Consider the following 144,179-nt stretch of genomic DNA (forward strand, 5'->3'; position numbering starts at 1 on the left):
ATTCTTGAAGGGGAGTGAGTCTACAGGGGATATTCTTGAATGGGAGTGAGTCTACAGGGGATATTCTTAAAGGGGAGTGAGTCTACAGGGGATATTCTTGAAGGGGAATGAGTCTACAGGGGATATTCTTAAAGGGGAGTGAGTCTACAGGGGATATTCTTGAAGGGGAGTGAGTCTACAGGGGATATTCTTGAAGGGGAGTGAGTCTACAGGGGATATTCTTGAAGGGGAGTGAGTCTACAGGGGATATTCTTAAAGGGGAGTGAGTCTACAGGGGATATTCTTAAAGGGGAGTGAGTCTACAGGGGATATTCTTAAAGGGGAGTGAGTCTACAGGGGATATTCTTGAAGGGGAGTGAGTCTACAGGGGATATTCTTAAAGGGGAGTGAGTCTACAGGGGATATTCTTAAAGGGGAGTGAGTCTACAGGGGATATTCTTAAAGGGGAGTGAGTCTACAGGGGATATTCTTAAAGGGGAGTGAGTCTACAGGGGATATTCTTAAAGGGGAGTGAGTCTACCCTCAGTGGTCCACAACTGTCAAGGAAACCTTGAATATAATATAGACTCCAAACAAAAGACATGAATGGACAGTCTTTGAATGCCATCAGTGTCATTGTCTCATGGGGCATACATGTTTTGCATTGCAATTCTGACCCTAAATGCTTTCCCACAACACTACGCTACCTGATATAGTGTTGTCTTTGTCATTGCTGCAATAGCTGGAATAGCCTACTCTCTACTTGCATCTGTTACTGGTTTGCAGGTCCACTATCGTGTCAGTGTTTTGATGACGAGTGTACAAAGATGGCTTTATCATTGACGTGTGTGCATGCCATGACAAATGTGTGTGTGTCGTGTGTCTACATTCTGTCAGTGGGATCCGAGTCCCTGTGACCCCTCCATCCCCCTGGCTGTCAGATTAGGCAAATCCATCAGTTTATCCCAACCCTGCAGACCCAACGAACCACAACCTCTGCGCGCACACACACACACACACACACACACCTGGGCCCGAATAACACTTTGCAATACAATTGCAACATGCCCTTGGGAAATAAACATTGAGTACATGACTCTTATCATTTATGTACTTTGAATCACCACTGCAGATGCTTGCTTTCGGCATTATCCCTAATATGTTTAGAGACTCACACAGCAGTCATGCCAGATCGCACCCTCTTATTCAAATGTAAACACTGGCATATGAAACAAAACCGGTAGCTGCAGTTAGGAAGTATTCTCTCTGTGAGATCAAATGGCCTAATTTATAGCAAAAAAATACATACAGACAGAATTCTGGGTCGTTCCACAAATGGAATGCCCTTTTATATTTGAAGTAAAAATTGTCCACCAATATTTAATTTTTAAATCCTGTTATATTAAATTAAGTGCCCTATAGACCACATGTGGAATTCAATCAATCTGATTTTTAATATGAATAAAGACTTGCTATAGTGCCAAAATTCAGCATTTTGGCCTGTCCGTCTGTGACTTCTAGGAAGATTTTAACCCACTTTCTCAAAGTCATTTCTGAAGATGACTTGCCCTCAGAACAGCCTCAATTCGTCGCATGGACTCGACAAGGTGTCGAAAGCATTCCACAGGGATGCTCGCCCATGTTGACGCCAATGATTCCCACAGTTGTGTCAAGTTGGCTGGATGTCCTTTGGGTGGCGGACCATTCTTGATACACACGGGAAACTGTTGAGTGTAAAAAACCAAGCAGCGTTGCAGCTCTTGACACAAACCTGTGCACATTGCACTTACTACCATACCCCATTCAAAGGCACTTACATATTTTGATTTGCCCATTCACCCCTCAGAGTTGCACACATACCCGATCCAAGGCTTAAAAATCTCCTACCCTTCATCCACACTGATTGAAGTGGATTTAACAAGCGATATCAATAAGGGATCATAGATTTCACCTGGTAAGTCTATGTCATGGAAAGAGCAGGTGTTCTTAATCTTTTGTACACTCCGTGTACATCTGTTGGCCTTAAAATGAGGGACACTTATGTGAACTGAACTCTTTTAATATGTTGAAACTATTCCATTTTAAATATTTATTTCAAAAGAAACATTGGACATCTAATAGTCAATACAGTGTAAAAGCAGGTGAGCTGGTTCTACTCTTTTTGGTCATTTTCTGGTGTTTTGTGGTGGGAAAACGTTTGCACTTTGGCACAAGCTTCCATTCCTCATGTCACTAGGTTATTTATGGCTGATGTAACTCCCTAGAGTCTATTGATGCATCGGTGCGTCAATCTAATTCATGTAAAAAAGCCCCATCAAAATGGTTCAGTTTAAGCTAGAGATATCTGCATGGGCTGCAACTCAATCCATCGCATCCGCTTATGGCGGCCTTCCACATCTGTGGTGGGAGGTGGCCGAGCTACAGTTGTTTGTCAGACCATGAGACATCCCAAAAATTGGTATTCTCACAAAAAACGGGACTCATCTGAAGTTGTTAACGTCAATATGCCAACTTCTGTTTGTAGCATCCAAACCCTCATCAAACTACACACAATACCCCATAATAACAAATCAAAAACAGTTTCATTTTTCATTGCTTATTTATACAAAATAAACTGAAATAACACATTTACATAAGTATTCAGACCATTTACTCAGCACTTTCTTGAAGCACCTTTGGCAGTGATTACAGCCTCGAGTCTTCTTGGGTATGACGTCACATTGTTCGTAACTTGTTTTGTACATAATGTTGCTGCTACCGTCTCTTATGACCGAAAAGAGCTTCTAGACATCAGAACTGCGATTATTCACCTCAGATTATACAAAGAGTTTTTCTTCAATGAGCCGGAGGGAGACACTACAGACAACCGACCAGGCCCAGATCCCCCGTCATTCGCTGGAAAAGGAAATTTTGCTTAATAAGATCAGGGTGCCTTGTAAGGATCAGGTGACGAATAGCTAATCTGGCTTTGCCTTTCATCCTGCTAGCTAATGTTCAATCGCTGGAAAATAAAAATAAATGGGACGAACTGAAAGCACGTATATCCTATGAACGGGACATTAAAAACTGTAATATCTTATGTTCCCCCGAGTCGTGGCTGAACAACAACATTAAGAAAATACAGCTGGCGGGTTATACACTCTACCGACAGGATAGAACAGCAGCCTCTGGTAAGAAACGGTACGGGGGCCTTTGCATATATGTAAACAACAGCCGGTGCACGATATCTAAGGAAGTCTCAAGGTTTTGCTCGCCTGAGGTAGACCACATTTTCTACCTAGAGAGTTTTCATCTGTATTTTTCATAGCTGTCTATATACCACCACAGACCAATGCTGGCACTAAAACCACACTCAATGTGCTGTATACCACCATAAGCAAACAGAAAAACGCTCATCCAGAGACGGCGCTCCTAGTGGCCGGGGACTTTAATGCAGGGAAACAAATCTGTTTTACGTAATTTCTATCAGCATGTTAAATGTGCAAGAGACCACCTTTACGCCACACACAGAGACGTGTACAAAGCCCTCCCTCGCCATCCATTTGGCAAATCTGACCATAATTCTATCCTCCTGATTCCTGCTTACAAGCAAAAATTAAAGCAGGACGCACCAGTGACTCAATCTATAAAAAAGTGATCAGATGAAGGAGATGCTAAATCCTGGTATGCCCTCCGACGAACCATCAAACAGGCAAAGCGTCAATACAGGACTAAGATCGAATCGTACTCTACCGGCTCCGACGCTCATCGAATGTGGGAGGGCTTGCAAACTATTACAGACTACAAAGGGAAGCACAGCTGAGAGCTGCCCAGTGACACGAGCCTACCAGACGAGCTAAACAACTTCTATGCTCGCTTCGAGGCAAGTAACACTAAAACATGCTTGAGAGAATCAGCTGTTCCGGACGACTGTGTGATCACGCTCTCCGCAGCCGATGTGAGTAAGACCTTTTAAACAGGTCAACATTCACAAGACCGCAAGGCCAGACGGATTACCAGGACGCACACTCCGAGCATGCGCAGACCAACTGGCAAGTGTCTTCACTGACATTTTCAACCTCTCCTTGTCTGAGTCGGTAATAACAGCATGTTTCAAGCAGACCACCATAGTCCCTGTGCCGAAGAACCCTAAGGTAACCTGGCTAAATGATTACCGCCCCATGGCACTCACATCGGTAGCCATGAAGTGCTTTGAAAGGCTGGTCGTGGCTCACATCAACAGCATCCTCCCGGACACCCTAGACCCACTCCAATTCGCATACCGCCCCAAAAGATCCACAGATGACGTAATCTCAATCACAGTCCACACCGCCCTTTCTCACCTGGACAAAAGGAACACCTATGTGAGAATGCTGTTCATCGACTGCAGCTCAGCGTTCAACACCACAGTGCCCACGAAGCTCATCACTAAGCTAAGGACTCTGGGACTAAACACCTCCCTCTGCAACTGAATCCTGGACTTCCTGATGGACCACCGCAGGTGGTAAGAGTAGGCAACATTACATCTGCCACGCTGATCCTTAACACTGGGGCCCCTCAGGGGTGTGTACTTAGTCCCCTTCTGTAGTCCCTGTTCACCCACGACTGTGTGGCCAAACACGACTCCAACACCACCATTAAGTTTGCTGATGAGACAACAGTGGTAGGCCTGACCATCGACAACGATAAGACGGCCTATAGGGAGGAGGTCAAAGAACTGGCAGTGTGGTGCCAGGACAACAACCTCTCCCTCAATGTGAGCAAGACAAAGGAGCTGATCGTGGACTATAGAAAAAGGTGGGCCGAACAGGCCCCCAATAACATCGACAGGGCTGTAGTGGAGCGGGTCGAAAGTTTCAAGTTCCTTGGTGTCCACATCACCAACAAACTATCATGGTCCAAACATACAAAGACAGTCTTGAAGAGGGCACAACAAAATATTTTCCCCCTCAGGAGACTGAAAAGATTTGGCATGGGCCCCCAGTTCCTCAAAAGGTTCTACAGCTACACCATCGAGATCATCCTGACCGGTTGCATCACCACCTGGTATGGCAACTGCTCGGTATCTGACCATAAGGCGTTAAAGAGGGTAGTGCGAACGGCCCAGGGCCAAGCTTCCTGCCATTCAGGACCTATGTAATAGGCGGTGTCAGAGGAAAGCCCATAAAATTGTCAGAGACTCCAGTCACCCAAGATATAGACTGTTTTCTCTGCTACTGCATGGCAAGCGGTACCGGAGCGCCAAGTCTAGGACAAAAAAGCTCCTCAACAATTTCTACCCCCAAGCCATTAGACTGGAGAACAATTCACGAAAATTGCCATCGGACAATTTACATTGACGCCCCCCCCCTGTACACTGCTGCTACTTGCTGTTTGTTTGTTATCTATGCATAGTCACTTCACCCCCACCTACAAGTACAGATTACCTCAACTAGTCTGTACCCCTGCACACTGACGTGGTACTGGTGCCCCCTGTATATAGCCTCGTTATTCTTATTGTGTTACTTTTTATTTTTAGCCTACTTGGTAAATATATTTTCTTCTTCCTGAACTGCACTGTTGGTTGAGGGCTTGTAAGTAAGCATTTCGGTCTACACTTGTTGTATTCGGCGCATGTGGCAAATAAAATTAGATTTGATTTGAGTGTCATAGCAAAGGGTGTGAATACTTATGTAAATAAGGTATTTCTGTTTTTTTTTGTGTTTTTTTTAATACATTTGCTAAAATGTCTAAAAACCTGTTTTCACTTTGTCATTATGGGGTATTGTGTGTAGATTGATGAGGATTGTTATTTATATAATCCATTTTAGGGGTCTGAATACTTTCCGAATGCACTGTATGTATAAAAAAAAAACTATATTTCCTGTGTTTTCTTTTATGTCCTAGATATAGTACAGACACTTCAAAACCTTATTCCTTATCATTTATTAAGCTGAAATTGGCAACTCTGTTACTGTCAACCGTGTTACTTAGACACTTACTATAGTCATTTTTTTATTTCACCTCTTGAGATGGGAAAACGGGTTTTTATGTAGTTGAACATGTTCATTATGACAGAATGTTAAAATTACGTTAAAAAAAAAGTGAAATACAAATGTTGCCGAATTGGTAGAAGGACCCTTCTGTCTCATAGTTATTACGTATCGTAGAATATAAATGATGTGTTAAGCGAGACAGAGGACGTGACTGACAATCCCATCCCTACACTGAGAAAAAATGTAGGTAAGGTAGGGGCCGTGCTGTGAATGAGTGGTCTTGTTGACAGATGGAGCTGATAGTCTGCATTAGGAGGAGGGTCTCTTGGGACCAGAGGGACGAGGTAGTGCACATCAGACAGGATCAGTTGTTTTTCAGGAAGAAAAAAATATGAACAGAATGGTTACTGGCCAGTAACATACAGTTGGTCTTGGTACAGCTACTTCATGAGCACCTGGCAAATCAAAGCACCTGGGATAGGAATGTTTTAGTAGCCTTTTGAGTGAGAGCCTAAGCATGGAGATACTACAGACATTGTAGATCAATACTGCAGCATTCAAAGGAAATTGCTCTCAAAGTGGTACTGCTTTTCAAAAATGGCATTTGTCCCAACAGGGAATGAACTGCAGACTGCAAAGTGAATGCATGTGAATCACACATTTCATTTACAAATCTCATAGATTTACACCTTGACAGGAGTGAGTTGTTTTCAGTTTCTCTCTTTCAGTACAACAAATATTCCCATTTCGAGGTTCACTGACTTGCTGAACTGGAGCAGGAGAAAGGAAGACTGGACGATACAAACGTTGGCCGAGACAGAGGTGATACCTCTACCTGTCATTTGCTGCTGAGTCACTCCCGGTCGTCTCCTGTCTCAATGGGCCTTTTGTTGCTGCCTGCTGTTGGAGCTGCTGGAAATGGCTGGCCTGAGCTCGCTGGTGAGGTGTCGGTAGGGTGTGTGTAGCACAGGCGGTTGGTGGCACCTTCATTGGGGAGGACGGGCTGGTGGTAATGGCTGGAGCGGAGGTAGTGGAATGGTATCAAATACAGTACATCAAACACATTGTTTCCGTGTGTTTGATGCCATTTCATTTACTCCGTTCCAGCCATTATTATGAGCCGTCCTCCACTCAGCAGCCTCCACTGGTATAGTTGGGGTGTGGGATGTGTGTATGTCTCACACGCAAATTATAAAAGGTGTTTTTGATAGAGGAGGTGTAGGCTGGAACTATGTGGGAGTGCTGAATGTACATGTCTGTACATGTGGGTGACACTGTGTTCTGGATGTCAAGGTGACTTTGGTTGAAGTCTGGTGATTATGTCTGGGAGCATATGAGCTGAGAGTTACCTGCTATAAAACAGAGAGAGGATTCAAATACATGCCATAAGCAAACAATGCGATGTCTATGAAGAGACAGTTGTGAGTGAAAGAGTGAATGGTATGAAATAAATAAATAAGGACAATCATTTTTTCATATGAAGGAAGATCTCAGGACAGACAGCCTGTCTAGCTGCTGATGGTGATTGGTAAGTGTAGAAGTAGAGATGAGGTTATCCCATTGTTTACTTGGCCTGGCATCTCTCAAAGCCAAGTGGAGATGTTGCACATTACTAAGAATATTCTGCCCTCTAGTGGTTAAAATGGGACTTTAACATTTGTATTACATCATGGTAAACAAGGCATCTACAGTGTAAATATGTTTATTTTTTATTTTTTCAACAGTATTTTATTTTCTGTTCAGATAATAACCATGATTACTCCTTGTTGGTGCATTTGTGGTTCCATATGTAAAGCCTCAGTGACATGATTAAATTTGATTAGGAATAACTTGACCATCAAGACATGCCCTTGCCCAAGTTACAATCTGCTGCAATCTTATAATAGCATATAGTTCAAGATATCAATATCTCATAAATCTTCGAGGCCTAGGCTACCCCATCAACATTAAAAGTGGCTAAACAACTAGTTTAGAATGTGTTAGCTTCATGAATACTTAAAAAATGTCAAAGTGATTGGAAATGCAAATTAAAAATGTGTTGAATGTTTACTATATGGGATAAGATAGCTATTGAGCTATGCATTCTGCAGTCCCGACAGCTCTGGGTGCGTGTGTTTTACCCTCTAAATGGAGTGGTCGGTAACCTGGATCAGGGCCAAGGCCAGATCCAGCAGGTCGAGTCATCGCGCGAGAAGAAGACAGCGCTGCACCATCAATAATCCTCTCTCATATGCTGAATCATCCCCCAAAAGTGCTTTGTGATTCTGGAAAATGTCTGCAGGACTGACCCATTTCACAGGCTTGTGTTTTCAATATAGTTTAGGCTAAACTTGATAATAGGTGTTAGGCTATTAAGTGACTTGCGTTTATTTAATATGATGTGTGGGCATTGGGGAGTCATGCAAACAGGCCTTTGTGTCTGTGTCTCTTCCTGTATTCTGACACTGCGGTGGTCGGGCACGAAAGGTGCATGGCTGCAGACTGCAAAACAGCAGTACGGTTTATACATACTCAGTCCTGGCACACAGTTAACATGCATCGATCCCATGCCTGGACTGCTGGGACAGCACGGCAAAACTGTAATGACAGTGTTTACAAGATCGGATAACCTGCATGGGAAGTTTCACAATACTTCATCGGGAACAGTCTAGGCAATGTCAATTTGGCCTATTATGTCCTACGTTGGCCTCAGTATCAACATTTAATAGTAAAGTCATTTTTAGCTTTAATTAGTACAATCATTATCATCAGGATATTAGTAGGCCTGGCATTTTGGTCTTATTAAAAATAACTATTTACATGTCCCCTACAAGTTATCATTTGATGCTCTCGCATTGACCAAAGGTCTATCTTGGCTTGTCTGTGCAGCATGGATTAGCCTGAAATACTTACAAGTTGAATTCGTGTTCCCCTGAGAATAGCTCTTTTTGCAGGAGCTTGCAGGTTTCCCTTACCCTGCTCCTGCCCCTGCGTCAAATGATGCTCGAGTTTCATCATTATAAAAGCACCTGTCTTTGCCAGGCATCACTCGTATCTCACTTCCTCTCTCTTTCTCTCTCCCACACACTCTCACACGGGGCAGTGAGAAGGGACTCCGCAAGCAGCAAAGGTCAGACTAGCATTCCACTTCTCCACCTGGAAACATGAGTTACTCCGGCGACGTCTACTCCAGCAGTTCCTATCGGAAGATCTTCGGGGATGCGCCCCGGAGCTCCGGCCGCATGTCGGTGGGCAGCAGCCCCTCTCGCCTGTCCGGCGGATACCGCTCCAGCGGCTCACACCGCAACTATGGCTCCCCATCCATGGTCACATCCTCCGGCTACCGCAAGGCGGGTGCCGGGCGCAACTTCCACTCCTCCATGCCCGACTCCATGGACTTGACCCAGTCCACGGCCGTCACCAACGAGATGAAAATCATCCGCACCAACGAGAAGGAGCAGCTCCAGGGCTTGAACGACCGCTTCGTCTCCTTCATTGAGAAGGTCCACAACCTGGAGCAACAGAACAAGGTTCTGGAAGCCGAGGTGACTCTACTGCGCCAGCGCCACACAGAGCCCTCCCGTCTGCACGACTTGTACGAGCAGGAGATCCGGGAGTTGAGGGCGCGGGTCGAGGAGCTGACGCACGAAAAGAGCCAGATGCACCTAGACTGCGTGCAGATGAACGAGATGCTGGACCGCGTGAAAGAGAAGCTGGACGAGGAGACGAGGCTTCGCGAGGAGGCGGAGGGCACCTTGAAGAGCTACCGTAAGGACGTGGATGACGCCACGATGTCCCGACTCGAGCTGGAGAAGAAAGTCGAGTCACTGCTGGATGAGATCGCCTTCCTCAGGAAAGTGCACGAAGAGGAGCAGCAAGAGCTGCAGGCTTCCCTGCAAGCCACACAGGTGCCAACATCACATCACCCTTCATGACCCCCATCAGTTGTCAGTTGTCACCCTCATCTCCCCATCTCGCTGCCACCAAATAGCCTACCAAATATACACCAAGGGAAAAGTTAGGCAATGTATGTTTTGATGATAACTTTTATCATTTATGGTGATAACCAGTGCCAAATAACTAACACTGTTCATAGCTTGTTATCATATGGCTGGCTATCTTATCATTCACATTCACTGTGGATCCACATTCACTGAGTCAAAGTTAATTCACAGCACGTGCGCTGTCCTTGGTGCTGAAGCCAGTGAACACTGCGCACTGCGATAAGTGGCAGTAAATTTTACAGCACTGCGGTTCTGCGTAAAACAGCACCATGCAGTACTCCCTCTCTTCTGTCAATTCAAACCTAGCATTGACATAGGACACTAACTATATATAAACTATGAGGGAAGTTGTATAACTATAAAATATAATTGAAATGGTGTAATGGTTACTGAAAATCGATTTTGTGCATAGTCTGAAAGTGTTATACAGTCTAAAGCAAGAGCCAGTGTGCTAAAAAGAGGGAATGGGAGGGAGATCGAGAGGGAGGAGAGAGAGGGGGAGCATATGGGTTGATAGGGATGCTAGTGCTCCCACTGATGATGCAGAGAAATAGTAGCGCATTATCTAGGTGTGGTCGACCTAGCATGTAGGAGGGGGGGTAGGGTAGGATAGGATAGGGTCAACTCAGAACGTATACGAAAATAAAGATTAATCATGGCCCTTGTTGAATTTTACGTAGTCAGTCTCACGATGATCAACTATCACGATCACACTTTGTAAACGCATTTTACAGGACGATTTCGATAGGTTAATTACTGCTGGCACATAGCCTAGCTGTTGTTATTTACAAGATCAACATGGTACTGATTCATGTTGTCACACAAGGTTAATTGCAATATAATCATTAATCAAGGTAACAATTAAACAACACTATTGTAGCTTACAGTGTTTTAGAAGGCAGTGGCATTTTGGATAGATCATTGGATAAGGTGATAGTACTCTAAATGCTTTTCTTTAAATAAAAAAATAAGTCTTATCTACAATTTAATATCAATTGATGCAACAGAGAATCTTCATTATTGGAAAGATAATTAAGTGTTTGTTTTCTCCAGGGGTTTTCTATTGCCCTGCTCGAGATATAATTGCCATGGAAGCGATTGAAAGCAACACCTACGGTGGTGCACAGAGCCCTGACTCAGGGCTCAATACATCAGCCCTCAGTATTTTACCTCACTGGATAGATCACATTAGCCCAGGGCTCATAGCTCCCATGTGTCTACTGTAAGCCCATGATGGTCTGTGTGGTTTGACATAGATTTCAATAGTGATTATCAAACCTTTTACTATATTTAGTAAAAAAAAACAACAACAAAAAATGGATGTTGCAACAATTTTGGTTTGGATTTATTATAATAGCCGACTTCACATTTACAGTAAATTAGCATTAATACGAACATAAAAATAATAATATAATAACGAATACTAAAGCGAAATATTATCATATTTGAATCTCCGCTACACTACAAATATGTATATATGTAGCCATTGAAGCATTCCCTTCACACCTGGTAACCATACCCAACCCTAACTCCCCTCTGTCCCTACCTGGTCCCAGGTTTCAGTGGAGATGGACATGAGGGATGATAAACCCGACCTGGCCGTGGCCCTGAAGGACATCCGTGCCCAGTACGAGGTCCTGTCAGCCAAGAATCAGAACCAGGCCGAGGAGTGGTACCGCTCTAAGTTTGCCAGTGTGAACGAGGCGGCCTCCCGCAACCAGGACCAGGCGAAGCATAGCAGGGAGGAGCTAAATGAGTATCGCAGGCAGGTGCAGGCCCGCAGCCTGGAGATCGAGGCTCTCAGGGGCCACAACGAGGCCCTGGAGAGGCAGATGGCTGAGCTGGAGGACCGCCATAGCAACGAGATGGGAGAGATGCAGGTACATGAAGTAGGACAGGCTGGCTATTACTGTATACCACACTAATTGCTACAGTACAGGCTTTACCCTATGGATTCTATAGAATTATCCCCTCCTAAGTAACAGGTGTATATCACAGATGGTATGTGTGATGTCATTTCAATTGCACTGTAGCACAACAGATGTAAAAAGGTATTAGGAAATGTACGTTGTGAGGTATTAGGAAATGAACATAGTGAGGTATTTATCATTAGTAACACATCCTGATGTTAATCTGCCTGCAGGAGACCATCCAGGAGCTTGAGTCTGCCCTCCGCAGCACCAAGGGGGAGATGTCCCGTCACTTGCGTGAGTACCAGGACCTGTTGAATGTCAAGATGGCCCTGGACATTGAGATCGCTGCTTACAGGTTAGTCATCACTTAGTCTGAGTCTATATGTCTGATAAAGTTAAGTCCGCATTCAGCATATCGTTGATCCAAACCACAGTGCCTTTCCTGTACTCTAAACACCTTTTCAATATTTGAATTCCAAGTCAGCAGAGTGCTTTGAAAAGTATGAAAGGTTGGAATTTGTTACATTTGTAAACTGACTCTCTTCCACTGATTTAGTCAGTATTTCAGTCAGCTCAGCAATCAGGCCACTGTTGATGCACCACAGTGTCTCTTTAAAAGATTTATGAGCACCCCCCCTATTCTAAACATTTGAACACCTCGTCAGCACAGCAATATAATTTAATAAATGTTTGTAAACTGACTTTCTCTTTATCTACATCTCTCCATCTTCATCCCCTTCTTCAGGAAGCTGCTGGAAGGTGAAGAGTGCCGTCTGAGTACAGTTGGCGGAAATATCTTGCAGTCAGGTTACTCTGGCTTCTCCTATTCGTCCAGCCGCTCCTACGTCCTGGGTTCCTCCGCCCCTTACAGGATGAGGGGAGCCAGGCCTGAGGAACCAGAGAAGGAGGAGGATGAGGAAGAGAAGGAGGAAGAGGAGAACGAGGAGGAAGGAGAGGAGGGAGGGGATGGAGAAGAGAATGGAGATGAGAATGCAGTGGAGAATGGAGATGGGGATGAGGAGGAAGATGAGGAAGAGGAGGATGACGTTCAGAAGAAGAAGGAAGAGAAGGGGGGTGCTCCCAGCAAGAGCACCAAGAGCTAAACTGCTTGTGTCATTGATCATCAATGCCTTTCGCCCTACTACAGTCCACTCATTCACTCATATGGATCCCTTCCCTGTCACCTCATTTCTGATTCACAAGGACACACACTTACCGTACTCACGCCAGATGCCTCACACACACGTACCTTCTCCTCTCGCTCTCTGGGTATCAATAATCAGCTGTGTGGTGGAAAACAGAAAGACAGACAACGCAGAGAGGTGCATTACCCTGCCAGAAGATAAACCTGCAGCTACATTTTCTCAGTATTCTATGTCACGGTTTTACTCCATAGATGATGGTTACCACAGGGAGCAGAGGAAAGGTGGTCAACGTTACACTATTAAGCCAGTCAGTCAGCAAAAGAGAATGCCTTAAAGCAAGTATGATGTCAGATTAAGAAGTCAGGGATGATATCGCCCAGTAAGGTCCCGTCTTTATGTGCCATTAAGGATATGCGATGTGGTTATTAGGAGCAATTCAATTGTAATCTTGAAGGTAATAGTAGGATACTGGTAGTAGCACACAGACTATGCCGACTATATGCACAGAGGTCTAGAGCATAGAGATTTACCAACTTCTACCAGTCCAACATTTAAGGTGCTTTTTGAAGAAATAAGTAAAGATCATGCCCATGGGTGCCATGCCATATTCTTGGCTGAAGATACCAACTGGCACACTGAATGCTCCTCCCTCCTCTCTTTTTCATTCACAGGAGAAAGATATGGAATGCTCTGTCCATTGAGCCACTTTCTTTTCCATCACTTTTCATCACCAGAAAAGTCAATATTTCCCCACTCACCTTCCCCCCCTCTCACTGTCACTGCGAATGTCATAGCACGGCAAAATGACAACATGGATTCTAGAAAAAAAGTACATGAAACCATAGCGTTTATTTGGGAGGGTTCTAATTTCAAAGGTAGGAGATAAGTGCATTGTGCAACACCTCTTCTGTGTTCAGAAGGACAACATTCAGGACTGAGAAATGTAGAGTTTTAAAATGCTGCTATTTATCACACTATACCCTTATATTTGATGTTGAAATACCCTCTCTTGATTGATTCATTTGTCACTGAATGGATATACCCTCAAAGTAAGATAACTCTCTCTAAACCTGAGGTAAATGTCTCTCCTAGTCCCTTCCTTACCCCAGAGCAGCCTAGGTCTTGTTTGTTTACTATCTGCGGTCGTTTACTGCTCTGTACCCTACGACCTTCTGGCTGGTGGTTTGAGTGGTAGAGTGTGTGTTGTTAAGTCCCAAATGGTACCCTATTCCGTATTTTCTGCACTACTTTTGATCAGAGCCCATCGGGATGCAGCCTGTGTTTGCTTTTAGCAGTGTGCTCTGCTCCAGACAGTTAACAGGCCTGTGGCTGCTGTGAAGGACAGCTGGAGGTGACAATGAGTGAGAGACAGCCCTCCACTCTGACTGCATCACAGGTGGCCGGCCGGTGGCACCTTAATTGGGGAGTACGGTCTCATAGTAATGGCTGGAATGGAATGGTATCAAACACACCAAACACATGGTTTCCATGTGGTTGATAACATTCCATTCACTCAATTCCAGTCATTATGAGCCATCCTCCCCTAAGCAGCCTCATGTGGACAGCAGGACCAAGTGGCAGACGGTGCAGACGCCACTGGGGTCATGGGTGGTCACATGGTGCTGCGCCACAGATAAGGGCTATTATCACCATACCCCCCCCCCCCCCCCCCCCCCCCACTACCACAGTCTGAGATGGACAGCAACAGTATGTACACAGGACACCCTAGGCAGACATATCGTAGCTGCACGAGAGGGACCATAATAGCATACTGTAAGTTATATGGCCGGCTAGCTTCCATCAAGGTGCTAAGCTATCGATATCAGGACTATCTGTGGGTCAGGATACAGTGAGTGACTGCAGAGATATGTAAGGTTATAAAGAATGAGTGAAAATGTTAAAGAAGGAGACATTTATGATTTCTAGTGATAAAAGGAAAAGTGTTGCAGGAAGTTTGTTTAGGGAAAGAAAAATACATGGAAAACCCCAAATGGAATGTACTCTAGAATCCTATACTGTAGTAAAATGGAATGTACTCTAGAATCCTATACTGTAGTAAAATGGAATGTACTCTAGAATCCTATACTGTAGTAAAATGGAATGTACTCTAGAATCCTATACTGTAGTAAAATGGAATGTACTCTAGAATCCTATACTGTAGTAAAATGGAATGTACTCTAGAATCCTATACTGTAGTAAAATGGAATGTACTCTAGAATCCTGTACTCTAGAATCCTATAAAATGACCTGTCCTCCAAAATGTTTGTAAACTTACCGTGGGCAAATGTATAGCTTCACAGAATGTTAAATGTTCTGTTTCTGAGACTGGCACACACTGTGGAAGGCCTTATCTTTAACCGTTGTAGATATCACTCCTTCTTCCTTTCCTTGAGAAATGAATCAATTGACAAGCATTGACTGCATGGCCTGATTCTTGGGAGCTTGAAAACTGGGGATGGGATAGAAAAAAGATAATTGCCTTAACCATGTTCAAAACAATAAAACAACCTTTTCACTTGCATTTCCCATGTTTCCCGAGGTGGTTCAGGAGTGTTGACACAGACCATTCATTCTGCTATACTACTGTGACTGTACGTGCTGCTGTCTCATGCTGTGATATTCCTCCCAAAGCCAAATAAAGCGATTTATTAACCAAACACTCACAACCATCGTCAGTGTCTTCCATTATTATGGTAACATCAAAACCATACTACATGTGTTACAGTATCTCTGTACATTGTACATGTGGTACTGGTACTGACCCTGTAAATAGTATTCTTACTTACTTCATTGTGTTCTTCTTATTTCTAGATCTTGTGTGTTTTTGTTCTACCTTGTTATTTTTTGTATTACATTGCTATTGATTACTGCATTGCTGGGGCTAAAGCTTGCAAGAAAGACATTTCACTGTACTTGTGTAGACTCCAAGAAAAAAAGGGTTCCAAAAGGGTTCTTTGGCTGTCCCCATTGGAGAACACTTTTTTGTTCTAGGTAGAACCCTCTGTAGAAAGGTTTCTACATGGATCCAAACGGGTTCTACCTGCAACCAAAAAGGGTTCTTCAAAGGGTTCTCCTATGGGGACAGCCGAAGAACCCTTTAAGGTTAAGGATAGCAACTTTTTTTCTAAGAGTATATGTGACATTAACACTTGAAACATTTTCTGACTGGACACAGCCAGGTTAGAACAAGAAGGGCAAATCAAAAAAGCAATGCTGTAATATTTGTAGCATTTTGCATTGAAAATGCATGCAGTAGACATGACAAATGTTCAAGCTAAAATCCTTTGTTGAAACAATAAAGCAGTAATCCCACCTCAGTTTGGTAAAACGCTGAGGTATGGACCTGGAGCAAACCTGTCTCAAATTCATAGACAGAGCTATGGATGCAAGGACTGACCATCTATTATATAGGAATTATAGTTTTAACCAATAATAAGAAGAGACTTGCTTGGGCCAAGAAACACAATTAATGGACATTAGACCAGTCCAACCGCAGTGTCTCTGTGAGACGCGGAGTAGGTGAATGGATGATCTCCGCATGTGTGGCTCCCACTGTGAAGCATGGAGTAGGAGGTGTGATGGTGTGGGGGTGCTTTGCTGGTGACACTGTCAGTGATTAATTTAGAATTCAAGGCACACTTAAACAACATGGCTACCACAGCGATACGCCATCCCATCTGGTTTGCGCTTAGTGGGACAATCATTTGTTTCAACAGAACATGACACAACACACCTCCAGGCTGCGTGAGGGAAATTTGATCAAGAATGAGAGTGATGTTGCATCAGATGACCTGGCCTCCACAATCATCCGACCTCAACCCAATTGAGATGGTTTGGGATGAGTGAATAAAAATCAGCCAACAATTGCTCAGCATATGTGGGAACTCCTTTAAGACGGTTGGAAAAGCATTCCAGGTGAAACTGGTTGAGAGAATGCCAAGAGTGTGTAAAGCTGTCATCATGACAATGGGTGGCTACTTTGAAGAATCTCAAATATAAAATATATTTTGATTTGTTTAGCACTTTTTTGGTTACTACATGATCCCATATGTGTTATTTCATAGTTTTGATGTCTTCACTATTATTCTAAAATTGTACAAATAAAGAAAAAACCCTTGAATGAGTAGGTTCTCAACTCATGAGGCATTTCTAAGTTATAGTCTTCAAGAATAGATGGGTATGTACTATATTATTAATTTAAAAGTTGAAAAACGGATGTAGCAACTCAGGATTCTAGCTGTAAAGTGAAACATCCTGTGATATCAACTCATTACTTCACTAATGGACATGGCAAAAGAGATCAATAATAGTCCACAAAAAGAACAAATCAATACATGGACTTTACTTAAACTGCCTCCCCAGCCTGCTTTGCTGAACCATTAGCATGACATAGCATATATTATTGGCAGTCATGCTGCTGACAACTAATTTCACCAACTCACTGACCTGAGAGCAATAGGCAAACCTAGAATAAACAGTAAACTATAATAGCTGATATGATATAGCAATTTGGGTTGTCCAACCAGTAATGACTATACCATACAATAACACATCACAGTTACATTATATCAGACAGGTTGTTATGATAATGTGAAGTAGAAATGATGTATTACTGTAGTGTAGTTAGTTGGGGGAAAGTTCAACAAACTGCCCCACCAGACCTAAAGTGATGTATTGTATGAAGTCAGTTGGGTCTCTAGATGAGTTGGATGTCTTTGTCACAAATGTCACCCTATTCCCTATTTAGTGCACTACTTTTGACCAGGGACTATTGGGAATAGGGTGTCATTTGGGACGCAAACGATATCTCCCCATCTCAGCACTCTCTTTCTCTGCAGCCTGTCTGACTCAAAGGTATAGGATGGGAGGAGAATGCAAGATGGATGACAGCAGCAGAGTGTCCACCAGCGCTGCTGTCAGAAGCAAATACTTTATCTCAGAACGGAAATCTTTACTCTTTGCAAAGCCACTCAGTAATACTGTGTGGGCAAATAGGCATCAGCGCATTGACCAAAGGCCATCAGCAAAAAGGCCAGATCAATTAAACAGAAAACTTTTTCTTTTCTAGCATCAGACCTTCTTTTCTCTCACTTCTAATTGGCTATATTACACATTCTGTTAACATTAGGACCCCAAAGTGAACTGTTCTTGCAATTGGTCATCTATGACATTTCCGATTTACAAATGATAAATATTTACAAAGTAGTTTGGATGTAATTAACTACTTTTTAAAAGTAACTTTAGTAAAGTGCGGCAGTGTAGCCTAGTGGTTAAGAGCGGTGGAGTTCAAGTTCAAACCCCTGAGCTGACAAGGTACAAATCTGTCGTTCTGCCCCTTGAACAGGCAGTTAACCCACTGTTCCTAGGCTGTCATTGAAAATAAGAATTTGTTCTTAACTGACTTGCCTAGTAAAAATAAAAAGTATACTATAGTTTTCTTAAGGGTAGCTTTAGTGTAGTTTAACTTCTTCCAGTGTGAAGTAATTGGTAGCTTGGTAAACTAGATTTGCAGAGTAGCTTCCTCATGTGTGTGTATACAGTGCATGTGTGGCCATGCAAACGTCAACCTTCGCATCTGTATGTAAGCCAAGGCACAGAATGACTGATTCCCTGTTGTCCGTGTGCCATGGAGAGAGTTATGGGTTGGCAGGGCCGGTGGGGTGAATGAGGAGAGTCCAGCGACACATCGCTCTGCAGTGGGATTGAAATAGAAGACACACACACACACAGGGGCGGATTAGCCACCTGGCAATTCTGGCAAATGCCCGATGGGCCGGACCATCTTTCAGTTGGTCCGGCAAAAACAGGTGACATTTCCTATGGCCCAAGGGCCTGTTAAGATTTTTTAAATGATTTTTGCTGTTGTCATAATAATCTATAATGAGCATTTGGCTGATCAGTGTGCAACGACTGGTCCCCGGTTTTCTGATTGACTGAACTGAGGTTGCAGAAATTCACATTCAGTCAAACAGTTCATCAGAAAAGAGACCCACTCTGACTCTGTCATCAGTTAGTCAGCCAAGATCATGGATTGTAAAAGGTGCTGTCGAAAAAAGTTAGAGACCAAAAAATATCTATTGAAGCCAACGCTGCTGAGTGTGTAAAATTAAACAACTTATTTTCTAAAAGTTCTGGTTATTCTGCTGGTCTGAGTGCTGTGAATGTGAGAAATGATGCCAGGCTATCACACAGACAGATCATCAGCTGCTGAGGCAGCAGAGGACAGTGCAGTCACTATAGGAAGAAAACAGAGGGAGGCACACTGTCACACAAACTGACACAGATGTAACCTACTGCTGCCAGTTCATATTTTGGCTGTATATGGTATGAAATTGCCACGTTGGTCAAATGTAGGAGACCAAGGCACAGCGTAATTTGAATACATGTTATATTTTAATGAAGATGGACACTAAACAAACTACCCCCCCAAAAAATGTGCCGCTATACTACAACTGTGCCGACACAGGCAACTAGACATAGACAATAACCCACAAAATACCCAAAGAAGATGGCTGCCTAAATATGGTTCCCAATCAGAGACAACAATAAACACCTGCCTCTAATTGAGAACCAATCTAGGCAACTATAGACATACATAAACACCTAGATGGTAAACAACCCCATAAACCTATAAAACCCCTAGACAGTAGAAAAACACATACATCGCCCATGTCATACCCTGACCGAACCAAAACAATAAAGAAAACAAAGAATACTAAGGTCAGGGCGAGACAGAAATAGGAGGCTAAATAACACTTAATAAAGGAAGGGGGGATTCAGAGGAACACATATGACAGGCACTAACATCAATATAGCCTAAAAAGTAGTTTTATAACACAGAAGCCAATAAACATCTACTAGACATTAATACAGTGCTTTTATTAAACACAAGTCATCATGTATTACAATAAAACATACAGTATATATGTGTTTATTCATTCACAACGAGGATGTGGCTAGGCTCGGCACAGACAGACGAGTGAAAGCAGAGGAGAGCAAGAAGCGCAAACACACTGAGTGACAGACAGACAGAAGAGGAGAACAAGGAGAAGCACAGATAAACCGAGTGACAATAGAGGAGAACAAGGAGAAGCACAGGCAAACCGAGTGACAACAGAGGAGAACAAGGAGAAGCACAGGCAAACCGAGTGACAACAGAGGAGAACAAGGAGAAGCACAGACAAACCGAGTGACAGAAAATAACAAGAAGAAGCAGAGACAGAGAGATCACTTATTTAAGATAGTATGTGCCTTATTTGATACTTTTGAATGATTTCCTATGGTTTGCTGTGAATAATTTGAGATAAAGAACACATTTAAACCGTTATAGCCTCGTATTTATGGTGGTCTGGGATATGAGAACCTGTTTTTGACACACACACACACACACACACACACACACACACACACACACACACACACACACACACACACACACACACACACACACACACACACTTAACCTAACCCTAAACCTAGATATTACCCTAGCCATGAACTTAACCATAACCATCCCTAACCCCAACCCCTTCTGGCCCCAAAAATTAATCCATGCTTTTGTCACTTCTAGGTTAGACTACTGCAATGCTCTACTTTCCGGCTACCCGGATAAAGCACTAAATAAACTAGTAAATTAAAACTAAATAAATTAGTGCTAAATACGGCTGCTAGAATCCTGACTAGAACCCAAAAAATGTATCATATTACTCCAGTGCTAGCCTCCCTACACTGGCTTCCTGTCAAGGCAAGGGCTGATTTCAAGGTTTCACTGCTAATCTACAAAGCATTCATTGGCTTGCTCCTACCTATCTCTCTGATTTGGTCCTGCCGTACATACCTACACGTACGCTACGGTCACAAGACGCAGGCCTCCTAATTGTCCCTAGAACGGCAAGGCTCTGGAGCAACGAACCGCCCTTGCTGTCTCTGCCTGGCCGGTTCCCCTCTTTCCACTGGGATTCTCTGCCTCTAACCCTATTACAGGGGCTGAGTCACTGGCTTACTGGGGCTCTTTCATACCGTCCCTGGGGGGGGGGGGGGGGGGGGGGGGGTGCGTCACTTGAGTGGGGTGAGTCACTGATGTGATCTTCCTGTCTGGGTTGGCGCCCCCCCCTTGGGTTGTGCCGTGGCGGAGATCTTTGTGGGCTATACTCAGCCTTGTCTCAGGATAGTAAGTTGGTGGTTGAAGATATCCCTCTAGTGGTGTGGGGGCTGTGCTTTGGCAAAGTGGGTGGGGTTATATCCTTCCTGTTTGGCCCGGGGGTGTTTGGCCCGGGGGTGTCCTCGGATGGCGCCACAGTGTCTCCTGACCCCTCCTGTCTCAGCCTCTAGTATTTATGCTGCAGTAGTTTATGTGTCGGGGGGCTAGGGTCAGTTTGTTATATCTGGAGTACTTTTCCTGTCCTATTCGGTGTCCTGTGTGAATTTAAGTGTGCTCTCTCTAATTCTCTCTTTCTCTCTTTCTTTCTCTCTCTCGGAGGACCTGAGCCCTAGGTCCATGCCTCAGGACTACCTGACATGATGACTCCTTGCTGTCCCCAGTCCACCTGGCCATGCTGCTGCTCCAGTTTCAACTGTTCTGCCTTATTATTATTGGGCCATGCTGGTCATTTATGAACATTTGAACATCTTGGCCATGTTCTGTTATAATCTCCATCCGGCACAGCCAGAAGAGGACTGGCCACCCCACATAGCCTGGTTCCTCTCTAGGTTTCTTCCTAGGTTTTTGGCTTTTCTAGGGAGTTTTTCCTAGCCACCGTGCTTCTACACCTGCATTGCTTGCTGTTTGGGGTTTTAGGCTGGGTTTCTGTATAGCACTTTGAGATATCAGCTGATGTACGAAGGGCTATATAAATACATTTGATTTGATTTGGTCCCCACAAGGATAGTAAAAAAAATATGAAAAAAAGACATGCACACAGCATAACAGAGCACACTATTCGGACAGATTGATAAAATAATTTTGCAATGTGATCAATCCCTTTCTGTGGTCTGTGTTTGGGCCGTGGTGGAGCTGTCGTTGATTTGTCTGGCGGCCATGCAGCTTGGCACGGTGTGGGTAGATATGCTGTCAGCAAATTTGCTGTTCTTGAGATGAATACATAATTTAATTGCATCTTCTTCTTACTGCACTCCCGAGACCTGTTGCGATAAGGTCGTAAATCTTGGCTTCAGTAATCGCTAACCATGTTGACGGCCCAATAATTACATTTCCACTAGAAACTAAATTAAATATGGTTACTGGCAGGGAGACAGTTCTCTGACCTTGCCACTGCTTATCCCTTTATCACCAGCACGGTTCACTGAGACATTGGGAAATGGTCAGTAGCCTAATTATATGAAATGCTATTACTATTAAACAGTGCCTTTGGAAAGTATTCAGACCCCTGGACATTTTCCACATTTTGCTAAGTTACAGCCTTATTCTAAAATGGATTAAATTGTTGTTTTTTCTCATCAATCTACACACAATACCCCATACTGACAAAGCAAAAACAGGTTTTTAGAAATGTTTGCTAAAGTATCTGAAATATCACATTTACATACAGTAGGTATTCAAACCATTCACTCAGTACTTTGTTGAAGCACCTTTGGCAGCAATTAGAGCATTGAGTATTCTTGGGTATGACGCGACAAGCTCGGCACACCTGTATTTGGGGAGTTTCTCCCATTCTTCTCTGCAGATCCTCTCAAGCTCTATCAGGTTGGATGGGGAGCGTTGCTGCACAGCAATTTTCAGGTCGGGTTCAAGTCCGGGCTCTGGCTGGGCCACTCAAGGACATTCAGAGACTTGCTCCGAAGTCAGAGAATCTTGTTTATCATGGTCTGAGAGTCTTTAGGTGCCTTTTGGCAAACTCCAAGCGGGCTGTCATGTGCTTTTTACTGAAGAGTGGCTTCTGTCTGGCCACTCTACCATGAAGGCCTGATTGGTGGAGTGCTGCAGAGATGGTTGCCCTTCTATAAGGTTCTCCCATCTCCACAGAGGTGACCAAGAAGCATTACGTTCTTGGTCACCTCCCTGACCAAGGCCCTTCTCCCTCAATTGCTCAGTTTGGCCGGGCGGCCAGCACTAGGAAGAGTCTTGTTGGTTCCAAACTTATTCCATTTAAGAATGATGGAGGCCACTGTGTTCTTGGGGGATCTTCAATGCTGCAGAAATGTTTTGGTACCTTTCCTCAGATCTGTGCCTCGACACAATCTTCTCTCTGAGCTCTACGGACAATTCCTTCGATCTCATGTTTTTTTTTTTTTTTTTGCTCTGACATTGCTTAACTCTGGGATCTTATATAGACAGATCTGTGCCTTTCCAAATCATGTCTAATCAATTGAATTTACCACAGGTGTACTCCAATCAAGTTGTTGAAGCATCTCAAGGATGATCAATGGAAACAGGATGCACCTGAGCTCAATTTCGTGTCTCAGAGCAAAGGGGCTGAATACTTATGTAAATAAGGTATCTGTATTTTATTTTTAATAAATGTACATTTGTAATTTATTTTTAATAAATGAATATTTTTAATAAAAAAATTCTAAAAACTTGTTTTCACTTTGTCATCATGCGGTGTAGATTTCACTTTGTCATTATGGGGTGTAGATTTCACTGTGTCATTGTGGGGTGTAGATTTAACTTTGTCATTATGGGGTGTAGATTGCTGAGAAAAAAAGATTGAATACATTTTAGAATAAGACTGTAACGTAACAAAATGTGGAAAAAGTGAAGGGGTCTGGATACTTTCCGAAGGCACTACATTACAATAAGGTAATGAACTTACCAAGACATCCTGCTAATCAGAGAAAAGACTCCTCTGTATCTAGGAAAAGTGTTACATCATGGGTGTCACATTCTGACCTTAGTTCCTTTGTTTTGTCTTTGTTTTAGTATGGTCAGGGCGGGAGTTGGAGTGGGCAGTCTATGTTATTTTTTCTATAATTTGGGATTTCTGTGTTTGGCCTGGTATGGTTCTCAATCAGAGGCAGCTGTCAATCGTTGTCCCTGATTGAGAACCATACTTAGGTAGCCTGGTTTCACCTTTGAGTTGTGGGTGATTATTTTCTGTTCTGTGTTTTGCGTCACTGGTCAGGACTGTTCGTTTTATTGTTTTTGTTCAAGTGGTCAGTATTCGTATTAGATACAATATGGACACCTACCACGCTACGCATTGGTCTGACATTTCTTACTCCTCGTCTGAGGAGGACGAAGACAAGCGTTACAAAAGTAAAAAAGACTGTAAAACCACCAGGAATTCAGCTAAAAGAATTACTTACATTTAGGAAATCTGTTACCAAGTAGTCTCACAAATAAAATAAAAAATAGACATAAGTGATCATGTCTCAATGTAATCAAGGTATTCAATTATTGTTATTTTCAAATACAATCTCTTATTGGGCTTAGTTGTGGTTTTTGCATACTCCTGTACTACAGAATTCATTAGCACATGTGGCAGGTGAAGCTGATTATATCTAAGCGAAGTTACCAACTTAACAGTCTTTCAGTCTGCCCCTTAGGGCAGTTTTATCCACTGATGTGTCCTGCTTTTTGGCTTCTCAAATCGTCCAAGGGCTTTCTTAACTTTTCTTTAGCAACATATTGATGACGGAGGAGAAAACAGCAGGTCAAAAACGAAAATGGGCAAATTGAGGGTAAAATTACAGCAAAAACGTGTTCCTCCAAGTGTTTCTTTTTTTTTCTGCACAATAATAGTTTTCATGTATCCACAATTCAGCGGCTCCTCTTTCACACCCTCTCAGCCTCCCTCCCCCTCTCCCTCTCCCTCTCTCTTTCTTTCTCTCTCTCTCTCTCTCTCTCTCTCTCTCTCTCACCCCCTCTCTTTCAGTTTCTCTGGCACCCTTTCTCCACCGCTATTTATATAGACTTCTGCATTGCAGATGTCCCAGAGCCCTGCAGTCGCGTTGGAGCTCCTGAGGAATCCCAGCCAAATTCTGCCACTGACAGACAGTACAGCAAGACATCACACCACCGTGCACCCAACACGTAATATAGCATGACTGGGCAAAGTCGGGTGCCACATATTGCAGGAGAAGCAACGCCACATACCACAGATCACATACACAACACTGCAGTCATAATCCAAAAATGAAATGTAACATGCTGCACACCTGTATCGCTATAGATTGGTTGATCTCTTTCAGCACTACAGGGGTATTTGATGAGTCGTACATCTCAGTGCTGTGCTCCAGCATGGGCTACAGTGGTGAGAGGGGTCTCAATGGACTTACGCAAGAATCAAATGAAGTAACAAACAAAAAACATTACTTCACAGTAGACCTACTTCACATGAGCACTGATGTTTTTGTAGAAATTGTAGTTAATTATTAGCCTACTTTTCAGACTTTGAAGCTCTGTGGATGACACATAGATGACACATTGACTATTAAGAGGAGGAAAGAGGGGAAACGCCCTGAGAAGCTTAAAAACGTAGCATTTGTGTTTTGTCTGCAGTGCTGCTCTCCCTTCACTCTGACTCTGCAGGAAGCCATTAAGTATTTATACAGCTCTGTGCCCCTATCACGCCACAGGGCTGAACACATCCCTGTGCTCCTGGGGAGGGAGAGGCACACATGCACGCATAAGCAAGCATGCAGGCACACACACACTCACACAAGCAAGCACACACACACACACACACATGCACGCTCACACAGTACTCATTCAATACATTTGTGGGCCTTTGCTGCCACATAGCGTGAAAAATTCCAATTGCAAAACAAAAATATATCATTTTCAAAATGCCTCCAAGGTCAGCCGGGATAGATTCGATATACATGAATTGTAACCCACTACCAGCAGAGTGATATATACAATAATGCATATGAAATACGCAACCCAAAAACCACAACCAGCAGACCAACTCTGGAATTCATTCAAGTCTAGATTAGAACAGACAAGAGAAAGTGGATTTTAAAGAGTGTTTCGCACCAAATGCAAAGCAACGTTACAAAACGTCGCGATACAGAATGCAACTCAGACCATTTAGCAACTTCGGGAAACGACTTTGTGGGAGGGGCAACGCAGTGAAAGGAACGTGCATCATCTGGGGCAAAGAATAATTTCTGTCGAACCAAACGGGCGTATTTGTTATTTAGCAAGCTAGCAAAGGTTATAAAATAGCTAGCAAGCCGTAACATACACTCCTCTGTAGTAGCCTGGACAAGAGTTGCACAAATGACAGAGCTACGGCACCGCGGAACGACGGAAAACGACCTACAACATCAACAATCCGAAGACAAGGTACGGAGTGTTTATGGATTGCCGTTTGGACAGACCGCTAGCTAGCTAGCCAAGGGAAGAGAAACATCCGCTACATGCACATGATGCAGCGAGACCCTTCCACACATTATGATATAGTAATTATAGCACATGTTTTAGCTAGTAAACTATATCTAGTGTAAAATGCAAGTTAGCTAGTTGACCAGCCACGTCTGCAATTAATACATTTGCGCTAGCTTGCTATCAAAACATAGATAAAATGTTAACAACATGATATGGATGCTGATTTGCTGCTAACATTAGTTCTAACATGAAAGGCACTCGTTTACTTCAGTGGTTAGCTGTTTATCTATCTTATCTAACGTTAACGTTTGCCTGTGTTGCCAGGTCAAAGAGGGCAGCTAAAGTTAGGTATTCAATTGATTAAATCGAAGATCGTTCCATGTCATTTCAGCAGGCCATAACACCCACCATCTCAGATGGTTCTGAAATCGTTTCTGTAGTTAGAAACAGGTACGATTAGTATTCACGCAATATTATTTTGTTTAAATATAATTTGATCTCTGAGAAATCAATGCACTTGATCAAATTATTTCAACAAAAATAATGTTGCTGGAATGATAATCTTATCTGTTTACTTTCTATCAACAGAAACGATTTCAGAACAATCTGATGGTGGGTGTCAATCCTCTTGTTCTTTTTGAGGTGGAACGACCTTCAATTTGGTCATAAACTCTGCCTAGTTTTTCCAATGTATGGGTTGGATTTCAACTCAAACGATAGCTAGGCTGAAATGAAAAGGCCAATCAACTCTGCAGGAAGGACAACCCACATACACATTTGTAGCCACATACAAATAGACTTCCATGACTGCCTCAACTTAGCTAGTGTGCACCAACAAACGAACATGGTTCAAGCACACCAAGACAGTCGTGAAGAGGGCACAACAAAACCTATTTGCCCCCAGGAGACTGAAAAGATTTGCCGTGGGTCCTCAGATCCTCAAAAGGTTCTACAGCTGCACCATCGAGAGCATTCTGACTGGTTGCATCACTACCTGGTATGGAAACTGCTTGGCCTCCGACCGCAAGGCACTACAGAGGGTAGTGCATACGGCCCAGTACATTTCTGGGGCCAAGCTACCTGCCATCCAGGAACTCTATACCTGGCGGTGTCAGAGGAAGGCCCTAAAAATGGTCAGACTCCAGCCATCCTAGTCATAAACTGTTCTCTCTGCTACTGTATGGCAAGCGGTACCGGAGCGCCAAGTCTAGGTCCAAGAGGCTTCTAAACAGCTTCTACCCCAAAGCCATAAGACTGCTGAACATCTAATCAAATGGCTACCCAGACTATTTGCATTGCTCCCCATACCCCCCCTTTTACGCTGCTGCTACTCTCTGTTATTATCTATGCATAAGTCTATACATAAGTCACATTAATAACTCAACTAACCGGTACCCCCGCACATTGACTCTGTACCGACCGGTACCCCCTCTATATAGCCTCTTCATTGTTATTTTACTGCTGCTCTTTAATTATTTGTTTCATTTTTTCATATATTTTTTCTTAACTGCATTGTTGGTTAAGGGCTTGTAAGTAAGCATTTCACTGTAAGGTCTACTTGTATTCGGCGCATGTGCCAAATAAAATGTGATTTGATGCCCGTTGTGGGCTCTTTTGAAGAAAGAAACATTAGTTATATGTTAAAGTCAAGGGTGTTCATAAGTTCTAATAAAGATAGATAGTGTCCAGCAGCTTTGGTGTGTATTGCCTGTTCTCTAAGTCGACACAGTTCCACTGTGGGGCTTTATTAGATTTTCAGTGTCCCTACACATCACCTTGCATTCCTGCTTCAGTAGAATGTAGTCCTGGGTGGCTTGGCATAGGGCCTTGCATTGTGGTTTTTGATCAGTAATTGACATTACTTCCAATCTGGGTTTGACTGGTGAAGAGAAGGATAGTGTTAACAACTGTCAGGCAGGCCTGTGTTGTGCTAGTGGTATAGAGCTGTGGTGCTGTGCTGTCTATGGTTCGGTTTAGTCATATGTCACTGTAGGAGTTCCCTGACTGCAGATGCAACTTTCCATGGAAAACAAGTTGTCTGTCATCTGCACCCTCAATGTTTTGTTGTTGTTGAAACCATATGAGCCAAATTTAGAAGAGTAGGCCTAAGCTTGCATGATTGACAGGAGTCAAAAGACAAGGTAGAAATAGCATAGGCCTACATTACTTACTTAACATGGTTGAATAAATCTTTTGCTTCTGATGTGAAACGGGAAAGAGTGTAGTGGTACTCTTTCCTACACAGGAAACATGAAAATTGTCTCTTCAGTAGCAGGAGTGTTGTTTGTGTGAAAGGAGGGGCTATTTTTAACCAAGGCACCCTGACTGACGTGATATGGTCTCCATGGAAACCAGCGAGCCTGGAGGATCCATCAGCTTGATGGCTACTGCTGTGTGTGTGTGTGTGTGTGTGTGTGTGTTTGCAACCAAGATAGAAATCGTGTAGGCTAACAGCTATCTGTTGTGTTATTAGGAGGTTAGACAAAAGTGTTACTTTGGTAGCGCCCGGGGGGGGAGCGACAACGAGGACTTTACAGCAGTCTGCTGTCTCCTGATAACACATTTTGGTGACTGTTACCACGGAAAAGTAGAGGGTCATCCAGATTAATGCAGTTTCACAACAAAAGCTCTCAGAGCATCAAGGGGCAGACAGACACTGAAATATATTGATTTCTCTGTCGCTATCAGACCTACATTTATCATGCAGAATATCCTAACACCAAATCAGGAAAGCTCTACAAGATTCCTTGCAATGTTTTTATTCACTGACAAAAAAAAATTGAGCTAGAAAGGAAGTGTGAGAGCATTCCTCATAGGTAGCTAGCTGTGTTTATTTACATTGTCTGACTCACTCTCTCCCCGTCTCTGTCTCTCTTTAGGGATCTGAGAATGAGGGGAAAGCAGAGAAGGATGGGGCATCTGACAGTGAGAGCAAGCCTGATACAGGACCCCCGGGAGTGCCAGTCCCTGCTGATGACACCCCCGAAGTCCTCAACAAAGCCCTTTCTGGACTGTCCTCACGGTAAACACTACCAAAGTAACAGATTTCTATTTACTACCTTCTCATGGTAATCCCAACATCCAGTTTGGGAATTGTTTAGAGCAAGGGAAAGATCATAGTTTCACAACACACGGTGCCTGAGTCCCACAGGGTTCGGGTTAAAAGTAGTGCCACTTTATAGGGAATAGGGTGCCATTTGGGACACACAAAGCCTAAATCATTTTTTTTGTACTGTTTTCTGTTGCTCCTCCTTCCTAACAACATCCTGCTGTTCAGTCATGGATAATTGAATGCTTATGAAACCGCACCTGATATACTCAATATAATTCCTATTGATCTGTGTCGGCCTATATTGACATTCTTTAGGAATGTGTTGGTCAACAAATATCTTGGATGCTTATTGTTCCCCTCTTCATTTCACTGTGTTCATTTCACAATCTATTAAACACCGCATACGGGTATTAACTGTGTGTGTTCTCAGATGGAAGAACTGGTGGGTGCGAGGGATCCTGACTCTGGCCATGATCTCCTTCTTCTTCTTCATCATCTACCTGGGCCCCATGGTGCTCATGCTGATTGTGAGTGCTCTTCCTCCCTCCCTAAGCCTCCTGTCAGTCCAGTTTGTTAGCCGATCACAAATCGCTCCCTACCCCGCTCCCTTGGCCCCTCGCCGTTTCCAGATCAGTAGGTTCAGGATAGGTAAAAGCAGTGCATCGGTGGCACTTCTACCATGTTGCTAACACACCTTACAGATCTGCAGAAACAAAGCGCTAGGAGAGGGTGAGGGATTTAATTGGGTCTGTCCTTTAATAGTTTCAGGTTCAGAGTGTAGGTCAGTGGAAATAACATGCTTTTCTTTGCTCTGCTTTAATGGTCTGTTGGACTTGCTGGGAGGGAGAAAGCATGCTGCCACATCGACACTGCAGGAACTAAATCGAGAACACAAACTCTAAATGGTCATAGCACAAGACATGTCCAAATGTGTATGATTAAATTAGATGGTTTTGAGCAATGAGGAATCATACACAGACCAGATGCTGTTGTCAGAGCGATATCAAATGTATGGTAGGGGAATTCCATGTAGATGATACCAACACTCAGACAGTCATCGGCAAACCTCAGTAATTTATTACAGACCCGTTGTATATTTGCAGTAATATTGGATTATCTGTCTCTGCCCAGGTGCTGTGTGTGCAGATCAAATGCTTCCAAGAAATCATCCACATTGGTTACAGTGTGTACCACTCCTACCACCTGCCCTGGTTCAGAACGTTGAGCTGGTGAGACACACACACACACACACACACACACACACACATACACAGTTCTATGACTGTGTTTAAGGTTAAACTGCAACTAACCATTTGGCCACCCAAAATAATGAATTGCATGTTTTATTTCATTGCAGACTTCCTGAGATTTGTTGGTCTTGGTAATGTTTACCCACTTTAGTGTTTATCTAGCTTATTAAACCAATCAGCAGATAGACTATATCATGTTTGTTAGCTGATCAAATTGAGTATATAGAAGTGTAGTTTTTTAACCAACGTAGTGGGGATGGTATTTGTAGTATGATCGTGGTCTCCTGCCATTCACATTGCACTATGTTGGAAAAACCTGGTGAAAAGCTCTTAACATTATTGATGTAAATATTGAACCCATAATGTCCCTTAATGGCTTCAGATGCATGCAAACTCCAAAGTTCACCTTTACACCAGACTTTTCTAGACTGGAGTGCATAGTGCAGTTGATCTGTGTTCTGTGTTGCAACAGTTCTGACCTCCCCTTCCTCCTTCCCCTCCTCATCCTCCCCCTCAGGTACTTCCTACTGTGTGTGAACTATTTCTTCTACGGCGAGACGGTGACGGACTACTTCTCTAATCTGGTGCAGAGGGAGGAGCCGTTGCGCATCCTCAGCAAATACCACCGCCTCATCTCCTTTGCCATGTACCTCACTGGTGAGGCTGTGGCTCAAGTTCTAACTAGCTTCCTTGTGTTTTCCTTCCTGATCACTGATCTGGCCAGGCAGGATATATGGATATATGCTTTCAGGGAGTATTGAGTGAGACGGGAGGGAGAAGGGCAGTCCTCTTTTCCACTTTTAGTGTTGCTTTAGTCACTATTGGAGCTTCTGCAATTTCTATCAGTTTTTACCTGACTACGGGTTTGGTACAAGTCTCAAACGGAAGATCCACTGTGCTTCACTTGCTCCTCCCGCTTTCAGTCAGTTGGTGCAGCAGTATGGCAGTTAATGGCAGCAGGATGTGGTAAAGGCAGGCAGCACTTGACTCGCTAACGGCTGTTTTAGACTGCATGATCACACCTCGACTCCGTGCCTCAAGGTGAAAGGAGAGGAAAGGAAATACCCCACCCCTCCTTCATTCACTCCTCCCTTTGGGTACATATAAAAACCTGGCCAGGTCGTTTACTGTGGAAATGCTGACAATGCTGACAGGAAAAGGCTTTTAAGGTAATCGGGCCATATCCCCACTGCCAGATAATATAGAATGAGCTCACAGGGTCAGCTAGTTCTATAAAGATAAACTAGCAGAACACTGTGTGCTTTGTTCTAGCCTGGTCCCAGATCTGTTTGTGACGTGGCCGCCACAATGACCATAAAGTTGGCAAGACGGCACACACGGATCTGGGACCAGGCTAGCTTTGTTCTTCTCTGATGAAGCCCATCTAACCAAATCATGTGAATTGGATGGATGTCTTGCCATCCAATATTCAGATGTCCAAGTTGTCCTAACTGGATTATAGTCACATTGGCTTGATCTAATTTGTTTGATTCAGTAAAAGCCTCTTACTCAGAAGGCTGTCTTCTTACTCTGCTTTGGGGAAGAATAGAATTCTTGGAACTGTAAGAAATAAAGAGTTCGATGCTGCACATTCACATGATTGTCTTTTTATCTGTTACTGACTTTGGCAGGCTTTTAACCTCTGAACACAGAACCAAATTGGCATTAATGCGTCACTGAATATTGAGTTTTCAGGATGATATACAAGGATGCAGTTACCGGTCCTCAGTTTGAAAGCAAACAATGACAATAACTACTAAAAACAGGCTAACCCCAAAATGCTTTGTTGACTTGTTTCCCCTCTTCTTTGTGTTTTTTGCAGGTTTCTGCATGTTTGTGCTGAGCCTGGTGAAGAAACACTATCGCCTGCAGTTCTACATGGTGAGTGTTTGTGTGCATGTGTAGTGTACTGGGCATAGTGTTTGTGTGTTCTGTATTATATGAGCCTTCTTCCTCTTGGCTACTATTATGTTATTGATGTGGCCCGGCCTAAAAACGTGTAAGCCCTCCAACAGTGTTCTGGGTCCGTTCCAGGACATAAGACCAGGGCCTCATCCACAGTAGGGGTTCTTCTCTCCACCACATTGCTACTTTCAACTTGCTGTTGAAAGTTGTAATAGCAGATTGCACAAGGTTCCCCAATGCTGTAATGGGGGCCTGAGGGAAAAAGTTTGGGAACCCCAGATCTACAGTAACTTCAGAAAGTATTCATACCCCTTGACTTTCTCCACATTTTGTTGTTACAACCTGAATTTAAAATGGATTCAATTTATTTATTTGGCTTACACACATTACCCCATAATGTCAAAGTGGAATTGTTTTTAGAAAATTGTACTAATTAAAAGCTGAAATGTCTTGAGTTAATAAGTGTTCAAACCCTTTGTTATGTCAGGCCTAAATAAGTTCAGGACAAAACATTTGCGTAACAATTTATTTTAGGATAAGGCCTGTTTTTTCCTTTGGAAGCCAGGAGGCGGCTAGTATCAGCTACATTTATCCCTATACTAGACTATGGTGATATTTTATATATAATTGCTTCTGCTCAGTGTTTGAGATCAATTGACACCTTTACCACGGAGCAGTGAGATTTATTTTAAACTGTAAAACCATTACGCACCACTGCACTTTATATACCAGGCTTGGCTGGTCTTCTCTAGTCAATGGTATACTTTTATTTACAAAGACTATTAAAAACAAACAAAAAAATGTGTTTAAAAAAATTATATATATTTGTACTATTAGCCCTTTTTTCGCCCCAATTTCGTGATATCCAATTGGTAGTTAGTCTTGTCCCTTTGCTGCAACTCCGCTACGTACTTGGTAGAAAGCCATGCGTCCTCCGAAACACGACCCTGCCAAGCCGCACTGCTTCTTGACACACTGCTCGCTTAACCCAGAAGCCAGCCACACCAATGTGTCAGAGGAAACACCATCCAGCTTGGCGACCAAAGTCGGCTTGCAGGCGCCTGGCCCGCGACGAGTTGCTAGAGCGCGATGGGACAAGGAAATCCTGGCCGGCCAAACCCTCCCGTAACCCAGACGTCGCTGGGCCAATTGTGCACCGCCTCATGGGTCTCCCGGTCACGGCCGGCTCTGTCACCGCCTGGGATTGAACCCGGGTGCCTTAGACTGTTGCCCACTCGGGAGGCGACCAATGGGGACTCTAAAACAGTTAGTTAAATGACCACAATACTAACCTAATTGACAGAGTGAAAAGGAAACGTACGGAATAAAAATATTTAAAAACATGCTTCCTGTTTACAACAAGGCACTAAAGTAATACTGCAAAAAATGTGGCAAAGCATTTCACATTTTGTCCTGAATACAAAGTGTTATGTTTGGTGCAAATCCAATACAACACATTACTGAGTACCACTCTTCATATTTTCAAGCATAGTCGTGGCTGCATCATGTTAAGGGTATGCTTGTAATCATTAAGGACTGGAAATGGGAAACTGAATGATGCTAATCACAGACCAAGTTAGTTTTGACTTAACTCTGCTTGAAAATGTATGGAAAGACCTAAAAAAAATGGTTGTCTAGCAATGATCGTCGGCAACCAATTTGACAGAGCTTGAAGAATTTTGATCGGCAAATGTTTCACAATCCAGGTGTGGAGATCTCTTCGAGACTTACCCAGAAAGACTCACAGCTGTAACTGCTGCCAAAGGTGATTCTAATATGTATTGACTCAGGGGGTTGAATAGTTATCTAGTAAAGATATATTAGTGTTGTATTTTTCTTCCACTTAGAGGTTTGTTTTTTGTGTAGATCGTTGACAAAGAATGACAAATCAATTTGAATCCCACTTCGTAACACAACAAAATGAGGAAAAAAGGTGTGTGAATACTTTCTGAAGGCACTTTATCTGCTGCCTTTGTCTCTCTCTCTCTCTCTCTCTCTCTCTCTCTCTCTCTCTCTCTCACACTCACACACAGCTCGAGGCTTTGTGTTCTGAGCTCTGGCTTGACCATGTAAGGCAGTGAAAGAGCTGAGTGCTGCAAGGAAACACAGTGCATTCGGAATTTTGTTACGTTACAGCCTTATTCTAAATGGATTAAAACGTCAATCTACCCACAATACCCTATAATGACAAAGCAAAACCAGTTATTTTTAGAAATGTTTGCAAATATATATTAAAAAATAACTATCACATTTACACAAGTATTCAGACCCTTTACTCAGTACTTTGTTGAAGCACCTTTGGCAGCGATTACAGCCTCAAGTCTTCTTGGGTATGACGCTACAAGCTTTTAACAGCTAGGACCGCTATGTCTTGTCCCGGAATTCTGCTTAACAAAGGTTGAGGCCTGCTTGATAGAGATGCTAATCTGCTAGCCATCAAGCTAACGAAGTTGGTACTAAATTAGTTTTGCAATGGAGCCCTTTTTGTCTGGAGAAATAAATGAATGGTTTCAGCGCTATAGGAGCTGTATCTACTACGCTTTGTTTCGGGACAATCCGGATCACTGATAGTTCCAATGCAGCAATTGCTTCCTTGATCACACAGGTCGCCAGCCTTCGTAAGAAACTGGAAAAAACGCAGAGTGGAATGTGTACATTTTCTAAGCCGGTGGCTGGATGGCGTTCACGCTTGTTGGATTCCTTGTTTGTCGTTATCCAACTTGCCGGTGTTGCCCGGAGCTCCCCATTCAGTTGAAGGAGCACAGCAAGAGGAGCAAGGCAATCAACGATGGTCACATGTCACAAGCCGTGGAAGTCGAAGACAGCGACCTCCCGCAAAGCAGTTTAAACTCCCAACGAGAGGCCCAGAGTGGAATCAAACAAGGAATAGTTTCGCTCTCCTGGAGCCTGAGCTTCCTGCACGTTCATCGCTTCGGGTGCCTGTGCCTGCGGCCGCAGTGCCTACTACTACGATGTCGACGTCGGCAACCTTCAGCCCTGCTCTGGATCGAACGGGGCTTCTCCATCTGTCAGACGCCTGCAACGGGCTCAAGTTATCATGCCTCTCGCCCGTCCATAAAAGGTTCTCCGACTCCTGTGAACCGTGGGAGTGGGCAGATTTCCTGGTCCTTCTTGCCAGCTGTGATTTTTGGCAGCTCCATGGTAAGAAATGTGACCGCTCCTGGTGCAAAAACAATGTCCTATCCCGGAGCTCAAGTAAATTTACATTACTAAGCTGCTCCCGAATGTACTACGTCACGACATGGAAATCGACTCTATCGTAGTCCATGTGGGTTTTTAATGACATTATGAACGGCAGTTCTGAACAGTTGAAACTGGATTTTAAAAGAGCTGATTGACTCTGCTAGACACTAACAAAAGACCCATATCTGGACCTGTGCCCTCTCAATCGTGGCATTGAATGCTTTAGCAGGATTCTTTCTCCTCACAACTGGCGATGTGATTATTGCAGCTCAGTGAGTGTAACTTCTGACAATTTCGATACCTTTTGGAAACAAAACACATTTTATAAGGAGGATGGGATCCACCCAAATCATTTGGGTTCCTTTATCCTTTCACAGCGTTATAAGGCTGTGTTGAGACAATGACTTATCAATGACCCAAGCCCAGCTCAGCTAATCCCTACCATTTGTGATGCAGAATTGCCATAATTCTTCAGCAAATGTACATTACACCAGGGGCGTTGGTAGATACAATGTAACTAACCTAATTTATGTCCCTCTAACTGCCCTGAATGTCTCTGCTGATCCTACAGATATTGTATACTGTCATCATGTGCCTATGAACCAGAAATGTGCTTGAAAGCAGTATCCAGATCCACTGCCTGTAGTGATCATAATATAGTAGCCATATCTAGGAAAACCAAAGTTTATAATGCTGGGCCTAATATAGTGTATAAGATGTCATACAATACGTTTTGTAGTGATTCCTATGTTGATGTAAATATTTGTTGGTCCGTGGTGTGTAATGAGGAGCAAACAGACGCTGCACTTGACACATTTATGAAATTGTTTATTTCAGTAACTACTAAGCATGCACCCATTAAGAACATGTCAGTGAAAACAACTGTTAAATCTTGGATTGGATCTTGGATTGATGAAGTATTGAACATTTGTATGGTTGAGGGAAGAGGCAAAAGGAATGGCAAATAAGTCTGGCTGTTCAAACAAAATGGCAAGCAAATTTCAAAAGCATGTGACTAAACTGAATAAAAAGAAAACTACACTGAAACAAAGATAAATAACAAAGAATGATAGTAAAAAGCTTTGGAGCACCTTAAATTACATTTCGGAGAAAAAAGGCAAACTCAGCTCTATCATTCATTGACTCAGATGGCTCATTCATCACAAAACCAACTGATATTGCCAACTACTTCAATGATTTTTTTCATAGGCAAGATTAGCAAACTTAGGGATGACATGCCAGCAACAAACACGGACACTACACATCCAAGTATATCTGAACAAATTATGAAAGACAAGCATTGTAATTTTGAATTCTGTAAAGTCCTTGTCTATCAACAATGACAAGCCACTGGGGTCTGACAACTTTGATGGAAAATGACTTGAGGATAATAGCGGACGATATTGCCACTCCTATTTGCCATATGTTCAATTTAAGCCTACTTACTATAAAGTGTGTGCCCCCAGTCTTAGAGGGAAGTTAAAGTAATTTAATTTATTTCTAAAACTAAAAGCATTGTAAGTAGTAAATACAATTTGGAACAAATCATTCACTAAACCCTAATCCTCAACTAAATCTTGTAATAAAACATGTGGGAATTAAGCAGGTTGAGGACTGTCATGGTCAAAACATATTGATACAACAGTACCTAAAAGATGGGGAGAAGTCTGTCTGAAATAAAGCGCTGCCCTACCTTCTTAACAGCACTATCAACAATGCAGGTCCTACAGGCCTAGTTTTGTCACACCTGATCAGAACAAGGCAGCACGGCTGGTCCTTGGACATAGCCCGAGATCTAATAATATGCATGTCAATCTCTCCTGGCTCAAAGTGGAGAGATAGACTTCATCACTACTTGTATTTATGAGTGGTATTGACATGTTGAGTACACCGAGCTGTCTGAACTACTGGCGCTCATCTCGGCTACCCATACATACCCCACAAGACATGCCACGAGGTCTCTTCAAGTAACTGATGATGCCAGCAGTAAAATGTAGATTTAAATAAATAAGATAAAAATACACCTTATGGAACCTCGGGGACTGTGATTCCACACCAACATAGGAACAGACACATGCATACACTCACACGATAACACACACGCTATACACACACGTACACATGGATTTTGTACTTTAGATTAGCGGTGGGGTAGGTGCCTGAGGGGACATGGTGTGTTGGGAAATCTGTGAATGTATTTTAATGCTTTTAAAATGGTATAAACTGCCTAAATTTTGCTGGACTACAGGAAGAGTAATGGGGATCCATTAATAAATGCAAATGTTGAATGGGGAGCGTCGCTGCATAGCTATTTTCAGGTAATTTGGAGACTTGTCCCGAAGCCACTAATGTGTTGCCTTGGCTGTGTGCTTAGTGTCGTTGTCTTGTTTCGAAGGTACACCTTTGCCCAAATCTGAGCTCCTGAGTGCTCTGGTGCAGGTTTTCATCAAGGATCTCTCTCTACTTTGCTCCGTTCATCTTTCCCTTGATTCTGACTATTTTCCTAGGCACTGCCACTGAAAACCATCCATACAGCATGATGCTGCCACCACTTTGCTTCACCGTAGGGATGGTGCCAGTTTTCCTCCAGGTGTGACCTTTGGCATTCAGGACAAAGCATTCAATCTTGGGTTCATCAGACCAGAGAATCTTGTTTCTCATGGTCAGTGTCCTTTAGGTGCCTTTTTGGAGTGGCTTCCGTCTGGCCACTTTACCATAAAGGCCTGAATTGTTGGAGTGCTGCAGCGATGGTTGTCCTTCTGGAAGGTTTTCCCCTTCTCCACAGAGCAACTGGAGCTCTATCAGTGACCATCGGGATCTTGGTCACCTCCCTGACCAAGGCCCTTCTCCCTCGATTGCTCAGTTTGTCCGGGCGGCCAGCTCTAGATAGTGTCTTGGTGGTTCCAAACTTCTTCCATTTTAAGAATGATGGAGAACACTGTGTTCTTGGGGACCTTAAAAACTGCAGATGTGTTTTGCTACCCTTCCCCAAATCTGTGCTCTGACACAATCCTGTCTCTGAGCTCTACGGACAATTCCTTTGACCTGATGGCTTGGTTTTTGGTCTGACGTGCACTGTCAACTTTGGGACCTTCTATAGACCGGTGTATGTGCCTTCCCAATTCATATCCAATCAATTGAATTTACCACAGGTGGACTCCAAGTTGTAGAGCTCAAATATGAATTTCATAGCAAAGGGTCTGAGTACTTATGTAAATAAGGTCTTTTTTTATTTGCAAACATTTCTAAACCTGTTTTCGCTCTGTCCTTGTGTAGCTTGATGAAAGCAATGTATTTAATCAATTTTATAATAAGGCTGTAACATAACAAAATGTGGAAAAAGTTAAGGGGTCTGAATACTTTCCGAATGCACCGTACACTGCAGTAACACATCAATCGGTGAGAGGGAGTGAGCTCTGAACACCTGCATTAAAGCTAAACTGCCACACACTGACTGGCCTGAGGACTTCGTCTACAGCGGTATTTAAATTTTACCCAATCACATTTATTTATAAAGCCCTTTTTACATCAGCCAATGTCACAAAGTGCTGTACAGAAACCCAGCCTAAAACCTCAAACGGCAAGCAATGCAGACGTAGAAGCACGGTGGCTAGGAAAAACTCCCTAGAAAGGACAAAACCTAGAGGGGAACCAGGCTATGAGGGGTGGCCAGTCCTCTTCTGGCTGTGCGGGGTTGAGATTATAACAGAACATGGGCAAGATGTTCAAACATTCATAGATGACCCTTAGGGTCAGATGAGGTCCAGAGTACTGCTGGTTTTCTATTCTACCTGATAATTAATTGCACCCACCTGGTGTCCCAGGTCTAAATCAGACCCTCATTAGTGGACAAGAATGGGAGGGGGAGGTTTAAGCAGTGAAACTGGCTTCCAGGTCCAGATTTGAACGTGAGTGGTTCTAGGATCTGTTTGTGTTGTTGCAAAGACCACAGAGCAATGATGACACGCCTATAAGTAAGGATTGCTCTGCCAAATGCCATTCACGTCATTAACACTTAGAAATAAGCAGAGATGTGTAAATACCACAGTAATTGAATCATTTTCTTCCAACTTTTGGGTTCCTCAATATCACTTTTCTATAGAGATCCTATACTACACGATCTTAAGACAATATATATATGTATGTAATTCTGTTTTTCCTCCCTGACAGTTTGGCTGGACTCACGTAACTCTGCTGATCGTTGTGACCCAGTCCCACCTCATCATCCACAACCTGTTTGAGGGAATGATCTGGTAAGGAATGTCCCTGCCTCTCCCTCTCTCACATGCACACACACAGCCCACAACATATAGCACACAGAGAACATAACTATTGTAAACAGCAATGCTAATCAGATCTCTGACCACTAGTTGGTTTCCACTGTATGGGAGGGCAAATTCAGTGGTTGTGTCTAAAATGGGCTATATAGGGACTAGGGTGTCATTTGGGACATACCCAGAGGTTAATACATGGAGTGTTTTCACTCAGCCCACTCTTTCTGTTCTGTACAGTGGGAGGTAGAGGTCTTCACGGGCCTGTTCCCGAACAGACCTGGTCGGATCCAGACCCGGTCCAATCGGATCTGAGTGATGGAACAGCAGAAAATAAATGTTTTAAGCTATTTTATAGGGATAGCCCCCTTTTTTTTTCTTTTTTTTTTTAAATAAAGTTTTCGCCCAAATCTAACTGCCTGCTCAGGCCCTGAAGCAAGGATATGCATATTCTTGGTACCATTTGAAAGGAAACACATTGAAGTTTGTGGAAATGTGAATTGAATGTAGGAGAATATAACACAATAGATCTGGTAGAAGAAAATACAAAGGGGGAAAAACATTTTTTTTCCTACCACCATCTTTGAAATGCAACAGAAAGGTCCCAAATCTAGCCATCACAATTCCGATGGTGTCCACAAGAGGGCAGCAGTGTATGTGCCAAGTTTCAGACTGATAACTTGAAGTATGAGTAAGCTACATGACATTTAGTGTGATGTCACCCAGGCACATTTTGGCAAATCGTGAAGGACACATTTATATTACATGGTGAATTTATCAAACTTATCACGTGAAAAGTGTTTTGTTGTTAGGAGCGCTCAAACAATAGCATGGCATTTTTTTTCGCAGTAATAGCTACTGTAAATTAGACAGTGCAGTTATATTAACAAGAATTTAAGCTTTCAGCCGATATAAGACATTTATATGTACCGACATTTGTTGTTTCTCTAAAATGTGAGATCATGACAGACGGCGCTACATGATTTACAACTGTCCTGTTGACTGAACGCCTATCCATAAAGAAGTTCCGGAGCTAATAAAGTCAGTGAGGAGGGAGCGACGAGAGAGGTGCCGCTCTAGCATGCTGGGGAGGGGCTGTACTGTGAGCGAGTGTTCCTGGGGAGCAGGCATGGAGAGAGGAGACTGCAACAAGCCGACTCGCACTATAGTAGCGTCAAACCGGGAGAAGTTAGTTAAGCTAGCTAACGTTAGGCTAATTGAGGTTGCAGTTCATGCACCATCTCATCCTACCGTTACAAATAACTTAATTCAGAATGTAAAGTAGCAGCCTACCTGTTGGCTATTGGTCGTTGTAGCCTATCCTCCTCCTTTAACTTTTAATTCCGTCTTCCATTGATTAGATATCTCCTAACTTTCGCCACGCACGGTGGATCTATGACTGTAGCCTATTGACCGCTTTGTGATTGGACGGCAACACGCGCCACCCTCCACTCTCGTGAAACGCAATAGCAGCAGCATACATTATAACATTTCTCTACTGCAGCAGTCGCGTTCAGATCTGTACGGTCAGTCCAATTTACACACACCAGTGACAATCATATCAGATCGGATCCAGATCCATGACATGTATTTAGAATTCTGGATCCGGACCCGCTCTGGTCCCAGGTCAGTTCTCGGTTATTCGGGTACGGTGGATCCGTGAAGACCTCTAGTGGGAAAGCCGACTGCAGAGTGAAAAATACTATTAGCTGATGTAATTGCACCATGGCAGGGGCTTGTTTACAGAACATTCAGGGAAATGAACGGTGTAGAAGAGACACGCTCTGTCTCTTGTAGAGTAAATAGTTGTCTGCGCTATGCACAACGTACGACACTCCATTGAATATGCCCCAGTTGTTGATACCAGTTCCTCTCTCCTTCTCTGTCTAGGTTCATCGTGCCCATCTCCTGTGTGATCTGCAATGACATCATGGCCTACATGTTTGGCTTCTTCTTTGGACGTACTCCACTCATTAAGGTTAGCAAGACTGGCACTGTCAGTCACACAGCTATGGTCAACAGGCAACGTAGCGATCCTATGAATATGTCATGGGTACGTTGCATCTTCCAAGGTTTGAACACTCTTTAATGTGTTAACGTGGCTGTGTTCCGTGCAGCTGTCTCCTAAGAAAACCTGGGAGGGCTTCATTGGCGGATTCTTTTCAACTGTTGTGTTTGGGATCCTGGTAAGAAATTGCCATAACTAAGTGCAAAAGTTTTGTATTTAAATGTGTCTATTAGTCTTATCTTACTCCCTTTCTCCTGCTCTATCCAGTTGTCCTATGTGATGGCGGGCTACAGCTTCTTTGTGTGTCCGGTGGAGTTTAACAGCGACCGTAACAGTTTTGAGGTGGACTGTGAACCCTCTGACCTGTTCCAGCTGCAGGACTATGCCCTGCCTGCCGCCCTCGAGTCCCTCACTGGATGGGTGAGTCTGATCTGTTCTCTCTCCGTCTGGTTGGCTGGTCTCTGCTTATGATCTCTGTCTGGTCTAAGGTGCACCAGAGAGAACATTTAAAAAAACAAAACATTTTTAGAGTTAATTTTGTGCAAGTCTACACATTTTTGCCATGGGTTGGAGAGAGAATGTTGCTGTTTTAAAGCTAGTTTGCTCCAATTATACACATTTTGCTATTGGGCAGAGAGAAGATTTGCAGTTTTTAATATGATATCTGAGTGAGACTGACTAACGAAATCAATGGTGGCCCCACGGGCTTTAATTTGACCTTGATTACTACGAGTTTAGATAGCTGGCCGCTAGACTAAATTACCAATCTGAAAAAATGTTAGCCGACATGGGCTGAGTGACTATCAGTGACCGACATAACAAGAGAGAAACTGTTGATACACAACCACATTTTGAAATGGCACCTTACGCATTCTACTATTCCACTATTCTAACTCCAACGTTAAGTTGAGACCCAGAGTTCCAAAAAAATAAAATACATTGATCTGAGGGCCTTCAAAACAGTTTCCCTTCCCTGTCCTAAATGTCTCCTTATTTGTCCTATTTTTGTCGAAACGGTTTGACCATATGTGAGACCAGTTTAACGTCTCTCTTCTCTCTCTGTCTCCAGCCCACACTGCGCCTCTACCCATTCCAGATTCACAGCATCTCCCTGTCTGCCTTTGCCTCCCTCATGGGACCTTTCGGAGGCTTCTTTGCCAGCGGCTTTAAGAGGGCCTTCAAGATCAAGGTGACTGTCAGAACCCCTCACCACTGTTATCACTGGGCCCGGTGGACTCACTAGAATTGAGTAGCCTTAGTTGGCCGTGCTCATGATCTATGCTTCCGGAACCACTTGGTTGTTTCACCGTAGTTTGTGATCCACTGTAGTTTCACGCCGTCTCTGCATTGCCTTACTTTTGACTTTGCTTGAGCAAAGGGTCTCCGAAGTGCACCAGCTGTGTGTTATGTTGTCCTCTGCTCTGATGCCCTATTGCCCTGATGTCACCATGTCCGTCTGGCCTGTTATTCCAGGACTTTGCCAACACAATTCCCGGTCACGGTGGCATCATGGACCGCTTCGACTGCCAGTACCTCATGGCTACGTTCGTCAACGTCTACATCGCCAGCTTCATCAGGTAACTAGCTAGAACACCACAGGCTTATTAATTGCTTTGGCTGACAATGCTGATGTGTTAACAGGTGAAAACATATATAATTATATTTAAGTAATACGGCGCGGGGGGGTGTGGTATATGCTCCCCAAGAACACAGTGGCCTCCATCATTCTTAAATGGAAGCGGTTTGGAACCACCAAGACTCTTCTTAGTACTGGTCGCCTGGCCAAACTGAGCAATCGAATGAGAAGGGCTTTCAGAACCAGATGTCCACTCTGAGGAACTCTGGAGCTCAATCAGGCCTTTATGGTAGTGGCAAGATGGAAGCCAAGCGGGCACATGGCACATGACAGCCCGCTTGGAGTTTGTCAAAAGGCATGAGAAGCAAGATTCTCTGGTCTGTTGAAACCAAGATTGAACTCTTTGACCTGAATGCCAAGTGTCACGTCTGGAGAAAACCTGACACCATCCCTACGATGAAGCGTGGTGGTGGCAGCATTATGCTGTGGGAATGTTTTTCAGCAGCAGGGATTGGGAAACTAGTCAGGATTGAGAGAAAGATGAACAGAGCAAAGTACAGAGATCCTTAATGAAAACCTGCTCAGGACCCAAGACTGGAAGGTTCACCTTCTAACAGGACAATGACTCTAAGCACACAGCCAAGACAATGCAGGTGTGGCTTTGGGACAAGTCTCTGAATGTCCTTGAGGGGCCCAGTCAGAGCCCGGAATTGAACCCGATCAAACATCTCTGGAGAGACCTGAAAAGCTGTGCAGCAACACTCCCCATCCAACCTGACAGAGAGGATCTGCAGAGAAGAATGGGAGAAACTCTCCAAATCCAGGTCTGCCAAGCTTGAAGCATCATACTTAAGATGACTCGAGGCTGTAATCGCTGCCAAAGGTGCTTCAACAAAGTACTGAGTAAAGGGTCTGAATACTTATGTAAATGTGATATTTCAGTTTTTTATGTTTAATACATTTGCAAAAATGTATAACCTGTTTTTGCTTTGTCATTATGGGGGTAGAATTGTTTTAGTTTTTGAATATGGCGTTAATGTAACAAAATGTGGAAAAAGTCATTCATACTTTCTGAATGCCATATCAAACTCCCCCGAGGTGCCTTATTGCTATTATAAACTGGTCACCATCGTTGAACTACTGGCGCACAGCTCGGACACCCATGCATACCCCACAAGACATGCCACGAGGTCTCTTCACAGTCCCCAAGTCCAGAACAGACTATGGAAGGCGCACAGTACTAAATAGAGCCATGGCTACATGGAACTCTATTCCACATCAAGTAACTCATGCAAGCAGTAAAATTATATTTTTTAAATATTTTTTTTAACAGATAAAAAAAACAGAGGGGACTGTGAAGCAACACAAACATAGACACGTACACATGGATGTTGTATTGTATATATGTGGTAGGGGCCTGATGGCACAGTCTGTGAATGTATTGTAATGTTTTTAAAATGTTATGAACTTCCTTAATTTAGCTGGACCCCAGAAAGAGTAGGTGCTGCCTTAATAAATACAAATACAACAGTAAAAATAAAGGTTTTCATACCTGTGCTGTATCGTCTGATATACCACGGCTGTCAACCAATCAGCATTCAGGGCTCCAGCCACCCAGTTTATAATTTGTGATTCTCTCCCAGTGGATCTGCTGTTGTATAGAGACATGAGCTGCAGCCTCAACCAGTTTGACTAACCAGGCCTTTCTTGGAGACCTCTTTGTGCTGTCAAAATATCGCCCTGTATGTGATCCGTTGTGTAATCTTCTGTCTCCAGGGGCCCTAACCCTGCCAAGGTGGTCCAGCAACTCCTAGCCCTGCGCCTGGACCAGCAGCTCCACATCTTCAACTCCCTTAAGACCCACCTGACAGAGAGGGGTCTGCTGGAGGAGGAAGCCTAGGACCCCCACGGTCAGGGCCGGGGTCACCCTACTGGGGCTGGGAGGGCAGCCCCCTGGCACCAGAAAGCCCTGGAGGTGTGGGAAGTAGTGTAGCGCTTGTGTGAGAAAATAACTCCAGCCTTTGGGTCATTCCATTTTGTGTGTGTGTGTGACAGAGAATGTGTACATTATGACAGTGTGTCCTAAACTGTTTTCCTTCAGTGTTTCAGGTTGTCTGAGTTACTGTACCTGTTTATTTAGTCATGTCAGCCATATTATCTACAACAGTCATGCCACTTTGTGTACCACAATGAGGTCAGATGTACATTTCCACATGTATACAGGATATTCTATACCTTTAGTGTGTGTGAGAATATTTCATGATACATATATGTTTTAATGCACTGCTCAACATACTCACACTGTATTGTCCTCATCCTGTCACCCTGCCTGTTTTATTCACTTCATTCGTTGTAATAATTGTTTGTATTTATAATATTGGTGGTTAAGTTTTTACATTGGTATCTTCCATTAAATCTGTGTTTTGTCTATGTGCATTTTACCCCACAGAGATTCACTCTGCTAATGGCATATGTCATGCTGCATATGTGTGTGTCTCTCTGGTTCCCAAATGGCACTCTATTTCCTATACACTACACTACTTTTGATCTGAGCCCTATTGGCTCCCTGGTCAAAAGTAGTGCACTATAAAGGGTGTCATTGTAGCCACTCATGCTTCACCTGCAGCTTCGTTCACATCCAGCCAAATGGTGTGTGTGTGTGTGTGATGTCATGTGGGGGTAGAACCATTAGAGGAAGTGGACTGTCTAAATTAGGAACAAAACACCACTAGGGATTTGACCGGATTATTGAGTATGTCATTAGTGTTACGGAATGGAGGTCAAGGGTCAAACTGTTTCCTGCACTGGATGGCGTACACAGTTGTAGAATGACAAATGAATAGTATAGGAAGACTAGTTGGTATTTCACAAAATATTTCATTGCCATTTCTGATAGTTTACTACACAGTTGTCTGCCTTAATGTAAGAGGTTTTATGTAAAAGATTCTTATTTGTGTGGGACTGATATGTTAGGGTTTTAGCGATGGTTATTTATTTGCCAATCAAGTTCCGTTATCAAAGATCAGTTCATGGTGGATGACAGCCAGAGCTGTTTTGAACAAAAATATAAAGTTAACACTTTCAAAGATTTTACTGAGTTATACTTCATAGAAGGAAATCAGTAAATTTATAAAAATTCATTAGGCCATAGTCTATGGATTTCGCATGACTGGGCAGGGGTGCAGCCATGGGAGGGCATACTGTAGGACCCACCCACTGGGGAGCCAGGTCCAGCCAATCAGAATGTGTTTTTCCACACAGACGCTCCCACAGGTGGAGGTCCTGGGCTGGCGTGGTCTGCGGTTGTGAGGCCGGTTGGATGTACTGCCAAATGATATAAAACGATGTTGGAGGTGGCTTATGGTATAGAAATGAACCTTCAATTATCTGCCAGCTGCTCTGTTGGACATTCCTGCAGTCAGCATGCCAATTGCACACTCCTTCAAAACTGTGGGTCTGGAATTGTGTTGTTTGACAAAACGGCACTTTTTATTGTCCCCTGTACAAGGTGCACCTGTGTAATGATCATGCTGTTTAATCAGCTTCTTGATATGCCACACCTGCCAGGTGGATAAATGATCACTAACAGTGTAAACACATTAGTGCACAAAGTTTGAGAGAAATAAGCTTTTTGTGCATATGGAACATTTATGGGATCATTTATTTCAGCTCATGAAAAATGTGACCAACACTTTACATGTTGCGTTTATGTTTTTGTTCAGTGTATAAATACTGTATCTCTTTCTCTCTATATGCGCCATGTATTTCTGGTTCCGATGGCCACTGTTGAGGTTCTAATAGGAATGAGTGAGATGGGACACCGTCCATGTTTACATCAGCGTTTGTAATTGAAGAATAGTTACAAATGACCACCATACTTTAAAAAATATATGTTTTAATCTTCTAAGAGGCAGACACACACTTGTTTTCAGCTGTTATAGAGTGTTATATAGGAAGTGCCAGGCTGGTGGAGTGAATGCTGTGTACAGTTTCCAAAGCTATGGGACAGTAATGGAGTCACATAATCACTTTGCTAGCATTTCATGCTAACGATTTTTGCACTGCCAAGTCTGCTCCCTCTCAGACCACACTACCACAGCCTGATAGTACAAACTCTGGCAGTGTGTCCCAAATGGCAGCCTATTCCCTATATACTGTACTGCTTTTGACCAGAGCACTGTGGGCCCTGGTCGAAAGTAGTGGACTATAAAGGGAATAGCGTGCCATTTGGGATGCAACCCCAGGCTCACAGATAATGCTCATGGTTACACACCCCTCCAGTGGGTCGAGAACAGTAGTAACACCTATTTCATAATCAATCTCACCAGGTGAACTAAGAATATATTTTGTAAAGCTACATAAAAGCTACAGATGCTGTTGATGTATTTCCTCCTGGTTGCCATTGTGAGATCACCACCAAGGGGCTTTTGTGGTCACATGAACATAAATGGTTAAACTCTTCTCCTTGGTTGTACCCGGTGTCAAGTGTTCATTTACAAGGACCAGTCTATAGACCAATCTGAGTGTGATATGACATTAATGGTGTTAGTGGGGAAACCAGGGCCTGTATTCTTTAAAGCTACAATATGTAACTTTTTGGGCGACCCAACCATATTCACATCGAAATGTGAGTTATAGGTCTGTAATTCTCATTGAAAGTACGTCTAAAAAGCGGTAGATATGTTCTATCTATTTCTATTCTTCGCATTCTTAAGTTTTGTTTTTGGGTCTTTTACTTTAAGTTTTGTAAACCAGCTTCAAACAACTGAAAATACAATATTTTTGTTTATGGAAAATATATTTCACAGCGGTTTAGATGGTACAATGATTCTTTACTACACTATACTTGCTTGTTTTGCAACATAAACTGAAATTAGGCGAACTATTAGCATTTTAGCAACCAGGAAATGATGAAGCAATTTCTGCATCTTTATGTGTCTCAGAGTAGTAGTGCTGTCTGATCTAGGATCAGATAAGCCTTTAAGATCATAGTGGATAAAATTATATGAACAGCGAGGACAAAATCCTAGATCAGCACTCCGACTCTGAGATGCTTTACGAATACGGCCCGAGGCTCATCTATCTATGAATATTAGGATTTTATGTGTTTAATTGAATAGATGGGTGTGTTGCAGGCTGACTGACCCACATACAGATTATCTTTCACTCTGACTGATCACATAGGGCCCGATGCTGATTTACTGTATAACCAGTCGATCATCAATTGATGCCATATGTGTACAGTAACTCGGGATTGGGCCCATGTTGTAGACTGATACATTATATTTGGAGTAGCCTAGGTCTAATTATATCAAGCCAAGCCTCATGCATCTTGAACTTGAACAATCACTAGCTACAAAGATATTGAAAAGGTACCTCCGTTTCTGTCAGTAAAATGTTTTATGTAGGATTGAGTATCATAAGTATCACATTTTATTCTGTGAATGTAACAGGAAAAGAAACAAAGCAATATCAAGTATAAATGTAGGCTGTGAAAAGTCCATGTAGGATCCTATACTTACAGGAAGGGGGGATAATGGGGAATCCGGTGACTAAAAAGACAATGAGGTATGTTTCGTATTGGGCAAGCGTCTGCATTACTCTACACCTCCACTGCCATTATGTCTCTGTGCTTCACATCCTCACCTTCCATCCCATCTGTCTCCATTGATATGGAAAGCCCCTCGACAGAGGGAGACCTCTACACACTCCAAAAACCATGCAGCTCTACTCCTTGAAATGCCTACTTTAAACACACAGTACCCACATGTTACATGATTTTTACCCCCTATACATTTTTGTGATAATTATTTGATGTTATGTCAGTCTTCTCTACCTTGCCTGTTATTGTTATTCTGTGAATTGTATACTCTAGTGTACTGGTATTAAACTTACCTTTGTTTTTCTATATTATTATTATTATTATATCATCCAAATCCAGCAGTTTAGAAATTATATTCTCTATATTCTTCTGTTTTGTACATTTACATAACTCACACATTTAGCTAATGTTCAGAGAAATATTCAGGTAATATAGGACTAGAGGAGAGACTTTGTTCAAATACGCGTGTCGCTATTTTCTCTCTTATTGCTGTGGTATCTGGTGCATTAGCTAGTCTTGTATTTCCTGATATTGGCTGGTGTTGTCTGTCTATAGAAGCTCTTACTGAGTATGTGCTATCTGTGTGATGCGCTCAAGAAAGGGAACCTATTGCGATGTCTCATGATGTGTAGTTAAGGGAGGTATTAATAGAAGTAAAGTCGGAACCCAACCAGTGAGAAGGGGGTACATTTCCCTTGGACTTCATTGGTGGTACTAACAGTACTGTGCCAATACCATGTCTGTATTACAGATAGCTGCCACTAGAGTGCGCTAAAGGCTAAAATAGCTTTTTCATAATTGAGAGTCCTCTTTGGCCTATTTTTTGAGCCTCTGCCGGTATTGCACTTAAAAGCAGCAAGGTTATTATTCCATCTGCAACACTGCAGTTCGATGCATTCCATCTCCTGAAGGTTGAAAGGAAACCACTTATAGGGGGAAATGAGCATCATTATTCCTCCTTAGCGACTTGCTCTTACATAAATGAGAATTTCCCTCAGCAATAGGTTAATCATAATATTGAGCATACCTATTTTATGCAGCTCATGAAATAGGCTATCATTGTGCAATTTCCTATCACACAGTTCTATTTTAGTAGTATATGAATCTTACCAAGCTAGCCAGGACATTATGGAACGTATGCATACTGTTGAAGTCGGAAGTTTACATACACCTGAGCCACATACATTTAAACTCAGTTTTTCACAATTCCTGACATTTAATCCCAGTAAAAATTCCTTGTTTTAGGTCAGTTAGGCTCACCACTTTATTTTAAGAATGTGAAATGTCAGAATAATAGTAGAGAGAATGATTTATTTTAGCTTTTATTTATTTCATCACATTCCCAGTGGGTCAGAAGTTTACATACACTCAATTAGTATTTAGTAGCATTGCCTTTAAATGGTTTAATTTGGGTCAAACGGTTCAGGTAGCCTTCCACAAGCTTCCCACAATAAGTTGGGTGAATTTTGGCCCATTCCTCCTGACAGAGCTGGTGCAACTGAGTCAGGTTTGTAGGCCTCCTTGCTTGCACACACTTTTTCAGTTCTGCCCACAAATTTTCTATGGGATTGAAGTCAGGGCTTTGTAATGGCCACTCCAATACCTGGGCTTTGTTGTCCATAAGCCATTTTGCCACAACTTTGGAAGTATGCTTGGCATCATTGTCCATTTGGAAGACCCATTTGCGACCAAGCTTTAACTTCCTGACTGATATCTTGAGATGCTGCTTCAATATATCCACATAATTTTTTTTTCTCATGATGCCATCTATTTTGTGAAGTGCACCAGTCCCTCCTGCAGCAAAGCACCCCCACAACATGATGCTGCCACCCCCGTGCTTCACGTTTGGGATGGTGTTCTTCGGCTTGCAAACATAACGATGGTCATTATGACCAAACAGTTCTATTTTGGTTTCATCAGACCAGAGGACATTTCTCCAAAAAGTATGATCTTTGTCCCCATGTGCAGTTGCAAACCGTAGTCTGGCTTTTGTATGGCGGTTTTGGAGCAGGGGCTTCTTCCTTGCTGAGCGGCCTTTCAGGACTTGTTTTACTGTGGATATAGATACTTTTGTACCTGTTTCCTCCAGCATCTTCACAAGGTCCTTTGCTGTTGTTCTGGGATTGATTTTCACTTTTTTCATCTCTAGGAGATAGAACGCGTCTCCTTCCTGAGTGGTATGACGGCTGCATGGTCTTGTGGTGTTTATACTTGCGTACTATTGTTTGTACAGATGAACGTGGTACCTTCAGGCATTTGGAACCAGACTTGTGGAGGTCTACAATGTTTGTTTTATTAGGTCTTGGCTGATTTATGTTGATTTTCCCATGATGTCAAGCAAAGAGGCACTGAGTTTGAAGGTAGGCTTTGAAATACATCCACAGGTACACCTCCAATTGACTCAAATTATGTCAATTAGCCTATCAGAAGCTTCTAAAGCCATGACATCATTTTCTGGAATTTTACAAGCTATTTAAAGGCACAGTCAACTTAGTTACCTACACTTCTGACCCATTGGAATTGTGATACAGTGAATTATAAGTGAAATAATCTGTCTGTAAACAATTGTTGGAAAAATGACTTGTGTCATGCACAAAGTAGATGTCCTAACCGACTTGCCAAAACTATAGTTTGTTAACAAGAAATTTGTGGAGTGGTTGAAAAACGAGTTTTAATGACTCCAACCTAAGTGTATGTAAACTTCCTACTTCAACTGTACCTGCTATGTTTTGCTGTTCACACGTCGCATATACCCTCCTGTGGGTCTTGTTTCACTTTTGCTGTGATAGATATTGATATTTGATGATTTCTATGTTTTGTTATCATTATCATTGTATATTGTGTAATGATTTGTGTTCAATTGTATTTGATTTAGGAAACCGTTTGAAGTTGTACATTCTTGATAATGCCAGAAAATGTGCTTTGCCTTTCAGTAAATACCCTGTTCATGTTAGATGGCATGATCTGTGTGTTCTTCCCTGTATCTCTGAACTTCCCCGTTTTCTTATCTGCTAACAGCTCCAGTTATCATTAGCCCTCTAGAGTCGATTGACGCATTGGTGCATCAATCTAAGAAACATAATAAAATAATCTCCCCTTTGTCGTCGGAGGCGTCTCAATCCACTGCATCCACCGATGTCGCATTTACGCATCTGCGATGAAAGGAGGCAGAGCTAGAGCCGTGTTTCTCAGACCATGAGACATCCCGAAAAAATATATTATTATCTACTACTATTATGACCACTCTATGGAAAGGGGAAACTCTCACGAACACGATGACAGGGGTCACGGGACTCTTCTGAAGGAAACCGGTATCAGTTAAAAACATGATGGAAGTATGAAGGTAGTTTTGTGCCTACCCAAAAAAAGGGTTTAAAAAATTATATATATACAGTATCAGTAACATGTTTGGACCAACCAACTCATTCAAGGGTTTTCCTTAATTTTTTTTTCTACATTGTAGAATATTAGTGAAGACATCAAAACTATGAAATAAAACACATTGGATCATGTAGTAACCAAACAAGTGTTAAACAAATCAAAATATATTTTATATTTGAGATTCTTCAAAGTAGTCACCCTTTGCCTTGATGACAGCTTTGCACACTATTGACATTTTCTCAACCAGCTTCATGAGGTAGTGACCTGGAATGCATTTCAATGAACAGGTGTGCCTTGTTAAAATCTAATTTCTGGAATTTCTTTCCTTCTTATTGCATTTGAGCCAATCATTTGTGATGTGACTAGGTAGGGGTGGTATACAGAAGATAGCCCTCTTTGGTACAAGACCAAGTCTATGTTATGGCAAGAACAGCTCAAATAAGCAAAGAGAAACGATAGGCCAACATTACTTTAAGACATGAAGATCAGTCAATGCGGAAAATGTTCTTCAAGTGCAGTCTCAAAAAAACATCAAGCGTTATGAAACTGGCTCTCATGAGGACCACCACAAGAAACAAAGACCCAGAGTTACCTCTGCTGCACAGGATAAGTTCATTAGAGTTACCAGGCTTAAAAATTGCAGCCCGAATAAATGCTTCACAGAGTTCAAGTAACAGACACATCTCAACATCAACTGTTCAGAGGAGACTGCGTGAATCAGGCTTTCATGGTCGAATTGTTGCAAAGAAACCACTACTAAAGGACACCAATAATAAGAAGAGACTTGCTTGGGCCAAGAAACACGAGCAATGGACATTAGACTAGTGGAAATCTGTCCATTGGTCTGATGAGTCCAAATTGGAGATTGTTGGTTCCAACCGCCCTGTCTTTGTGAGACTCAGAGTATGTGGACGGAGGATCTCCGCATGTGTGGTTCCCACCGTGAAGCATGGAGGAGGAGGTGTGATAGTGTGGGAGTGCTCTGCTGTTGAGATTGTCTGTGATTTATTTAGAATTCAAGGCACACTTGACCAGCATGTCTATCACAGCATTCTGCAGCAATATGCCATCCCATCTGGGTTGCGCTTAGTGGGACTATCATTTGTTTTTCAACAGGACAATGACCCTGCACAACTCCAGGCTGTGTAAAGGCTATTTGACCAAGAAGGAGAGGGATGGAGTGCTGATCAGATGACCTGGCCTCCACAATCACCCAACCTCGACCCAATTGAGATGGTTTGGGATGAGTTGGACCGCAGAGGGATGTAAGAGCAGCCAACAAATTAAATCAAATCAAACCTGATTTGCCACATGCGCCGAATACAAGTGAAGACTTTACAGTGAAGAGTGCAGTTCAAGAAGAAGAAAATATTTACCAAGTAGGCTAAAATAAAAAGTAATAATAAAAATTAACACAATAACAATAACGAGGCTATATACAGGGGGCACCGGTACCGAGTCAGCGTGCAGGGGTACAGGCTAGTTGAGGTGATCTGTACATGTAGGTGGGGGCGAAGTGACTATGCATAGGTAACAAACAAACAGCGGGTAGCAGCAGTGTATGGGGGGGTCAATGTAAATTGTCCGATGGCGGTTTTTATGAGTTGTTCAGCAGTCTAATTGCTTGGGAGTAGAAGCTGTTGAGGAGCCTTTTGGTCCTAGACTTGGAGCTCCAGTACCGCTTGCCGTGCAGTAGCAGAGAAAACAGTCTATAACTTGGGTGACTGGAGTCTCTGACAATTTTATGGGCTTTCTTCTGACACTGCCTATTATATAGGTCCTGGATGGCAGGAAGCTTGGCCCCAAACTTAATGATGGTGTTGGAGTTGTGTTTGACCACGCAGTTGTGGGTGAACAGGGAATACAGGAGGGGACTAAGTACACACCCCTGAGGGGCCCCAGTGTTAAGGATCAGCGTGGCAGACTTATTGTTGCCTACTCTTACCACCTGGGGGTCGGCCCGTCAGGAAGTCCAGGATCCAGTTGTAGAGGGAGATGTTTAGTCCCAGAGTCCTTAGCTTAGTGATGAGCTTCGTGGGCGCTATGGTGTTGAACGCAGAGCTGTAGTCGATGAACAGCATTCTCACATAGGTGTTCCTTTTGTCCAGGTGAGAAAGGACGGTGTGGAGTGCGATTGAGATTACATCATCTGTGTATCTGTTGGGGTGGTATGCGAACAAGTGCTTAGCATATGTGGGAACTCCTTCAAGACTGTTGGAATAGCATTCCAGGTGAAGCTGGTTAAGAGAATGCCAAGAGTGTGCAAAGCTGTCATCAAGGCAAAGGTTGGCTACATTGAAGAATCTAAAATCTAAAATATATTTTGATTTGCTTAACACTTCTTTGATTACTACATGATTTAATATGTGTTATTTCATAGTTTTGATGTCTTCACTATTATTCTACAATGTAGAAAATAGTAAAAATAAAGATTGGATCTTCGGATCTTTTTTATATCTCCTAGATATAGGACAACACTTCAAAACCGAGTTTCTTATTGTGTATTTTTTGACTGTCTTTTGACCTTTAATGAATATGTTATTCAATGAGTTTCTCTGGCCTACAGTAGTAAAGGCCAAATTCAATATTTTATCAAATCCTAAAATGTCAAATCAAATAGCTAAATGATTTATAGTATGACCATCTTAAAACAATTCTATATGTCAGCTTGGAACCCCCCCCCCCCCCCCCCCCCCGCAATAGCTTAGACTTTTAAGAATGAATGCTGTATCTTTGAATGAGGCAGGAACACTACAGTCTACTTTCACCCCTGACTATAGTTTTCCTCAGAGTGTGTTCTCATTAGGGCAGTTTTGTAGTATATTAATCAGTGCACAACTTCTAAAATAAATCACCAATGCTGTAACAGCAAGCCACAATGTTACAATTTTAGATGTACAAAAATCTAGTTGAAATGTATGGCTGTGAACACATACCCTAGGCTGCATGTTGCCTTTAAGCGACATTGCCACCGCTTGAAGAGACTGCAACCCAGAAACAAAACCCACTTCCTCCTGAGAGAGAATAAAGGGAGACCAGTGGTTAAGTGACACTGGTGAATGGTTCGTCATTTGAAACCTGCTATCGTAGAGCACTTGCTATGATATACCTACCTGGAGAGGGGGTATTTACAGTGTGGCGAAGTATTAGATTAGCAGAACATGTATCTAGAGGGAAGTAGAGGGAACATGAAAGAACGTGTTTTGACATGTTGAAAAAAAATGAAAAGATAGATTAGCAGCTATACAGGAAGTAGGAAGTCAGATACAGAGAGGTTTTAATGTGACAGACAGACTGGAGATCTACAGCAAAACCCCTCATACATGTGTGTGTGCTGTGTGTATATATGTGAGTGTGTGTGTGTGTGTGTGTGCGTGTGTTGTGAAGTGAGATACTGATCTTTTCTATGAAGGAGCAATAATGTCTCTCAAGCTACCTCGGAACTGGGACTTCAGTACCCTCAAAGCTGAAACATCTAGAATAGGTAAGTTACTGGATGTTATCCTAAACATTTAGCATTCTTGGGAGTCATTGCATTTGCGTAAATAGGAAAATGTGTTGTTGTATCATCAGTTGCATTGTACACTAGTGCATGTGTGTTACACGCGTCTATGAAGAGGTATAGAGACTGGACCTGTGGGTTTAATGGCCCAGTGCAGTCAAAAATAGGATTTTCTAAAGTTATATTTCCACATTTTGTGGTTGGAATAATAACAATTGCTGTGAAATTGTGAGAATGTAGAAAAAAACGCTTAGAATTTCAGCCTGTTTTGGTGGAATGGAGTTTTGGCTTGCCTGGTGATATCACCAGGGAGTACATTAGCTACTAGACCAATAAGAGAGTTCTAAACCTCTCTGCCAATAACAGCAAATGTTCAGTTTTCCCCTCCCCACTCTGACCATTCCCAGAGTCCGTGCAAAATTCTTGCTTGAGAAATGGCTCTTTCCTAAGAAGCTACTTTTGTTTCTTTTTGACCAGTTTAATTTAAAACAATCACATTAAGTTACTTAATTGTTACGCAGAAATGATTTGATATTGAGATAAAAACAGCTGCATTGGACCTTTAACTTTGATCCATCTGAGTGGGTATGACCACAAGTCAGAGACTACTATGATGACACACCGAATGCATTTGATGGATCCCTTCTGTCTTCTTCTAATGCTTTTTAAAAGGAATTAGGAATCAGATTACGTTACTGAGTTTGGGTAATCCAAAAGTTACGTCAGTGATTACAATTTTGGACAGCTAACTAACTAGTAACTATAATGGATTACATTTACAATGTAACCCAGCCATCCCTAGACATGAGGTTGACTGTGGCACTGTGTGTGCCAGCGGCATACTGAGAGTGTTTTATTTAGACTGTTGTTCTTATACTTGGTTATATTTCTGTGTTAAGCTGTGTTTGTGGTCCAGGGCCCTGGCTTACAGAAGGATCATGCACCTGATTACAGCAGGTGTGGTGCACCTATAACTTAACAAGACAGTGCATGAGTGCATGTGAATACATATATAGCCGCTACAGCCTTATATGGCAATGTCATGACTTCATACTGAAACTATTAGTGGAATGGTGCAGTTGTCCTCAACCTGTCAGTGAAAACAGTGTGGATACTTCTATTTATGATGAACAGGTTTATGTAGTTTAGTGGATACACATCAGCATTGCTGGGAGACAAGTGACTTGTTATTTCTATGAAAAGAAGTGACTTCTTATGCTACGAGGGCCACCCCTCATAGCCTGGTTCCTCTCTAGGTTTCTTCCTATGTTACCGGCCTTTCTAGGGAGTTTTTCCTAGCCACCGTGCTTCTACACCTGCATTGCTTGCTGTTTGGGGTTTTAGGCCGGGTTTCTGTACAGCACTTTGTGACATCAGCTGATGTAAGAAGGGCTTTATAAATACATTGATTGATTGATTGACTTCTAGGATTGCTTAATTTATCACACGGTATACTTTACCAGTCAGTTACTCACAACCCTGAGAACTTAACCCCAGTCCTCATCTCAAGAAAATGTAGTGCTATAGTTCAGGCAGCAAGGCGTTTCTCATTTTCTCTGTGCCCTTTGGGTACTTTCAGCAGGAAGTTGATGAAATGTCAGAACAGTAGCTGTGACTCTGCAGACTCGTGTGTGTGTGTGTGTGTGTGTGTGTGTGTATGTGTGTGTGTGTGTGTGTGTGTTTGTGTATGAGAGCGACTGTGTGAGAAGGCCTGATGACTTCTATAATTTCTCTCACACCTGTACACTGTACACACATTTTATCTACTGCATGGCTACCCTTGATTGTTCATCAGAGGATCAAAAGCCATACATGTCAATGGCATTATGTAGGGAGGGATAAGAAATATGTACACAGAATGAATATGTATAGTCATGCAACTGAATGGGGCCAGTGTGTTCTGTCATTTCAACTGCTGAAGTTAGAACGCTATTCCCTATTTAGTACCCTACTTTTGACCAGGGCCCATAAAGCTCTGGTCAAAAGTAGTGCACTGCATAGGGAATAGTGTGCCATTTAGGACTGGTCTCTAGGGGTTAAATATTCATGTAACTGAGACCCTTATTTGGAACTACATCTATTTCTGCTGACTCTTTGTACACTCAATAGGATTGTGCCACGGCCACGCACGTTCAACCCCTCACTATTCCCACTGACGTGAAAGAGCTGGCATTCTTGCAACAAGCTCTGTTTGATTGAGAAGTTGAACATCTTATTCATGCCTCCATTGGGACTCCTGGGTCTAGGAGGTCCCGGGTCCAGTTGAAAAGTTCCTCAAGGGTCTGTGTCCGTCTTTCCTTTTTTCGTGGCGTCTCATCCTTCACTGTGTGTGGGCCAGAGGTTTGTCCAGAGTCCTTTGACATGGCCCTCTTCAAGGGATGACGCTGTTAAAACAGACCAAAGGGTCTGCGTTTTAGGTGGGGGCCTTCAAAGTCTTTCCCCCATCGATGCAGTCACGTCCTGTTTATATAGCCAGGCTCGTCTTCTTCTCTTCTTTCATCTGGCCTGGGAGATCACGGTGAATTACACGACAAGTGAGCGAACACTCTCAATCACAATCACACCATCTGTCCAGCGAGCTACAGTACCACCCTGCGTGCCAATCAATGCGTGATTTTCTCTCTCCATATTGTGTCACGTAGCCTACAACTCTACCCCCATCTCCAGCCGTTCTTCATACTCTTCCGTTTATCTCTCTCATGCTCTCTTCTGAGATCATCCACAGACAACTTAGACAGTAAGTCATCATGTTGTTGAGCAATGACTGGCCTGTTAGTAAAGGACAAATGACTCAACCGTGTCTACATTTAGGCCTAGTTGAGACCATGTACTGTGTTATTGTTCTTGTGTTGCCCTTCCCTGTAGTCTATTGTACATGATTGTTGAAGGCACAGTGTCTTTGTAGGTCACTATTTTCCTACCATTGAACAATCACGACTAGAATCTAGAAGCATGCACCTTAAACAGGAAGCTTGGCAGGTCAGACAGGGGCGGCCTGTTTCCTGCCAGGCCACCACTTCTATCTGCCGCAAGTCAGATTGATGCGTGTTCAAATTAATAAAAGAGGAAGACCTGACTTGACGGATGTTGAGAGCCTTGTTGACATCCTGGCTGTGTTTAGTGAAGTGTCTCTTAATAAGGCTCTCGTTAACAGTACGGCTGTTCTGTTTGTTTCTGCTCTGCTGCAGCGCGGTCTAGGAGTGTGATGCCTGGAGAGGGCAGCCCAGGGTTAGGCTCGCCCGGCTCCACCAGGAGGTCCATGGAGAGGCCTCTGAAGGCTGGCTGGCTGAAGAAGCAGAGGTCCATCGTAAAGAACTGGCAGCTGCGCTACTTTGTGCTGAGAGGAAGCACACTGACCTACCATAAAGACGAAAAGGAGGGGACTGTCCAGGTGAGAGATGGGGTAGAGAAGAAGGCAGATCGGTCTAGGCTCTAGTTATAGCCTTTAACTTTGGCTTTTCCTGATCTGGTCATGTGGTTAGGAAAACCTTCAAGCATCCAAACAACACTACTGCTGTCAATATTCAGTTAGCATGTTTCCATCTTTATTGAAGTCCTTCCCTGTGTTTCCTGTAGCCTAGACATGTATGCGTTGTTTACTAAGATGTCAGTGACAGTCTGTCTCTCTGTCCCCAGGGTGTAATCCAGCTGAGGTTCAGTAAAGTCAACAAACTCCCACAGAATCAAGATGATCCAGGGAAATTCCTCTTTGAGATTATACCACGTAAGCAGAAGACGGTCTCAGTCTGTCTCTGTCTCGGACTCTGACTCTGACTCTGTCTCTGTCTCTGTCTCATTCTCTCTCTCTCTCTGTCTCATTCTCTCTCTCTCTCTCTCTCTCTCTCTCTCTCTCTCTCTCTGTGTGTTCTCTCTCTCTCTCTCTCTCTCTCTCTCTCTCTCTCTGTGTTCTCTCTCTCTCTCTCTTGGCCTCATCTCACCATGTCTCTCTCTCTTTCCCTCCATCTCACCATGTCTCTCTCTTGGCCTCATCTCACCATGTCTCTCTCTTGCCCTCCAACTCACCATGTCTCTCTCTTGGCCTCATCTCACCATGTCTCTCTCTTGTCCTCCATCTCACCATGTCTCTCTCTTGTCCTCCATCTCACCATGTCTCTCTCTTGCCCTCCATCTCACCATGTCTCTTTCTTGTCCTCCATCTCACCATGTCTCTCTCTTGGCCTCATCTCACAATTGTCTCTCTCTTGTCCTCCATCTGACCATGTCTCTCTCTTGTCCTCCATCTCACCATGTCTCTCTCTTGCCCTCCATCTCACCATGTCTCTTTCTTGTCCTCCATCTCACCATGTCTCTCTCTCAGCCTCCATCTCACCATGTCTCTCTCTCGTCTTCCATCTCGCCATGTCTCTCTCTCAGCCTCCATCTCACCATGTCTCTCTCTCGTCCTCCATCTCACCATGTCTCTCTCTCAGCCTCCACCTCACCATTTCTCTCTCTCAGCCTCCACCTCACCATGTCTCTCTGTTGAGAGAGTAATGAAAGATATACCTTTCAATCTATGTATGATGTATCCCAGTATGTTGGATAGTCATACCCTCTCTGTATTCCAGGCAGCAGTGGTGATCGGGAGCGGCACCCGTACGTCCTCATGGCCAACTCCCACAGTGAGATGGAGGAGTGGGTCCGCACGCTGCGCAGGGTGGTTGGATCACCCTCTAGTGGAGGTACAGATAGTCTGCTGACATTAAAGGACAAGAGTTTTCCCTGACCAAGGGACCTGACCAGGAACAAAACATATAACTAGGACCCAGAATAGGTTTTTCCTGGTCAGGTCACATGGTCAGGAAAAAGCGGGTCTCTAGTCATCTGAACTTATTTTCTTGACTTTTGGTTCAAGGACTCTTTTTCGAATTGTCCTCGGGCCCATGACATAAAGCCGCAACCCATGAGGAACTAGCCACAAACTTGAAAAACCCTGTCTCTGATTCTCCAGTTTGGTCTGTGACTTACTCTAACCGCTCTCCTTCCCTCTCAGCAATATTTGGCAAGGGCCTGGGTGATACGGTAACCTACGAGCAGCGATTCGGCCCCCACATGGTGCCCATCCTGGTGCAAAAGTGTGCAGAGTTCATCAGAGAACACGGACTAAGCGAGGAAGGCATCTTCAGACTGCCGGGACAAGACAACACAGTCAAACAGTTTAGGGACGCGTTCAACGCCGGAGAGAGACCTTCCTTCCCAATGTGAGATGTCTCAGCGCTAAACTAAGCTAAGCTAACTTACATAAGAGCGTTTGAAGGAACGTTCAAGGGCGCCAATGTACAAACAGACAATTATTACGCCCTTTTTATACAAACTGAAATCCCGTTGGCTTCTTTTCTAAAGGTTGCATAGTAAGATGAGAGAGATGCAGTGAGGATGATAGTACAGAGATGCCTGATACACTTTTCTGCTGTTAGTGCTCTGTGGCTTACACCACATCCTGTCCTAGTAGACAGAGAAAGACAGTTTTATAAGAACCTTCTCCCCACGCGGAGCTCTCTATTGTGACACATTTGTTGAAAAGGGGGACAAACTGATTTGTAGCTGGATTCAACACAAAATAGAAATGCACTCAGCACAACTGTATGTTTTTGTTTGTGTGTGTGTGCATGTGCATGTGTATGCATGTGTGCCTGCATGTGTGTGCACGTGTGACTGTGTGTGGGTGTGCTCGTGCACCGCTTCTGACTGTTTTGTGCCCTGCAGTGACACAGATGTCCACACAGTGGCGTCGCTCCTCAAGCTGTACCTGCGGGAGCTGCCTGAGCCGGTGGTGCCTTGGACACAGTACCAAGACTTCCTGGACTGCAGCCCCATGCTGGACCCCAACAGTACTGCAGTAGGAACTAATATTTACTTCAATAAAGAAGTTAGCCAAATATTCTTATAAATAAACATGTCCTCTAGGCTACAATTTGTGATTTAGCTCTATATCTGTCCACGGTGCCAAAATGAGTATGTACTGAATCAAAGTGTGGTGACTTCCTTTAATGATGACCGTAGCCAAATGTTCATGGGCATTTTTGTTTTCTCACAATCATTTGTAATTTAGCTTTATTTCTATCAACTGTGCCAAAATGACTACATGCAGGCCTGCTGAGTAAGAGTGCGTTAGTTGAACTTTGTATATTCCAACTCACTTTCCACCCAGGGTCGTGAGAGACTGGAGAAGCAGATCAGCCTCCTTCCTAGAGCCAACTACAACCTCCTCAGCTACATATGCAGGTGAGCTTATACTTACACAATCACACACCAGGGTAGTGAATATTCAATTGAATGACATATCATAGAACCGATTGACGAACGAGCTTCCATTGAAACATTTGAAAAGCAATTTGATTACTACCCTGTAATGATTAGTCTACAGCTTTTGCTCATGCAGCATTTTGTGTTTGACCCCAAAAAATAAAAGCATCTGCATGGTGAGTGATTCTAAGTCCTAACTAGGGCACGTTATAAGGTATAATTTGGTACTCGCCCTGTGTGACTTTGCTGTCTAAACTGTGAACTGTGTCTGTGAAGGTTCTTATTTGAAGTGCAGCAGAACTCCAAGGTGAACAAGATGAGTGTTGAAAACCTGGCCACGGTCATTGGGATCAACCTGCTCAAGCCCCAGATTGAGGACCCCATCACCATGATGAAGGGTGAGACCAGACCACTTGGGCTAAGAAATTGCACTGTGAAACCCGGGTTGACGTTAATTCCATTTTAATTCCAGTCAATTCAGAAAGTAAACCAAATTCTAATTACAGCATTTCCTCATTGAAAAACAGTGGAAATAATTTGAATTTCATTGTACTTCCTGAATTGACTGGAATTGAAATGGTTTTGACCCCAACCCTGGTGTGAAAAGGCCTTTAGTGCATGCTGCAACGGGGTGTAATTGTCATTATCAGCAGCAGTAGGCCTATGCCTTTATTTTGAAAGTCATACCTTTATTTTGACATACTTCTGCTTGACGCAATGACAAACCGACCTTACTGTACAGTTTGATTATTTATGAAATGCAGATGCATAGATACGGTATCATTTATGTCAACAAATGGTTTCTGTATCCTCGTTCCCATTCAGAACTGTCTTTTGCATGAACCGACTGTGCGCTTGGCTGTCTCTCCTCACAGGTACTCCTCAGATCCAGAAGCTGATGACAGTGATGATCAGGCAGCACGAGGCTCTGTTCCCTCCGTCTAAAGACGTGGCTCCTTCACCCCCCATCGAGAAGAGTGACAAGAAGAAGAACAGCGCTCCACGCAGCTTTGTGGGCTGGGAGTCTGCTGAGGTAACAACATCACACAATCATTTTCAACGCAGCCCATAGGGCTCTGGTCAAAAGCGGTGCACTATAAAGGGAATAGGGTACTATTTGGGTCGCAACCTTAAAGAGGTTCTTCTCTTATTTCATACCGGGAACGTGGTACAACACATGCACAACTAAAGGAGTAATACATTGAGTACACCAAACATTAGGAACACCTTCTTGATACACACGGGACAATTTGAGAGTGAAAAACCCAACAGCATTGCAGTTCTTGACACAAACTGGTGCATCTGACACCTACTACTATGCCCAGCTCAAAGGCACTTAGATCTTGTGTCTTGACCATTCACCCTCTCAATGTATACTCAGTGTATATTATGATACATTATTATATCAGTAAGCATTGCATAGCTACACTTCTGTAAATGTTAATGTGTGTTGCAGTGTGTAAGAACACTTTAAATAAAGCTTGATTCAATTTCAGAATGTTTTGGAGAAGAAATTGATATCTCTCTCTCATTTTAGTTCTGTGGTCTAAATCCATTCTGTCTGTCCCTGCAGTGTGAGGGGTCTCTGTCCGAGTCTCCAGAGGAGGAAGAGGACACAGACACACTGGGGCCAGATCCAGTGACCATCTCCATCCCCCAGGCAGGGCCCCAGCAGCCCCACGCCCCCTCTTCATCCTCAGCCATGGACCTCTGGTCCGGGAGTCCCCGCAAACGCACCCAGACCCTGCCCACCCTGAACTGCCCAGTCCCCGGGATGGCCGGCAAGCTGGAGGCCATAAAGTGCTGGAGCCACATCAATGAGTGCAGCGAGGAGAAAGGTGAGAAGGGGGAGAAGACTCTCTCAGAGGACATCTTTAAGATCCTGGACCTACAGAGGACCTCTCTGTTCGGAGAGGTCCAGAAGAAGGACGGGGAGGACAGAGGGACGGCCAGGAGAGGAAGTGACATCACAGTCACCTATGATGACATCACAGTCCCCTATTCCAAACCCAGCAGGGACCCCCAGCGGAAGTCTCAGCCAGCGACCCCTGAGAAGAAGACAGAGGCCAGAAGAGCTGGGGTTTCATCTTCAGCCCAGCAACCAGACAGTAAGGTTGAACAGCAGGAGGACAGACGGGGAGACACAGAGCACCTCGTTACCAGGTCTGTATTATGGAATACTGTCTCTTTCCCAAATGACAATCTACTCCCTATATAGTGCACTACTTTGACTAAGGCTATAGGGAATAGGGTGTCATTTAGGATGCGGAATACTATTTTATTGGAAAGGACACGATGTCAACACAAGTGTACTGTACTCTGCATTCATAAATGCAATCTCTCTCCCTCTCCTCTCCCCTCCCATGCAGCCTGCAGCAGAGGAACAGAGAGCTGAGTGCCACAGTAGCGGAGCTGCAGTCAGCCCTGGATACAGAGAAGCGCTGTGTGTCGGCTCTGGAGATCCGGCTGAGGAACGCAGAACGCAGCCGAGACGAGGCCCAGAGACGCAACCAGGAATTGGACCAGGAGATACAGCAGTTCCTCTCCAGAGAACCAGGAAGACCAACTTAGAACCACAAAGGGGCCAACCTAGATCCAGTAGTTCCCCACCAGAGAACCACGAGGGCCAACCTAGAACCTAGAACTGCCTTTACCCTTAAGTTATCAAAGAGATCCCTCAATACAGTATATGGATATTTAACATAGAGATCTATTAACAAGGGAGAGAGAGGTAGAGAGTCAGTGTCTTGGCCAGAGATGTAACCCTGGCTGGGACCTGAAAAATGTTGCTAGCTTGTCAAGTTTGTTTGGTGGGAAAAACCATGTATAAACTCTTTATCTAAAGCAGATGTTGACTACACTTCACATTCATAGACATACAATGAGGAATGCTGCAAATGTATGTAAATGGCCTTTGCTTGGTGTAGCTGATTATGGACGTGATGTGTGTATTATCCTATAAGATGCTGATGGTTGCTGACCATGCAGGGGCTGTTACATTTCTATTGTGGATAACATACAGCATGTAAATGCAATAGCTATTGGTGCATAGTGTCCAGGTTAAGATCATGTCCAGGACACTTGGACTATAATGGACTGTATTAGTATGGCTGCGATTCAATTCATAGCGCTGCGCGCTGGACAGCCAACAATGCGGCTTTTAAAGGCATTTTGCCAACGTTCGCGGAGATCGCATTCATGGTAAAACGCTGCGCATGTCGGCTCAATTGTTAAGGTCCGAATCATGTTTAAATTTCTTTGATCAGCAAATGAATAAAGAAGAACAGATTAAGTTGACTGACCAACAATCTGCACAGTTTGTCATTATTATGGTTGAACTACAACCTTTTAAGAGGGATTGCATGTGATATGTGTAATATGCACGTGAGATAGAGTGAGAGAGACAGAAAGAATGAATGAGATCAGGGCCAAAGAGAATGTCGTCACACACTGAAGGGGTCAGAGGAAAGATAGTGTAAGGCCAGTGGGAAAATGGCTGGAATGTGTGCGTATGTGTGTGCGCGTGTGTGCAAGTCTGTTTGTGCATTCTGTGTGTGTGTGTGTGTGTGGGAGCACGTTTGTTCGGGCATGTCTGTGCTTGTGAGAAAAACCGGGAGCTAGTGAAAGTGGGACACTGGTGTTATCAAGCATTCTTCAGCATTGCAGGAAGATTGAAGAGAGATGGGGACTGGCGGTGTACAAAGGAGGCATTGCGGAAAAGGGACCGCAGGGGAGATAACAGCACGTCTGTCAACTGTCACCCTGGAGGATGGGTAACGGGGGAAGGAAGATCCTGTTCCCTCCCATGTCATCTCCTCCTCACTATCAAGAATGTATCTTTGCAGGTCACTGTCAGAGACTCAGGAATGAGGACCCCTGAATTCATGTGGAAACAAACAGTAGCAGCCATACAGATTCTGAAAGTGCAGTTAAATTATACGTCCGAATTGAGAATCTGGAACTGGCGGTAACATTAATTAATCTAGCGGAGTCCATCTTTAAAGGCAAATCTGAGATGACGAGGTGTTATGATGAGGTATTGAGGGGATTCTCAGGTTTTGGAATCACTCATTAAAATACCGTTCGTGCGTTCATCTTAAAAAGAGAGGGAAAGAAAAGAGAGAGTGGGCACGTGACTTTAAAGGGGAGGTTAGTGTAGATTACTCCTCTGGTCATTGGTCAGTGGAGATGTGTTCTAGCTTGAGCCATCCAGGTTCTAGTTCCATTGTCACCTTTGACTCCATGCTGTCTCCCTAATCACAGTGGAATGCAAGGAGACTAGTCTGCCCTTACAAAGCATGGAGTCTGCTCTTGAAAAGCCCTCTCCCTCCTGCAATCCATTCTGGGCTGTGGAATCTGGACTAAAGCTGACCTCAGAACCACTGTACTGATGTCTGACAGACATGTGAGGGTATAGCGCAGAGCACACTGGAAACTGTACGTCTTGGCTCCTGTGCATTCAATAGGCAGTTGGGCCTCTTGGTCAGACATTCAGACAGAGATAATCCATTTCCAACACTCCAGTGACATCTGCAACGTGTTCGCCAACTAAAAGAGGAAGTGCACTTAAGTGCTGCAAACTTTGAAACACAAGTGGGTACTGAGTAGATTATGGAAAAGTTGTGTTGTGTGGTCGACTTTGTTTCCACAACAGACGAAGACACAATTTAAATTCTTGCTCTCATAATACAACTTTTTTTCTCCAACTGAAATATATGCTTTTCAAGTTTTTATTTTTAACTATTACAACTTATGTCATAAAATACTAATGAAATGCACGGTCATCTGTGCAGTGCTGTTCTCATCAGCTGATCTCAATTGGTTTGTTATGTGTTCTTCAGACTTGCAGAAGTCCATAATTTCTCATCACTGCCCATTACATCTCACACCTCATTACATTTCAATTTAATTTGGGAAGGCACTGTCCAACAGACATATCATGTAGCATCCAACATCAATAGATCCTTTATGGATTTGTCAAAAACAAATGGTCAATGGAGCAAATTCCTGTTTCTGCAGTTCCCCCATTTACCAAACAAATAAACACATGAACAATCTCATCTTTGCCTGGTGCTCCGACACAAAACAAAATATCCCTTTTACAAGGAACAGGCTACAGGACATTGTTTACAAAGTCCTCATTAAGGAAGTGGTGAGATAAGACACACACACACACACACACACACACTCACACGCACACAGGGACACACAAACACAGGGACACAAACACTGAGAAATGCAGAGCTTACCATATCATAGATAACAGACAGAAAGAAAGAGAGCTAGAGAGAGAGAGAGAGAGAGAGAGAAGAGAGAGAACAGAGGGAGAAACTGAGAGAAAAAACACAAGGGATGCCTCCTTTGGACACAGCAAAGCCACCCTCTAGCTGGGACTCCAACTCTTTAGAAAACAACATCAAAAGGTGTGAATTAGGATAAATGGCATGAGATCTGGCATGAGAGTCATTTATCAGGGTTCCACACACAGCAAGAGGAACACACGGGGAGAGCTACAGAACACAGACCTCCTCACTGGTCAACTCCAAGGGTCAACCGAACCTTTTGAGTCACCAGAGAACCGACAACCACCCGGATCAGCAAGAGAAAAACACGGTTGTTGTTTCTCACCCTTCATCAAGCTGAATCCAACCTCCAGTGGACCATTGGATTAACACATTTGTTAGATATAATTCTGTTTAATCTCAACATTGGATAGTCCCTGTGGATATACCATACAACACAAGAACAGTAGCACTCCTCTCCATGGCGGACAATGGGCTCTCCAGGCTAGAGGCCACCTCTATCACCAGGACCCCCTTCCCCCTGCTCCCCTTGCTGCTCCTGATGTGGCCCCTGTCTGGGCAGGGCAGCCCCATCTCCCTGGCCCCAGAGAGACATCGCCCTGCTCCAGGTCTGGGAGATGGCCACGGGGGCGTCATAGACCCATCTCTGTTGGAGCAGGACAGGGACGTGGACATGCAGAGCCTGCTGGAGAGCCTCCGGACCTTCAATTTGTCTGGCCTGGGCCCTCCCGCCCAGGCACCTGGCAGTGTCCGTGTGGAGCCGCCCGAGTACATGATGGAGCTGTACAACCGCTTCGCCAACGACCACACCGCCATGCCCACCGCCAACATCATCCGCAGCTTCAAGAACGAAGGTAGAGAGCCACTATACTGTACTCTGTGTCCTTATGCCGTACTAGCTTCACATTATGCTGTGGTGTTCTTTGCTTTGGAATTTTTTTAATTAAAGTACTGTAAGCCCTTTATCCCTGTGTAATGAGAGTATTAATATCAGAACTGTTCATCAGAAATGTATTACGTATCAAAATGTACCTGTAGAAGGTCAACATGCATAGTGTAAAAACAATTAAGTATAATTTATGCATTTTCATTTACGTTTGTTTTTCATCTTACAAATAGTGTAGCACCTTACATTTTTGAGATTCTGCACTGTGCAAATAAAAAAAAACGTTTTTATTTATTTGGACAAGAATATGAAACTGTGAATATCTCATTATTCATTTAGATTTTTTTACAATAATATATTCATTCAACTTGATCTAGTTTAATGTTAATTGGAATGCTACAATTGCCTCGGAAGTGTTTTGAACAAAATCTTGGCTTTTGCTGTACTATCAATTCTGCAGTGTATTCAAAGCATCAACATGGAGAACTACTGATTCATTAACAGCCTTTATCTCTGTGTATTCCTCTCCCCCAGACTCGTCTCCCTGCAGTTTGGGTAGTAGAGGGGTGAGACAACACCCTCTGCTCTTCAACGTATCCATACCCCACAATGAGCGTATCACCGCCGCAGAGCTGCGTCTCTATACTTTGGTCCAGACCGATCGCAACCTCTACGCTGGGGTCGACCGCAAGGTGACCATCTACGAGCTGGAGCAGCAGGACGGAACAGGAGAGGACAACAGAACAGCGAAGGACACCGAGAGAGGAGGAGCAGGAGGAAGAGGTGGAGGACGGGAGGAGTTAGTAGAGCTGGCATCACGGCAGGTCTATGGTACTGATAACGGCTGGGAGGCCTTTGACCTAACTGCTGCCGTCCAACACTGGCGCAAGTCAGAGTACAGCACCACCCACAGGCTGGAGGTCCACATAGCAAGCCTGACTTCCGAGGGGGAAAGAGGGCCGACACTAGCAGACGGTGAGGGAGAAGGAGAGGGGAGGAGGATATTCAGGGGAGACATGGAGATAGACACCAGCCCAGATGACAAACACAAACCCCTGATGATTATCTTCTCCGACGACCAGAGCGGTGATCACCGCGATGACAAGCGGGAGCTGAACGAGATGATTGGACACGAGACCTCGGAAGCGGTGCTTCAGGGTGACCTGGAGCTGAATAGGCTGTGGGGGGAGCTGGGCCGGGCGGGGGGCGAGGAAGAGGAGGAAGAGGAGGAGGAGCAGGACGAAGAGGCCCTGCTCCAGATGCGCTCCAATCTGATCTATGACACGGCCTCCAGAATCCGCCGCAACGCCAAGGTCAACCAGTGTAAGAAGCAGTCGCTGTACGTGGAGTTTAAAGACATCGGCTGGGACAGCTGGATCCTAGCGCCTGCCGGGTACGAGGCCTTTGAGTGCAGTGGCATCTGTACATACCCGCTGACCAAACACGTGACGCCCACCAAGCACGCCATCGTCCAGACACTGGTGAGCATGAAGAGCCCACAGAAGGTGACGCGGGCCTGCTGCGTGCCCACCAAGCTGGATCCCATCTCCCTGCTTTACATGGATGACACCGGAGTAGTCACGTACAAGTATAAGTTTGAGGGCATGGTGGTGGCAGAGTGTGGCTGCAGATAGCTAGTCCACCCTGCTGTTCATATGGACACGGAGAGAGACATTCGTGAAAAGAAATGACAGGGTGAGGATGGAACAAAGCAAAGACTTCATTTTTTAAAGCAGGATTGGTATTAGAATAGATGGACTCTGAAATGAATCTAGAATCACCGTTGAGAACAGTTGACAGAAAAACAGCTATGACATGTATGTGTATATAAGATGGATCTAAACTAAACAGTTTGTACATTGTGTATGTATATTTTGTATTTCAGGAAAATGTATATTTTGTTTTGTACAGTAAAATATCTATGATACCAATTCATAATTCTGTAATAGAATCAGTTGGATGCCATTTGAAGCTAAATAACACATTTGGAATTTGCTAAAGAATTTGAGGAAAAAAGTTTGGACCTTAAAAAATAAACTATCCTTAGGTCTCTCAAAGGGTTCCGGCAATACAGCAACCAGCCATACAGTGATGTCCAATAGGCCTAGCTGGTGGGACCACATAGGGTTCTCCACAGTTAGCTCTCCACTGACATCGATCTCCTGTCTTCCTCTCCACTTATCTTTGTTTTCCCCCTCCCTAGACGCTAACACTAATCCACACCTCATTTAGCATGTCTCCCTAACAGCAACAGGCCTCCCAAGGGAAATACAAACCTGACTGGACTGGACTTCTGGTAGGGGCCTGCCCTCATCCTCATCCCCACCACCTCCCCCTGGCATTTAGGACAGTGGGCTGAGGTCAGGGCAGCAGTTAGGGTGGGCTGGGTTATCTCCCTCGAGCCCTCACCCACCTTCCCACATCGGCCTCAGAGTCAGTCACATGCCGTGCGAGCCACTTTCTCCCACTCCTCCGCACCGTGCCGATAAGGAGGTGTTGGCGGTGAGAAACATGTGCTCCACCACTCAGGACTGGAGGTGCTGGAGGAGCGGCGGGGGGAGGAGAGGGGGGGATGGCCTGTCAAGATTCCATGGGTACTAATAGAAACAGATTCTACAGGCTCAACTCACTGACCTACCCCCATCATGTGCCCCCTCCAACCTCCTCTCCCTCCCTTTGTGTCTTTACCTTCCATACATCCCTCTCCCCCTGGCCCTGAAATCCTTCACGTTTAAGGAAAAGATTTCCATATATTTGGCCTGTTATCATGGACAGGCTGAGAAGATGAGTGGAGAGTATGGCACTTCATGTCTCTCCTCCCCTCCCCTGAGAGTCCTGTGTGGAGTCCTCTCTTGTTGTTCTGTGTTCTTGTAATACAAATGTAACACAGTTCTCTGCTGCTTGGGTAACGTGAAAGCCTATTTATTGATTAATTTATTGATTTTACTATGACAAGTAGGTGATTATGTAAAATTGTACAACATGGATATGCATACAGAGGGTGAACATACAGTACATACCCTGACCATATTGTAGAATGTCTTTAATTTATAAATATTTTATGAATATTATATTTTGTTACCTGTTGTTGTGGTTCCTTTGTGAATCCTTTTGTAAAATACTGAAGAGGCGAAACTTAAACTTAGTGTGCATAAAAGGCTTCACAAATCATTATATTTTCATACAATGAATACTTTAAAAAAGGACTATTGTACATATATTATCATAATAATATCTGTATCGGAAACCATAATTCATTTCTCTCCTGGCCCGGCAACTATAAACAGGTTGCAAAACTGAACCTCCCTACTAGGCCTAATTATCTTTAGAAAAGAGCTCAGTTAGCACATTTGGTTCCTTGTAAGTTGCGGGAATGTATGTTTTTGGTTTCCTGACCAGTAAAACTGAAAGATTTTTAAACGTTCTGAGAACAGAAGTGAAAATGTTGCCTGTTCTGGCAACTTTTATTTTTATGTTGCAGGGAGGTTCTGATAATATTTTACTCTGGTTATTTGAAAGTTTTCCTGGGAAAGGTTTTATTAGCGTTCTGAGAACGGAAATTATAGGTTATTCGGAGGCTTTTGAATAATTTCCTTAACTTTTCCTTAACTTTTCTATTTTGGGTTAACTTTTTAGAACTCCAAGCACAGATAGGACACATGGAAATGAATTTCCTGAGGTATTAATCATGCAAAAACATGTATTTTTTATTGTGACACGTCATCAGTGCGATTCAAACCTATAATCTTCTGATCTCTATCCATGGAATTATGAAGTCTGCTGCGGCACCAGGCTGGAGCTAGCATGCCATGTTTGAACTACTAGGAAACGTTCTATTGAAATACCAAGAAAAAGAAAAACGCTTTTTATGTTAAGTTCCTTATATGTGCTGAGAATGTGCTAAAGCCAAGGAATTATCCTGCACCATTCTCAGAAAGTTGTGGGAAGGTTGTATGCTAAATAACCATAGGACAACCATGCTCTCACCAGGCTTTAAGAAACATATGGTTCTCAGAACATTATGTGCTAGCTGGGGGGGCTTTCTGGGCTGGGGGTATGACTAGGATGCATAACTCTGAGGTTGGGACTGTTGTGTACCATAGTATCAGCTCACAGGCCATAGTTTACACACGTCACACAAACACAGTGGGAAACTGACTGGAAGCCCAGCTAATGAACACAATGGATGGTCTTCCTGATGATCTGCCTGCTGCTCGCTATAACAAACTGCAGATGCAGGCAGCTGCTTTGGATGGAAAACCTGTTCTTTACCTTTTTTTGAGCGCTTAAAAAAATGGAGAAAAATGAACTATAAACATGTTTCCTTCACTTCCAATGCTCTTCCAAAAACATGCCTGATAGACTTATATCAACAACAGCAGCAGCAGTGCCAAGGAATGTTGACACTACACATAGTGAATGTAAATAAAAAGCATGTGCCCCAAAACACTGTGTAAAGATGCATGACTTTTACTTGGTAGACTGTAGTAGTAGGCTGTAGTAGTAGCAGGATGTAGTAGGATGTAGCAGTGGGATACAGTAGTGGGAAGTAGTAGTACGATGTAGTAGTAGGCTGTAGTAGTAGAACATAGTAGTAGGATGTAGTAGTAGGATGTAGTATTAGGCTGTACTATTAGGCTGTAGTAGTAGGATGTAGTAGTAGAATGCAGTAGTAGGATGTAGTAGTAGAATGCAGTAGTAGGATGTAGTAGTAGAATGCAGTAGTAGGATGTAGTAGTAGGGCGTGGTAGTAGGCTGTAGTAGTAGAATGTAGCAGTAGGATATAGCAGTATGATGTAGTAGTAGGATGTAGTATTAGGCTGTAGTAGTAGGAAGTAGTAGGACGTGGTAGTAGCCTGTAGTAGTAGGATGTAGCAGTGGGATATAGTAGTGGGATGTAGTTGTATGATGTTGTAGTAGGATGTAGTAGTAGGCTGTAGTAGTATGATGTAGTAGTAGGCTGTAGTAGTAGGATGATGTAGTAGGATGTAGTAGTAGGATGTAGTAGTAGGCTGTAGTAGTAGGATGTAGCAGTGGGATATAGTAGTGGGATGTAGTTGTATGATGTTGTAGTAGGATGATGTAGTAGGATGTAGTAGTAGGATGTAGTAGTAGGCTGTAGTAGTAGGATGATGTAGTAGGATGTAGTAGTAGGATGTAGCAGTGGGATATAGTAGTGGGATGTAGTTGTATGATGTTGTAGTAGGATGTAGTAGTAGGCTGTAGTAGTAGGATGATGTAGTAGGATGTAGTAGTAGGATGTAGTAGTAGGCTGCAGTAGTAGGATGTAGTAGTAGAATGCAGTAGTAGGATGTAGTAGTAGAATGCAGTAGTAGAATGCAGTAGTAGGATGTAGTAGTATAATGCAGTAGTAGGATGTAGTAGTAGGGCTGTAGTAGTAGGAAGTAGTAGGACGTGGTAGTAGCCTGTAGTAGTAGGATGTAGCAGTGGGATATAGTAGTGGGATGTAGTTGTATGATGTTGTAGTAGGATGATGTAGTAGGATGTAGTAGTAGGCTGTAGTAGTAGGATGATGTAGTAGGATGTAGTAGTAGGATGTAGCAGTGGGATGTAGTTGTATGATGTTGTAGTAGGATGTAGTAGTAGGCTGTAGTAGTAGGATGATGTAGTAGTAGGATGTAGTAGTAGGCTGTAGTAGTAGGATGTAGCAGTGGGATATAGTAGTGGGATGTAGTTGTATGATGTTGTAGTATGATGTAGTAGTAGGCTGTAGTAGTAGGATGTAGCAGTGGGATATAGTAGTGGGATGTAGTTGTATGATGCTGTAGTATGATGTAGTAGTAGGCTGTAGTAGTAGGATGATGTAGTAGGATGTAGTAGTAGGATGTAGTAGTAGGCTGTAGTAGTAGGATGTAGCAGTGGGATATAGTAGTGGGATGTAGTTGTATGATGTTGTAGTAGGATGTAGTAGTAGGCTGTAGTAGTAGGCTGTAGTAGTAGGCTGTAGTAGTAGGGTGATGTAGTAATAGGATGTAGTAGTAGGATGTAGCAGCAGGACGCAGCAGTAGGCTGTAGTAGTATGATGTAGTAGTAGGATGTAGTAGTAGGCTGTAGTAGTAGGCTGTAGTAGTATGCTGTAGTAGTCAATCAAATTAAATCAAATGTTATTTGTCATATGCGCTGAATAGAACAGGTGTAGGTAGACCTTACTGTGAAACAGGGCCGTAATTATAATATATATTACTACAGCCCAATATTAAAATATGCTATAAATGTCCCCCACAATATATTGATATAAAAAAATAGAAATCTATATATTTTTTTGCTATGCTACGACAGGCAACCACGCACCGCCGTCTGAAATAACCATTAGCAAATGTTCATAATCATAACTAAACTTAACAAATTGCTATTATTATTACTACCGGTTCCAGTATGACGGTGTACTGCAGTTCTGCGTGTGGTTTGTCCAAGTGAAGTTGCCATACCCCAGCAGAAGCCGTTGCTCGACTGCTGTGGCTAGGTACAATCAGTGTCAAACACTGTACTGTCTCTCTATTTCATTACTTTCATGAGTGTTACGTAGGCTATATCACTGTCGATTGTGATAGTTTTAACGTCAACACGTAATTTTGCGCCAGGACTGTAATATTGGAAATAAATCATATTTAGTTAAAAAGTTTCAGTAAATGTATGTGGTGGAAACAAACGTTTTTGGTGAAAACGGGCCGATTTGCGAGTGCTAATCAATCAACCATCACTAACGTTAGCTATCATAGCTAACTTACCTGGAAAGTTAATTAGCCTCACATTCATCCAGCGACCACCAATGGTGCTCACAGGCGTATTCAACTAACGTTAATGTCTGTATTACGTTATATTTGTCAGAAAGCCCAGGTGTCTTGAGTAAAGTGTCAATTTATGTGTAATTTATGTAGACAGTAGTAGCTTTCATTTATTGCATATTCGTATAGTATACTGTATAGCTGTACTTGATTATGATTAATAACATTATTAGTGGTTGTTTGATTAGTGCAAGCAGTTTTATTACAGTCAGCTTTTATTCACAGTGAGTGTCATCATGAGCAAGAGGAAGGGTGGCAGTGACATTCGTCAGTTTTTTGGGCAGCCTCAGAAAAGAAGAAAAGTAAGTTGAGAGCAGTGAGAAAATGAGTACCAGTCAGATGTTAGAGGTATACAGTAGTAGAAGAGATGAGTCAATGTTTCTTGATATAATAATCATTGCCATTCAGATCAGAAATGGTTAGTAATCCATTCCTGAACATCATGGCAATAGACTGAATAAAGACATCACAGCAGTCTAGTCCTAATGTTCATTTAAGCTGAGATATTCCTCTTAAGTATGCCTTCTCATGTGTATTTCAGATAATACAATCAAGCAGGGAGAGTGAGTTTGAGACAATGACAGACAGAAAGAGAGAGCAGACAGGCAGGCGGAGATGAAGGTGCAGGAGAGGGTGGTGAGGAGCTTGGACCTCGCCCAAATCATCCAAATGTGAATGTCATACTTAGTCAAACCCTATCAAATTCCACAAGCTGTAGCAGCTTGAACATGTGCTGCTACGCGGAGACCTGGACAAGGTGGTAGATGTGTATCCTGAATTGAATTCAAGACTACTGCAGGTGCAGCTGGCCATGTTTGGGGCTAATTACACATATCAAACAAGCTCGGATGTTGCTAGCATTATTTGGGAAATGGTGCCAGAGGTGAGAGGTGTCTACAGTCAGGTGGAAGCTTTAGTAAGGCTTGTGCTGGTTTTCCCTGACCCAGCAGACTTGGACTAGCTCTGCAACGCCATCTCCCAAGGAGCCAACATTGGTAGGCACGAGGAGTTGATTTGTGGGCTGATGGCAGGGTTCCAGGTCATGACCGCATGGCACGACCTAGCATTGGACACATTGCGGGAGCAATTCCATGGGTTGTCTACTAGGCAGCATACCACGACGGTAACCTCCCAGCCCTTCAGTAGCAGTGCCGTCACCCCGGTTTCCTGGGAATCCCGCACCTGTCGGGCTTTCTTGCTCAGTGTTCCCTCGTCATGGAGCTGCAGCCTTCCTCCTTCCTATCAGACCGCTCTAAGACAGTGTACCTCATCACACTGATGTCCGCCAGGGCCCTCGCCTGGGCTACGGCCGTTTGGGAACAACATGCTTCAGTCTGGAGGGATTGGTGGGGGAAGTGAAAAAAGTTTGAGGCACCGGTGTCCGGGAGAGAGGCTGCCGGAAGCCACTCCAGCTTCGGCAGGACTCCCTCAGTGCGGTGGATTTCCGCACGCTAGCAGCGGAGGGTGCATGGAACCTGGAAGCACTGTTCGACACGTTCCTGCGAGGATTATCTGAGGAAGTAAAGGACGAGCTTGCTCATCGCCTTAACCATTCGGATCAATGGACGGCTACGGGAACGTAAGAGGGAGAAGAGTTCTGATTATGGTCCCAATCACTCACTCAAGGATCCCACCTTGGATCTGATGAACTCCGGAAGTCCCCGGCGTCTACGTCCCTGAGAGGATCCAAGCTTACCCGAGTTCCTCCAAGAGCCTCCGAAGACTGACGATTTACCTCTTCCCGAGCGTACGCAGACTTAACACCCAGAGTTGTCTGTATTGCGGTACTGCCGGTCATTATGTGTCTACATGTCCCTTCAAGAGACCTAGCTCATTTGTGGGAATGAGTACTCTGGTGGGTCTTAAGGATAATTTTGCTTCTCCCCCTACTCGCCCCCCTCTCCATGCCACTGTGGTGGGGGGACCAGTCCAAGTCTCTCCAGATGCTCATTGACTCGGGGACCGATATGATTCTTATGGACATTACCCTGGCGTCTGAGCTGGGCATCCCCACTCAACCCCGCTTCATTCCCATGGGTGTTAGAGCGCTGGACGGGTGCTCTATAGGCCGGGTAACCAACCGTGCCACCCCCATCCACCTACGAGTGTCGGGAACCACAGCAAGATGATCCAATTGAGTCTCTGCAGGTTCCCGTGGTATTGGGATTCTCTTGGCTCCAGCGACACAATCCCTTTATTGACTGGTGGTGCCATTGTGGGCTGGAGCCCGTTCTGCCACACTCATTGCCTGAAGTTAGCTCTGCCTGCCTCGGGACGTCTTCCTGGGGGATTGGAAATTGCCCCGGACCTCTCCGCCATTCCCGCGAAGTACCAGGACCTCCGGGAGGGGTTCAGTAAGGCCCAGGCCACTTCGTTTCTGCAACGACCGGTACCCAAGAATGTCAAGCCTGAATGGCACGCCGCTATAGCCCCGCGGCTACACCTCCAGAAGCCAAGACCATTCTCCCCTGCTCCAAGATCATTAGCACCTCTGCTCTTTGTCCTCGGTTGCCCCGTACCCTCCGTATACTTCCTATTTTACATGTGTCTAGATGTAAACCCATTTCTCACAGCCCTTTGTTTTCTGTTTCCACCCCCCTCCAGGTGTCGCCCATCTTCCCCATTATCCCCTGTGTATTTATACCTGTGCTGTCTGTGTACAGTTCATTTTGTTTAGTCAAGCCTACCAGCGTTTTCCCCTCTGTTCCTGTCTCTTGATTGTTCCTGTTTCTCCCGGTTTTTACCTTTTCTGCCCGCCCTGACCCTGAGCCTGCCGGCCGTCCTGTACCTTTGCCTGACCTGACCCTGAGCCTGCCGGCCGTCCTGTACCTTTGCCTGACCTGACCCTGAGCCTGCCTGCCGTCCTGTACCTGTAAATGATGTATTCGACATAGACAAGAAAAATACAATAATTTGTGTATTAGTTTAAGCACAACGTGTTTAGCTATGACTGTGACTTAAGCGAAGATAACATTTTATGACACATTTATTCATAAATCCAGGTAATTCCAAAGGGTTCACATACTTCTTCTTGCCGGTACCGAGTCAATGTGCGGGGGTACAGGTTCGTTAAGGTAATTTGTAAAGTGACTATGCATAGATAATAAACAGTGAGTAGCAACAGTGTAAAAACAAAAGGGGAGGGGGCTTTTGATCCTAGACTTGGTGCTCCGGTACCGCTTGCTGTGCGGTAGCAGAGAGAACAGTCAATGACTTGGGTGACTGGAGTCTTTGACAATTTCTTGGGCCTTCCTCTTACACCGCCATGTATAGAGGTCCTGGATGTCAGGAAGCTTGGCCCCATTGATGTGCTGTAGCGCCTTACAGCACATCAATGTCGCCTGATGCTGAGCAGTTGCCATACCAAGCGGTGATGCAACCATGCTCTCAATGGTGCAGCTGTAGACATTTTTGAGGATCCAGTAGCTATGTACTGTAGTAGGCTGTAGTAGTAGGCCTACCGTACTAGAGGTCGACCGATTAATCGGAATGGCCGCTTAATTAGGGCCGATTTCAAGTTTTCATAACAATCGGAAATTGGTATTTTTGGGCGCCGATTTTGCCGATGAATTTTTTTTAAAAAATGTGTATTTATTTTTATACTTATTTAACTAGGCAATTCAGTTTATAAAACATTCTTATTTTCAATGACGGCCTAGGAACGGTGGGTTAACTGCCTTGTTCAGGGGCAGAACGACAGATTTTCACCTTGTCAGCTCGGGGTATCCAATCTTGCAACCTTACAGTTAACTAGTCCAACACTCTAACCACCTGCCTCTCATTGCACTCCACCAGTCAGTCGCCTGTTACGCGAATGCAGTAGAAGCCAAAGTAAGTTGCTAGCTAGCATTAAACTTATCTTATAAAAAACAATCAATCAATCATAATCACTAGTTATGGTTGATGATGATATTACTAGTTTATCTAGCGTGTGCTGCGTTGCATATAATCGATGCAACGCTGGGGGATGATTTAACAAAAGCCCATTTGCGAAAAAAGAACAATCGGAGGACTGTACCTAACCATAAACACCAATGCCTTTCTTAAAATCAATACATAGAAGTATATATTTTTAAACCTGCATATTTAGCTAAAATAAATTGTTCATTGCATGCAGTCAGGGTATATGCAACAGTTTGGGCAGCCTGGCTCATTGCAAACTAATTTGCCAGAATTTTACGTATTTATGACATAACATTGAAGGTTGTGCAATGTAACAAGTTTCCAGATTCAACCATATGAATGACCAAAGGCTCGTATTTCTGTGTGTTATGTTATAATTGAGTCTATGATTTGATAGAGCAGTCTGACTGAGCGATGGTAGGCAGCAGCAGGCTTGTAAGCATTCATTCAAACAGCACTTTTGTGCGTTTTGCCAGCAGCTCTTCGCAAGCACAGCGCTGTTTATGACTTCAAGCCTTCAGCCTAATGGCTGGTGTAACCGATGTGAAATGGCTAGCTAGTTAGCGGGGTGCGCGCTAACAGTGTTTCAAACGTCACTCGCTCTAAGACTTGGAGTAGTTATTCCCCTTGCTCTGCAAGGGCCGCAGCTTTTGTGGAGTGATGGGTAATGCTGCTTCGAATGTGGCTGTTGTCGATGTGTTCCTGGTTCGAGCCCAGGTAAGGGCGAGGAGAGGGACGGAAGCTATACTGTTACACTGGCAATACTATAGTGCCTATAAGAACATCCAATAGTCAAAGGTATATGAAATACAAATGGTATAGAGAGAAATAGTCCTATAAATACTATATTAACTACAACCTAAAACCTCTTACCTTGGAATATTGAAGTCTCATGTTAAAAGGAACCACCAACTTTCACATGTTCTCATGTTCTGAGCAAGGAACTTAAACGTTAGCTTTTTTACATGGCACATATTGCACTTTTACTTCTCCAACACTTTGTTTTTGCATTATTTAAACCGAATTGAACATTTGAGGCTAAATAGATTTTTATTGATGTATTATATTAAGTTAAAATAAATGTTAATTCAGTATTGTTGTAATTGTCATTATTACAAATACATGTTTTTTTAAATCGGCCGATTAATCGGTATCAGCTTTTTTTGGTCCTTCAACAATCGGTATCAGCGTTGAAAAATCATAATCGGTTGACCTCTATACCATACCCAGCTAAAAAGTACCCAGAACACTGACACAGTGCAAGGGCCAGTTGACTGTAGGCCAGACTGTGTTGTGTTGGCATGGTGTCTCCCTCTTTGAGAGAACTAGTGTCACCCATGTCAACACACTGAGGAGGGACACACACAGATAAGTAGAAACATGGAGGAGCTATTGGCTTTCCCAAGCAGCATGCCACATGCCTTAAACTGCCAGGAGACAAGCATACTACCAGTTTAAACCCTGTGATAAAATAAATACATAACACAGTATAAAAACAGTGGTGGAAAAGTACCCAATTGTCATACTTGAGTAAAAGTAAAGATACCTTAACAGAAAATGACTCGCATAAAAATGTAAGTCATCCAGTAAAATAATACTTAAGTAAAATAATAAAAGTATTTGGTTTTAAATATACTTAAGTTTCAAAAGTTAAGGTAATTGGTAAACTAAACTTAAGTATTCAATGTAAAAGTATAAATAATTTCACATTACTTGTATTAAGCAAACCAGACAGCACAATTTTCTTTTTAAAAATTCCTTTCCGGATAGCCTGGGGCACACAACAACACTCTGACATCATTTACAAACGAAGCACTTTTCTTTAATGGGTCTGCCAGATCAGAGGCAGTAGGGATGACCAGGGATGTTCTCTTCATAAGTTTGTGAATTGGACCATTTTCCTGTCCTGTTAAGCATTTCAAATGTAACGAGTACTTTTGGGTATCAGAGTAAAAAGTAAAAGTTGTCAAAAATATACAGTAAATAGTAAAGTATAGTTATCCAAAAAACTTTAAAGCATTTTTATTTAAATACTTTACACCACTGTATAAAAGGACATGGCCCTACTCTCTCTCTATTAGATAGACAATTACACAAAATGAAATATTTACACAAGGATTAGTTCACCAAAACACATAAAACTTGGATTTGACAAAACCATTAATCAAAGACAAGTAACCTAGTGGTTAGCGTGTTGGACCAGTAACTGAAAGGTTGCTAGTTTGAATCCCCGACCTGACTAGTTGAAAAATCTGTCGATCTGCCCTTGAAAAAGGCACTTAATCCTAATTGCTCAATGGTTGCTGTCAATAATGGCTGATCCCTGGCCATGACCCCAGTCTCTGAGGGCAGGGGGGGTGGGATGTGCAAAAAACACATGTCCATTTCTCACCGCACACTTGTAGATGTGTGAAAGAGGACAAATATAAGCACCACCAATTTGACCTTGAGGTCAAAAACTAATTAATTGCAAAATATGAAAAGTTAAGTCACATCGACCCACTTTTCTTGAAGAGTCCTATACCATAGAACTAAGTGCATGTGTCTAAGTTATTCACAACCATATACACAGCTATTTGGCATTACCATACTAATGACAAATGCACTGCAATGTTTTGGGAAGTAAACTATGAGATCCGTGACCTCTGTCATCTCGTGATAGATGAGAGCAGAGGTCATCTATAAATAGTCTCAGACCAGAAGGCAAGGACCCTAACCAATTACTAGACACTGGACATCAACAGGCTGGCATTCAAGCCTCAGTGTGGGAGCTCACTAATTGAATATTTACAGAAACCGCTGAAAATATGAGTCTGGCCACTGTCAACTAATGCCAAAGTCTAAGAAGCATGTTGAAATAGGAAGTCGTAAGTGTTTGTGCTGATGATAGGACATGAATGTGGAAAAATCTGTGCTTTCTCTGGCTACTTCTCACATTACAAAATGACACGGCTCTCAAAACATGCTTCGTAATTACGCATCGATTGCCTTGTCAAGACTATTATAAAAATACGTATTTTACCCATTGTGTATGCTCATGCCAGAGTTAGTGGCAACACTTTTTTTCCCTGAATGTGGTACATACTTAGTCATAACTGAGAAATTGCCATGCATAGGTTAGACATTACAGATGAGTTTGAGATAATGCTGGAAAGGGTGCTTTGGTGTGTCATCCTGCCCTGCCTTTGCTCTGACGTGGGATAGCTCCCATCATATCCCTCCCTCTGAATCCCTCAGGCCCATATCAGGCTATGTGTGGGTTTGTGGGTGTTCTTTCCAGCTGTCATTTTGTGTAATTATCTATCCATGTTCATAGGCAAAGCACAAGAGAAGAAATGCTAGATTCACAGATAAAGAAGAGCAGATATGTTTCATACAAGAGAGAGTGGCAGAATGCGAGAAAGAGAGCAACATGGAGAGAGGTGGATAGAGAGAGAGGCAGAGCAAGAGAGAAAGAGGGAGGGAGCTGTGAGATGTGAGGAACCATCAAACGTGGATATTTACATGGGAGGAAATGTACTAATTGCCTGTAATGGGGACAGGGGAAGGTGTGGCGTAGGGTCAAGGACGCTGCCCTCCATCCAGCCAGATCTCTGCCCCACAGCCCGTGCTGATCATGGAGATAGCTGGCACGCTTTTGGGCAGAGCCCCAGAGTCCAATTGTCCTGAGGAAGCTGTGCTGAAGTCACACTGCCATGTGGACTAGCTGTGTGGAAAGGAGCTACGTGTGTGTCTGCATCCCCCAGGGGTGGCCCCCGACCTTTTCTTCCCCCTCCTACTCCCACCCATGTTCATTACAGCTGGGGTGAGCCACACCTCAGCAGGAATAAACACTACTGTTCTGTACTGTACTGTAAGCAGCTGCAGCTCAACCGGGAGCTCTGGTGGGTGCACTTCTGTAGAGTGTAATGAAGTCTGGAACTTTCTGCACATTGCCACTCTGCACAGAGACTTGGTATTCCAGCTGTGTTCTATGCTGGCCAGGGCTTTGCTATTGGACTATTATTAACTTTCATCTCCTCCATCAGTGTTTTTTTTTTTTTTTTTTCATCCGTGTTCAACTGACTATCAATGATATGGGGGAAACGGGGGTGGGTTGTAGGGGGTTTGATGACCTTTTTTGGGGGGACAATGTACCAAATGTTTGTCATTGGTAGCCTCAACACTCACACACTAGACTATTGTGCTGGGAAACGTATTTCCTGTGTCTATGATTCATGGTTTATTTCTCAGTGTACTATCTGTCTTCCCCAACCACTGAGACTACAGAGTAGCCAACATGTTGCAATTCATTGACTTGAGGCCCTTTTGCTACATCCAGTCAAACTTATAATATTGACTCAATGAAGACATCTGGTGGTCTTCCAGGGTATTTATGGACGTATACACATGGATTTATGGATTTATAAACATGTACTTTCCCGGAACACAAGGCATTGTATCCGCTGTCATAGTATTACATAACTCTCTGTCTTGTTTACTTATATCATGTAGCTACAGTTACAGTAGTTAACTGCAGATCTGTGTGTTTCTACAATGGGGTGATGTTTGCCTATGATTGACTAAACGAAGTGTCCCCAGTTTGCCTTACCTTTCTTCCAACATTATGCAGTCAGACATTTTAAGTCTCGCTTCAGTTTGAAAACAGTGATAGTTTGATTATGTCCTGTAAGCCTAATGTACTAGGAAAACATAAGTATATTTGGTTTAGCTTTGTACAGATATGGTATATAATAGCAAATGAGGACATACAAGTTAAATACAGTAGACAGTTGTTTGGAACTGTTCATTTTGTCATTATCGGGGAGTTACTTCACTAAGGGAATTGCCATTATGACATTGTTATGAGAAGCTGAGTAGTATGCCAGTGAACATGTTCTGTGATTGAGTTGGAATAGCGTGAAATGTAGTCGCTAAACCACCTCCAATCCCTGAGAGAAAAAAAGAAACATGACCTTGACCTCAACTAAAACCTCCACAACCATTATTGGTCAACATGAATATATTGGTGGTATTCACCTGGGACCTACAGAAAACCAAACCCACATTCATTAAGTCAACAGTTCTTCCTCCTGAGTAATTCTTGTTTTTAAAAAGTGTTGCAGTGTTGGAGCATTTCGTTACACACTACAATAACATCTGCTAAATACGGTTAGGTTGGAGTCATTAAAACTAGTTTTTCAACCACTCCACACATTTCTTGTTAACAAACTATAGTTTTGGCAAGTCGGTTAGGACATCTACTTTGTGCATGACACAAGTAATTTGTCCAACAATTGTTTACAGACAGATTATTTCACAATTAATTCACTATCACAATTCCAGTGGGTCAGAAGTTTACATACACTAAGTTGACAGTGCCCTTTAACAGCTTGGAATATTCCAGAAAATGATGTCATGGCTTTAGACGTTTCTGATAGACTAATTGACATCATTTGAGTCAATTGGAGGTGTACCTGTGGATGTATTTCAAGGCCTACCTTCAAACTCAGGGCTTATTTGCTTGACATCATGGGAAAATCAAAAGAAATCAGCCAAGACTCACACACTAGACTATTGTGCTGGGAAACGTATTTCCTGTGTCTATGATTCATGGTTTATTTCTCAGTGTACTGTTTTGCCCAACCACTGAGACGCCAACATGTTGCAATTCATTGACTTGAGGCCTCCACAAGTCTGGTTCATCCTTGGGAAACATTTCCAAACACCTGAATGTACCATGTTCATCTGTACAAACAATAGTGCACAAGTATAAACACCATGGGACCACGCAGCCGTCATACCACTCAGGAAGGAGACACGTTCTGTCTCCTAGAGATGAACATACTTTGGTGCGAAAAGTGCAAATTAATCCCAGAACAACAGCAAAGGACCTTGTGAAGATGCTGGAGGAAACAGGTACAAAAGTATCTATATCCACAGTAAAACATGTCCTACAGTGAGGGAAAAAAGTATTTGATCCCCTGCTGATTTTGTACGTTTGCCCACTGACAAAGAAATTATCCGTCTATAATTGTAATGGTAGGTTTATTTGAACAGTGACAGACAGAATAACAACAGCTAAAATCCAGAAAAATGCATGTCAAAAATGTTATAAATTAATTTGCATTTTAATGAGGGAAAAAAGTTACAACTTCATCCCAAGTATAGAAGATAGTGAGATGTCACAGCTATCTTTAGACATATAGCCAGTACCACCACTGAGGTACAGTTCCTTGCGAAAGTATTCGGCCCCCTTGAACTTTGCGACCTTTTGCCACATTTCAGGCTTCAAACATAAAGATATAAAACTGTATTTTTTTGTGAAGAATCAACAACAAGTGGGACACAATCATGAAGTGGAACGACATTTATTGGATATTTCAAACTTTTTTAACAAATCAAAAACTGAAAAATTGGGCGTGCAAAATTATTCAGCCCCTTTACTTTCAGTGCAGCAAACTCTCTCCAGAAGTTCAGTGAGGATCTCTGAATGATCCAATGTTGACCTATGACTAATGATGATAAATACAATCCACCTGTGTGTAATCAAGTCTCCGTATAAATGCACCTGCAATGTGATAGTCTCAGAGGTCTGTTAAAAGCGCAGAGAGCATCATGAAGAACAAGGAACACACCAGGCAGGTCCGAGATACTGTTGTGAAGAAGTTTAAAGCCGGATTTGGATACAAAAATATTTCCCAAGCATTAAACATCCCAAGGAGGACTGTGCAAGCGATAATATTGAAATGGAAGGAGTATCAGACCACTGCAAATCTACCAAGACCTGGCTGTCCCTCTAAACTTTCAGCTCATACAAGGAGAAGACTGATCAGAGATGCAGCCAAGAGGCCCATGATCACTCTGGATGAACTGCAGAGATCTACAGCTGAGGTGGGAGACTCTGTCCATAGGACAACAATCAGTTGTATATTGCACAAATCTGGCCTTTATGGAAGAGTGGCAAGAAGAAAGCCATTTCTTAAAGATATCCATAAAAAGTGTCGTTTAAAGTTTGCCACAAGCCACCTGGGAGACACACCAAACATGTGGAAGAAGGTGCTCTGGTCAGATGAAACCAAAATGGAACTTTTTGGCAACAATGCAAAACGTTATGTTTGGTGTAAAAGCAACACAGCTGAACACACCATCCCCACTGTCAAGCATGGTGGTGGCAGCATCATGGTTTGGGCCTGCTTTTCTTCAGCAGGGACAGGGAAGATGGTTAAAATGTATGGGAAGATGGATGGAGCCAAATACAGGACCATTCTGGAAGAAAACCTGATGGACTCTGCAAAAGACCTGAGACTGGGACGGAGATTTGTCTTCCAACAAGACAATGATCCAAAACATAAAGCAAAATCTACAATGGAATGGTTCAAAAATAAACATATCCAGGTGTTAGAATGGCCAAGTCAAAGTCCAGAACTGAATCCAATCGAGAATCTGTGGAAAGAACTGAAAACTGCTGTTCACAAATGCTCTCCATCCAACCTCACTGAGCTCGAGCTGTTTTGCAAGGAGGAATGGGAAAAAATGTCAGTCTCTCGATGTGCAAAACTGATAGAGACATACCCCAAGCGACTTACAGCTGTAAACGCAGCAAAAGGTGGCGCTACAAAGTATTAACTTAAGGGGGCTGAATAATTTTGCACGCCCAATTTTTCAGGTTTTGATTTGTTAAAAAAGTTTGAAATATCCAATAAATGTCGTTCCACTTCATGATTGTGTCCCACTTGTTGTTGATTCTTCACAAAAAAATACAGTTTTATATCTTTATGTTTGAAGCCTGAAATGTGGCAAAAGGTCGCAAAGTTCAAGGGGGCCGAATACTTTCGCAAGGCACTGTATATTAATTATAACCCACCTGTAAGGGTTTTCCTGTGGTGAAGGAGAAGCGGACCAAAACGCAGCGTGGTGGTTATTCATGTTCTTTAATAAAGGAACTAGACATGAAATAACTAACAAAACAATAAATGTGCGAAAACCTAAACAGACCTATCTGGTGCAAACACATAGACAGGAACAATCACCCACAAACACACAGTGAAACCCAGGCTGCCTAAGTATGATTCTCAGAGACAACTAATGACACCGGCTCTGGCGCCTCTGGGCTGAGGGGCGGCTCTGGCGCCTCTGGGCTGAGGGGCGGGCGCTGGCGCCTCTGGGCTGAGGGGCAGCGCTGGCGGCCCCTGGCTGACTGGCGGCGCTGGCGGCCCCTGGCTGACTGGCGGCGCTGGCGGCAGACTGGCTGACTGGCGGCGCTGGGCAGACTGGCGGCGCTGGGCAGACTGGCGGCGCTGGGCAGACTGCCGGAGCTGGGCAGACTGGCGGCGCAGGGCAGACTGGCGGCGCAGGGCAGACTGGCGGCACTGGCGGCGCTGGGCAGACTGGCGGCGCTGGGCAGACTGGCGGCTCAGATGGCGCTGGGCAGACGGGAAGCTCCGGCAACGTTGGAGAGGAAGGCTCTGGCAGCGCTGGACTGAGTAGCTCTGGTGCCTCTGGAATGAGGGGCGGGAGCTCTGGTAGCGCCGAACAGGCGGGAGACTCTGGCTGCGCTGGAGAGGAGGAAGGCTCTGGCAGCGCTGGAGAGGCGGGAGACTCCGGCTGCGCTGGAGAGGAGGAAGGCTCCGGCAGCGCTGAAGATATAGCCTGGTGCGGGGGGGCTGCCACCGGAGGGCTGGTGCGTGGAGGTGGTGACGGATAGACCGGACCGTGCAGGCACACTGGAGCTCTTGAGCACCGAGCCTGCCCAACCTTACCCGGTTGAATGGTCCCGTTTGCCCTGCCAGTGCGGCTTCGCCACACTTCCTGTGTGCCACCCCCCCCCCCCCCCCCCCCAATACATTTTTGGGGCTGACTCTCGGGCTTCCTTCCGCGCCGCCGTGCTTGTCTCTCCAACTCCATTCTCCGATAACCTTCCGCGCACTGCTCCATCGAATCCCAGGCGGGCTCCGCACTCTCCCTGGGTCGACCGCCCACCTGTCTATCTCCTCCCAAGTAGTATAGTCCATACTCTTGCTGTCCAAAACGTCCTCCCATATCCATTCCTCTTTTCGCTGCTGTTGCCCGTTACCACGCCGCTTGGTCCTGTTGTGGTGGGTGATTCTGTAAGGGTTTTCCTGTGGTGAAGGAGAAGCGGACCAAAAGGCAGCGTGGTGGTTATTCATGTTCTTTAATAAAGGAACTAGACATGAAATAACTAACAAAACAATAACTGTGCGAAAACCTAACCAGTCCTATCTGGTGCAAACACATAGACATTAATTGTGAGACGCCTAAGTCAGCGCTACAGGGAGACAGGACGGACAGCTGATCGTCCTCGCAGTGGCAGACCACGTGTAACAACACCTGTACAGGATAGGTACATCCGAACATCACACCTGTGGGACAGGTACAGGATGGCAACAACAACTGCATGAGTTACATCAGGAGCGCACAATCCCTCCATCAGTGCTCAGACTGTCCGTAATAGGCTGAGAGACTGGACTGAGGGCTTGTAGGCCTGTTGTAAGGCAGGTCCTCACCAGACCTCACCGGCAACAATGTTGCCTATGGGCACAAACCCACCTTCGCTGGACCAGACAGGACTGGAAAAAAGTGCTCTTCACTGACGAGTTGCGGTTTTGTCTCACCAGGGGTGATGGTCGGATTCGTGTTTATTGCCGAAGGAATGAGCGTTACACCGAGGCCTGTACTCTGGAGCGGGATCGATTTGGAGGTGGAGGGTCCGTCATGGTCTGGGGCGGTGTGTCACAGCATCATCGGACTGAGCTTGTTGTCATTGCAGGCAATCTCAACGTTGTGCGTTACAGGTAAGACATCCTCCACCATGTGGCACCCTTTCTGCAGGCTCATCCTGACATGACCCTCCAGCATGACAATGCCACCAGCCATACTGCTCTTTCTGTGCCTGATTTCCTGCAAGACAGGAATGTCAATGTTCTGCCATGGCCAGTGAAGAGCCCGGATCTCAATCCAATTGAGCACGTCTGGGACCTGTTAGATCGGAGGGTGAGGGCTAGGGCCATTCCCCCCAGAAATGTCCGGGAACTTGCAGGTGCCTTGGTGGAAGAGTGGGGTAACATCTCACAGCAAGAACTGGCAAATCTGGTGCAGTCCATGAGCAGGAGATGCACTGCAGTACTTAATGCAGCTGGTGGCCACACCAGATACTGACTGTTACTTTTGATTTTGACCCCCCTTTGTTCAGGGACACATTATTCCATTTCTGTTAGTCACATGTCTGTGGAACTTGTTCAGTTTATGTCTCAGTTGTTGAATCTTGTTATGTTCATACAAATATTTACACGTTATGTTTGCTGAAAATAAACGCAGTTGACAGTGACAGGATGTTTCTTTTTATGCTGAGTTTATGTTGGCTGTGTGTAGTTATGACATTAAGTTTTGGCTTGGAATGTTTTTTTTTGCCTGGTTACAGACAGCTGATGTGTTATGCACTGAAGTCCACAAGCGAACTGAAAAGATGAGAGGAGGAGAGTGCGTAGATGCGAGAAGGAATTAAGGAGCAAAGTGATCATCCTGCTATAAAAGTAAACTGTGTTTGTATGTGATCAGGGGTGTATTCATTCTGCCAATTCTGTTAAAAAATGTTTCTTGAACAGAAGCAAACGTAACTGTTACGGTTTTCTTCTATCTCCTCCTCTGACGAGGAGGTGTAGCAGGGATCGGACCAAAACGCAGCGTGGTTACTTAGATTCATGTTTAATGAAGATGAAACACGAACAGTACAAAAACAATAAACGTAACACGAAAACCTAAACAGCCTAATCTGGTGCAAACTAACACAGAGACAGGAACAATCACCCACGAAACACTCAAAGAATATGGCTGCCTAAATATGGTTCCCAATCAGAGACAACGATAAACACCTGCCTCTGATTGAGAACCACTCCAGACAGCCATAGACTATGCTAGAAAACCCCACTAAGCCACAATCCCAATACCTACGAAAAACCCCAAGACAAAACGCACCACATAAAAAACCCATGTCACACCCTGGCCTGACCAAATAAATAAAGAAAACACAACATACTAAGACCAGGGCGTGACAGTAACAAAAACCTGTTTGCAACTCTTGTTTGTTGGACTAATGATTACTTACGAGATCAGCTAGATGCAGGCAGAGTGTGCAAGGCGGCATTGAATGTGTCACTGTCTGTCACCTTGTTTACTCAAATTTTCTCTTGACTTGTGTCTGATGGCCTTGATATAGAAGCTGTTTTTCAGTCTCTCGGTCCCAGCATTGATGCACCTATACTGACCTCGCCTTTTGGATGATAGCGGGGTGAACAGGCAGTTGGATCGGGTGGTTGTTGTCCTTGATCTTTTTGGCATTCCTGTGACATCGGGGGGTGTAGGTGTCCTGGAGGGCAGGTAGTTTGCCCCCAGTAATGTGTTGTGCAGACCTCACTACCCTCTGGAGAGCCTTACGGTTGTGGGCGGAGCAGTTGCCGTACCAGATACAACCCGACAGGATGCTCTCGATTGTGCATCTGTAAAAGTTTGTGAATGTTTTTGGTGGCCAGACAAATTTCTTCATTCATAGGCTAAGTTGTAGCAACCTTATGATGGGTATAGGTGTCAGTATCAAGTAGTAAGCTAAACCTATTGATGTTACATTGATCTGGGTGAATGGAATATGAATGACCGTCTTCCAATATGCTGCATTACAACCTATGTTGTGATAATTGCATTGTTTTCTCTATAACCCATTTGTTCACACACCACTCCGACACAAGATACAATAAGACCGTGAAGACAAAAAGCCAACAGTCACACAGTGGCGGAATAAATCGGAGAGCAACATCTGTCTGGTGAAGTCCACAAAGCAAATGTCTCCTGCAGCATGGTCAAGCAAGTTAATGCTTTCGATATGTTTAAGTCAGCACAACGACAACAGGAGTACTGTCTCCGCTATTTCAGCACCGTTTAAAGTTAAACATTACACCTCATTGCTGATTGGCTAATTCATGTATGTTTTATTTAACAAGGGAGGGCAAATTCTTTCTGGCGTCAATCAACAAATGCTATGGCGGCAAAATGTTATACTCTTTTGGTCCAGACAGCATCAGATACATGGGCTACACATACTGAGACAGTGGGGTTCTTTTTCCTTCGCTCGGGTTGATTTCTCTGTTGAGATTCAGCCACTTCTGAATTGACGGAAAATTAGGGAAACACAGAGAGACAGAATAGAAATTATTTTATAATTTTTACATTTTTGAATTGGTTAAATATTTGCAACCATGGAATACACGCCACTGAATAGAAATAAGGCCATGCTCATTAAAAAAAACGGCACCAACCGCCACTGGTAGGTAGGTTACTCTGTTTCTGCTAGGCGCTTTCTGGTCAATAATCTGAATATGTGCATCCGCCTTTGCAATGCTGATGACTGGTCATTGGTCAACAGTCAAGATGTGCAACTTTTTGTTTCTGAAGCACAGATTAGATGTTTCTGGCAAAAAAAAAGTTTTCTAATCAAATCAAATCAAATCAAATGTATTTATATAGCCCTTCGTACATCAGCTGATATCGCAAAGTGCTGTACAGAAACCCAGCCTAAAACCACAAACAGCAAGCAATGCAGGTGTAGAAGCACGGAGGCCTATGGTAACCAGATTGAATAAGGAAAGGTATGGCCTCCCCGAGTGGCACAGTGGTCTAAGGCACTGCATCGCAGTGCTAGCGGTGCCACTAGAGATTCTGGGTTCGAGTCCAGGCTCTGTCGCAGCCGGCCGCGACCGGGAGAACCATGGGCTGGTGCACAATTGGCCAAGCGTCATCACGCACTTGTCCCATCACGCACTAGCGACTCCTGTGGCGGGCTGGGCGCAGTGCACACTGAAAAGGTTGCCAAGCCCTCATAGTTTCCTCTGACACTATGGCTGGCTTCTGGGTTAAGTGGACATTGTGTCAAGAAGCAGTGCAGCTTGGTTTGGTTGTGTTTCGGAGTCCGTACTGGAGTTGCAGCGATGAGACATGAAAAAGGAGTAAAAAAATTTACAAAAAATAAAATACAAAAATAAGCAAAGGTATAAATGTAAAATACAAATGTTAGGCTAGCGTACTGGCTGGTCTATAAAAATATGTAGGAAAATAATATAGGCCTACTGTCAACCCTAGCTCTAGCTGTGTTGATTGAAAGTTTGCTGCTGAATGGGCTTTTTACTAGACAATCAGTTTTTTTGCAAGTGCAATACTCTCTCTGGCTTTGTGGAGAGTAATCCACAGAGACTCTGAACCACAGAATAAATGACAAAACAGTCAAAGTCGAGTTCCGAGTCTTGAGGCTCCAAGTCAAGTCTCAAGTTATTTTATTTTCAATCAAGTTGAGTCTCAAGTCATCAAATATGATGACTTGAGAATTCAAGTTTGATGACTGGGAATTCATGCTGGCAAAATGCCAAGTGAAATTGGTGAATGAGAAGCCCTCATGAGCAGGCTGATATTAGATCCCCAATATAGTTTTCATAATTGTAGACTACTGTCATGCCTGCTCCCGCTGTCTCTCTCTGGCGCTCAAGGGCGCCAGGGTGCCCTTCATTACGCACAGCTGTGTCGTGTCTGGACTATCATTAAATGTGAAGACTTATTTATATCAAATCAGTTCTCTATGTTTCATTATTACGTGATTTCAACTAATCATTTAAACATGAATTAACTAAGAAGTCGGGGCACAGCGGAAAATGTTGCGATTTATAGTTATAATTTTCCGAATATAACTCTTCAGATATTTTAATATCTGATCAATTACAGTCATTCTCATTAATCTATTATTATTATTACCTCATCAGTTCTCATTACTGAATGTCACAAACCCTTGGATATCTGCACGAACCCTAGTTTCCATAATGAATCAGCAATATACAAATTGGCTTATTTATTTACTAACTAACTAAATAATCACAGAAATACATAACAAACAAACAGTAGATATTGGTTACTAACAATGATAGAAAAGTCCCTAGTGGGCTAAACGACACAGGAAAGGGGTGGGGACTGAGAAAAAGCAGGAAAGACAAAATGGATTCACTACACACAGTGGATAATTATAATCATTGAAATTATAATCCTTTGCACATGAACGGCCGCTCATTCGAGAATAATTGCAATGTACTGTATATATTTACGCCCGTATGTCCTTGTTGTCTTCTCTGTTGGAATCCAGTCTGTCTGCTGGAGAGTCAATCGTTAGAGAGTCTGGTTAAATTCTCCAGAATTCACAATGTCCTTCGTGGTTGTAGGTGGTTAGAATGGCTACCTCAGAGTACCATTTGGAAATTTTCTCATAGAATAGATGCTTCGGCGGTTGTCGGTATTCTCATTCTAAACTTACATAATTTCTAGCTGCTAACTAGTAATTACAGTGCCTTGCGAAAGTATTCGGGCCCCCTTGAACTTTGCGACCTTTTGCCATTTTCAGGCTTCAAACATAAAGATATAAAACTGTATTTTTTTGTGAAGAATCAACAACAAGTGGGACACAATCATGAAGTGGAATGACATTTATTGGATATTTCAAACTTTTTTAACAAATCAAAAACTGAAAAATTGGGCGTGCAAAATTATTCAGCCCCCTTAAATTAATACTTTGTAGCGCCACCTTTTGCTGCGATTACAGCTGTAAGTCGCTTGGGGTATGTCTCTATCAGTTTTGCACATCGAGAGACTGACATTTTTTCCCATTCCTCCTTGCAAAACAGCTCAAGCTCAGTGAGGTTGGATGGAGAGCATTTGTGAACAGCAGTTTTCAGTTCTTTCCACAGATTCTCGATTGGATTCAGGTCTGGACTTTGACTTGGCCATTCTAACACCTGGATATGTTTATTTTTGAACCATTCCATTGTAGATTTTGCTTTATGTTTTGGATCATTGTCTTGTTGGAAGACAAATCTCCGTCCCAGTCTCAGGTCTTTTGCAGACTCCATCAGGTTTTCTTCCAGAATGGTCCTGTATTTGGCTCCATCCATCTTCCCATCAATTTTAACCATCTTCCCTGTCCCTGCTGAAGAAAAGCAGGCCCAAACCATGATGCTGCCACCACCATGTTTGACAGTGGGGATGGTGTGTTCAGCTGTGTTGCTTTTACGCCAAACATAACGTTTTGCATTGTTGCCAAAAAGTTCACTTTTGGTTTCATCTGACCAGAGCACCTTCTTCCACATGTTTGGTGTGTCTCCCAGGTGGCTTGTGGCAAACTTTAAACGACACTTTTTATGGATATCTTTAAGAAATGGCTTTCTTCTTGCCACTCTTCCATAAAGGCCAGATTTGTGCAATATACGACTGATTGTTGTCCTATGGACAGAGTCTCCCACCTCAGCTGTAGATCTCTGCAGTTCATCCAGAGTGATCATGGGCCTCTTGGCTGCATCTCGGATCAGTCTTCTCCTTGTATGAGCTGAAAGTTTAGAGGGACGGCCAGGTCTTGGTAGATTTGCAGTGGTCTGATACTCCTTCCATTTCAATATTATCGCTTGCACAGTGCTCCTTGGGATGTTTAAAGCTTGGGAAATCTTTTTGTATCCAAATCCGGCTTTAAACTTCTTCACAACAGTATCTCGGACTTGCCTGGTGTGTTCCTTGTCTTCATGATGCTCTCTGCGCTTTTAATGGACCTCTGAGACTATCACAGTGCAGGTGCATTTATACGGAGACTTGATTACACACAGGTGGATTGTATTTATCATCATTAGTCATTTAGGTCAACATTGGATCATTCAGAGATCCTCACTGAACTTCTGGAGAGAGTTTGCTGCACTGAAAGTAAAGGGGCTGAATAATTTTGCACGCCCAATTTTTCAGTTTTTGATTTGTTAAAAAAGTTTGAAATATCCAATAAATGTCGTTCCACTTCATGATTGTGTCCCACTTGTTGTTGATTCTTCACAAAAAAATACAGTTTTATATCTTTATGTTTGAAGCCTGAAATGTGGCAAAAGGTCGCAAAGTTCAAGGGGGCCGAATACTTTCGCAAGGCACTGTATGTGTCTAAGATTTGCTCTTATTCTGTAGTGATTGATAGTCTCAGAGTTTAACCATTTCCAATCGTGTAGCCATAAACTACAGCTGTATGGTCTAATGATCTATAGAATTGTAGCCATTCCAACGTGGGGACTCTGTCCCGGCGTTCTCTGACTTAATGTAGATTTTGTAGGAAGTGGGTTTTATACTCTGTGGAAGAAGGGGCGGTTCCATGACACCGAATTAATGTCTATGCTCACGTGGGCGTGACCAATGATTTTGTTAACTTGACATGAAAACCCGTATTTTCTCGTTTAGAACTGTAACATCACATTACATCTTTTCACAAAAAGTTTCATGTTTAATCACATATGTTTCACAATACACAATACTTTCACAAGCCATGACACCTGCATGTGTCTTTTGACACTATATAAACTAGTCATCCCGCAGTGTTTGTCATTATACCCTGATGAAGACAGCTTGTCTGTCAAAACGTTGGACATTACATTTTTGCATCTGAGCTCCTAGAGTGTGCGGCTGTCCTTTATTTTCACATTTAGCCAAATGACCAGCATTGTCTCTTCATATCTAATGCTTGTCAAAATATTCCATTTGAGTCAACATAACCACCTGTAATTTACAAACACAAGTACACATAACCCATGTGTTAGCCTGTACTCACTGTACTAATGATGCTACCTAAGATGTCAGTTCTTTGTTTGCTTCATAGATTACATTCATTTTAACACATGCAAGCTTGTGCGCACACACAGACAGATCCAAGGCTCTTCTTTCTTCTCCTTCTCCTGATTGTCCTCCCTCCATGTTTACTCCCAGCCTCATCCCTTACCCCCAGGTAGGTCCCACAGAGCCAGTCCCAGTGCCTGAAGTAGGGGGCATAGTTCCCCCTGTAGATGTGGTGGTGTGCCTGGTGGAAGGGGGCCCCTCCGAAGCAGGGCAGTAGTCTATGGATAGCCCAGGGCAGGTCGTAGCCACAGTGGTCCTCTATGGCCAGCCAGGTGTTGAGGAGGTGGAACAGGGCCTCACTCAGAGGGTGGCAGCCCACCACCCAGGCACTGCTCAGGGCCAGCATCTGCAGGGAGAGTAGCTCAGCCGGGCTGGCGTCCTGGGCAGTCAGGGCGAAGGTGATCCGGTTCTGGTGATGAGTCTGGTGGACCCTCCGATACAGCCAGGGAACCCTGGGGACCATACAGACAGAACTTATGTGTTTGGTAGGCAGTCAGGGACAAACCTTATGTGGTCCTTCTAGACTCTCTACATGAGGGTCGTCCGAGGTAAAGGAGAATTTAGCTTTTTTTTACAATATAATCTCTATTTCCCATGTAAATAGCATGTTATAGAACGGTCCGATTTAATTTGTTGTTGAGAAACTTGGAGTGTTTCCACTCAACTGACTGCAGATAAAAATCAGTGCGTGATGATGTAGTGCACACAACATTTTATTTTCGCTTAAGTTTCCGTTGTACTTAATAAAAATCTAAAAGTTCAGTGTTTCCATTGCATTTTCAACTCCACCGATAGTTGTATCACAAAAACTGTTTCGTTGAATTGCAAATTTGCCTATTCTGGTCTTGGCACGTGTGCACTAGACAAGAGCTCACCAATACAGTGAAGGTACGCTATGCTGGTAGACTAGTCTACATGATGAGATTATTATAGATAAGAGAATATTTGTATTTGTCAAACTGCAGTCAAGCATCGATCATCATGTCACCAGAAAAGGACCCTCGATACCAGGCAGTGTCAGAGGAAGGCCCTAAAATGTGTCAAAGACCCCAGCCACCCTAGTCATAGACTGTTCTCTCTGCTACCGCACGGCAAGCGGTACCGGAGCGCCAAGTCTAGGTTCAAGAGGCTTCTAAACAGCTTCTACCCCGAAGCTATAAGACTCCTGAACATCTAGTCAAATGGCTACCCAGACTATTTGTATTGCCCCCCTCCCCTCTCCACACCACTGCCACTCTCTGTTGTCATCTATGCATAGTCACTTTAATAACTCTACCTACATGTACAGTTGAAGTCGGAAGTTTACATACACTTAGGTTGGAGTCATTAAAACTCGTTTTTCAACCACTCCAAAAATTTATTGTTAACAAACTATAGTTTTGGCAAGTCGGTTAGGACATCTACTTTGTGCATGACAAGTTATTTTTCCAGCAATTGTTTACAGACAGATTATTTCACTTAGAATGCACTGTATCACAATTCCAGTGGGTCAGAAGTTTACATACACTAAGTTGACTGTGCCTTTAAACAGCTTGGAAAATTCCAGAAAATATGTCATAGCTTTAGAAGCTTCTGATAGGCTAATTGGTATCATTTGAGTCAATTGGAGGTGTACCTGTGGATGTATTTCAAGGCCTACCTTCCAACTCAGTGCCTCTTTGCTTGACATCATGGGAAAATCAAAAGAAATCAGCCAAGACATCAGAAAATAATTGTAGACTTCCACAAGTCTGGTTCATCCTTGGGAGACATTTCCAAACGCCTGAAGGTACCACGTTCCTCTGTACAAACAATAGTACGCAAGTATAAACACCATGGGTCCACGCAGCCGTCATACCGCTCAGGAAGGATACGCGTTCTGTCTCCTAGAGATGTACGTACTTTGGTGCGAAAAGTGCAATCAATCCCAGAACAACAGCAAAGGACCTTGTGAAGATGCTGGAGGAAAGAGGTACAAAAGTTTTTATATCCACAGTGAAACGAGTCATATATCGACATAACCTGAAAGGCCGCTCAGCAAGGAAGAAGCCACTGCTCCAAAACTGCCATAAAAAAGCCAGACTACGGTTTGCAACTGGGGACAAAGATTGTACTTTTTGGAGAAATGTCCTCTGGTCTGATGAAACAAAAATATAACTGTTTGGCCATAATGACCATCGTTATGTTTGGAGGAAAAGGGGAGGCTTGGAAGCAGAAGAACACCATCCAAACCGTGAAGCACGGGGGTGGCAGCATTATGTTGTGGGGGTGCTTTGCTGCAGGAGGGACTGGTGCACTTCACAAAATAGACGGCATCACGACTAAAGAAAATTATGTTTATATATTGAAGCAACATCTCAAGACATCAGTCAGGAAGTTAAAGCTTGGTCGCAAATGGGTCTTCCAAATGGATAATGACCCCAAGCATACTTCCAAAGTTGTGGCAAAATGGCTTAAGGACAACAAAGTCAAGGTATTGGAGTGGCCATTAGAAAGCCCTGACCTCAATCCTATAGGAAATTTATGGGCAGAACTGAAAAAGCGTGTGCGAGCAAGGAGGCCTACAAACCTGACTCAGTCACACCAGCTCTGTCAGGAGGAATGGGCCAAAATTCACCCAACTTATTGTGGGAAGCTTGCGGAAGGCTACCTGAAATGTTTGACCCAAATTAAACAATTTAAAGGCAATGCTACCAAATTCTAATTGAGTGTATGTAAACTTCTGACCCACTGGGAATGTGACGAATGAAATAAAAGCTGAAATAAATCATTCTCTCAACTATTATTCTGACATTTCACATTCTTAAAGTAAAGTGGTGAACCTAACTTACCTAAGACAGGGGCTTTTTACTAGGAATACATGTCAGGAATGGTGAAAAAGTGAGTTGAAATGTATTTGGCTAAGGTGTATGTAAACTTCTGACTTCAACTGTACATACTACCTCAACTAACCGGTGCCCCACATTGACTCTGTACCGGCATCCCCCTGTATATATTGTTATTTTTTGCTGCTGCTCTTTAATTACTTGTTACTTTTATCTCTTATTCTTATCCATATTTTTTTTAAACTGCACTGTTGGTTAGGGGCTCATAAGTAAGCTTTTCACGGTTTCACTACTACATAACTCATAACTTTTTTCATCTGTAGCCTAATAAACTGTATGGTTCCCAAATCATAGTGGGAGGACCACACATTATATCATCATGTGACTCCAAGTTTACTTCGATATGATGGTTATTATATCAATATTTGTACATAAAGGTGTTGCCACCACCATTTCTCGCATTATTAATTTTACAGACACAAAAAGATCCCACCATGTCGAACGAACAAATGATCTGTCGGCATTTACAAAATTGTACTGAAACTACCCGTTTCAATCACAGCTGTCGTGATTTTTTAATATATTTTTTTACGGTATGACTTTATTTGCATAAAAACTGTTGATGGAAACGTGGTTATTAATGCTATTTTAATGTTGTTTGACTTGGTTTGCGTATTACCAAATTTGATTGAGATGATTTTAATGCAATACCGCATCCAAGTTACTTGACATAAACATTTCAAAAAGCTGTCAGTCAAGGCGAAGCCATGAGTATAAGCTCCCCGCCCACTCAGCCTGTCTTTTCAAACTGACTGGTAGTTAGCCACGAGAGAAAAAGTACTTAAATAACAACATATATATATATATATAGCATTTCCATCCAAACACATATTGTGGGTGATATTTTAGACACTCAAAAGGCTATTTTACATGGGAATCAGAATGACTGTTTGGGACATTTAGTGTATTTTAATTATATTACCAATATTACAGGTGCAGAAGAGGTTTGGCGCATGTACACTTGGTCAAAAACAATACTAAAAAAAATATACATATATATATATATTTCACCTTTAACTTTCCAGACAATGCATTTTAAATCAGTTGCATATGTGACTTTTTATTTAGACCTTTTTAGGAAGTACATAGGCCTACTGGCTGTAACTGCAGTAATGACGATAGTTGTTCAGCGAAACGACATCCTTTTCTAATTACCGAATGTATTATGACAGTATTCAGCTTGAAAAGCTGGTGAATCTTCACATTCAATGTCTCCTGAGTCCAGTGGAGGCTGCTGAGGGGAGAACGGCTAATACTAATGGCTGGAACTGAGTAAATGGAATGGCATCAAACACATGGAAACATCAAACACATGGAAACCATGTGTTTGATACCATTCCATTTATTCCACTCGAGCCATTACCACGAGCCAGTCCTCCCAAATGAATGTGCCACCAACCTCCTGTACTGTAAACCCAGATCCTGGTTCAAGCTTACCGATGCATGGAATAATGCCATATAAAGAACAGCGCATCAAATAAAAGTAGGCACGTGATAACCTCCCCAATGAGCAGGCTGCATGATGGCGCGAGTTCGGGAAATCTTGGAATCCTAACTCTTTGATAAAGCGCGGTGGCTGGGAGAACAGTTGTCAGGTATTTCTGAAAAATCCTCCAACAGCAGCCAACCCATCGCTGCAAACACAACAGCAACGGTTCAGCGGTCCTCGAGATCCTGTAGAGATTTATCCGTGGCCAGAAACATCCCAGCGCTTCAAAGGCTAGAAAAGGTGCGCAGAGGAGAAGGTGGATGAGGAAAGCGTAGCATGCGGGCAGGAAAGGTGACGTGAGGAACTCCCGTTGTGCTCGCAGATCATCCCAAAGCGGCTGGAGCAGCAGTCCATCTGGGTTCCCATGTTTTAGAAAAGTACTAATATTCATAATACCATCATGAAGTGTTCTCCGCATTTATCCAAGTGTGTTGGCTACTACTTTGTAATAACGTAGTCCATGATGAAGTTTCTTCAATTCACTCTCTCCAGCTGACGGTACGCATTTAGTTTATGCTCGAGTGCCTAATTAAATACTTATTTTCTCTTCCACAATGGTTGACAGAACACGATTGGCTGTCGTTTGGTGGGAGGGTAATGGAGCCACAGAAGCAGTAAATTGTAAAAAAAAAAAATCACATTCCAATTTATACAAGTCAACAGCACAGCCTGGTCTCATAGACTATAGGTAACATAGTAAATGTAAATCTGTCCCCCTCCATTTAGTATGATACAGTATGTTACATTTCATATGGCATGCATTAACTTGTGGATCTCCATCATCCATTTTGTATGATAGTTAGGGGTAGGTAACATAGTAAATCTACCTCCCTCCATTTAGTGTGATATGTTACGAATTCTATTTTTTATGGCTAACGTTAGCTAGGTGGCTAACATTAGCTAGGCTAGGGGTTAAGGTTAGCTAACATGCTAAGTAGTTGCAAAGTAGCTAAACGGTAGTAAGTCATTGCTAATTAATAAAAATGCTAATGTTGTCCGTGATGAGATTCAAACATGCAAGTGTTGGTTTGCTAGACATTCAGGTTACACGCCCACTCATCCACCCTGACCAACTACCCTCCTTTAGTTTTTGCCTTATTAAGTAACCTTCTGTCTTATGTAACCATACCAAACGTAGCATATACTAATTTCAGTGTCCTGTATTTTCATTTACTATGTTACGTCTAGTGTATGATACCATGCTGGAGTCAGATGGTTTCACATAAGCATCTTGCGTGGGGCCCCTCTCTGGAACAGGGTTATCTGTCTAGTCAATGTGTTCCATTCAAACTCAAAGCATGTGATAATTTTATGGGAGTAAAGCAATTCATGTCATAGACCTGACTTCAGATAAAGATTTTAGCTTTGTCATTATATTGTTTATTTTAAAATCATCTTATTTTATAATTTTATATGACCACATGGAGGGCCAGAGATAATTACAGACACCTGTGATAATCTGATGTACCCAATAAGGCCACTAGATTTCATGTGATCGAATTTTTAAAAACTTGAAAGTTACCAAGTTCTGGTAGTTTACCGGTAGCTTCGGAAGTTACCAGTAATGCAATCCTAGACATGTCTCATGCTTGAAATGACCTCTACAAGCCTGAATCTGAAGCAGGGATATTGGCACCTTGGGGCCTGCCTACGCAGTCGCAGACTTCTGATTGCACATCCGGCATACCTGTTTGGGAATCTAGGGGGTTTCTCACAGGAGATAACAGGTGATTGAACTTTCAGCACTTGACAGTGTACGCCAGGTTATCAAGTCATCTTGAGGCGGCAGGTAGACTAGTGGTTAGCGCCTTGGGCCAGTAACCAAGCACACAATATAATGATGACCTATTCAAATATAATTTGGTGCTTTCCTTGGAAGGACGAAAACACAGTAATTCCATTATAGATCAGGGCAGCGGTCAGGACAAGAGCAAAGCACAAGAACACTCCAACCCTATTTTCCCCGCCAAGCATAGTGTAGACTAAGTAACCGGAAGGTTGCAAGTTCAAACCCCCGAGCTGACAAGGTAAAAATCTGTCGTTCTGCCTCTGAACAAGGCAGTGAACCCACTGTTCCTAGGCCGTCATTGTAAATAAGAATGTGTTTTTACTGACTTGCCTAGTTTAAAAAAATATTTTTAAAAATCACAGTGCTACATTATGAAATACTATACTTTTTTATAAAATGTTACTGACTTCTTCTCCTGGACTTCATTCCCTTCATCATTTCCTCCCCTTTATATGTAACTCCCTTGTTTTCTCACCAGGTGGTATTGTTCTTGTTTACCGGTGTGTAGCCTTAAGGAATTGTCTCGTTACTGGTTTTGTTGTTTTATTAAACATTTCACCTGCACCTGAAACTTCTCTTCTCCATGACGTCTGAAATCCAGTCCACATGGTGTGCAATAGTCTGAATGTCAGTCAAGATGTGAATCTATCATAGTTTAAATAACATAAGCAGATATATTTTTTTAATAGACTGTGTGGTATGTAACGGTCTACCCCTACTAAATTGCAAAATCAAGATTCAGTCTCTTTGTTTGACAGATGTGAAAGGGCTATGTAAGAAAAAGGCAATAAAAACAGACTACATTTCAAGACAAAGTACCTCGTCATCAAAGAAAAACGTTTAATCGTGTAAATCACAAAATGATGGATTTCTGATTCACAATTTAACATCAGTGAGCGAGTGCAAAAGAGTCTCCTTCAAGTCATAATCAGTCAAGTCAACCTGAGAGTCTAACAAACAGTTTACACAGCCAGAACAAACCAGTGTTACATTGAGAGAACAGTTTAATGGATACAACCCAAGTGCCTCTCAAACAAGTCATTGCTTTAGTCAAAGCGTTGGTGAAAAACATACAAATGATTCACCCCAAATGAACTCAGTCCAACACTACACTGAGGGCACCAGTGTGTGAAATAGTCAAAAAGTTACAGTTGCATCTTTCATGAAAACCCCATTACATGTTTATACCATTGACTCATCCTTCCAATATGAATGACTAAGACAAGTCAGCTTTTGTTTGCTTTTATGTAAAGAAATCACTTTAATAAGAAAAAAAACACTATTGGTTTTTTATTTCCACCATTCCATGTAAGATGACAGAGAGATTTTATTTGGAAAATAACAAGAGGCCTGGTCCAATATTCAGCGAACATGCGTCACAATGACAGAATTAATATATATGGACATGATCTGTCATGAACCGCAGACGAGACGCAGATGATAAAATGTACTGTTAAAACACGCACCTGTAATGCTCTTAGTATCCAATGTCAGGAAAAAAAAATGTTTCCATGTAGAGCCTGTATGAAATGCCTAGCAGATAACGACAAAAGTTGCTATTTTTAATTTTTTTCTCGAATACTGAACTGAGTGGTTGGACAGGGCATCAGACTGTTAAATAGTGCTCTCTGGCCGGCTTCCGCCCAGTTACTCAACCCTGCACCTTACGAGGCTGCTGCCCTATGTACATAGACATGGAGTCACTGGTCACTTTAATAATGTTTACATACTGCTTTACTAATTTCATATGTATATACTGTATTCTATTCTCCTGTATTCTATTTAGTCAATGTCACTCCGACATTGGTCATCCTAATATTTATTTATTTATTAATTCCATTATTTTACTTTTAGATGTGTGTATTGTTGTGAATTGTTAAGATACTACTGCACTGTTGGAGCTAAGAACACAAGCATTTCACTACACCCGCAATAACATCTGCTAAATATGTGTATGTTACCAATAAAATTGGATTTGGTTGGTATCACCCCTTCACCAAATCATGGGGATAGGCAATAGCAGAGGGTTAAGATGGTTCATCAATGAGTGTGAGGCTTGTATTGCATGTAGAACTTTTTGTATAATGTACAATTAGATAATGTCACAAATCCCAAATTCCCAGGAAGATTTGATGCTGAAGATAATTTATAATACTTTTATAGTGAGTCCCGAACCCTTTTCTAATGTCACCCCCCTTCCCTTCCCAAGCAAAACCAGGAGAGTTTCAGCCCAAAGTCTGCCTCAGTTTCAGAAAAGGTATCCATCTGTGTAGTTCAATGCCATTCCTACAACATTTGTAGTCAATACCAGAAAATAAAATGGGATGGTTTAAAACGAGTGGCAAAGCATGAGACCAACCGTCAAACACCACTAGTAGAACATGCTTTGAGTGTAGTGTGGTTTGTCAAGTTGTCGTTATCAGAGTTGTTCATCTGTATCCCTCATACTATGACTACTACTGGCAGAGAAGCCATTGCTCTCTCTGTTCCAAAATGGGACAATGTTCCCACTCAAGGAGAAGCTGGTTTCTCAACATCTCAATTCTAACAGATACTCTGTTGTGTCTAGGACACTCTCTCAAGAGCAGACATGAATATAATGGCCTTTTGCCCAGCATAATTACAGATAATTGAGAGAAAACAAGTCAACTTTGACTTTTCTTGAGTCAAAAAACAATTGAACATCAATGCTCACTCTCTGAAACGGAGGTAAAGTAATGTTCATTCAGTGGGCTAGTTAAGATCTGTTACTTCTGCTATTGTGAGACGATCCTGGTGAGATAAGGTGAAGACACTCAGCCAATTCATATGGGAGAGGGATCTGTATGAAGAAACAAGGTATTCCAAACAATGTATGGTGTATGATTAAGTAAATGAATCATTAATAATGTAGTTAATCATACACAACTATATACAGTGGGGCAAAAAAGTATTTAGTCAGCCACCAATTGTGCAAGTTCTCTCACTTAAAAAGATGAGAGGCCTGTAATTTTCATCATAGGTACACTTCAACTATGACAGACAAAATGAAAAAAAAAAAATCCAGAAAATCACATTGTAGGATTTTTAATGAATTTGCAAATTATGGTGGAAAATAAGTATTTGGTCAATAACAAAAGTTTCTCTCAATACTTTGTTATATACCCTTTGTTGGCAATGACAGAGGTCAAACGTTTTCTGTAAGTCTTCACAAGGTTTTCATACACTGTTGCTGGTATTTTGGCCCATTCCTCCATGCAGATCTCCTCTAGAGCAGTGATGTTTTGGGGCTGTTGCTGGGCAACATGGACTTTCAACTCCCACCAAAGATTTTCTATGGGGTTGAGATCTGGAGACTGGCTAGGCCACTCCAGGACCTTGAAATGCTTCTTACGAAGCCACTCCTTCGTTGCCCGGGGGGTGTGTTTGGGATCATTGTCATGCTGAAAGACCCAGCCACGTTTCATCTTCAATGCCCTTGCTGGTGGAAGGTTTTTACTCAAAATCTCACGATACATGGCCCCATTCATTCTTTCCTTTACACGGATCAGTCACCCTGGTCGCTTTGCAGAAAAACAGCCCCAAAGCATGATGTTTCCACCCCCATGCTTCACAGTAAGTATGGTGTTCTTTGGATGCAACTCAGCATTCTTTGTCCTCCAAACACTGACGAGTTGAGTTTTTACCAAAAAGTTATATTTTGGTTTCATCTGACCATATGACATTCTTCCAATCTTCTTCTGGATCATCCAAATGCTCTCTAGCAAACTTCAGACAGGCCTGGACATGTACTGGCTTAAGCAGGGGGACACGTCTGGCACTGCAGGATTTGAGTCCCTGGCGGCGTAGTGTGTTACTGATGGTAGGCTTTGTTACTTTGATCCCAGCTCTCTGCAGGTAATTTACTAGGTCCCCCCGTGTGGTTCTGGGATTTTTGCTCACCGTTCTTGTGATAATTTTGGCCCCACGGGGTGAGATCTTGCGTGGAGCCCCAGATCGAGAGAGATTATCAGTGGTTTTGTGTGTCTTCCATTTCCTAATAATTGCTCACACAGTTGATTTCTTCAATCAAGCTGCTTACCTATTGCAGATTCAGTCTTCCCAGCCTGGTGAAGGTCTACAATTTTGTTTCTGGTGTCCTTTGACAGCTCTTTGGTCTTGGCCATAGTGGAGTTTGGAGTGTGACTGTTTGAGGTTGTGGACAGGTGTCATTTATACTGATAACAAGTTCAAACAGGTGCCATTAATACAGGTAACGAGTGGAGGACAGAGGAGCCTCTTAAAGAAGAAGTTACAGGTCTGTGAGAGCCAGAAATCTTGCTTGTTTGTAGGTGAACAAATACTTATTCCACCATAATTTGCAAATAAATTCATTAAAAATCCTACAATGTGATTTTCTGGATTTTTTTCTTCTCATTTTGTCTGTCATAGTTGAAGTGTACCTATAATGAAAATTACAGGCCTCTCTCATCTTTTTAAGTGGGAGAACTTGCACAATTGGTGGCTGACTAAATACTTTTTTGCCCCACTGTATCTGCACACATCTCTCATACACTTACTGTATGAGCTATGCAACACATAGAAAAGACATGAAAGCGCTACCAATTAAATGAAGTTACAAAACATACATCATACACTTGCAACAGTTCAATTCATGTTTAAAATGTCCCAAACCACACTGTTACATTCAATATATCATTGTTTCGCCTACGGTCTGTTGTAGGGCTAGTAAAACCTCCGGTCCAGGGTAGCATCCCAAAAGGCACCCTATTCCCTATATAGTGTACTATTTTTGACCAGAGCTTTATGGGTAGTAGTGCACTTATGGGTAGGGGTTCTACTAAGCTGACCTGGAATTGGTCAAACCATGGATCAGTTAGCTATTTGATTTCGAATTTTAGACCCCTGTAGATATCAAAAAAATATATACAAAAATGTGATTAAATATTTAATTTGGGCTTTAGAAATGCCATGAATAACACATTCATAAAATGGACAAAAAAAGACGGGAAATCATAAGGAATAAGGTTTTGAAGTGTCTGTCCTATATCTAGGAGATTTAAGAAATTTCAGGAAATATTTAGTTTTTTTGGACACATATTTAACCCCTTTTTTTGTAGGCACAAAACCACCTCCATACTTCCATTCATTTTTTAAACCGGTCCCGGGTTACCTGCTAATGGGCAGGTATGTCTCACTGTCTGGGTGTTCTGCAGTAGGATTGGATAGAGGCAATTACCGCAGCTGTGTAACCCTGTGTTAGTGGGCAAGTGAGCATTGTTGAAATCAAAACCCAACCCTCAAGTAAGTCATGAAGAACTCACTTACTAAACTCAGTTTTGGACAAGACTGACTTTATGAACAAAATGATCCTTTTTACACTTTGTAGTACATTTTGACACTAGAATAAATGTTTGACTAATATAGATGCCACATATGCCATTTTCTATCAGAGAAGTTGTTTGCCTTCAGTTGCACTTTAAAAAGGCAATCAGCGGTAGAATTAAAAAAAAATGTTTGGTAAAAAGATGAGGGATGGGGCTGGAGGAATGTAACCACTAAAATGAATAAACAGAGCTATGGGTCATGTTGAGGCTATATAGTGTTTGTTTACATTTACTTTGTTAACAAACACTGGAGTAAAACAAGCGTATATTTGGGGTTCTGATGGGGTACGTCAGCTGACCTAAGCTCATGTGGCATTTATAAGTTATATTCTTCAATAAGGTACATATATTTAATGTATAACTCCAAAAATGAATGTAGCAACTGCTGATTGCCTCTTTAAAGTATCTGTGGACCAGACTTCTATGAAATATGACCTATAATTAATAACACGAGTGAAAGTTTTCCTTCCCAAAAAATGGCAATTAAGTAGGTTAGAAAGCAGCTTTCCTGTGTTTGAATGGTGTGGGAATAACCCAACAGAATGGTGTGGCCGTATACTGGTCATTAAAAATTATTCATGCTAGTAGACCGCTCATTGGTCAGCTCAGCCAATAAGCCAACATGACATCATGTTTTATGAGGAAATAGTAAGCATTTTTGTTATTTTTTTTAAACGGACTGTTTGAGGTGGGGTTTTGAAGTGTTTATTTTTAAATGTATAAAGTTCTTTGGCCACAAATATTAATAAGACAAGTCAAAAACATTTTGGTATGAGTTAACAGAATATTAACTTTTAAAACTAAGATTTTCACTGGCCAGATACTTCAAAAATAGTAGTGCACTATATAGGGAACAGGGTGTCATTTGGGACACATAACCCAAGGCTCATCTTTCACCCCACCTTGTGGCTGACATGGGCCCAGCTCCACAGCTCCAGCCCTGGGATGGGTCTCTTCTCTTCTCCTTTCCATCAGTCTAGGTCCAGGATCTGTTCAGTTAGGACGTCCATGGCATCAGAGGCCTTAGTGGAGGAGGGGCCAGAGTCAACAAACATCTGGGGGATCTTACTCCCAAAGTAGATCTTACTGTTAGCTGCTATGGCCTGAAACTTCATAAGCTGCAGATACTCTGGCGTCAGCTTCAACTGGGAGTGGAGAGAGAGAGGGGGGAGAGAAAGGAAGGTGAGGGTGGAGATAGAAATGGAGGGAGAGAGGAGAGAGAGAGGGAGAGAAGGCAGAAGCCAATGATGAATGCCTGGATGTCCTGTGATACTGTTAGATTGTAGCCTGAGGAGGGAGTGTGTTCTCTCTCACTCTTCCAGCCAGTCTGAATTCACTCCCTACCACCTCGCCTTGGCTCTAACCCTTGGATATTTGTAGATCTGCATGGAGGAAGCAACATGGAGAGAGAGAGATGAGAGATCTTTCACCACCCTGATTATGCAGATCCTTCAGATCTGCAAACGTGGAAGGGTTAGGGCCAAGGAGGACCGGCGGTTCCTCTCAGTATGGTCCTCTCACCTTATTGGCCTCGGCCGCTCTCTCTGCTGTGTAGAACTCTGCATCGGCCCTGGCCTTCATCTTAGCCAAGAATGCTCCGTCTGCAACCCAGGGGTAAGACGTCAAATTGTGTTGACGCCATCTAAAATATTATCAGCTGGCGGGTAGAATGAAAACATTATTTCAACCGGTGGGTTGGTTCGCGGTTCAGAATTACATTGTGGGTCGGAAACATTTTAAAATCAAGATAATACTTTTAAAAACCCAGGAGCTTGTTGTGATACGAATTCCATTCTGTGAGTGGCGAGGCAGACACAAGGCTACCAGCCACGCATTGAGTGTGTCGAACCGGGAACTGTCCCTTATTTTGTGTTGTGCTAAAACATTCCAATTTGTCTACGCCAGAGCTTATGTTCCCTCTCCCCACGTGAGAATACGACAAGTTTACTTTCCATGGATAGCCTAGCACATGCCGAAAATGTCTAACGTAGGCCTAGCCGGAGAAACAAAAACAAAGGTTATGATAAGGGAATAGGCTACGACACCATCGTGGTCTGAAGACAGGAGGGAGCAGTGACGGGGTATGTCTAAATGTATAGCTCCCATAGTCAATCCTCAGGAGACTACTCTTTCTACCATCATGACCCACAGGGAAAAGGACAAAAATGTAGAGCATCATAAAAGCCCCGTTATGCCAGCATGCCATTTCACTGACCAGTGGCCTAATGACAATTATAAACTGGGTGGTTGGAGCAATGAATGCTGATTGGCTGAAAGCCGTGATATATCAGACCGTATACCATGGGTATGACAAAAGCATGTATTTTTACTGCTCTAATTACATTGGTAACCAGTTTATAATAGCAATAAGGCACCCCTGGGGTTTGCGGTATATTGCCAATATACCACAGCTCTGTATCCAGGCACTCCGTGTTGCAAAGAACAGCCCTTAGCCGTGGTATATTGGCCATATACCATACCCCTTCTGGCCTTATTGCTTAAGTATACAGTCTTATTGTTTTGCCAAACATACATACACACCTTCAATTTCAGAGATCCTTTTCTCTGTTTCTTTCTCCATGACTTTCTGGCTAAATTTGATTTCAGCCACTTGAGCTAACTTCTCTGCCTCTGTAGAGCAGCACAGGGAGGAGACAGGAAATGAGCCTTACATTCTGGGATTTAATGAGAAAACGGGCAGAATTCCTCTTAAAAATTCATTCAAGAAAACAGACTTAGTCATTTGTTTATAAATGTCATGTATTATTATAAAATGTCAGTTTAATATTTTTTCTGTGAAAATGTAAAGGTCATAGTGTGTTAGTGTCTGACCAATCACATGACTGACCGATCACAGCCCTCTTCCGCTCTGTCTCTGCCTCCTTCTCCACCACCTTCTGAGTCTGAGCAGAAATCAGAAGCTTTGTCTTCTCAGCCTCCCTAAACAAACACACACACACACACACACACACACATTAAAGGTGCGTGCTAAAAGTCCCACAGAATGTGTCCCATCCCTCACAAGAACATCCTAAAACAACAACAGCCAGCATGTTAACATGGAAAAAATACCATCATCAGTCAGTTACTAAAGCCCTCCAGATGGTAGTGGTGAGTGTCCCAAATAGCATACTATTCCCTATGTAGTGCACTTGTCAAAGATCATGCACTATAGAGGGAATAGGGTGCCATTTGGGATTACAACCGGGTTTGAGGAGAATGAATACAGGACGGAAGGGGGTTGGGGGTTTTGGGAATATGGAGCATTGCAGTGTTCTAGAATGTTTCAGTGTTACACAGCCAACTGTTCTACTCACATCATCTCGTAGTTCCTCCGAATGCTCTCAGGAATGTTGGGCTTTGTGACTCGGACCGCCTATGGTCAAGATTACCAAACCACAACCGTGAAAAAGAAGGGTGACGGAGATCATATTGAACATTTGTTTTACTGTGGAACTGCAAGTCATTACATGGCAATAAGAGGCATTCCATCACCAGGGAATCATCTAGGCTAAATGCCAAATGACACACTATTCCCTTTGTAGTGCACTACCTCTGATCCAGCCCCATAGGGCTCTGGTCATGGAAATAGGGTGCCTTTTGAGCACAAAAGAACCAACGCAATCTTACTCCTCCCCAAACACTTTCTGAAGTGAACTGTACTGTAGTGTTATGCGTTCCTGGCAGAACCTACAGCTGTTATTGTAGTTTCTTCTAGAGGATTAATGAGGACAAAAAGCTAAGTGTTTAAACCTAGAGGGGCCTTAAAACTGTAAAGGAATGAGCGGGGGTGGGGTGGGGGAGGAAATGATTATTCCTCTCCCTTTCTCCAGCTCGCTCTCTCATTTTTGAGTCTGACAGAATCTGTCATCGTTTTCCAGTCCAGATATTGCAACATGGGATCTGTTCTGTCTATTGTCTTTCATTAAGTTTTAGCTAGTAACTGAAGTCCATCCAGGACAGCTTAGCAGCCCACTCATCGCCTGGCATTCATTATCACAACATAGAGCCTCATAAAGTTGAAGAACAGTATTCTACTTTAACCTTACACATTACTTTCAATTTAACCCTGTTTCCTGTCTGCCATTCAACCCCCTGTGTGTGTGTGTGGCTCTACCTGGATCACACAAGGATAAGTGGATTATCAACCCGAATCAGAAATCAATACGAGGTAATCCTTGTATATAAATAAACAGTTATGAAACAGTACTCACATAACATGGGCAGTTTCAATGTTCAAACTGCTCATGATATTGTTAAATGAGTATTCACCATCAACATCATATTTATATGCAAGGATTCTCTACAATTCCAACCTCCCATCGCTCTTCCTCTCCCAGTCACACAAGGATAAGTGGAGTATCAAGTAAATCAAATCAATCATCGGAATTCCTTGCCTATAAACCTTTAATAAACATTTATACTGGTATGCAAGGATTCTCTAAGATTGGTTTGTTGTCTCTTCCTCCTTCCAAGTACCTGTATGATGAGTCCAGGAGCCATGCAGGTCAGATCCTCCTGTAAGGTCAGCTTCAGGTTTTCATCTATCTGGTCTGAGGAGGGAAACCAACGCACGCACACGCACACACACACACACACACACACAATGGAGACAGAGGCTGCATCCCACACACTACCCTAGTCACTATACAGTATAGTACTTTTGCAGTTGTAGTGCACTATGTAGGGAATTGGATGCCATTTGGGACCACCCAGAGACAACACTAGGCCTTTAAAACCCTTTGAATATTGATTAGTTACCGAACAAGCCGATGTAGACCTCCTGTAGAGAGTGGACGCTGCAGAACTGGTTGAGCTCATGGTGAACCTTGTTGAAGATCAGGGCCTTGTCGTAATCCGCTGTGAAGTTCCTCACTATATCATACACTGTAGAAGAGAGGCGAAAGAGTTGCTGTGAAGTTGCTCACTATACCATACACTGTAGGAGAGGAGAAAGAGTTTTTGTGAAGTTCCTCACTATGCCATACACTGTAGAAGAGAGGCGAACGAGTTGCTGTGAAGTTGCTCACTATACCATACACTGTAGGAGAGGAGAAAGAGTTTTTGTGAAGTTCCTCACTATGCCATACACTGTAGAAGAGAGGCGAACGAGTTGCTGTGAAGTTGCTCACTATACCATACACTGTAGGAGAGGAGAAAGAGTTTTTGTGAAGTTCCTCACTATGCCATACACTGTAGAAGAGAGGAGAAAGAGTTGCTGTGAAGTTCCTCACTATACCATACACTGTAGAAGAGAGGAGAAAGAGTTGCTGTGAAGTTGCTCACTATACCATACACTGTAGAAGAGAGGAGAAAGAGTTGCTGTGAAGTTCCTCACTATACCATACACTGTAGAAGAGAGGAGAAAGAGTTGCTGTGAAGTTCCTCACTATACCATACACTGTAGAAGAGAGGAGAAAGAGTTGCTGTGAAGTTGCTCACTATACCATACACTGTAGAAGAGAGGAGAAAGAGTTGCTGTGAAGTTCCTCACTATACCATACACTGTAGAAGAGAGGAGAAAGAGTTGCTGTGAAGTTCCTCACTATACCATACACTGTAGAAGAGAGGAGAAAGAGTTGCTGTGAAGTTCCTCACTATACCATACACTGTAGAAGAGAGGAGAAAGAGTTGCTGTGAAGTTCCTCACTATACCATACACTGTAGAAGAGAGGAGAAAGAGTTGCTGTGAAGTTCCTCACTATACCATACACTGTAGAAGAGAGGAGAAAGAGTTGCTGTGAAGTTCCTCACTATACCATACACTGTAGAAGAGAGGAGAAAGAGTTGCTGTGAAGTTCCTCACTATACCATACACTGCAGAGAAAGGACAAAGAAGAATGGCTACAGCACAGGAGGTTGGTGGCACCTTAATAGGGGAGAACGGGTTCGTGGCAATGACTGGAGCGGAATTGGTGGAATGGTATCAAATACATCAAACACATAGTTTCCAGGTGTTTGATGCCATTCCATTTGCGCCGCTCCGAACATTATTACAACCCGTTCTCCCCTCCTGTAGGCTACAGTAATATCCCTTTCACACCAAAACGTTTTTCTGCCAACTTTACCATACCGCCAATTTTTCCCCCGCCCTTTCTTTATATCTGAAAGTTAATCAATATTACATTTGCTTTTTGATATAGTACCGTAAATCCTATGTGAAAGCAGTATAAAGTAAGTAAGTAGTAGTGGCTACAGTAAATACGGAGCTTGGTCCGAGCCTGAACGGTCCATAAGGCAGAAGCCTCCTGTTTCTTAGCATCGGGCAGCTTGATGTAATACCCCTTGGACCGGAAGCTAGTCTATCGCAGGGTTACAGTAAGCTGAGTTCAAAATGGTTGCCGAGTACTAGTGTTGTGTTCTAGACCACCTGAAGCGAGACTGATTCAAGACCGGAACAAATAGAGTCAAGATCAAGACTGGATGGGGATTGTAATTGTGTCAAATTGCCAGCATAAGAGTTCAAAGTGTTCAGTATTTCTGTGTTCATATTTTACGACAACATATCGATTCTTTAGAAATTCAGAATGGTGAGAAGAAGAAAAAAAAGGACCGGTCTCACTTACTACAACACTGCTAAGTACACAACCATCCCACACCAGGCTGCCCCTCATCCCCCCCACCCCTTACATCTGTCATAACAAAAGAGACTTGGAGCACACTTTGAGAGAACATGGAGTAAACACAGTGTTTAAATGTGTCCAGACGCCTTTCACTAACAGAACCAGGGACTTACTAAACAGTGGTTTTATTTTTACTCAAACACAGGTTGGAAAATGAGTCTCCCATGAAATGATGGTGCAGCGGACAACACACACTGTTACAATACATGGGTTACACTGGTTTTGAAACAATATAGCATATATACTAAGGAAGGATTTGAACATCAGGCATGTTATGTCACAAGCCAGATCAGTTTTTAGTTTTGTGTTGAGAGATAAAACTTGAGCACCTTGTCAAAATTGCTCCAACGTTTGATGTATTGGCTTATGACTTTACCTGCTGAGGGCACCAGGTAGTTCACCACTTCTATCCGGTCAAAGTAAATCATCACTCCCCCACTGAACAAATAAAACAGAATGTAACTAGACATGCATGCAATACATCCTCAAGAATGGAGATAAAAGTAGCTGGTAATCTTTCCATCCAGGAAGTTTATTTCGGGCGTTGACGACATACAACCCTACCTTGTGCCACATGGTACATTCTTCACTTCATCCGTTTGTAGAGTGGTCTACAAAGAACAGAAAGAGAAGGCGTTAAACACTCGACAAATCCAGAATTTCTGCAGGGCTCAATTCAATAAAACCTACATTGTAGTATTTACACAGTAGTTATTTTCCCTCATGGTCCCAAAACTCTTCTGACAGGTTCTTTGGGCGGCAGGTAGCCGAGCGGTTAGAGCGTTGGGCCAGTAACCGAAAGATAGCTGGTTTAAATACCAGAGTCGACGAGGTGAAAAACCGGAGCTAGGCACATAACCCTAATCTACACCAGGGATGCCGTACTACTATGGCTGACCCTGTAAAACAACACATTTCACTGCACTTATCCGGTGTATGTGACAATACCACTGTATGAAAACCTGCAAACCTACCAGGGGTGTATTCATTAGTAGCACACTCGTAGCTAAATGTTCTGTAACAGAAACAGTAACCTAGATTTACTATTAGACAAATATAGGCAGGTTCCTCCACGTTTGGTTCCTAGTGAATAGACTCCCATCATAGATTTGCTGTCACTTTTCAGAATAAGAAGTGTGTGGGCACAGGGTGACTTTTTTAAACAAAGAAACTGCCATAACTTTGCAGTTTGATTGAAGTCCAGTACACCTCTGAGACCAGTCAGGTTTCAGTTCCTCTCTTTGTTCAACTACATTTCAGCCTAAACCCCAGCCAGACCAGTCATGCCCAGGGCCTAAGACATCATTCTTACCTGCACAGACTTGAAGTTAGTGATGAAAGGCATCATCAGGTGGAACCCAGGGTTACTGGTGGTGGTCAGGAGAGCTCCTCCCCTGTGGAACACACAAGTCAAGGACACATTTAGGAGGCAGCAACATAACAAATGTTGCAGATAGATCTGCCACAAATAGAGATGATATGATTCCTTACTCTGCATGCATGTTGAAGGGACACGTCTGTGCTACATAATAATATATCAATTTAAATGAAGACATAACATAAATCTGACCTGTAGTAAACTCCAGTGTGTCCCTCCTCAATCTTGTGAACAGAGGCGAAGAGAGCAGCGCCACCAATCGCACAGATTATTGAAGCAATGGCACCCAACTGTGCCATCCTGGGAAGAAGAGGAAGAATAAACCATTTGTTTTTAAAGGATTGGCATGCACAATGTTGGACATAGAGGATGGATGAATTAAATAATAACCAAGCTTACAGTGCATTCGGAAAGTATTCAGACCCCTTGACTTTTTCCACATTTGGCTATGTTATAGCCTTATTCTAAAATGCATTAAATCGTTTTTTCCCCCCTTATCCATTTACACACAATACCCCATAATGACAAAGCAAAAACATTTTTGATTTTTTGCAAAAAAAAGTATTCAGACCCCATAATGACAAAGCAAAAACATTTTTGATTTTTTGCAAAAAAAAGTATTCAGACCCTTCACTCAGTACTTTGTTGAAGCACCATTAGCAGCGATTACAGCCTCGAGTCTTCTTGGGTATGATGCTACAAGCTTGGCACACCTGTGTATGGGGAGTTTCTCCGATTCTTCTCTGCAGATCCTCTCAAGCTCTGTCAGGTTGGATTGGGAGTGTCGCTGCACATCTATTTTCAGGTTCAAGTCCGGGCTCAGGTTCAATCGGGTTGAAGTCCGGGCTCTGGCTGGGCCACTCAAGGACATTCAGAGACCTTCGACCCAGTCTGAGGTCCTGAGCAGGATTTCATCAAGGATCTCTTTGTACTTTACACCGATCATATTTCCCTTGATCCTAACTAGTCTCTCAGTCCATGCCGCTGAAAAACATCCCCGCAGAATGATTCTGCCACCACCATGTGTCACCGTAGGGAAGGTGCCAGGTTTCCTCCAGAATTGCCACTTGGCATTCAGGCCAGAGTTCAATCTTGGTTTCATCAGACCAGAGAATCTTGTTTCTCATGGTCTGAGAGTTCTTTAGGTGCCTTTTGGCAAACTCCAAGCGGGCTGTTGTGTGCCTTATACTAAGGAGTGGCTTCCGTCTGGCCACTCTACTATGAAGACCTGATTGGTGCTGAGTGCTGCAGAGATAGTTGTCCTTCTGGAAGGTTCTCCCATCTCCACAGAGGAACTCTGGAGCTCTCTCAGAGTGACCATTGGGTTATTGGTCACCTCCCTGACCAAGGCCCTTCTCCCCCGATTCCTCAGTTTGGCCGAGCATGCAAGCTCTAGGAAGAGTCTTGGTGATTCCAAACTTCTTCTATTTCAGAATGATGGAGGCCACTGTGTTCTTGGGGACCTTCAATGCTGCAGAAATGTTTTGGTACCCTTCCCTTGAACTGTGCCTCGACACAATCTTGTCTCTGAGCTCTACAGACAATTCCTTCAACATCATGGCTTAGTTTTTGCTCTGACATGCACTGTCAACTGTGGGACCTTATACAGACAGGTGTGTGCCTTTCCAAATCATGTCCAATCAATTGAATTTAACACAGGTGTACTCCAATCAAGTTGTAGAAACATCTCAAGGATGATCAAATTAAAATAGGATGCACCTGAGCTCAATTACGATTCTCATAGCAAAGGGTCTTAACACTTAATAAGGTATTTCTGTTTTTTTTTAATTGAATAGATTTGCAGACATTTATATGTTTTTGCTTTGTCATTATGGGGTACTGTGTGTAGATTGATGAGATTATTTTATTTAATCAATTTTAGAATAAGGCTATAACGTAACAAAATGTGGAAAAGCGAAGGGGTCTGAATACTTTCCGAATGCACTGTTGATACCTTTCACTGAAGAGTTGAAGTCTAATCTAATACATAACCTTACAAATATTCTACCGCTTTTACAAAAATGTTGTTTTAGTGTAGTAAATAGTAATCTTGCAAGTTCTGGATGTTAGGACAGTTGATTAGAATAGAATTAGCTGCATGTAGTTTAAAACAACATCTGAGCAGAGCATTCTATTTGTAAATAGAAGGCTATGGATGTGAGATCATTCAGCTGGTAAAAAAAAACAATGTTGTAAAACACTACTAAAACGTTCTGTGCCAGCTAGGTATGCTGGCGTCAAGGTAAACTCCTATTAGTCAGGAAGAAGAAGCTTAGCTGAGACATCAGCAGGGACTGACCTTACAACATTATAAGAGGATTGACCAAGAAAGGCATGGAAACTTCTCGCCTGCCTCACCTCACTCCGAAAACATCAACAACTGAAGCCTGCCACAAGTTATTAGTCTGTGCACAGCTACAACAAGAATCATATTAAGATACTATAGTGATCTTGTCTAGACAACTACAAGTCAGTCAATCAATCAATGACAGCATGCAGTCTTTTCATACCAGGTCGTGAAACTTGAGCTCGCACGTGAAGGTTCAGTCATCTTTGGTTCAGTATCTTTGGTTCCACTTTCTAAGTCTAACATGGAGAAGTTGTTTCACTTTCAGTTGACAGAATGCTGACAGCTAAACATGAATTACCTAGCTAAGCGCCCAGTCTTGGATTTACTCATACACCCCTCCCAGTAACGCAAAACAAGATAAGCCAACTACGTAACAGGCATTGTGCAACAACAGTTTAACGTTAGTTTGTTAAGCTATCTTTAGTTCCTACAGAGGATGGTGTCTAACCTACATTGACTAAATATTTCACAAACATTGTTGTTGCATGTAACGTTAGATACTTGAAAGGCCATTGATAAAAGTGTACTCGAAACCCATATTATTACCTGTATTATTACACGAGGTGCCTCCTCCACGGTAAAAAATAAATAAATAAATACAAAACATATACGCTAACAACATTTGCTAACACCTACTACAAAGTTCACTTCCTCATTTTGCGTCATGCGTCATCAGCTGGGCGTCCTTCAGTGCCTTTAGAGGAAATATCCTTCAAAACCGGTAGAGGGCAACAAAGACTATATCAAAGAAAGCTAAATATTCTTTATTATTTATGTTATGTAGTTATGTAGAAGTTGTTTCTGTGATTGAAAAAAATCATATATCTAGGTTTATGAGTTTTCTATTAAGTTTTCTATTAATTGTGGCATTTATATTATGCATTAATACAAGTGTACTGATAAGTAAATTGCTACACTGTTTGCTGTGATACAATAGGGCAGAGTTGCTTTTATATTACTGTAACAAGGTAGGAACCATAGTTTTGGTCAGTGCTTCGCAGAGGATCATAATTAGTGGGGAACATGTAATGGTATAAAACCACCCCTGGTAATATAGACTGTCCAGTGAGGGGATTCGAGTAATGCACCGGGCCAGTGTTGATTGTATTGTATATTTTGGAACCGGACTGCCTCCCAGGCATGAGCTCTGTGCCCCGTTTTGTCCGAAGTGATGTAAAAGTGATGTAGATTAAGCACGTGGGGTAATGAGTAGGATTCTGTGCTTCATATGCAAAAGTGATTGTTTTTGATTTAAAAAAGGCTTTTATCTGTTTGAGGTCACTTAGAAATGTCCTTGTTTTTGAAAGAAAAGCAAAAAATTTTGTCCATTAAAATAACATCAAATTGATGAAAAGCGTTATCTCTGTCCACTGTCTGTGTTCTTTCGCCCATCTTAATCTTTTCTTTTTATTGGCCAGTCTTGAGATGTGTCTTTTTCTTTGCAACTCTGCCTAGAAGGCCAACATCCGGGAGTCGCCTCTTCACTGTTGATGTTGAGACTTTCAAAAACAAGGACATTTCCAAGTGATCCCAAACTTTTGAACAGTAGTGTATATTTTATGATAAAGAGATGTGTACATCATTTCTGGGATGGACCCTTACTTTCTTCGCCATTTTTCCTAGCTTTTTTTTGCCTTGTTTGCCTTGTTGGCAACATGACCGAGCGGCGCAGATCATTGTTCGATTTGAGAAGGGTGATCCTCCCTCACCACTTTTGCCCATTCACATCATAGACCATAGCCCGGTTCACTTTATCAAACTCCCTCATTGCCATTTGTTTGAGAGCCATTTGAGGACCAATGTTGTCTTGAACATTTTGGGGATGTCCAAATATTTATATAAAGTTATGCCGCGGTAGCCTAATATTTTCAAATTGTTTCAGTTGATTAGAAGGAGTTCCGAGCCAACTTGGCTATTATGTGATTCTTCTGGCGTTTATCTTTATCGCGACAGTACCTCTTCCCCCTACGGAGGTTGAAAAGATTTGGCATGGACCCTCAAAAGTCCTCAAATGTTCTACAGCTACAACTGCACCGCTCTTGATCGGAGGGCGCTACAGAGGGTGGTGCGAATAGCCCAGTACATCACTGGGCCTGAGCTCCCTGCCATCCAGGACTTCTATATCAGGCAGTGGGAAAGGAAGGCCCAGAAAATTGTTAAAGACTCCAACCACCCAAGCAATATACTGTTGTCTCTGCTTCCGCACGGCGAGCGGTACCGGAGCGTCAACTCTGACACCAACATGCTCCTGAACAGCTTCTATCCCCAAGCCATAAGTCTGCTAAATAGCTAACCAAATGGTTACATGGACTATCTGCATTGACCCTTCTATTTTATTTCTATTTTTGCACTGACTCTAGGCACATTCTACACACTGACACTCCAACACACACAAACACACACTATTTGCTCACACACGCATACCACGCACACACATTCATACTGACTTTTGGCACACGCACACACAAATTCACATACAATCATCATATACGCTGCTGCTACTCTGTTTATCACACATCCTGGTTCCTAGTCACCTTACCCTTATACATATCTAACCCTACCACTCCAGTGTCCCTGCACATTGTAAATATGGTATTGGCACTGACCCTGGAACTGACCCTGGAACGAACTGACCCTGTATATAGCTTACTTATCTTCTTGTGTTCTTTTTATTTATATTTCTTGTGTTTTTGTTCGACTTAAATATAAATATATTTTTACATTTTATTTATTTATTTAAAAAATATATATTTTTTAAAGAGCTAGAATGTGACAATAAAAACTTGAAAACTGATTCCATATGCTGGACTGCCTAAATGAGCTGATGATGGTGCTCCGGTACTGCTCCCTGTGGAAGCAGAGAGAACAGGCGCCAGCGTAGCCTAGTGGTTAGAGTATTGGACTAGTAACCGAAAGGTTGCAAGGTCAAATCCCTGAACTGACAAGGTACAAATCTGTCGTTCTGCCTCTAGGCCGTCATTGAAAATAAGAACTTGTTCTTAACTGACTTGCCTAGTTAAATGAAAGTAAAACATTTTTTTTTGTTTTAATGGTGAGACTAGTGGTGGACTGCAGCAACGGCAGAACTCACAGCGAGTACAAAACATTATTTAAGATGATTTAGCTACATTATAGTTAGGATACATTTGACTATTTATTGTGCAGCTCACAAGGTAGAGTGATAACACCTCATTAAGCTTGAAAGGCATCTGCTTCCTCACTTCCTAAACAAGCCTTTTATAGCCCTCGGTCCGTTTTTTTTTAGACATAGGAAAAGCCAGCCCTAACCCCTAGGTGCCGCAGTGCATGGCAGATCTGTGCTGTGCATTTTAAACGGGGAAAGAAAAAAAGGAACAACAGAGCGAGGGGAAAATAAGTTTGTCAGAGTTCATTAAGTATCAAGGGAACATTGCTGGAACTGGCAATGTAAGCCACACCGGGGCCCTACCATTAATCACGACTGACAAGGAACCAGGGGCCAGGGGAGGAGGGGGGAGGGAAGGAGCGGAGCGCACGGGTGCTGCTGCCAGAGACTCTGGTAGTGATTATAGCATGGGGTCTACACACAGAGCGAAGGTGTTGAAGGTAGAACAGACGAGACCACTGAGCTAAAACTCATAGTTCAGGTATGTTTCCACCGTCTGAACAACAAGGAGCCCACCATAGTGATATTATCACCGTTTTTCCTGTACTGTTTCCTTACCGTTACTCTTTTTTAGAAGATTATGTAAATCACACCACACCCGTGTAACATGAATAATATACAGTGTGTAGCAGCAGTAAAGTGTGGCATGGTGCTCAGAGTTTTTCTTGCAGCTGTTTTGTGTGAAGTCCGGCTTAATAGTGTGCGTGAGGTAGTGAAGAGTGTAAATGAAAGAGAGCGTCCTCCGTATGTCTCTGTCTGCTTTGCCCTGCCTTGTTCTCTCAGTAGCCCAGCAGGGCTCTCATGGCTGCTAGCCCTCTCCATACTGCCACTCCAGAAGAGAAAATACATGGGAGAGAGAGGAGAAGGACCCTGTGACTCGTGAAGATGGAGGCCTCTGTTAAGTGCTGTTCTTGAAAGCACGTCTGGCCTCATTAGCTGTCAGTTGTAACAATACTGAACTGGCAGCGAAGACTGCTCTGAATCTAGCAACCATAAATCACAGCCTGACAGCCCTCTGACAGGCTGGGAACCAGCACACATGCAAGCCTTGCTCCTGCTCCTGCACACACACAAACGTACACTGCGCAGCACATCTACAGACAGCCCAACCCACACACTCCAACACACACCCTCACTAACTAACACACATGGCCACTGCAGCACTGTCTTACCTTCCAGAACAGGAGAGGTTGAGAAGCGAGGTTTGGACTGAATTATCCCTGGAGCTTTGTATCTTGTGTTTGTGTGTGTCTGTCTGTCTGTGTGTGTGTGTGTGTGTGTGTGTGTGTGTGTGTGTGTGTGTGTGTGTGTGTGTGTGTGTGTGTGTTTGTGTGTGAGCAAGGTAGGAACTGGAGGTTACTAGGTACTACACATGGACATACATGTGTGTATGTCCATGTGTAGTACCTAGTAACCTCCAGTCTATTGCTGTGGCCTAGTGGGGGTTGCTCGAGTATCAATCTGCCGGCGTCCATTAGGTTGACGCGTGACGGTGAGTGTGACATGGCTGGAAAGAAAGGAAGCAGCAGAAACAAGGCCTGTGGGTCATTAATCATAGGGCCCTGACACACACATACCAGGAGGCCAGGGGCACTGCCGGTGAGCTCACAGCTGGGACAAACTCAACAAATACAGGCTCTCACACACACACACACACACACACACACACACACACACACACACACACACACACACACACACACACACACACACACACACACACACACACGGTTCAGACACACATAGGTATACTGGCACACGGGTGTACACACATATACACTCTCAGACAGCCAAGAAGGACATGGCACCATGAGTGAGCTTACAGCTGGGCAAGACAAAACTCAACTCACAAAACATGCTGGCCAACTACTCATACTCATACCCTGCATTCCCTCTCTCTCTCCCTCTCTCTCTCCCTGCCTTTCTCCCTCCCAGATTCCAAGCCCCCTCCACCCCCCCCCCCCCCCCCCCTTTAGGATAAATCACCATAGCCTCACAATGCCTTAGACACCTGACACAAAGTTAAGCAGGTAGGAAATAAGTCAAGATGTTACTTTTAGCTTTTGGAAACTGATGTTCTGCTACCTTTCCCCTCTACTCCATTTCGGTGCCATTTAATATCATTACTGTTTGTGCTCCAGGTCTTAGATGTCCTCCTTCTCCTCTCTGCTGCCAGAAGTGGTCCCAGTGCAGAGTAACACAAGCTTGACCTATCTCTCTCTCTTTCTCTCCTTCTCCCCCCCTATATCCCTCTCTACACCCTCTCTCTCTCTCTCTCTCTCTCTCTCTCTCTCTCTTTCTCTCTCTCTCTCTCTCTCTCTCTCTCTCTCTCTCTCTCTCTCTCTCTCTTTCTCTCTCTCTCTCTCTCTCTCACTCTTTCTCTCTCTCTCTCTCTCTCTCTCTCTCTCTCTCTCTCTCTCTCTCCAGCAACACATTAATCTTCTCCTCGTTGCTGAGATCTCCATTTAACACCTTCCTCTTCATCTGAAGAGTTATGAGAGGGCTCAGTGTATGTGTACAGTGTGTGTGCATGGGCGGGGTAAAATGGTCCTGTGAATGTGCCTAAGTATATTTCTGGTACATAGAGACACAGTGTGTGCGGTGCTGTGGGGGTGTGGGAAAGGCTCTCCGAAGGCTTCTGCGGGGCATTGGAAGAATGAGAACATTCCTGATAGACAGCCCCTGCATCTGCTGGAGGAACTGGATAGAGGCTGTAAGGCTAACAGCTGCTAGCCATCTATCTGGCCTCACTGGAAGGAAAAGGGTGGTCTGCAGGGACTCATCAATAGGCAATGGGGAGTTTGTAGGGTAAACCTGTGGCCCACAGGACTGGTCAAAAGTAGTACACTATCATAGGGAATAGGGTGCCATTTGGGATTGGGACATGTTCTAGAACCTTTGGATAAACCAGTTGGTGGTTTTGATGAATGCATTGATGGATTTTTATTAGCGTCTTAGTCATATCTATTCAGAGTTGTACTGTAGAGGTATTACACTTGACAGTGCATATCCCATGTCTTAGGAAACATGTTGTACATGCATGCACAGTTATTACATGAAGTCTCAACCGGATTAATGGAAAAATAAATGGTTTTGTGTCCCTTTCTCACTTAAAGGGGATTTATAGTATAATCCATTGCTTTGAGTGCAGGTCTTTTAATTCATTCATTCAAAAAAAGGCAGCTTGACAGGTTTGTTGATTTATTGCCTGCGTGATTTATTGAGATTGAAAATGTGACAGCATTTTTCTTTCATAACACCAAAAATATGAAAGTAGCACTGGAAATCCTTCTCTTGACATGTTGCATTCTAAAAACCAAGGGGCCAAAGTTTGTCAGAGTCACAGTATTTACTTGGCTGTTTCTGCCTCCCACCCCTCCACCCCTCCCTTCCTCTCCTTTATCCCTCCCTAACTCTCTACCTCCTGTGCCCTAATGCTCCCTCACCACAAATCCCTTTCCTCGCTCCTCACCATCCTGCCTCTCCCCTCCTCCCCCTCCCTCCCCCAGCGCTCCCCTAACCCCACTATGGCCTCACACACCAGGCCTGCCATAAATCAATGGGTAGGATCGTGTCTGCCAGTTAGACTAAACAAGAGCATTTGTGAGGATTTTGCTCTACCCCATTAATCATCTTGACAGTTTGAAAAACACATTTCCCCTTTAATGACTGTATTTGGATAATCAGCTCTGTTTCCCCTCCTGGCTTTTCCAGCCCCTCCCCTCTTATCCCCTCCCTCTTTTTCTTTCCGCCCCAAGCAACATCACAGGCAGCTGGGTTGACTTATTACAGGACAGAGGCTGCGTCCCAAATGGCACCCTATTCCCTATAAAGTGCATGACTTTTGCCCAGGGCCCATAGGGCTCTGTGCGCTATATAGTAACTAGGGTGCCATTTGGGACGCACATGGAGAGGAGGGGTGAAGAAGGAGTGAGGGAGTGGTCTCTCTCAGGCTTCTAAAAGGGGCTTGAGTAAAAAAAAAAGTGAAAATAATTACAGCTAGGGCCTCTGGAGGGAATTCGTTTTTTTTCACCCTCACTCAAGATACCGCTATGACTCTCCTAATGTAAAGTCCCATATGTGAACACAATCTCACAGTCCTGCTGAATTAAAATACACACAACACATGGATGGGCATGAGATGCCAACACCAGACAACTCTGTAATGTAGTGCTATAGTGGCAACAAGAGCTATGGAGACTCGTGGGACAATATATCTATCCACTAGCTAAATACAAGGGCTCATTAGAGTCACTGTGATGGAATCAGGCCATAGTGTCAGTTTGGACCAACTGTGTTCACTGTGTCTTACTCAGAGCTGTCACTGCCTAAGGGAGACATGCAAGCTGAAGCTTAGGTATGGGAGTGAGAAGGGGATCTCTCGCTGTGCGTGTGTGTGTGTGTGTGTGTGTGTGTGTGTGTGTGTGTGTGTGTGTGTGTGTGTGTGTGTGTGTTTGCGTACATTTGTGTGTGGTGAGGTGGGGGGGCACCGGCAGTGTGTTGACACCTGGAATTATGTCTCTGTTTGAACAGTTGCGAGACGACAATACCATCCCCTGAATACACTCTCTACAGATGAGTGAACGTGGCACACAGAGACACACAACACTGTTTGCTCTAGAGGCAGCGCTCCTACAATACAGTCAACCAATCATTCATTCTCGTTACCTACAGTCTGAAGAAGTTCAGTCCTCACATACTGGTATTCCTATAGAGACTGACTGTGTAATTGATGAATAGATGGTTACTCATCAAGAGGGTTCACATCCTTTTATTTCAACATGTGGTTTCAATCTCACATGTCAGATAAGTTCACCCTAGGCCCAAATATAAGTGTATAAGATAACCTTGATTTTGCCTCTGATAAGAATATACGAATTTGGGATTGATTAGACTTTGAAGTTCATGACTTTGCGAAATTCAGACCAGCTGCATTGAAAGTACGATCTAAATAACTTCTCTCTAGCTAGACATTTTGACTGAAGAGTGCATCTGGTTTTAGACAGACTCTTTGATTTGAGAGAGACAGAAGAGGCAGAAACCATAAGGGTTGTTCCACCAATTTGTAACCTTTTGAGAAGTGTAACTTGGTCAAAAAAAACATTTGATTTCACCTAATTTTAACATTCTGTCATAAAGAGCACATGTTCAATTTATTTAAAATAACACGTCTTCCCATCTCAAGAAGTTAAATAAAAAAATGACTATAGTAAGTACCTATAAGTGGCAAATAAAAACAGGATTGACCGACCATAACAGGGTTAATGATCTCATCTTAAATCAGGAATAAATCCCCTCATGAGGGGGAATGGAAGCTTATTGTGTGCAAGCTTCACAAAAAAATGAAATTGCTAAAACCTTTTTGGCCTGTCCATCTAATGGTAACAGGGTTGACGTGTTATGTTTTCCACCACTAAACACCAGAAAATGGCCAAAAAGAGTAGAACCAGCTCACCTGCTTTTACACTATGATTTGACTATTAGATGTTCAATGTATTTTTTTTAACAAAAAAAATGAATGTGTTCACCATATTAAAATGACAGTTCATTACACATAACAGGGTTGACCTTAAAAAGAGGGACATAAATACATGACTCATTAATCACATGAAAGAAATAATAATCTTCAGAAATTACTAAAGCAGCAACATAACTAGGGCTTTACAATAATGGGGAAACCTGGAGATGATGGGGAAACCTGGAGATGATGGGGAAACCTGGAGATGATGGGGAAACCTGGAGATGATGGGGAAACCTGGAGATGATGGGGAAACTTGGAGATGATGGGGAAACCTGGAGATGATGGGGAAACTTGGAGATGATGGGGAAACCTGGATATGATGGAGAAACCTGGAGATGATGGGGAAACCTGGAGATGATGGGGAAACTTGGAGATGATGGGGAAACCTGGAGATGATGGGGAAACTTGGAGATGATGGGGAAACCTGGAGATTATGGGGAAACTTGGAGATGATGGGGAAACTTGGAGATGATGGGGAAACTTGGAGATGATGGGGAAACCTGGAGATGATGGGGAAACTTGGAGATGATGGGGAAACCTGGAGATGATGGGGAAACTTGGAGATGATGGGAAAACTTGGAGATGGTGGGGAAACCTGGAGATGATGGGGAAACTTGGAGATGATGGGGAAACTTGGAGATGATGGGGAAACTTTGAGATGATGGGGAAACTTGGAGATGATGGGGAAACCTGGAGATGATGGGGAAACTTGGAGATGATGGGGAAACCTGGAGATGATGGGGAAACTTGGAGATGATGGGGAAACTTGGAGATGATGGGGAAACTTGGAGATGACGGGGAAACCTGGAGATGATGGGGAAACTTGGAGATGATGGGGAAACTTAGAGATGATGGGGAAACTTGAATACTATTTTTGATTAAGTGGGTTGAAATCTTCCTAGAAGTGACACAGGGTTGACATAGGGGACATGCTGAATTTTGCCACTTTAGCAATCCTTTATTCATATAAAAAAATCAGAATAATGGAATTTTCCATGTGTTCTACAAAATACCACTTAATTTAATATAACAGGCATTTAAAATTCAAAATTGGTGCGCAACTTCTACTTAAAATATCAAAGGGACGCAAAAATACTATTTTCTAAGTGAAGGGGGAAAGATTTGCATACAAGGCCAATAATGGCAAGTAGCAGGGCCAACGCTCATTCCTTTCCAAGGCACCTTCTCCTGTGCAACACCGGGATTGTGACATCCCCACCAAGCTCTCCCAGCGCACAAACAAATGGAATCCAGCTGCAATAGCGGTATGCGCGTTATTAGCGGTGCGCCATAATTGCGATGTACTTTTCTGCTCCGGGGTTACCGGGTGTATGTTTATTAACCGCGCACACGCATGCAATAGGACAAACGAGTTTGGCCTCCCTTGGGGTGCCATGTGCTTTATTTCTTTGTTTTTGTTTTAAAGACTGGCATTATGCTGTGCTTAAATTCGGGTGTGAATGAGATGAGAGGTTGATTTGAAGCATGTAGAGAGAGGCATTCCTCGTGTTTTTATTTGGAAATAAAGCAGGAGTTGTGTGATTGCTTAATGGCCCAGATGAAGGATGTGTTTTACCATCTGGTTTGCTTTACAGTGTGGTCACTGTTGGAAAGAGTAGAGCTCTGCATTGTGTCCTGTTCTGAATGAAGCTCCACATTTTTTTTTTTAACTTGGCAAGTCAGTTAAGAACAAATTCTTATTTTCAATGATGGCCTAGGAACAGTGGGTTAACTGCCTTGTTCAGGGGCAGATTTCTACCTTGTCAGCTTGGAGATTTGAACTTTCAACCTTTCGGTGGCTAGTTCAACGCTCTAACCACTAGGCTATGCTGCCGCCCTGTAGAGGTCAGAGTCATGGAAGTTGAAGTTGAAGTTAACATTTGGTTATGTTTGACTGTTTATTTGTGTTTATGAGAGAAGAGTGTGTAAGTGAGAGAAAGAGAGAAATAGACTCTCTCTCACTCTCTCTCTCTCTCTCTCTCTCTCTCTCTCTCTCTCTCATCCCTGTGTCTCCTAGGACAACATCTTGAATGGTAAGCCAGTGTGGACTTGGCGTCTAATTGAGGAGCAGCTCCACACCCTGTCATTAATCACTGGGGCTGTCTGCCCAGGACCCCACAGTGACATGCAGGCAGGCAAGCAGGCAGGCAGGCAACACAGCTCTCTTTCAGCCTGAGAGAGAGGCTACAATCTCCCTTGCTGTGTCCCAAATGGCACTCGACTCCCTTTCTAGAGCACTACTTTTGACCAGGGTCCAAACGCTTTTGACCTGGGTCCAAACCCAGGAAGTAGGGACAGGACAGGGAGATCAATCTATCTCAGGTGTGGGCCCTCCTGGGAGGACAGCAGCTGGAGACTTTATGAACTGCCCTCCTCACCCCTCACCCCTCCTCCTCACCCAGCCAGCCTGCAGAGCAGAGGCGACAGAAATGGAGAATCTGGGTGTTGACTCAGCTGGAGCAGTGAGAGAGGAGAAAGATAGATGGAGAGTGAGATTGATGAGAGTACTTGGATGGAAAGAATAGTGAGGCATTTGATGAACGAGTGTAAATAGCGACAGCGGAATTAATTCCTCCCCGTGGACAAGATTGAAAGTTTTGCCCTCAGTTTGACCTCTGGTTCTAGGCCCCTCTCTAATACACTAGCGTGAGGCTGATCTGTCACAAGTATTTTAAGGGCCAGTGCCAGCCTCACCCAGGACATTAACTTAATATTTAAACTCTTACTACTACATTTACACAGGGACCCGGATATACAAAGTCAATAGCTGTGTACAGCATGGCAAAGAGTAATACGTAGTACAGTACTTAGTCAAATATATAATCTTTACTTCTACAACAGACCCATAGGTGGCAACACAAACCAGGATATGACCAAATTTTAACAGTTTAACATATCTTCAATATAAAAGTTATTCTTATTTACAGTACAACCTCAAAATAACAATTCCTCTGTCCTAGTTTTGATTCCAACCTCTGATCCAACCCTGAAAACAGGTAGAGAACCCAGATAAACCATATCTGATCCAACCCTGAAAACAGGTAGAGAACCCAGATAAACCATATGTGTGGTAGACACTTCCCATCCCCGTCTGCTGTGGGCCTTAGCTTGTTCCTGGGGATGAAAAATGTGTCCGCTGGGCATCCCTCCTGATGACTTCCTGTGCTCAGCTCTCAGGGCAGAGTGATCTTGCTGGTCTGGAGCTGGCCAGCCCGCCATGGTTTGGGAGGGTGATCTATTTTGTTAATGGCCCTGTCAAGTGACACCTGTGCTCGCCTCTCTCTCTCTCTCTCTCTCTCTCTCTCCCCTGTCTGGAGTGCTAATGAACCGAGAGTGCTTCTCTTGCTAGGGGAGTCTGGGTCAATAGCCGCCCCTGAGACAGACTACTATCCTCTTTACTCCTGGATAAACCTCATGTACGATACACTGTCAGACAGTTAAAGGCTGGAGAAATAAACCATTATTTAACCAAGATCCAAACCACTGGAATTGCAGAACGGTGGTGTTGTTGTTACCTAGGCTTGCATTCTCTTTCCTGAATATTAGTATCTAACAAATACTAAAAACAGAGAAATCTGACCTCAGATTATACATAACACAGTATTGTATTTATTAACCTACGAAATGCTTTTCTCCACCAGGAGAAAGACATAGAATGCATCCCAAATGGCACCCTATTCCCATAGAGCTCTGGTCCATAGTAGTGTCCGACATAGTAGGACATAGTAGTGTCCTAGAATAGGGTGCTATTTGGGACGCACATAGCCTTTTTGTTTGCGCTGCCTGGTTTAAAGGCTGTACTCCTCTCTGGGGAGGACAAAATGTCAAGAGCTTTGATTAATATTTCTCTATTTAGCGCTTGCATTGTCAGTCCTGGCCTTTGTGCAGCAGGGCCATCCATCAGACAGGGAGGGGAGCCAGGGTTGGCATCCCTCTCTCTAGTCATTATTGAAATCCCACTGACCCAGCAGCCATTCAGAGACAGCTAGCAAGCCACAGTGCTGCTGAGACGGCTATTCTGGCCCGCTAACAAACAAGCATCAGCAATTAAACCCTGCACTCCCAACAGCCAACATTATGGTGGCGGTAGAGGGAGAAGGGGAGGAAGGAGGGATAGTTGTCTTTAGAAAGAAGCTAACTGGCTAAATGTGAGTTGACCTGATCTGCCTTCTCTGAGACACTAAAATCCTGTCAACTGCTATTATTTATTCTGAATTATAAACTGGGTAGTTTGGGTCCTAGATGATGATTGGCTGAAAGCCGTGGTATATCAGACAATATACCACGGGTATAGGCTGTCCAGGCTGTATCCCAACCGGCCATGATTGGGAGTCCCATAGGGCAGCGCACAATTGGCCCAGTGTCATTCGGGTTTGTCCCGTGTAGGCCTTCATTGTAAATAAGAATTTGTTCTTAACTGACTTGCCTAGTTATATAAAGGTTACACATGACTCAAAAATACTTGTTTGTGATATATGGCCAATGTACCACGGCTAAGGGCTGTCTCCAGGCACTCGTTGCGTCATGCTTAAGAACAGCCTTCAGACGTGGTATATTGGCCATATACCACACCACCTCGGGCCTTATTGCTTAAATATAACACATAGCCATATAGCTGTAGTATATCACTAAATCATTACTGTACTGGTCCATAGAGACAACTGCAGTGCAACAGCTAAATGTAATTACATTTAACAGATAAATGACCCTCTTATACCCGTGATGAAAACTAGTTTTACGTTAGGGCAGTATATAAACATTTAATTAAGACAAAACAACTTCCAATGCAATCAAGTATGATTTATTAAAGAAAATAAGACATTTCCCTGTCAGATGCATAGCACTGCCATCGTTGTGTATTCATTTTTGTTTGATTTAATCCCGTCCTCTTTCAATGACAGTCGGCAACCCCAACGGGCTCACACAATAACACTTTGAAAAAATATGACATCTCTGCTTACGAATAGAAAATAAATGGCAATTTATCAAGGAGACTTTCACCGTCAGGACATGCGATACTCCCTCAGAGTGTGAATAGCAGATGGGGAAAAGAATAGTGGAAATGGAAAGATACAGAAGAAATGTCAAAAAAAAAGTAGGCTTGTTCCTCCAGAAAAAAAACCATCAGTCCATCTTTGCCATGGTGCAAAACTTTATTTAAAGAGTGTACGATAGACATAATGCTATGATTCAAATCATTTTTTTCTATTCGAATATTTATGAACAATTAATTTGGATAGTAAAACTTCCCCCATTTTGAATGCCAAGCGCTCAAGTGAAAAATAAATACACGTTTTCATTCCTAGGAGGGAGCGGGAAAAAAAATCATAATCTAAAATCAAAAAACAATCTAAATTCCACCATCTCATCCAATCAAATTCAAGCTCCTTTCTGTTCCCAGGCAGGTGTCTGGCCCACACACCAATGTCTCTGGGCCTGTACTGCTGGCCAGCCATCACCACTGGGTCTCTTGCCATTGCAATGCCATTCAGAATCCTGTGGCAACAGGTGGTATTCCAGGCAGGCAGGGTGAGGCCCCCTTGTTGTAGTGACTGGCAAAGACCCCTCCTGTCCAGACGGGGCCTGGTTCATCCATCCACTGTGCATGTCTGAGGTGCCTGTTCTGTTGTCTCTGTGTCCTCAGACATCACTGGTAGCCCAGGGCAGAGGCTGAGCCCAGTCTCTGGCTGTAGAGGGCATAGGGGGAGTAGTAGGGCGAGGAGGCCTGTAGAGAATGCATGGACAGGCCTGGGGCTCCTGGCAGGTGGGCCTTGGTGTAGGGGTGGTAGCGGGCCAGGCCTAAGCCAGGTGACCCCCGCAGAGAGAAGGAGCTGGGCATGGTGCCAGGGCTGCCGGGCTGAGGAAGGTGGAGGTGACAGGAGGCGGCTGAGGAGACAGAGGAGGGGTAGGCAGAGAGGAGCTTACTGTCCAGCCCACCAGAGAGAGCTGTGTGAGTACGCAGGTGGGCCAGCAGCTCCTCTGACGTGGAGAAACGTTTGTCACACGGCCCTCCTACTGACACCCAGTTACAGGCGTGTGGCTGGGGCTCGTTCTGCAGCATGTAGCCGTAGGTGTAGAGCGGGTGGGACAGGGTGGGGGTGGTGGAGGATAGAGAACTGGGGTGGAGGGAGTGGAGGTGGTGAGACGGATACATGATTTGGAAACCTGATTTTAGGGAGGAGGGGTCGTGGACACACGTATTGCAGTTGCTGCCCCCTAGATGGGGGTGGTTGGGATAGGTCAGACAGTATGGGTCCCTGCATAGACCCTGCATGAGGGATGGAGGTGAGGCCCCGGTGAGGGGGCTGGAGCCAGGGTGCTTCCCTGGGATCCCCATCCCTAGACTAGACTTGGTATGATCCAGGAACTGAGAGGGGTAGCCTGCATAGGCGCCCACTATGGAGCCATGGTAGCCCATGGAGGCGGGGGGCATGGGGAATACGGAGTGTCCTGGTTTGAAGGGGGAGACAGGGGCGATGTGTCCGGAGCCTAGCCCAGGCTGAGAGGACTGTGGGTCAGCCTTGCTATCCGGCCGCGGGCTGCTAGCGGAGCTGGCATTGCTGGAGTTGGCGCTAGCCCGCATGTGACTGGAGTTTGCTAGCTGGGCCCCATCCAGCCTCTCCTTGCTGTGATCAGAGTCTTTCTTCCCTGTGCTGCTGTTGCTGTCTGAGCTGGCCTGGTCTGAGCTCACAGGCTTTTTGTCCATGTGCAGGGCCTGAGAGTGTGATGTCTGCTGCTGCGTGGAGGGGGACTGGGTCTGTCTGTGGGACTGGCCCTGGGAGTGCAGGGGAGGGGAGCTAGAGCTAGGAGAGGTGGAGTGTGGGGGGAAGGAAGGGCAAGAGCCGCCGCTCCCGGATCCACCACTGGGCACTCTGAAGCCAGCTTTGTCTGTAGCACCCTTGGTCAACAGCCCATCCTTGCGGCATTCCCCTCCGGCCTTGTTGTAAGGCTTGAAGCTAGACTTATCCTCCAGAGACTGATGCTGGTCTCCAGACTTGTGGCCGGAGCAGGAGGAGCGTCCGGATGAGTCCTTGTCACTGAGGCTGCCGGAGGAGAGGGAGCCCAGTTTGGACGAGGACGGGGGGTCTGGTTTGCCAATCTGAGAGCAGGTCTGAGCCAGCAGGGCCAGGGGACTCTTCTTAGCATCCAGCTGAGGGGGCGACACACACAGAGACAGGATGAGAGCACTGCCATGTTAAAAACACTCTATATTCACACTATACTAGACTTACATTGGATGGTAATTTGGTAAGTATTGGGGTAATTCTGTAATTATTTGGTTACTATTCTGTAACTATTTGGTTACTATTCTGTAACTATTTGGTAACTAATCTGTAACTATTTGGTTACTATTCTGTAATATTTGTGCTGCGTGTAGTATTTCCACTAGAAATCTATTTCAGCCACTATCATTTGATAGGCCAAATAAAATACATGGATGTGATTTCCATCCAATAAATGTCATCACAACGAGGTGCAGTAAAATGTGTTATAAATGTTAGTCATAAATTAGCCCATGAGTCATATATCCGCAGAAGGAAGGAAACATAATTATGCTCGAGAGTTGTAATGTCCCTGTGTATTCAGTATGAAAATCCCCAATAGAAAGATTTATGACTGCAATGTTGGCACGTGGTAAACAGCATCTGTTCTATTTGGAGAAAACGAAGGAAACGGTTGAACTATTTCTATTTCTTTTACAGACAATTACGCACAATATCTGAGAGTATCAAGACACTGGCTTATTTATGTCATCTTAAAAAAGTCGACTCAATAATAGGCTACTAATTTGAGAGATTAATTCAGTGTAATTCGTTGGCCCATGTTTGTAATATCTAAGAACAAAACTTAAAAGGGAAAAAAATATAAACAGCATTGTAATGTAAACTGTTGACGCATTAGCGACAATTTGATGCGTAATTTGATGCGTAATTCATGATTAATCTCGTAAACTACATGGGATATTTGTACATATATGTAGATATTTCCAAACGTTAACACGGTAGATGATGATTGAACAATTAGACAGTTTTAGAAGATATGCTTCGCTTACCTCAATGCTCACTGGCGCGGACGTCAGGGGTTGGAGATATTCCGGGTGTAGCAAGTGGCTGCTGTGTGCGCTCAACATCTTTAGAATCCGAATGGGCAGCCTTTTAGCCTGGCGTGTTGGATCTGAGGGAGAAGGTACGGAAACCAGCGGTCTTTTCGCTCCTCTCTGGGGTGAATTACCGCTGTTGTTACCGGTGCGCTCGGGGGACGGACTGCGTAAATGCGCTTCAGATCCGTGGGGAGAACCGTTCATCTGGATCGAGGCGGCGCAGAGTTCAGGCGAGGGCAGCGAACGTGTAGGTGCAAGTCGAAATACATTTATGTACACACCGTATTATGCGAAAATCAATAATCAATGATTAGTACCCGGTTTGTTTAATCCAAATATACCAACGCTAGCATGGGTTCCCTGAATCAGATCAAATTATTTTCTTTAAAGAGGAAGATTTATCTCAAATGTCATCATTCCTTGATCCGCTCTTCTGTCCCTTCAAAATACTTTCCTTGGAATGGAGCAGAAAGATCATCAGTAGTCAGTTATCACAAGAACAGAATAAAAAAGGACTAAATCGAATATCGTCGTAGAGGATATGGTCAGGCTGCTCCGTCGATGTCCCACTGTCTCTCTCCGTTCACACAACAGCTAGTACCATGCTCATTTCACATACTAAAGATCTAAGGACGAGGAATTTCAAAGCAAGAAGCCGTCGCCCAATAGCGAGTTCCCGCATTCAATAAGGGGAAGACTCTCTCCATGTAGAGGCGTGGCCTGCCTATGCCCACACCCTTACACTCTCTGTAGCAATGTTGTAAAGTATGGCCTATGTTCTTTTTTTGTTGTAATTTTATTTAACCTTTATTTAACTAGGCAAGCCAGTTAAGAACAAATTCAAATTCTTATTTACAATGACAGCCTATCCCAGCCAAACCCGGATGTCGCTGGGTCAAGTGTGTGCCGCCTTATGGGACTCCCAATCACGGCCGAATGTGATACAGCCTGGATTCGAACCAGGGGCTGTAGTGACACCTCTTGCACTGAGATGCAGTGCCTTAGACCGCTGCTCAACTCGGGAGCCCTAGACGCATAGACATTTTTATGATAACTGACATTAAGTCGTTTTTTATTGACATAGATAGCGCATAGCCAAACAACAAGCTGATGGTTTCCTAAAGAGGTCATTTTTTTATATAGCCTATCCATTCCCCTTGTAAATAAATGAAGTGCATTCGAAATAACAGCCCTATGTTCATGTCTGGGTACAATTCTGGAATGTTAATGACTTCATTGCATTGCTGCTATTTGAATCGCCAATTAGGTAATTTAACTAATCTAATTGTGCAATGAATTGGTTGTATTATTGGAAAATTAGTCCTGACAGATGCTATTAAGCTCGGGCTGAAATAAATAAACTTTGATGCTCAGGGTACTCTGCTCCTCCAATGGTCATAAATTGTGTCTGGCATGATTGTTCTCATTTTTCTCCCAAGTAACTACATGATGCCACATCACCTCTTGTTATATCGGCCGTATAATACACGTCACTGTCTCCACTGAGGTTATACATTAGAATGACACGCTTGTGTCTAGAGATGCCTGTCATGACAAGACAACAGCAACTGTCTGACAACACAGCAACAAAATGAGTCACTATTCAACCGATATTATCCAACAGAACTATGCATCAGGTTATGTTACAACAATCAACATATCAAGTTATTACACATATGGATTTTTGTATTTTTTCCCCCCCTTATTCAGTAATACAAGTCGAAACATTTTGCTTCTCAGGCCAGTTGAGATGAGCAACAAGTCAACCCATCTGTAGCAAATGTATGTGTTCTACAGTATCTTCCTAAGCAACAGATGTGTCTACTGTGCATACAGAAATGATTCAAACCCTTTTCTTTGTTCACATTCTGTCACGTTTCAGCCTTCTTCTAAAATGGATTAAATGAAAGAAAAAAATCCTCATCAATCTACACACAAACCCAATAACGTCAAAGCGACATTAGGTTTATATACATTTTTGAACATTTATTAAAAATAAAAAAACTGAAATAACTTATTTACATGAGTTTTCAGACCCTTTGTTAAAACATCTTATGGCTGCAGGGGCAGTATTGAGTAGCTTGGCTGAAAGGTGCCCAGAGGTGCTCAGAGTAAACGGCCTGCTCCTCAGTCCCAGTTGCTAATATATGCATATTATTAGTAGTATTGGATAGAAAACACTCTGAAGTTTCTAAAACTGAATGATGTCTGTGAGTATAACAGAACTCATATGGCAGGCAAAAACCTGAGAAGAAATCCAAACAGGAAGTGGGAAATCTGAGGTTGGTCGATTTTCAACCCAGCTCCTATTGAATACACAGTGGGATATTGGTTATGTTGCACTTCCTAAGGCTTCCACCTGATGTCAACCATCTTTAGAAACTTGAATGAGGCTTCTACTGTGATGTGGGGTTGGATGGGATCTGTTTGAGTCACTGGTCTGGCAGAGAGCCAGGTCCTGGTCTCACACATTTCACATGATAGCTTTTCTACAGACAATGGAATTCTCTGGTTGGAACGTTATTGAAGATTTATGATAGCAACATCCTAAAGATTGATTCTATACTTAGTTTGGCAAGTTTCTTCGACCTGTAATATAACTTTTTGAAGTTTTTGTCCGACGTTCGGCTGGACCTGCACGAGCGTTTGGATTTGTGTACTAAACGGCCTAACAAAAGTAGCTTCTTGGACATAAATAATGGACATTATCGAACAAATCTAGCATTTATTGTGGAACTGCGATTCCTGGGAGTGCATTCTGATGAAGATCATCAAAGGTAAGGGAATATTTATAATGTTATATTTCTGTTGACTCCAACATGGCGGATCATTTATTTTCTTTTTCTGAGCGCCATCTCAGATTATAGCATGGTTTTGCTTTTTCCGTAAAGTTTTTTTGAAATCTGACACAGCGGTTGCATTAAGGGGAGGTATATCTATATTTCCATGCCTAACAATTGTATTTCCATCGACATTTATAATGAGTATTTCTGTAAAATGATGTGGCTCTCTGCAATATCACTGAATGTTTTTGGAACTAGTGAACATAACTCGCCAATGTATACTGAGATTTTTTAATATAAATATGAACTTTATCAAACAAAACATACATGTATTGTGTAACATGAAGTCCTATGAGTGTCATTTGATGAAGATCATCAAATGTTAGTGATGAATTTTATCTCTATTTGTGCTTTTTGTGACTCCTCTCTTTGGCTGGAAAAATGGCTGGGTTTTTCTGTGAGTTGGTGGAGACCTAACATAATCGTTTGTGGTGCTTTCGCTGTAAAGCCTATTTGAAATCGGACACTGTGGTGGGATTAACAACAAGATTACCTTTAAAATGGTATCAGATACATGTATGTTTGAGAAATGTTAATTATGAGATTTATGTTGCTTTGAATTTGGCGCCCTGCACTTTCACTGGCCGTTGTCATATCGATCCCGTTAACGGGACTGCAGCCCTAAGAAGAGACTCGAAATTGAGCTCAGGTGCATCCTGTTTCGATCCTTGAGATGTTTCTACAACTTGATTGGAGGCCTCCTGTGGTCAATTTAATTAATTGGACAAGATTTGGAAAGGCACACATCTGTCTATACAGTGAGGGGAAAAGGTATTTGATCCCCTGTTGATTTTGTACTTTTGCCCACTGACAAAGAAATGATCAGTCTATAATTTTAATGGTAGGTTTATTTGAACAGTGAGAGACAGAATACAACAACAAAAATCCAGGAAAATGCATGTCAAAAATGTTATACATTTATTTGCATTTTAATGAGGGAAATAAGTATTTGATACCCTCTCAATCAGAAAGATTTCTGGGCCCCAGCAGTCTTTTATACAGATACCGAGCTGAGATTATGAGCACACTCTTAAAGGGAGTGCTCCTAATCTCAGTTTGTTTCCTGTATAAAAGACACTTGTCCACAGAAGAAATCAATCAATCAGATTCCAAACTCTCCACCATGGCCAAGACCAAAGAGCTCTCCAAGGATGTCAGGGACCAGATTGTAGACCTACACAAGGCTGGAATGGGCTACTAAATTATAGACTGATTATTTCTTTGCCAGTGGGCAAATGTACAAAATCAGCAGGGGATCAAATACTTTTTTCCCTCACTGTATAAGGTCCCACAGTTGACAGTGCATGTCAGAGCAAAAACCAAGCCATGAGGTCGAAGGAATTGTCCATAGAGCCCTGAGACAGGATTGTGTCGAGGCACAGATCTGGGGAAGGGTACCAAAACATTTCTGCAGCATTGACAGTCCCCAAGAACACAACGTCCTCCATAATTCTTAAATGGAAGAGGTTTGGAACCACCAAGACTCTTCCTAAAGCTGCCCACCTGGCCAAACTGAGCAATAGGGGGAGAAGGGCATTGGTCAGGGAGGTGATCAAGAACCCACTGGTCACCCAGAAAGAGCTCCAGAGTTCCTCTGTGGAGATGGGAGAACCTTTCAGAAGGACAACCATCTCTGTAGCACTCCACCAAATCAGGCCTTTATGGTAGAGTGGCCAGACGGAAGCCACTCCTCAGTAAATGGCACATGACAGCCCGCTTGGAGTTTGCCAAATGGAACCTAAAGACTCTCAGACCATGAGAAACAAGATTCTCTGGTCTGATGAAACCAATAAACCAACTATTTGGCCTGAATGCCAAGCATCACGTCTGGAGGAAACCTGGCACCATCTCTACGGTGAAGCATGGCAGCTTCATGCTGTGGGGATGTTTTTCAGCGGCAGGGACTGGAAGACTAGTCAGAATTGAGGGAAGGATTAACAGAGCAATGTTAATTGCAGTTGAGATCCTTGATTAAAACCTGCTCCAGAGCGCTCAAGACCTCAGACTGGGGCAAAGGTTCACCTTCCAACAGGACAACGACCCTAAGCACACAGCCAAGACAATGCAGGAGTGAGAGCCAGACTTGAACCCGATCAAACATCTCTGGAGAGACCTGAAAATAGCTGTGCAGCAATGCTCCGATTTAATACATTTTAGAATAAGGCTGTAAATGTAACAAATGTGGAAATAATCAAGGGGTCTGAATACTTTCCAAATGCACTGTACATGCCTGTTTGGTTCTAAACAACACCATGCTGTTCATTCAACCTTGTTAAACTGAGAACACTGACAGACTCAATGACTCAAGAGAACAATAAATAAGGGATTTTCCTGTGCTGCTTTAAAAAAAATCATAGGACGTAGAAAGTCTGTGACAGTGCTTATCAAGTGTTGTCAGCAGTGGAGTCCTTGACTAGAATGACTATTGCCATTTATCTGCAGTTAAGAGGAAAGGGAGTGGGAAGCTGGCTGGCTGAATGGCTGGCTGGGGGTGGATAGATGAAGTCACTTCTTCTGCCTCACTCAACAGGATCACTGTCTGACTTGTCATCGTTAGCCTTGAGCCATCACTTCTCACCTACACACTGCAGCTAACACTCAAATAACCTGCCGAGACCCAAGAACATGTGTATGCAGATGTACTCAGGGTTAAGTGTGATGTGATCTTCCTTTTGAATGTGTCTGTCTGTCTGTCTGTGTGTTTGTTTTACTCTGTCTCCACCGTGGGATGTAAGACGTATAAACAGATGACGCATGCGCGGGTTGGATATTCTGTTCACAAGCCAATTCAAGAGTAGGCCAGGCTATGAGGCAGGCAAGAATTGAATGAGCTTCAAATATATATTTTTTTACTCCGTGTCTACTTCTGATCTAAAGATTTGATAAATGTCACAAGGAAATGTGCCGTGCTTAAAACTCAAGTCATTCCCTGACATAACTCATTTCTCCATTTGTAAGGGGGTCGGTGGGTTGAGAGAGAGGATAAGTGTGGGTGGGGCGGGTTAAAGAAGGAGGGGGTTGAAAGGAGCCCTGGAGGAGGACAAGAGAGGAAAAAGACAAAGAGCGAGAGAAAGGAACAAGGGGAGTAGTTCCTTTCATGTCTTGCATTGAAGTGGGGCTTGTAACAGCTGTTGTGGCGTGTTGGTGACTGATGGCCACTTCCTGTTGTTGATATTTAAGGGGCAGGTTTTCCATCAAGAGGGTGCTCAGGAGTAGAAATTCCTTTGGCCCTGAAGGCATTTGCCTTTGCATGGCCATATCAAAGCAAGAGGTCTTTACTAGAACAGCAGCCTAACAAAACGCCCTGTCCTGTGGCTATATGGAGCTGGGGCTACATGGGTAGGTAACTGAGAGTAGAGGACCCCACAGACATGCCCCTCTGTCTGTAATCCTGTGATTTATAGACCCACTGAGGCCTGTAATGGATGCCTAGCTTCATGGCAGGCCTTATTCAATTTAAGTGGTGAAAGGCTGGTGTTTGACTCAGTTGAGAGTAGAGTGTAATGGTACAGTTGAAGTCGGAAGTTTACATACACCTTAGCCAAATACATTTAAACTCAGTTTCTCACAATTCCTGACATTTAATCCTAGTAAGCATTCCCTGTTTTACGTCAGTTAGGATCACCACTTTATTTTAAGAATGTGAAATGTCAGAATAATAGTTGAGAGAATGATTTATTTCAGCTTTTATTCCTTTCATCACATTCCCAGTGGGTCAGATGTTTACATACACTCAATTAGTATTTGGTAGCATTGCCTTTAAATTGTTTAACTTGGGTCAAACTTTTCAGGTAGCCTTCCACAAGCTTCCCACAATAAGTTGGGTGAATTGTGGCCCATTCCTCCCGACAGAGCTGGTGTAACTGAATCAGGTTTGTAGGCCTCCTTGCTCGCACACGCTTTTTCAGTTCTGTCAAAAAAAATCTATAGGATTGAGGTCAGGGCTTTGTGATGGCCACTCCAATACCTTGACTTTGTTGTCCTTAAGCCATCTTGCCACAACTTTGAAAGTATGCTTGGGGTCATTGTCCATTTGGAAGACCCATTTGCGGCCAGGATTTAACTTCCTGACCTTCTTGAGATGTTGCTTCAATATATGAACATAATTTTCCTTCATGATGCCATCTATTTTGTGAAGTGCACCAGTCCCTCCTGCAGCAATGCACCCCCACAACATGATGCTGCCACCCCCATGCTTTATGGTTGGGATGGAGTTCTTTGGCTTGCAAGCCTCTCCCTTTTTCCTCCAAACATACAATGGCCATTATGGCCAAACAGGTCTATTTTTGTTTCATCAGACCAGAGGACAGTTCTCCAATAAGTATGATCTTTGTCCCCATGTGCAGTTGCAAACCATAGTCTGGCTTTTTTATGCTGGTTTTGGAGCAGTGGCTTCTTCCTTGCTGAGCGCCCTTTCAGGTTATGTCAATATGTCAATATAGGACTCGTTTTACTGTGGATATAGATACTTTTGTTCCTGTTTCCTCCAGCATCTTCACAAGGTCCTTTGCTGTTGTACTGGGATTTATTTGCACTTTTCGCACCAAAGTACGTTCATCTCTAGGAGACAGAACGCGTCTCCTTCATGAGCGGTATGACGGCTTCGTGGTCCCATGGTGTTAATACTTGTGTACTATTGTTTGTACAGGTGAACGTGGCACCTTCAGGCGTTTGGAAATTGCTTCCAAGGATGAACCAAACTTGTGGAGGTCTACAATTTATTTTCTAAGGTCTTGGCTGATTTCTTTTGATTTTCCCATGATGTCAAGCAAAGAGACACTGAGTTTGAAGGTAGGCCTTGAGATACATCCACAGGCACACCTCCAATTGACTCAAATTATGTCACTTAGCCTATCAGAAGCGTCTGAAGCCATGACATAATTTTCTGTAATTTAAAGTACCTGTCATGCACAAAGTAGATGTCCTAAACGACTTGCCAAAACTATAGACTTGCCAAAACAAGAAATGTGTCGAGTGGTTGAAAAACGAGTTTTAATGACTCCAACCTAAGTGTATGTAAACTTCCGATTTCAACTGTATATATATATATATATACAGTGCCTTGCGAAAGTATTCGGCCCCCTTGAACTTTGCGACCTTTTGCCACATTTCAGGCTTCAAACATAAAGATTTAAAACTGTATTTTTTTGTGAAGAATCAACAACAAGTGGGACACAATCATGAAGTGGAACGACATTTATTGGATATTTCAAAATGTTTTAACAAATCAAAAACTGAAAAATTGGGCGTGCAAAATTATTCAGCCCCTTTACTTTCAGTGCAGCAAACTCTCTCCAGAAGTTCAGTGAGGATCTCTGAATGATCCAATGTTGACCTAAATGACTAATGATGATAAATACAATCCACCTGTGTGTAATCAAGTCTCCGTATAAATGCACCTGCACTGTGATAGTCTCAGAGGTCCATTAAAAGCGCAGAGAGCATCATGAAGAACAAGGAACACACCAGGCAGGTCCGAGATACTGTTGTGAAGAAGTTTAAAGCCGGATTTGGATACAAAAATATTTCCCAAGCTTTAAACATCCCAAGGAGCACTGTGCAAGCGATAATATTGAAATGGAAGGAGTATCAGACCACTGCAAATCTACCAAGACCTGGCCGTCCCTCTAAACTTTCAGCTCATACAAGGAGAAGACTGATCAGAGATGCAGCCAAGAGGCCCATGATCACTCTGGATGAACTGCAGAGATCTACAGCTGAGGTGGGAGACTCTGTCCATAGGACAACAATCAGTCGTATATTGCACAAATCTGGCCTTTATGGAAGAGTGGCAAGAAGAAAGCCATTTCTTAAAGATATCCATAAAAAGTGTCGTTTAAAGTTTGCCACAAGCCACCTGGGAGACACACCAAACATGTGGAAGAAGGTGCTCTGGTCAGATGAAACCAAAATGGAACTTTTTGGCAACAATGCAAAACGTTATGTTTGGCGTAAAAGCAACACAGCTGAACACACCATCCCCACTGTCAAACATGGTGCTGGCAGCATCATGGTTTGGGCCTGCTTTTCTTCAGCAGGGACAGGGAAGATGGTTAAAATTGATGGGAAGATGGATGGAGCCAAATACAGGACCATTCTGGAAGAAAACCTGATGTAGTCTGCAAAAGACCTGAGACTGGGACAGAGATTTGTCTTCCAACAAGATAATGATCCAAAACATAAAGCAAAATCTACAATGGAATGGTTCAAAAATAAACATATCCAGGTGTTAGAATGGCCAAGTCAAAGTCCAGAACTGAATCCAATCGAGAATCTGTGGAAAGAACTGAAAACTGCTGTTCACAAATGCTCTCCATCCAACCTCACTGAGCTCGAGCTGTTTTGCAAGGAGGAATGGGAAAAAATGTCAGTCTCTCGATGTGCAAAACTGATAGAGACATACCCCAAGCGACTTACAGCTGTAATCGCAGCAAAAGGTGGCGCTACAAAGTATTAACTTAAGGGGGCTGAATAATTTTGCACGCCCAATTTTTCAGTTTTTGATTTGTTAAAAAAGTTTGAAATATCCAATAAATGTCATTCCACTTCATGATTGTGTCCCACTTGTTGTTGATTCTTCACAAAAAAATACAGTTTTATATCTTTATGTTTGAAGCCTGAAATGTGGCAAAAGGTCGCAAAGTTCAAGGGGGCCGAATACTTTCGCAAGGCACTGTATATATATCAGATTAATATTTTAAACTACAGTGGATGGATTGCTCATCCTGTCAATTGTAGAATTACTTCTTGTAAGAGTAAAATAAAGTTTGAGGCACACGTGAGGATGTTGACTTGTGAGTTGGTTGAGTTCCAAGTTCATATTTCAAGGGG

General features: G+C 43.3%; 7 protein-coding genes across 19 annotated transcripts; 4 read left to right on the top strand and 3 right to left on the bottom strand.

Annotated features, from left to right (window-relative positions):
- The first annotated feature begins 8,767 nt into the window (after positions 1 to 8,767).
- LOC110525867 (low molecular weight neuronal intermediate filament) lies at positions 8,768 to 15,640 on the top strand. The gene is made up of 4 exons (XM_021606339.2): positions 8,768 to 9,820; positions 11,473 to 11,796; positions 12,060 to 12,184; positions 12,575 to 15,640. Exons 1-4 carry the CDS (start codon positions 9,077 to 9,079, stop codon positions 12,930 to 12,932), a joined length of 1,551 nt encoding a protein of 516 aa, XP_021462014.2. The 5' UTR covers positions 8,768 to 9,076; the 3' UTR covers positions 12,933 to 15,640.
- Positions 15,641 to 25,972: 10,332 nt separating this feature from the next.
- Positions 25,973 to 47,992, top strand: LOC110525868 (phosphatidate cytidylyltransferase 2). The gene is made up of 13 exons (XM_021606340.2): positions 25,973 to 26,223; positions 29,145 to 29,287; positions 29,748 to 29,844; positions 30,449 to 30,546; positions 31,085 to 31,224; positions 32,390 to 32,448; positions 39,847 to 39,929; positions 41,838 to 41,925; positions 42,065 to 42,133; positions 42,223 to 42,375; positions 43,025 to 43,144; positions 43,429 to 43,532; positions 45,308 to 47,992. Exons 1-13 carry the CDS (start codon positions 26,158 to 26,160, stop codon positions 45,429 to 45,431), a joined length of 1,344 nt encoding a protein of 447 aa, XP_021462015.1. The 5' UTR covers positions 25,973 to 26,157; the 3' UTR covers positions 45,432 to 47,992.
- A 7,557-nt stretch (positions 47,993 to 55,549) lies between these two features.
- LOC110525869 (rho GTPase-activating protein 25) lies at positions 55,550 to 65,570 on the top strand. The gene is made up of 11 exons (XM_021606341.2): positions 55,550 to 55,998; positions 59,205 to 59,407; positions 59,653 to 59,740; positions 60,585 to 60,698; positions 61,010 to 61,217; positions 61,723 to 61,855; positions 62,168 to 62,241; positions 62,539 to 62,660; positions 63,138 to 63,295; positions 63,836 to 64,425; positions 64,632 to 65,570. The coding sequence occupies exons 1-11, from the start codon at positions 55,935 to 55,937 to the stop codon at positions 64,831 to 64,833; spliced, it is 1,956 nt and encodes a 651-aa protein (XP_021462016.2). The 5' UTR covers positions 55,550 to 55,934; the 3' UTR covers positions 64,834 to 65,570.
- A 1,771-nt stretch (positions 65,571 to 67,341) lies between these two features.
- LOC110525870 (bone morphogenetic protein 10-like) lies at positions 67,342 to 72,891 on the top strand. The gene is made up of 2 exons (XM_021606342.2): positions 67,342 to 68,419; positions 68,986 to 72,891. The coding sequence occupies exons 1-2, from the start codon at positions 68,026 to 68,028 to the stop codon at positions 70,083 to 70,085; spliced, it is 1,494 nt and encodes a 497-aa protein (XP_021462017.2). The 5' UTR covers positions 67,342 to 68,025; the 3' UTR covers positions 70,086 to 72,891.
- A 22,243-nt stretch (positions 72,892 to 95,134) lies between these two features.
- LOC110525871 (cholesterol 25-hydroxylase-like protein) lies at positions 95,135 to 100,854 on the bottom strand. Its single transcript, XM_021606343.2, has 2 exons — positions 100,181 to 100,854; positions 95,135 to 96,331 (listed from the first exon to the last, which is right to left on the bottom strand). Exons 1-2 carry the CDS (start codon positions 100,648 to 100,650, stop codon positions 95,875 to 95,877), a joined length of 927 nt encoding a protein of 308 aa, XP_021462018.2. The 5' UTR covers positions 100,651 to 100,854; the 3' UTR covers positions 95,135 to 95,874.
- A 1,983-nt stretch (positions 100,855 to 102,837) lies between these two features.
- On the bottom strand, positions 102,838 to 118,416 carry LOC110525872 (erlin-2). Of its 13 annotated transcripts, none has more exons than XM_021606344.2 (14): positions 118,285 to 118,416; positions 117,899 to 117,974; positions 115,581 to 115,688; positions 115,323 to 115,404; positions 114,575 to 114,621; positions 114,387 to 114,448; positions 112,149 to 112,274; positions 111,867 to 111,940; positions 110,705 to 110,763; positions 110,236 to 110,327; positions 109,929 to 110,018; positions 108,909 to 108,988; positions 108,290 to 108,532; positions 102,838 to 104,842 (listed from the first exon to the last, which is right to left on the bottom strand). In XM_021606344.2, the coding sequence occupies exons 1-13, from the start codon at positions 118,358 to 118,360 to the stop codon at positions 108,359 to 108,361; spliced, it is 1,146 nt and encodes a 381-aa protein (XP_021462019.1). In that variant the 5' UTR covers positions 118,361 to 118,416; the 3' UTR covers positions 102,838 to 104,842; positions 108,290 to 108,358. The 13 variants fall into 13 exon arrangements, with proteins under 13 accessions (XP_021462019.1, XP_036835932.1, XP_036835935.1 ...); XM_036980037.1 differs by having other exon boundaries at positions 111,867 to 112,006; XM_036980040.1 differs by lacking the exon at positions 117,899 to 117,974 and having other exon boundaries at positions 111,867 to 112,006.
- Positions 118,417 to 131,189: 12,773 nt separating this feature from the next.
- On the bottom strand, positions 131,190 to 135,142 carry LOC110525874 (zinc finger protein 703). The gene is made up of 2 exons (XM_021606353.2): positions 134,458 to 135,142; positions 131,190 to 133,554 (listed from the first exon to the last, which is right to left on the bottom strand). The coding sequence occupies exons 1-2, from the start codon at positions 134,707 to 134,709 to the stop codon at positions 132,052 to 132,054; spliced, it is 1,755 nt and encodes a 584-aa protein (XP_021462028.2). The 5' UTR covers positions 134,710 to 135,142; the 3' UTR covers positions 131,190 to 132,051.
- Between the last annotated feature and the right edge of the window lie 9,037 nt (positions 135,143 to 144,179).

Source organism: Oncorhynchus mykiss, chromosome 6 (genome assembly GCF_013265735.2).
Source record: "Oncorhynchus mykiss isolate Arlee chromosome 6, USDA_OmykA_1.1, whole genome shotgun sequence".
NCBI classification, from domain to species: domain Eukaryota; kingdom Metazoa; phylum Chordata; class Actinopteri; order Salmoniformes; family Salmonidae; genus Oncorhynchus; species Oncorhynchus mykiss.

Coding starts and splice junctions, on each gene's coding strand:
- LOC110525868 (XM_021606340.2), top strand. CDS start 26,158: ATGACAGAGCTACGGCACCGCGGAACGACGGAAAACGACCTACAACAT. Junction 39,930..41,837: donor CTGTTTGAGGGAATGATCTG/GTAAGGAATGTC, acceptor TTCTCTGTCTAG/GTTCATCGTGCCCATCTCCT. Junction 42,134..42,222: donor CTGTTGTGTTTGGGATCCTG/GTAAGAAATTGC, acceptor TGCTCTATCCAG/TTGTCCTATGTGATGGCGGG.
- LOC110525869 (XM_021606341.2), top strand. CDS start 55,935: ATGTCTCTCAAGCTACCTCGGAACTGGGACTTCAGTACCCTCAAAGCT. Junction 61,856..62,167: donor TGGACCCCAACAGTACTGCA/GTAGGAACTAAT, acceptor CTTTCCACCCAG/GGTCGTGAGAGACTGGAGAA. Junction 62,661..63,137: donor CCCCATCACCATGATGAAGG/GTGAGACCAGAC, acceptor CTCTCCTCACAG/GTACTCCTCAGATCCAGAAG.
- LOC110525870 (XM_021606342.2), top strand. CDS start 68,026: ATGGCGGACAATGGGCTCTCCAGGCTAGAGGCCACCTCTATCACCAGG. Junction 68,420..68,985: donor CCGCAGCTTCAAGAACGAAG/GTAGAGAGCCAC, acceptor CCTCTCCCCCAG/ACTCGTCTCCCTGCAGTTTG.
- LOC110525872 (XM_036980037.1), bottom strand. CDS start 118,360: ATGTTGTTAGCGTATATGTTTTGTATTTATTTATTTATTTTTTACCGT. Junction 114,449..114,574: donor AATGTACCATGTGGCACAAG/GTAGGGTTGTAT, acceptor TTATTTGTTCAG/TGGGGGAGTGATGATTTACT. Junction 112,007..112,148: donor GGTCTACATCGGCTTGTTCG/GTAACTAATCAA, acceptor TGTGGGATGCAG/CCTCTGTCTCCATTGTGTGT.
- LOC110525874 (XM_021606353.2), bottom strand. CDS start 134,709: ATGAACGGTTCTCCCCACGGATCTGAAGCGCATTTACGCAGTCCGTCC. Junction 133,555..134,457: donor CCGCGCCAGTGAGCATTGAG/GTAAGCGAAGCA, acceptor TCGCCCCCTCAG/CTGGATGCTAAGAAGAGTCC.
- LOC110525867 (XM_021606339.2), top strand. CDS start 9,077: ATGAGTTACTCCGGCGACGTCTACTCCAGCAGTTCCTATCGGAAGATC. Junction 11,797..12,059: donor ACGAGATGGGAGAGATGCAG/GTACATGAAGTA, acceptor ATCTGCCTGCAG/GAGACCATCCAGGAGCTTGA. Junction 12,185..12,574: donor ATTGAGATCGCTGCTTACAG/GTTAGTCATCAC, acceptor CCCCTTCTTCAG/GAAGCTGCTGGAAGGTGAAG.
- LOC110525871 (XM_021606343.2), bottom strand. CDS start 100,650: ATGCGGAGAACACTTCATGATGGTATTATGAATATTAGTACTTTTCTA. Junction 96,332..100,180: donor TGGCATTATTCCATGCATCG/GTAAGCTTGAAC, acceptor TATGGTCCCCAG/GGTTCCCTGGCTGTATCGGA.